At 36.5% G+C, this 144,179-nt stretch overlaps 1 pseudogene; it reads right to left on the reverse strand.

Moving 5' to 3' along the window:
- Positions 1 to 25,311: 25,311 nt before the first annotated feature.
- On the reverse strand, positions 25,312 to 112,848 carry LOC116911614 (annotated as a pseudogene).
- Between the last annotated feature and the right edge of the window lie 31,331 nt (positions 112,849 to 144,179).

Here is a 144,179-nt window from a genome sequence, read left to right on the forward strand (position 1 = left end):
GACACTGGAACATATAAAGGCAACGTATGTTCAAGAAGAATAATGAAAATGTGATAATGATCAATATTCCTTAGTATCTGCCTATTTGTAGAAAGTGGGTATCCACTTAAAGCTAGTTAAGAAGGGAGAATTTAGTATCACCCAAAGAAATCCAGGGCAAACGCTGTATTAACAAATCACAACAATTTCACATCTCATAGTTCTCCCTCAGCCTCTCTGACACCACACACACACACACACACACACACACACACACACACACACACACTTACAGACGTATGTAGGATGTGAGGACTGCATCATGTGTCTTCTTCCACTTTGAGAAAGTATAAATTTTATTATTTACCTACTGCATATGCAAAGTGCCAGCCTATGCACTTCTAAAGAGTCTCCTCATTGAAACACTGAAGTGACGAGCACTCATAACATATGTCCAGCTTTTAAATATCCATGCTTTCAGATTTATTTTCCTAAACCTTTGACCCACTGATCTATCTCCCTACCCACTGGTTCAATGTGAAATTCTACAAAACAGAAGGAAAGATGATACTCATCCCAGACTATACACAAAAAAACACACACACACACACACACACACACACACACACGCACGCACACACACACAGCACACACATACACACACAGAGCTCAATTAGTAATTCTCAACAAATTTCATCAATTTAAATCCCATTGTATTTTCTAGGGCTGTCTTCCAGTGATGAAAATTTCAATTTACATCAGGGCTGTAAGAATCTCTTATCCCTGAATGTTAAATTGTTTTATATTGGAAATTACATAAAATATCCAGATTATTTAGAAGCAGTTCTGAGATATGTAGTGTCTTTAAAAATAACAGGTATTTAACTATTATTATTATCATCATCATTATTATTATTTCATAACATTAAATAATTAATGATCACCAAATATCTTTATGGCCTTTTAGTACATCCTTTCTCTATAGTGATGGACTAAAATACAACAGACTCTAGTTACCTGTAGGTGAACTATAACATTTTGGAAAAATGCATTTAAATGGAGCTAGCTCATGTCACCCTGAATTGCTGTCAAGAGAGCCAGGACTTGCAGAGCTTCGTCTGAGGACTTGATATTTTAAAACCCCTATGGCTAAAGGGTCAAAGAAGAGACAGTGTATATTTATCATGAGGCACTTTATCTGCTTGGAAGCAGGATCACTTGATAATTCGCAGCAGTGTTTAAAAGGATAGCTTTAAAAATTAATTATCTGGAGGTCTTTGTTGTTAAGATAGTATAATAGGTTTTGATTAAACTTTGCAAGATCAGTAACAGGAATTCCCCAAAGTGCTGCTGTGCCTAAGATGACTTGCAGCAGAGACTGGCTGCTTATTTATCAAAGTCATTTTCCTCTTCTCTTCCTGGAAAGGCTATTACACAGCCAGACTACATCCCAAGCTTTCTCTTACAGGTACGTATGACAATGTGCTTGTGTAGTAGCTTGCAGAGCGAACATGGATAAAGGGTCCCCACTTAGAAACTTAGCTGGTGACTAGATCCAGCCTTCTCCTATGTCTGATAAGATGCAGAAGCCCTAGGAGACAACACTGGCCTGCAGCATCCAGAAGGACTACACATTGGGAGGATGCAGGAGATCTTGTCATTTGCATGATAGTTCATGGAAAAAAAATACAATGCTACATAGCTAAAAATAGGCTTTTATTATGTAGCAAGAATTTTGAAAAACACAGAATATTATTACAATATGGTTTCCTCTTAATCCCAGGTGTGTGATAGGGGGCTGCCTTAGATTGTCCACTGCAGCTGACTATGATTGGCTTTGGGCTCTAACAGGTTTTGTGATTTTTCAAATCTGAAGATAGTTTCTGTGAGGGTGTGATGTTTGGATTCTGGGAACTCTTCAGAAAGTATATCAGTGTTAGGGCTCTGAGAGTGTGGTTGGTTGTTTGCTGTTGGTCACAGTTTGTTAAATAGAGGTGCATGAAAAAGGAACAACAACAAGATGGAATTAGATATCATGACAGTGAAAATCAAATTTGCCCCCAAACTCTAAGTCCCTAATCAACAGGAAGTAGTCGAAGGATAATAATTGCCCCTCCCCCTCTATCCTTTTTTTCTCTCCCATCTAGTGTTAAGTTGTTGAAAGGGTAGAAAGGGAGTAGACAAGCATATAAGAGAAAAGAACACAATGTAGGAAAAGTCAGCTGTAATACTATAATAGGCTTGTAATATTTTCTGATTTTTTTGCATAAAATTTAAATGTGCATACATTTTTCATTCTAGTAGCCCAACAGATCTACAGAACATAAATTATATAAAATGAAATTATTTATTTTAGATGGAAATCTGTAAAGAACTGGTGCACATGGACAGAAGGGCAAAGCTGAAATGGAAACATAAGGCATTTTTTTTAAATTATTGGGAATAGAAATCAAGTGTATTCTACCGAATGATTCAAGGGCTTGGACGCTTCTTCTGCTCAGTAACTTGGTGTAAAAATGATGAGTCATTCCTACAGAAGCAGCAGTTGTGGGAACTAAGGAAGTATGTGCTGAGTGGGTATTTATAAACATGTTTATGTCACATTTAACACAGAAAAGATGAGGGATCTTGGTCTACCAGTCAAACAGTAAAAGGACCTCACTTATAACATTTGTTGCCAAACAGGGAGAAGTGTGTCCCTGTGGCCATGGAGTTTGGAGAATTTCCATGTGAATAAAGATTTATTCTAGTGCGCTTTACTCACTAAATCACGAAGAGGACAGATCCAGTTGGAATAAACTCGAATTTGGAATATTGCATTTATGTGCCTGAAGGCTCATAACTTTGGACTCAGGAAAATCTCAAGTGTCTTGAGACACTAAGCACACTCTTTTGAAGAGAGAACAGAAACATTGTCTATAGGAAAAATCCCAGTTTTATATTTGAGTTTAGCCTAGACTGCCCTGTATAACAGCCACTTGCCTTGTGTACCACTCCTTTCAGCTACCTTTCTAGACATGTCACTAGAATTCCGAGTTTCACTCTTGAGTAGTCTCAGAGCACAGCATACATGTATCACGTCCTTCTTCTTTTCCTCCTAGGGATAAACAGACCAGAGTTAAGGTTTTCATATTTAATTCCTGACACTCAACCTTCAAATGACAAGATTTCTGACAACTGGGTATTTATAAACATGCTGATGTTATGAAACTATCACTCTTTTAGAGCAATGGTCTATTCTGCATATACATCCTCAGATAATTCTTGCAGCTACCCATCTCTGAGCTTATGTTTTTCAACCTCTCATCTGTCATATAAACTGCAAAGAGATATATAATTATTCTGTTCTTATCACCAGCTTTATTTTAAAGGTAGATCCTGCTGTTGATATGTAAAAACTTGACTAACTAAATTAGTCAGAACAGCAATGAGTCAAAGCAATCACCTCCTTGGCTTAAGTTATTTCTGTCAGGTTAATTTAATCATTGATACAATAGCTCACTAACATGCAGTACAATTTCCAAGACTGTAATGTTCATTTTTATAATTAATTAATTAATTAATTTTTACACTGCAGATTTTATTTCCCTCCCAGTTCACACCTCCTCCTGACTCTTGCACATCACATACCTCCTCCCCCGGATCTCTGCCCCTGCACCAGTCTCTACAAGGATGTCACACTACCCTACCCACCCCACAAGACATCTAAACTTCCTGGGGCCTCCAATCTCTTGAGGGTTAGGTGCATCTTCTCTGACTTAACCCAGACCCAGGAGTCCTCTGCTGTACATGTGTTGGAGGCCTCATCTCAGCTAGTGCATGCTTCCTGATTGGTGAACATGTGTCTGGGAGATTGTGAGGTCCAGGTTAATTGACACTGCTCATCCTTCTACAGGGTTGCCCTCCTCTTCAGGTTCCTCCAGCTTTTCCCTAATTTAACCAGAGGACTCAGCAGTTTTTGTTCACCGGTTGGGTGCACATATCTGCATCTGACTCTTTTAGCTGTTTCTTGGGTCTTTTGCAGAGCAATCGTGGTAGATCCCTTTTTGTGAATGCCCCATAACCTTAGTAATGGTGTCAGCTTCTGGGGACTCCCCTTGAGCAGATCCCACTTTGTGCCTGTCACTGGACCTTCTTTTCCTCAGGCTCTTCTCCATTTCCATCCCTGTATTTCTTTCAGACAGGAAGAATTATGGGTCAGAGCTTTGACTGTAGAGTAGCAACCCCATCCCTCACTTGATTCCCTGTCTTTCTGATGGAAGTGGGTTCAATAAGTTCCCTCTCCCCAGTGTAGGGCATTTCATCTAACTCCCATCCTATTTGAATCCTGAGGATCTGTCCCTTCCCAGGAACATTCTAGAGCATTCTCCCAACCTCTTTCCTCCTGAGGTCACCTGTTTCCATTCTTTCTGCTGGCCCTTAGGGTTTCAGTCCTTTTTCCCCACCCCATACCAGATCATGTTCCCCTCTCCCCCTATCCCTATCCTCTTTCTCTCCCCTGTCCCTCTCCCTCCCCCTTTGTGGCTGTGTTCTTCTCCCTTTAAAGTAGGACTGAGGCAACCTCACTTGGGCCCTTCAGCTTGTCGCCCTTTTTGAGTTCTATGGACTGTATCTGTTTTTATTGGTATTCTGTGCTTTTTTATTTGACTAATATCCACTTATTAGTGAGAACATTCTGTGTATTTCTTTCTGGGTCTGAGTTACCTCACTCATGGTATTTTCTAGTTCCATTTATTTCCCTACAAAACTCAGGATGTCCTGGTTCTTAATAACTGAGTAGTATTCCATGTAAATGAACCACATTTTCTGTATCCATTCTTCTGTTCTGGGACATCTGGGTTGTTTCCAACTTCTGGCTATCCCAAGTAAGGCCGCTATGAACTTTCTGTGTTTGTTTAGAAATCCCTCTGATATATTAAACTCTAATCTCTAAAGATAGTTTTGAAAATGTTCGATTTCTTATTACTTCTTTGAGAATATTTGTGAACCCTTTTTTATATTTCTTCCTTTTGTATGCTTCACTTTTAAGGCAACATTATATTTACAGAATAAGCAAGAATCAGAATTTCTCTCTACTTTTCTCCTGTGTTCAAGGAGTTAATCTATTTTGCTCACATCACACCGATATGATATATTATTAAAGTAATTTGAACACGCACTTTTGAAATATTAAACAAAGTACATACTTTTGCTGGATCTTATTCTTTGTGTTTTAGAAGTTCATGTAATGTGAGAATGTATTACACAACCACTAGTACATCCTAATATAAAATAGTGTCCCTGTCCCTGTCCCTGGTCTCTTGGGCACCACTTAACTCCTAATCCTTGGAAAACTTTTTTTTTTAATTTTTCTTGGTTATGCTATTTATTTACATTTCAAATGTTATTCCCCTTCCCAGTTTCAACTCCACAACTCCCATCCCCCTCCACCCTACTTCTATTAAGGTGCTTCCCCACTCACATCCCTCTCCTGCCTTGCCTCACAGCCCTAGCATTCCCCTAGGGATCTAATTCCCTAGCTAGTACTGGGGCATTGAGCCTTCACTGGACAAAGGACCTCCCCTCCCATGTTTTGCTTTAAGCACTGTTTGCACTGTCTAGAATGCTATAGATATGAAACAATACATTACTTAGACTTGTTTTCTACTATAAGAAATACCCAATTTAATAAAGATGGAGGAAAAATATTGTAAAAACAATAATTAGAATTTTAAAATAAAAAAAATCAATTGGCACAGGAAAGGGTTCCATTCATACTATACTACTAGGTAATACATAGTTCAATGCTGAGGAAAGTCAAGGCAGGAGGGTAAGTCAGGAATCTGGAGACACGGTGCTGAAGATGACGTGGAGGAAAGCTACTTACTGGATCACACCTAATGGCTTACATACCCTGCTTTCCAATATACTTAGGGCAACTTGAACAAGGCTGGCTCCACTCTCAATGTACTGGACCCTCTGGTATCAAAAACTAATCATGCAACTGCACACATGGCAAGGGGGAGGAGGAGGCAATATTTTATGAAGGGAGTTCTTCACTTCCCAAATAAGTCTCGCTTGTATCAAAGAATTAACCAAGAAATATGAAAAAAAAACCTTTCTGATACGAATTTTATCTCTCTCCCTCTCTCTCTCTTTCTCTGTCTCTCTCTCTATCTATCTCTCACTCTTTCTTACTACTTCATTTCCATTTATTGAAAATATTAAAATGTGTTCTGGATACAGCTCTTTTACCATTTGCATGTGTAAGGATATTTGAATGATTCTAATTTCTAGTAATTATTGATAAATCTGTTATGCCTATTTGTAGACTTTTTAAAAAGTTTTATTTTGTAACAGTCTCTCACCCTGTATTCAGTCTGACCTAGAACTCACCAGCCCAGGCTGCCCTGTAAATTGAGGTTCCTCTTGCCTCGACCTCAGTGATGGAATTGCAGGTATAAGCCACCATTCTAGGCTACTTGTGGGTTTTCTTTAAAGGTAAGATTTCAGCTACTTGTGGTAAGTGTGCAGAATCACAATTGCTACACGGAGATATTTAGCTTTGTAAGATGCCATTTTTTTCCTTTCTCTTGTGAGCAATGAATGATAGCTTCAGTTGCTCAAAGTCCTTCTATGTCTTTCATGTCAATGAAGAGGATCATTGCAGGTGTAATAGGGTTATGGTGACATAAAATTTTATTCTGATTTTAAATCCTCAAGGATGTAAGTATTTTTTCACATAATTTTGTGCTTTAGATGTGTTCTTCAAGGGCTATGTGTTTAGACTTTAGACTTATTTTTGCTGTAGTTATCGTCTTTTCGTGATGAATTTTAAAGAAGTTAATTATTTTATATTTTGTCATCTTTCCTTTTGGAAGACATATATTTTGCAAAGCTTTTTCTAGTCTCTGAATTTATTTTCATTCTATTCCAATGACTTCCATATAGCAGTAGTATTGAATTATAAAGTTAAGCTTATAAGGTCTTTATTCTTATTTAGACTATTTTTCCATATTATTCCTAAGTAAGCAGCAAATTGTAAATCAACTTTATTACCTCTTTTATTATATTGAGAGATATTCTAGAGTTTTCTGTTTATTAGTTCTAACCCATTTGCCTTTTGAGTTAATTTTGTAAAAAGTGAAAGAGTGCATATTAGTTCAAGTTTTAACACTCGGATTTGTGCTGAATCTAGTTGTTAAAGAGTCTTTGTTCTTTAATAAAGCATGTATACTCTCCTGTGAACAATCATTTGACCATATTAGAAATAATTAGAACTAATATAGGGGGACCTAGTTCATTGTGCTGTCAACAATGTGCTGGTGGTTCTGGGAACTATACAAAATTAGGCTGCATGAAATGAAGGGAATTTAGTAAGAAGCTCTTTGTGATTGTTGCTTTTTCAGATCCTTCCTTAACCTTATTGAAAATGAACCATCATATGGAACTGCAATCTGAAATAGACCCTTTAATCCCCAAATTGCTTTTATTCTATCACATGAACAGCAATTAAGCTAAGACATTGTCTTCTAAAGTTTTAACTCTCAATGTTTGCTTGTTCAGAGTAGCTTTGGTTAATCATAAAAAACATTATTCATGCCAATCACCAAAGTTCTTTTGAATGTGCCAATTTCACAAAACTGAATGATGGCCAATATCAAAATAATATTTTATGTACATATATTTGCATGCAATCATGGTGTGTTGATGCACATGTATATGTATGTGTGAAGACTAAAATTCAGTGCTGTAATCTTCCTGGATCACCCTCTACCTCATTCCACTGAAATTTAGCCCACTAGGTGCAGAGATCTTCTTTTCCCAACTCAGGGATTAAAGATGAGTGAAATTGCGCCACACAATTATTTGGTTGCCATGGATCCAAACTTAATTCCTCATCCTTACACACACACAAATATTTACCCACTAAACCCCAAATCTAACCCCTAGTCAAAAATATTTTAGAACTTTTCTTATAATTTTATGTTTGATCACCACATATCTTTAGATCTTAAGGTTCTACTTGAATTATGTATGACTTGTATGTATGTATGTATGTACGTTTGTTTGCCCCATGCTCAAGTAGCTTTTACATACATTTCTTATTGCAGAACTTTATCACCAAGGATAATCATGCTGTCTGCAGCATCTCAATAGCATGAGGATATTTCATTTTTAGTGTTGTGTTACTGGCTCATTTTTAAGTTCATAAATATGATACTTGTAGGTTAGTGGACTATATTCCCTAAAGCATATCTATGTTTATACAAGCTCTGAACTGGTTCCTATCAGAATCAGTGAAATACATTGAATATTTTAGCAAGTATGTCTACCACCAAAATCTCTGATATTTTTCTTTTATATTTGAAGTCAGGGAAAGTAAAGAAATAAAAGCATTTGCTAAATGAGCTTTTATTTTTGTGAAGTAATGTAGAAATTATATAATAATCATAATTTCAATACTTTATTAGAAAATATTTTTGAAGTAAAATAGATTAACAAATAAATAAGAATACATAAGGATATTTCCCATGTCTTATGAAACATAAAATTATACATATCAATTAAAATTATAGTGTATTAGAAAATTCATTTATTTTATTCAGATAGTTGGTTATCTCTTCATATCTAAATTTTATGCTGACATAATTATTTTTAAAAGATCCAGCATATTTTTCCAGTATTTCACTTGTATAATGCCATGCTACATTGTCAGTATAATAATTTAAGAAAGTAATTTTAATTCTATGAATTTAAAGGGATATTAAAATCATCTTACAACCTACATCATCTTCTTATTGTGCTATATTCTCCAACCTAATAGTCTTTTTTCTACTATATTGAAATATTTACCCTGTAGGTCCTTCTTTAAGCTTACAGTTAATGTTCTATAAAATGCAATTACATGAATAAGGACCTGGTCAAAAAATCCTCTTTGGTCATATGCACTATTTTATCATATTATACCATATATCTTATACAATATTTAGTAGTGTCAGTATAAGAATCCATTAGTATAAGCTACTATTATTTGGTCCTCATATTTTTAAAATATCCTCATGAACAAATTTTTATAGCATGTTATTGACCTTGTTTAAGCTAAACATTCACTCGAATCTGTTCAGTTAGTATTTATTGATGCCTAATAAAATGGTAATTATGAAGCTCCAGACAGTAAAAGAAAGGTAGCAATGTATTCTATTAGATCCTCAGAGTTTAAACAAACATTTTCAGGCTTGCATTTTATTACGTTTCCTCCTTTGTGCTTAGAACCACAGTGATTATGAGTAACTGAATTATTAACTTCCCAAATCATATCCAGGTGTGAGGATGGACTTCCATTGTCTAAATAGGATTCTCTCAAATTAAACCTATACATAATCAAATTTAAAGTTCATACATAATGTGTATACTTTTAAGTCCTCAGTGTAGACCTTTATATGTTGATTTAATATGACTTAATGGAGAGAACTGAAAAGATAATAAATATCACTTTGATAACAGGATGTTTACCAACAAAGACAAAGTAATGAACAATCTAAAATAGTATTACAGAGTTACAAAATCACAAAATGCATTTGAGTTATTTTTCATTCATTTTACTGATTATGTACCAAAACATTGCACCAGTTTTTGAGAACATTAAAAGGTGTTTGCCCAGAAATGCAAGGTGTTGTTCAGAGTGCATGCTTTGGGGCTATCCAAGCCTAAGCTTTAGTTTTGGTTTCTGTGTTTATTTTCATAATCTTTCAACTATGATGCACATAATGTGCTATGCACACAATCAAACAAGGAACAAAATGTCTAGACCTCATTCATAGTATAGCATATGATTCTTTATCCTAGACATTCAAATTTTAAAATTTCAAAACAAATCTTTCGAATGTTGCACCCATTTGTCCATTCATCTCTGAAGCCATAACATGATGGTGAAAGGGACGCCTTAGGATTACCTTTTGTAACAATTAAGTGAATTCTACTTAACTGAATCAAATCGTGTATTTTCAGTGCTTACTTGATATTTGAATCTAAGAACATGTTTTCCATTATCTTTGCATATATGCATTTCTTTGCAGATCTGAATGTGAATCACAATGGTTTGCAATGCCTTACTATTGTGGGTATTCTACAGATTTTCTTCCAAATGTCAGTATACTGAGTGCCAGGGACCGTTCTCTGTATTCACTAAACCTTGTCTTTCTGGAAACGAATTCTCAGTGAAAAAAAAAAAGTTGAAGAAATTCATTTTTCTCATTCTGTAGAAGACCATTCAAAAATCAACATCACGTTTTCCAGAAGACAGAATGTAAATTTTTGTTTTCTTGACTACACGAACTAAACTATTACCTCATATTACTACAACTCTGTCATAAAAGCTTCTAAAATCTAGAAATATAGATCTTAAGAAGAGGCATCAGAGCTACTGAAAATGTCACACATTTTTATTTTAGTTATCAGAAGAGAAAGTATGTTTCTTTGTATTGGAAAAATATGGTAATTTAAATTGGTGTTTATTGTATTTCGATTTTTCTGAAGCATTAATGATAGTGAATTGACATAGAGGTGATATAGTACATGGGAAAAGTGTCTACTGTCATATGACAGAAGAAAGAGTTCTACAAATTGTCACTTGTTAAGTGTTTCTTTTACTAAGTTGCTAAAATGGAGTAAGAGTAGGAGTGTCTCCCCTCAAATCACATTATACACATACAGATAATAAAACTAGGAGAGATCTACACTCACATACACTCCTTTGAACCTGTCCAGCCAGTACAAAGGTAAACAGTTCTTTGAGTGGGAAGAGATAATTCTAGAAATGACAGAAAAGAAGACTGAGACAGGTTAGACATAGGGAGGACTGTCCAGACAGTACTGCAGCAGCACCATGTTCAATTCTTTTAGATGTTATATACTTTCAGTATCATGGGAAACAAAGTCACAAGGCCGCAGAGGCAATGGGTGATGGACATTTCATATCTCTACCCATCTTTTTTTTTATTACTTTTTTTATTAACTTAAGTATTTCTTTATTAACATTTCGGAAAGTGTTATTCCCTTTCCGGTTCCGGGCCAACATCCCTAACCCTCCCCTCCCCTTCTGTGGGTGTTCCCTCCCCATCCTTCCCCATTGCGCTATCCCCCAACAATCACGTTCACTGGGGTTCAGTCTTAGCAGGATCAAGGGCTTCCCCTTCCACTGGTGCTCTTACTAGGATATTCATTGCTACCTATGAGGTCAGAGTCCAGGGTCAGTCCATGTATAGTCTTTGGGTAGTGGCTTAGTCCCTGGAAACTCTGGTTGTTTGGCATTGCTGTACATATGGGGTCTCGAGCCCCTTCAAGCTCTTCCAGTTCTTTCTCTGATTCCTTCAACGGGGGTCCTATTCTCAGTTCAGTGTTTTGCTGCTGGCATTCGCCTCTGTATTTGCTGTATTCTGGCTGTGTCTCTCAGGAGAGATCTACATCCGGTTCCTGTTGGCCTGCACTTCTTTGCTTCATCCATCTTGTCTAATTGGGTGGCAGTATATGTATGGGCCACATGTGGGGCAGGCTCTGAATGGGTGTTCCTTCTGTCTCTGTTTTAATCTTTGCCTCTCTATTCCCTGCCAAGGGTATTCTTGTTCCCCTTTTAAAGAAGGAGTGAAGCATTCGCATTTGGGTCATCCTTCTTGAATTTCATGTGTTCTATGCATCTAGGGTAATTCAAGCATTTGGGCTAATAGCCACTTTTCAATGAGTGCATACCATGTGTGTTTTTCTGTGATTGGGTTACCTCACTCAGGATGATATTTTCCAGTTCCAACCATCTTGATGCCTCCCTCTTCCTCCTTGTTCCTTCCACCTATGTTAGCAGAACATTTAGTCCCTTGCTTTGAGTTTCAAGTGTATCCCTTCTTATTCTTTCAAGCATCAGCAGGCCAGGAAATCTGCCAGCAGACTCTGACCTGCCTTGACTCTGCCTGACAGATAGACTTCTACAGAAGCAGGCAAAATGGCTCCCAACACTCCATTACACACACACACACACACACACACACACACACACACACACACACACATATATATATATACATATATATATATATAATGTAAAATAAAGAAAATGCATATCCAAGTGTAAATGACTTTGTTTTGTCATCACAGATATAAATTTTACTTACACTTCTCAGTAATTATTTAACAAAATCTGAGAAATAGTTTTGTTTTATGATCTTTATATTTGTTGACAGATTTTCAACCATGTGAAAATTCCATTCCTACTGCTCTTATGTTCTAAATACAGCTGCACTTTGTTGGGTGGAAAAATTCAAACTTTATACCAGACAGATTTTAAAGAGGTTTCTTTCCTCGTTGTATTTATGAATTAGTAAAATTGTCACAAGTAATCTTTCAGTGTTAAATATTTCCAAATATTTTGTTATCTAAATTAACATTCATACAGTGTTCTTTGGAAGATGTTTTGGAAAAAAGCCTTTAAAAATGCTAATTCAAATTTAAAATAAATTCCTTACAAATATTTTCAACCTAATCTAGAACTTATCTGAACATACATGAAAATTCTACTCACACCTAGTCCATGCTTAGCTTAATAAAGCAGGTACTCCATTTAATATTGGAAGACAGGCAATGTTAACACAATTTTCAATGTTGCATTATCATATTTAAACAGAAAAGGCAGAGTAAAATGCAGCACAAAGCCAAAACCAAACAAAACAAAGAGCTACAATTGCATAAAACACTTACCACAATGCCTTGGTGAATAGGGCAGTTTGTGGGACTCATTGAGAGAGAGTAAGTGATCATGAACGTGGATACGTGAAACTCAAAAGTTTGAAGTCATATTAAATTAAGACACTTTAATAATATACCATGCTTAGATTATAACTTTTTGCTTTATTAAGATTTTAATTTCTTTGTGATGTTGGGTTGAACCAAATATTCATTATACATCCATTCAAGCATATTTTGACCTTATTTTAAAAGATTATTTTCAATTTTATTTTAAAGATATTTCCAATTTTATTTATTTATTTTTATTTCATACTGATCCACCATGGTTATTACATTTATTCTTTTCTAATTTTTATATTTTCTGAGGTTTTTATATAGCGTATTTTGGTAATATTGACTCTTCAATCCATACTACTGCTCAAAACCAATCCTGATGCTTTTTTTCTTGGATATTTTATATACTTACATTTCAAATGTTATCTCCTTCTTGCCTCCCCCTCCCCTGCACCAGCCTCTGTCACATTTTTTTATTTTGATCTCACCAAGTACAGTTCATGTTATTCATGCACATTTAGATGCATGGTCTTTGCTAGAGGATAATCAACCCACCAGGACCGTGTCCTTAAAGAAAACTAACACACCTCCCATCAGCTCTACAATGCCAATAGTTCCTTATCTAGTGTGGAACTTTATGCCCACCTCCTCTCTCCATGTTGGGATTTTGTCTGGCTTGATCTTGCACAGGTTTTACTCATGTTGTCTCAACAGCTGTGAGCATTTAGGTGCAACTGCACTGCTGTGTCCTGTAAACAGTTTCTTGCAGTCATTCACCATCCCTATCTCTTACAATTTCTCCTCCTTTCTTCTTCAAGCCCCCTCTTATATGAATTGCCTGAACTGGCCGACTGTGCATTCTCCCAAACTACTACCTGTAGTTAATATTATATTCTACAGAAAGAACTTATATATCTTTCTTATTTATTAAAACGGAATCTTGAGTAAATATAACATTTAAATACCAGTGCTGAAGGAACTTAAAACAGGAAAACCAGAAAAGAGAAAGAAGTTTCTGAAGATAAAACTTCATACAGACCATGAGTAAAATAACATAAGCATATCCAACAGCTGCTAAATGAAGTGATATGTCAAATTGGATAGATTAGTCTAGATTGATTAACTTTACAGTTAATGAAAATGCAAATGAGCAAACATGACTTGAAGACATGTGGTAGCATCATTTGTTAGACAATTCCAATCATCTTCTAAATAGTTTATCCATTCCATGGTTCATTTGTTTTCCTCCCTTTAAAGTGAATGGCAAAAATTAACTTTGAATTTATAAAAAACTTAACATCTAATACGTCTATTCATACCTTCCTTCTGGAGTCTACTAAAAAGAAACCAAAACAAAACCAAAAAACCCTACATTATAGACATGGAAGTTTGTCCCCATCTGTATTTACTCCTACTCTGGCTTCCTCCTTATCGTTCCTAATCTTGACTTCTTTCTGTTTGTTTTTTTTTTCCAGCTTTCATTGATCATTATTTGATTTAAATATAAAAATAAATTAAGGTTGATTTCTGTTTTAACTAATTGTTTTTTTACATTACAAATGTCCTCCTTTCCAGTTCCCCTCCACGAATCCCCCACCCCATTCTCTATCCCTTTGCCTCAAAAAAGGGTGCTTACCCACCCACCACCCATGCACTGCTGTCTCAGCCCTCTAGCATCTCCCTTTTCTGGGGCATCAAGCCTCCACAGGCCCAAGCAACTCCCCTCCCACTGATGCCAGATAAGACAGTCCATTGCTACATATATAGAAGAAGCCATGGACTTGCCCATGTATACACTTTGGTTGGCGGGTTAGTGCCTGGGAGCTCTGAGGTTAGTTGATATTGTTGTTCTTCCTCTAGGGTTGCAATCTCCTTCAGCTTTTTCAGTCCTTTCCCTATCTCTTGCATTGAGGTCCCTGGGTTGAGACCAATGTTTGGCTGTGCGTATCTGCATATGTCCTAGTCAAGCATTGGCAGAGCCTCTCAGAGGACAGCCATCCAAGGCTATTGTCTGCAAGCACATCTTGGCATCTGCAATTAAAACAAAAAAGTGTCAGAGTTTGGAGTCTGCAGATGGAAAGATGAGATGGATCTCAAGGTAGGGCAGTCTCTGGATGGCCTTTACTTCATTCTCTGCTATGTTTTTGTCCCTGCATTTTCTTTAGATAGGAACAATTATGAGTTAAAATTTTTGAGATGGCTGGGCGGTTCCATATCTAAGGTTAAATTTCTAAACCATCTTGTGGCATGGAAGTCCCCATGATGCCCTTTTCAATACCATATTATAAAAATAGAGCTCACAGAAATACATAAGTAGGCATTGATTTGTTCCTATCTTCTTTTAGACTTATAACTTGTAGACATGCATGGACTTTCACTGAGTAGGCTTGCATAAGAAGATCAAGTTTAATGCCCTGTACATATTTGCAAGTAAAGCTTGTTTGCACTCAATTGTGCTCACCAGTAAAGTGCATTTGAATTCAAAGATACTTTCTTCCTTTGTTTATATAATACAACATTTACAGTTGCTGCTACATGCACTGGTATGTAAAATAATTAAATGTCCCATACCCTCTTTATAACAGTTCCCAATGTACACTGGGAAAGTTAGTAAGGATAGTTATCAAGCAAATGATGAGTAGGTTTGACATTGACTAAAACAACTGTCTCAGACTTATCCCATAACTTGGAAAATTGGTAGAAAAACACTTATTAGGCTCAAGTCATGAAGATCTGACAATTGAGCCCAAGGCTCAATTGCCCAAGGCTGACAATTGAGCATGTACAGAATTATGGGTCATTGGTTTATTATTATGGACATGAAAGTTAAAGAAGCAGTGTCCTAGACAAATGTCAGATTTTATCACCATACTTATTCTTATATATTTGTTAAGTAAACCTTGTTTGTAATGTCTCAGCATGGTTGATAAGCATCAATATCTCACAAGAAAGAATTTTCAATGACTTAATGCAAGGAAGAATTTTATTTTCAGTGCATCCAAACCAAATGAGTAAAAATATCAGTATATTTATTAATGTATTGTGTAACTATTTGTCCTATATTTCCCATATCATCAGTTGGTAACATTTCTATCAATGCACTATAAACTCTGTAGGCTCTGGTCTAGATTTACTTTTCTCTCCATAACTATACATTAGTGTAATCATAGCTTTAAAATTTTAATGATTTATCCAATTTATCCTACAATGAATACTATTAACATTGTATCCTTGGTAGCTTTTACTTGTTCTGCTAAGTATTTGGCATCACGTCTAAAATTAGAAAGTGATATGGAAACTGGTGGGAGAATTTTAATACTAAAACTTTATATGCATATACATATATGCATATATATATATATGAAACTAGAAAAAATGAACACATTTATCTCATTCCTGATTGTCTAGGAAACATTTCAGTTTTACTTCATTTAATATAAGTTACTTGTATGATTTTTCACAATAAGTCTTTATTGTGATAAGATATATTTCCTCTAGACTTACTCTCTTAAAGGATTTTTTTCCTTTTTTGTAATTTATTTTATAGTTTATATATTATTTATTTCTTGCTGACTTTCAAGACAAAATTGGTATCTTGGCCTTTGTGGCCAAGATTTTTTTCTTTTTTTGGTTTTTGTTTTTAATTTTATTTAAATTTAAACTTACATCCTGCTTGCTCACTTTCTTTCTCCTGGTCACTCTCATGCAATTATTTCTCCCTCCCCTTCTCCTCTCAGCAGGTCTCCCCCTCTCCCATGCTCCACACTTCCCTCAGGTAGCCACAATTCTGGCACTTCAAGTCTCTGTAAGGCTAGGTTCTTCCTTTCCCACTGAGTCCCGGCAAGGTATTAAAAGATATTGAACTTTGGCAAAGTACATTTATTGATACGACTGCATGATTTCTGTTTGATGTCTACAGATTGTAATTGACTTGTGTCTAATTGACTTGTGTATGTTGAGCCTCTATTGCAATCTGTAATGATATCAGTAATGACATTGGATATAATGTTTGTAATTTGTAGTTGTTATTTGGATTATAGGCATTTTATTGAGGATTCCTTTATCAATCTTCATTAGATGCCATTATCTAGGTGTTTTTGAGGGGGGAGATATTTTCTTTATTTGCATTTCAAATGTTATCCCCTTTCATGGTTTTCCTTCTAGAAACTGCTGGCTGTCCTATTCCCCCCTCCCACTGCTGCTATGAGGGTGTCCCCCACCCACCTGCTTCCTCCTGCCTTCTGCCCTAGCATTCCCCTACACAAGGCATCAAGCCTTCCCAGGACCTTTCCTTTCCTTGGTCCAGCAATGCCATTCTCTGCTACATATCCTGCAGGAGCCATGAGTTGCTCCCTGTGTACTCCATGTGTTGGTTGGTACTTTAGTCCCTAGGAGCTCTGGTGGATTTGGTTGTTTGATAATGTTCTTTCTATTGGGTTGCAAACCCCTTCAGCTCCTTTAGTCCGTAACTAACTCCTCCATTGGTGAACCCCATTCTCAGTTCAATGGTTGGCTGCAAGCATTTGCCTCTGTAATTGTCAGGCTCTGGCAGAGCCTATCAGGAGACAGCTATATCAGGCTTCTGTGAACATGCACTCCATGGCATCTGCAATATTGATTGTGATCGGTGACTGTATATGGGATGAATCCCTATGTGGGGCAGTCTCTGAATGGCCTTTCCTTCAGTGTCTGTTCCACACTTTGTCTCTGTATTTCCTCCTGTGAATATTATTCAGTTCAAAGACTGAGTTGAATAGCATTCCTTCCTTTGCTCCTTTATGCGATTGTATGAGGAACATTGTGTCGGTTATCTTTAAAGATCTGGCAGAACAGCATTAGGAATGGTGTCTTTGTTTTGGTGTCTTCAGATGGGTTGGATACATAGGTGGGGCCGTCTCTGGATGGCCTTTCCTTCAGTCTCTTCTCCATTCTTTGTCCCTGCATTTCCTTTAGAAAGAGCAATTCTGGATTAATATTTTTTAGATGAATGGGTGACCCCACCTGGATGCTTGCAGCCAACTGTCGGATTGAGCACCTAGACTCCAATGGAGCAGTTAGGGGAAGGATTGAAGGAGCTGAAGGGGATTATAACCCTATAGGCATAACAACAATATCAAATGCCAGACCTCCCAGAGCTCACGGGAACTAAACCACCAACCAAAGAGTACAAATTGGAGGGACCCATGACTCCAGCTGCATATGTAGCAGAGAATGGCCTTATCTGAGATCCATAGGAGGGGGGCGCCCTGGTCCTATGGAGGCTCAATGCTCCAGAGTAGGGAGATACTAGTGCAGTGAGGCCGGAGTGGGTGGGTAGTTGGGGAGGATCCTCATAGAAGGAGATAGAGGGGTAATATGATAAGGGTTTTTTAGAGGGGAAACCTGGAAGGGGGAGAATATTCGAAATGTGAATAAATAAATAAATAAATAAATAAATAAATAAATAAATAAATAAATAAATTAATAAAGAAAACTTAAAAAAGAGAAATTTGTCAAATTTGGCAGTAAGTCTGGTCTCTACTGGGCTATCCATTTTGGGGAACTCGTTCTTCAGCCTCTGGTATCATTGATCATTACATGTTTATTGAAGATTCTTATATCACCTTTGATTTATTTTGATAGATAGCATGTTTCTATAACCCATTAATTTCTAATACATTTTCCATTTTTATTCTTACTTTTGAAATATATGCTTTCCAGGTGTTTCACAGAGAATCTCTGATTTTTTTTTTGTATAATTGTAAATTTACATTACAATGTAAATCTTCATTCATTTTAATTTTTTTTAAGTTTTGGATTCAATTCTATTTGGTTTGATCTGTATGACTAATGGATCCTAATTTTTTAGAGGTAATTCATTATTTTATATTATTGATATTTCATATCATTAAATTAATTTCTTCCCTTATTCTTACTATTAATTTCTTCTGATTATCTTCTACCTATATTTTTAGTTTATGCTAAGAGCACAGATGCCCCATAAGTTGTTTATTTAATAATTATATTGTTACTATTATATTTGTTATTATATATTAATAAAAATCTCTGATTTTCAAATGGAATTACTCATAGCTATTCCTTTCCCAATACTGACAATCTGTCCTTGCTCATCATTTTATCACAGGGACTCATTATTTCTCTCCTTTATTTCTTCAATGATTCACTTACTATTCAACAGTGTATTGGCCAATACCCATGCACTCCTGCTAATTCTAAAGATATTTATTTTTACTTTCATTCAATTACGACCTGATAAGATAGAGTCAATTACTTATTTTGCATTAATTATAAATTAATGAGAAAATACCATTTACTAATTGAGAACAGAGTTCTGCTTCAAAAAAGAATGTGTAGTCCACAGTTATTGGATGGAATATTCTGTAGATTTTTCTTAAGACAATTTAATGCAATGTATACTTTAACTTTGTAATTCTTTTTGTTTTTGTCTAAAACTATTTCTAAAAGTTGTGCACTAAAGTCAACCATTGCTATTTCATGTAAACCCATTTGATATTTATATTCAACAGTGTTGTACCAATATTTGATGCTTTTAGGTTTATAATTATTATAATCTTTATTGTTCTTTGGTAATGTGTGATACATTTCAAATCTTTTAAAGTAAAGCTTATTTTTTGGATTCTTATAATATTGATGTTTGTTTTGTTGTACATGATTAATTAATTAAAGTATTGGCCATTCTTCCTTCTCCCTTTATCATTTACACATTTCCTAAATTGCTGTATCAGATTTGATGGAATATTGCATGCATGTTCTTTTATTCCCCTTAGGTTCTCTCATATCTAAAAAGTGATTTCTGTTATTTTTAACAATTTGCTAATGTGTACATATGTGTATGTGGATGGATATACATAGATGTAGGTACCATCAGGACATGGAGGCATCAGATTCTCTGCAGGTGTGCTTACACATGGGAATGTTCTTCCTGATGTGGTTCCTGGGAACTACACCTAAGTCCTTGAGAACAGCAGGAGTTCTGAATTTTTGAGCCATCTATCAAGTTCAGGCTACTGTGGAATGTATTCTTTCCCCTGCTTTCATAACTAAACACGTGTTTCAGTCTTAGCTTTCTGTAATATTTATCTAAGTATCTTCTATACTCTTGGATTGATGGTTATATACTGTGTTAGTTTCTGTTCCACCTAAAATTTCTTTATTTCTTGACTGGTTTACACAATGGACCATTACTCAACAGTTTACATAACTGCATCATGAAATTTGCAATCAAATGGATGGAACTAGAAAAAAATCATCTTGAGTGAGGTGACTCAGAAACAAACATAAATATGATGTTTCCTAGCTTATATGTGGATACTGATCATTACATGAATAAGAATCCACAGACACAAAGAGTACAGGTATAGAGGAAGGGTCTAACGTAACTTGAAGGATTTCCTTTGAGATCCAGTGCCTCTTGAGCAGGGGTATACATTTCTATCTCTAGATTTGAGAATTTTGTCATTTAATGGAATATCTATACTTTTATTTTTAATCTCAGCCCCACAGATATTTATGTTTTTCTCTTGACATAAAGAGGTTTTGGTTATGCTTTTTTTATTTTTATTTACATGTATTTGAATGTAGAATTCATCAACTGTTTTGCTCATTACTGACATACATCTATACTTGATATTGGCTACTAATCCAACATTCCACAATTATTTGTATTTCTTTAGTTGACTTTTCATTTTCAACAATTATCTTTGACTGTTGCTCTTCGTAAATTGACAGCAAAACCCTCATTCCTGAAGACAAAATGTATGTAACCCATTGAACATAGAGATATTTTGCTGGTCTCTACATAGACCCTTTACCCCTATTTGCGAGTATCTTTGTGACAGGAAAGTACTCTGCATGTTGCGAAAAGAGAATGTGTATTGCCTTCAAGCTGTGCTAGGGGGACCAAAGCTTGTGAGATTAACCAACCAATAACTAATGTGGGTTAAGACGCACTCAACAAGTAGGTAGAACACCTAACTAGCGGTGCTTAGGTGACCAGGAGCCTGAAACTATATAGGCCAGGGATCAGAGAGGAGTTAAAAATAAATAATAATAAAATAACAAGATATAATAATAAAAGGAATAAAGGTATAAAGGTAGATTCTTTTAAAAAATCATAAGGAAGTAAAATATCATTAATTACATCTATATATGCAAAGGAATGTGTGAAGTGTGATATAAATCATATGGATTACCATGAGCCACATAAGTAAATACAAGAAAGAAAAACAATATTTCTAAGAAACACTCCTATTTTCTTTCTTAAATAGACTTTTTCATTAATCTTATGAACCAAGACATTATGGAAGAATAGCCAGTGCTTTTAACCATTGAATGAATCTGTCCAGCCCCTTTTCTGTCTTTGTTTTAAGCATTTGTTTAGTGTGTGTGTGTGTGTGTGTGTGTGTGTGTGTGTGTGTGTGTGTGTGTGTGTGTGTGTACTGGTGTGTGTGTGGACTATGCAAGTGTGCATGTGCCATGCTATGCACCTGAAGGCCAGAGGACAACTTTATGAGTAAGTTCTCCTTCCATACTGAAGTTTGCCGTATGCCCAATGAGGTCTTCATTCCTGACACAAATGCCTTTATATATTAAGCCATCTCATTGACCCTCAGAAGAGCATCTTTTCTGTGTAGAGCAGAACTGTAGGAGCAGTAATTAGTACTGTATTAAGATGCACAATACCAATTATCACCTTTGTTAATATGAAAATCAATGAAAATCCGTTTATTATCTGATTAAATTTTGATGTGTTTACCTTTGACCCTTTAATCATTAAATTCTGTCTTAGTAGCAGTATCTTAACGTTCACTTTTCTGTTTTTGGAAGAAAGTATAAAATGAAAATATGGAGATTTAAAGAAGAAAAAATCATGACTCTCACATTTCTTTCTGCTGCTGTTCCTTAGAGCTCATTACCATCCCATAATTATGGACTCTTCTCAGAGATTTATATTCTTTACCTTTTATATTTTGAGAAGCTCTTTAGTAAAATTATGCAGCATCTGTAAAGCTTAATGTACTAAAATAAATAACTTTGCAGAAGCAACTATCAGCACATTGTGCAGAAATTATGTCTATTTGTGAATCCATTTGAATATCCTTTCATCTGCAACTATCGTTTGACATTATATTACATATTTAAAGTTTTAAATTAACAGGGATTTGGCAAATATGCTTAGAAACCATGATGTTAAATGTTCTAAAACAGCAGAGGAATTCCTAAAGATGCCTTTTTTATATAATGTATTTTATCAAATAAGCACTTCAATAAAACTATTTAGCAATGCATTCCTTAGACAAGTATACCTGTCCCACATGGGTATATAGCCCATATATACAGTCACCAAAACTAGTTAGGATTGATGAAGCTAAGAAGTGCATGGGGACAGGAGCCAGATATAGCTGTCTTCTGAGAAGCACAGCCAGAGCATGTCAAATACAGAGGCGAATGCTAACAGTGAACCATTGAACTGAGAACAGGATCCCCATTGGAGGAATTAGAGGAAGGCTTGAAAGAGCTGAAGGGGCTTGCAACCCCATAAGAACAACAATGCCAACCAACCAGAGCTCCCAGGGACTAAATCACTACCCAAAGACTAGACATGGACTGACCTATGGCTCCAGATGCATATGTAGCAGAGGATGGCATTGTTGGGCACCAATGGAAGGAGAAGCCCTTGGTCCTGCCAAGGCTGAACCCCCAGTGTAGGGAATGTTGAGGGGCAGAAACGGGAGGTAGTGGGGAGGGGAACACTCTTATAGAAGACGGGGAGGGAGATCGGACAGGGGGCTTATGTCCAGGAAACCGGGGAAGGGAATAACATTTAAAATGTAAATAAAAGAATCCAATCAAAAAAAAAGAAAAAGATATCAGGACAGGAAAGGAAAACAATCGAGAGAAAGAAGAGAGAGAGAGAGAGAGAGAGAGAGAGAGAGAGAGAGAGAGAGACATCTAATACTTAAAATTTTTCTAAACATTTTTACACACAAGTCAAAACTTTATTTGTCCACAGCAGAATTCAGTGACATAACTAAGGAAAGCAAAGGTTGGAGGCTGATATGCACAGAACCTTGTTCACATTGCAGCCTCAAGGAGGCATTGATCCTGTCATCACATGACATCTTTTTACCAGCAATGCCATGTCCAACTTCTTCCTAAGGGTCTTACAGTGATCAGGGCACCTGGCTTTGGCAACGCCAGTACTCAAGCCCCATAGGGTCCTCTTCCCCACTCCTGGTACATTCCATAGTCAACTGGTCCCTACAACACCCCTGTGGGATAGGTAAGATGGACAATTGCCTCTTCCCACTTTAGGTGAAGAACTTGAGTCAGAGAATAGTGAAAAGCTGTTTGGAGGACACAGCTGGTAATCCCAAAGCTGTGACAGGACCTCCAGTCTGCCTTCCTGCACCAGGCCTCCACCATGCACTGTCTCCTCTGCTGTTTTGGACCCTGAGGTTTATTCTAATTTTTGGCTAGTCTTCCCATCAGGGTTTTCAAAATACCTCAAGTTTAACTCCACTTCTGTTCCTTAACATGTCTCCTCTGTCAACCAGGTACTTATCTATAGTCTGTCACCAGGAGATCCATATGACATAGGTCTAGGTTTCCCTAAAGTTTTTTTTTTCAGAAAACTAATATCTACATTAGCTTTATTTGCTTACAACAGATATTCATCTTTCTTCTTTCCATGTCATGGTCTAAAATAAGAGACATCACACATTTAAATACCCACTTCAGTGAAAGAAAGCCATCCTTGGATGTCTAGTATAATGTTTCGAACTTTTCACCAGTATACTGATAAACACCAATCTATACAGGGCCCTTAAATACAATCATAAACACAATTTCAAACAAGTTATAGCATAAGAATACTATGGGTAGCTAACCTCCATTTTTACCTTGTTATTTAAATTTTTACCACGTTATTTAAAATTCTAGAACTGATAGGTATTATAATTATCTAGTAGTAATTACTCAACTTAGATATAAAAGAATTTAGGCACATAAACAGTAAGTGGTTTGCCCAAAGTAAACAGTTCGGACTGGCCTGGAGTTGTACGGGTATGAGAAGATTCCAGTGTACTGCACAGCACACTCTGCTCATTTAACCAGTACTCATTCTCACAGCAGTTGGCTCTGTGCCACTTATTTCTGGTCCCAGGAGATCTGATGATTGTTTTGTCCTTTTATTGACTAATTTACATTGCCACCTTCCATGTAAGTGCCTTCCCCTTCCTCCCCTCCCCCTAAAACCGAACCTCTCCCAGTGCACCTGTTCATTTTCTCCCAGGATCCTAATTGAAGGAGTGCATTTAAAGCCCTCAAATTCGTTCTTGTGAGTTCTAGAGTACTATAAGACACACTCAAATCAGTTCAGTGAAGGCCAATAACCTTGAAGTGTAAAGGTTTCCTTACTTTCCCTCAAGGACATGAGCCTGTGTGAGAGATGTGCCCTTGTTCAGGGCTTATTTTTAAAGAAGCTATCTCTGGACAGAGTTCTTTATTGCCTTGCCTCGCCCTCAAGCAGAAGGGCAAAGGAAAATGATCTTTTCCACCATACCCACTAATTCTAAGAACTCTGTTTCTATCACTTAAGGAAAAAGGTTACCCTGAATCTAGACTTGCTCTCAATAACATGTTAGGGCCCAAACCAAACACCAGCTGATGGAAACAAATCCAGTCAGCCACCGATTGGAAATGGATATAATCCAGGCTATGTCCATGTTCAAGTGGCAAGCACAATTTAAACACTCAGTTTGTGCATCTAAGGAGGCTCAAATAATACTAAATGCAAATAATTTACTTAATGCTTTCTACTTTATAAAACAGGAAATATATGACCATATCAAAGTCTACCAATAGGAAACGTTTACTTCCCCAGTGCTGAATTAGATCCTCAACTCTGTAGAGACCAGGAACTAGTAAACTGGAGGAGGGGAAGCTGGTTGGACTAATCTAGCTGGTAAGTAAGTCAGGGATACAGTAGTGAAAATGTAAGAGGCAAAGACACAAATGCAGTTGTGCCTACACTAGTGAGTCACAGAGCTATGTGAGAAGTTGAAACCCCAATCTAAGAGGCAAACAAATTAAACTGATAAAGATTCAAACAATGAGGTCAGGGGATACCACTACCTTTCTGTATGTTGTAAACAATGAATTTGCTTACCCCAGGTCACCTTAGCCAAGGGCAAGGCAACAAGAACTTCCACATCTATAAGCCACTTGATCTTCAAACAACCTTATGTTGTAGCCAGGGTAGGAATAACTACTGATTCCCCTGAACAGATGAGGAGACTATTATAGAGGTAAAGAAAATTGCCTCACCATAGTGAGGAACCCAGGACAAGCTAACTCATGCATTTGGTTCTTTCTGGTTTCCACTAGGGCACCCTTTCCTTCCCCAAAGGCTTTTCCATTGGTGGAGGATCTAAGGGAAAGAGATTCACCACTCTTCTGCAAATTAGTTCATCTATTACATTTTCCTGAAGACACAGAGTCAGGGTTGTACCAGTTTGGGGAAAATATGCATTCAATCCTCTCCTAGCTTTTGGTATTTGAAAGCAACCTCTGAAGCAGCTTCTCAAAGCCTAGCTGGAAAGCCCCAGTTGCTTCTTTCACTACTGTCACCAAGGCTCTGACAACGATAAGAGCATCACCGCACAGCTCATTAGCAGTGTCTTGCTGGGCACTGGCCTCCTTACCAATAGCAACCAACTTCTCCAGCTTCTCTTCCTCTCTCTTGCAGAGCTCTCATGCTAACTCGGTAGCAACAGTTATGGCCACTGAGCATGCATGTTCTTTGCTTTGCCCACCGTGACGGAGGCTCACTGGTCAGACAGCAAACCAACTGTGGAAGAGAATTCTGGAAGCTGTGCTCTGGAGGCCATCCAGAGATGGTTCCGTCTGGTGCTGGGTCAGGTATTGCATTCCCTGGACACATCCAGTCAGGTCATGGGGTTGCTCTGACAGGGAACAACTGTGCCTCTAAAGGGATGGTAGGAGCTGCTGTAGCTGGGAGTCTCTGGAGAGCACCCTGCAACCTAGGATTCATCGCAGGAGTTCTCAAAGTTACTTCTCAGCTGACAATTCTCTTCTGATTCCTTAACTATTAAAAACCACACTAATGACCAGCTGCCCGAGTACTTTTTTGCTTTCCAAATACGGGTTCCTTCTTCCCCTAAGTTGTCATTAGCCATTAAATTCTGATCACAGTGCTTGACCCACGCAGTCCCTTTTAAAGTTGTGTGAGTCAGACACTATCTGATATTCAAGAAGCTGATCCAACAAATGATAAAATTGACAGGGCAGTGGATGCCCGTACTTGTGGCATGGTCAACATAGACCTTCAGAACGTTGAACCTGGAGCACCAACTGCATTCCGTGTGGCAGAATCCTTGTTGCTGCATCTGCTTAGACTCGTTCTGATAGACATCTGTGTTACGATCCATAGTCTGAAGGCATTGGAGGTACTCAACCTTGCTTAATATGGAGAGAAGAGTTTCTGTTGCCTGTTTGGACCAGCAGATGCCTGCACTGTTCTTGGTGATGGGCCATAGCAGGCAGAGAAGAAAGGCTACTGAAGCAAGTTCCTGGGCAAAAAAAGGATGAGGTTTGAAGGCATGAAGAAGCTCTGTGTGCTCTCAGCACATTTCCAGGATCCAGCCAATTTTTCTGATCAGAACTAATTGCTGAGAACACACGTCTGAAGACCACAGTTTTGGTTTCTACCCATGATCTGTTTTACTTTCATTACCGTGCCTGAAACAATTTCTTTTTCTGCTTTGTTTTGCTGTAGGCCCAACCACCTATTCATTTTCCAAGTGAGCAAGGATGTCTGATCTGAGTCTATCCCCTGCATAATGTGCAGTCACTTCTGCACCGCCATCCTTCTAGACATCTACATAGACTGATGTGTAGCCCACTTAAACTCCAATTGCAGCCATGAGATAGTGGAGACCAGGGCAACTCAATGAAGGAGCTTGCAGCAGCCACAGCTAGCCTCATCAGAATAAGCCCACCCATTAGGCACTGCACATTTTCTAATTTTCAATGAACATCTTCAAAAGCAAATTAATTTCCAAATCACAGTGTACTTACATAAGCTATACTAGTACAATACAGGCACCAAACTATTGCAGATGCCAAGAAGTGCTTGCTGACAGGAGCCTGATATGAATGCCTTCTGAGAGGGGCTCTGCTAGAGTCCTACTGATACAGATGAGGATGCTTGCCACTGGCCATCAGACTGAGCACAGGAACCCCAATGGAGGAGTGATAGAACTGAAGGAGATGAAGGGCTTTGCAGCCCCATAGGAAGAACAATGTCAACCAACCAGACACCCCAGAGATTTCAGGGACTAAAACACCAACCAAAAATTACACATAGAGGGACCCATGGCTTCAGCCACATATGTAGCACAGAATGGCATTGTCTGTCATCAATAGAAGGTAAAGTATTTGGTCCTGTGAAGGCTCAATTCCACAGTGTAAGGAAATGCCAGGGTATTGAGGTTGAAGTGGGTGGATGGGAGGGGGATCATTCTCATAGAAGCAGTGGGAGGGGGGTAGGAGAGGGGGAAACCAGGAAAGGGGATGACATTTGAAATGTAAATACATAAAATATCTAAAAAAAAACTTTTTTAAAGAAATAAACAATCCATAGACACAATCGTATATATATTCAGCACAAAATAAAAATTCACTGTGAGCCATCTGGTTGAATTCTAACAAAATAAAAATAGCACAAGAATTAAAATGCATATAATGGCTTGAAAGATGGATCAGTGATGGGCACACTTGCCACAAAGCATGACATTCTGGATTCAGGCTCAAAGACTCTGATAGGGGAAGGAGAAAGCCAACTTCCTTGGTATCCACATGAATATGATGGGACATGCACACATACACATGCATTCATATACAAACAAAAAAGTGAATGAATACACAAAAATTAAAATTAACAGCAGGATAGCTTGTAATTTTTGTTTACCTGATATGGTAAATAAATTGCTTTCATATATGTCATCATTTGAAATTTTAAAAATAATAAACTTCCATAAAAAATTAGCTCTGTTGGGTGGTAATCTGGAAAAAGAAGAATACATTTAAAAAATACCAAAATTTCTAAGATAGTGACTGTTCTCAGAATAAATAGAATCTTAGAAATTGTCTATAGAAAATGTGGTACATCTACACAATGGAATATTACTCAGCTATCAAAAACAACGACTTTATGAAATTCATAGGCAAATGGATAGAACTGGAAAATATCATCCTTAGTGAGGTAACCCAATCACAGAAAAACACACATGGTATGCACTCATTGATAAGTGGATATTAGCCCAAATGCTTGAATTACCCTACATGCACAGAACACATGATACTCAAGAAGGATGACCAAAATGCGAATGCTTCACTCCTTCTTTAAAAGGGGAACAAGATACACTTGGGAGGGAATAGGGAGGCAAAGTTTAGAACAGACACAGAAGGAACACCCATTCAGAGCCTGCCTCACATGTGGCACCACCAAACTAGATAAGATGGATGAAGCAAAGAAGTGCAGGCCGACAGGAACTGGATCTAGGTCTCTCCTGAGAGACACAGCCAGAATACAGCAAATACATAGGCGAATGCCATCATTAAACCACTGAACTGAGAATGGGACCCCTGTTGAAGGAATCTTAGAAAGGACTGAAAGAGCTTGAAGGGACTTGAGACCCCATATGAACAACAATGTCAACCAACTAGAGCTTCCAGGGACTAAGCTACTACCCAAAGACTATACATGGACTGACCCTGGGCTCCAACCTCATAGGTAGCAATGAATAGCCTAGTAAGAGCACCAGTGGAAGGGAAGCCCTTGGTCCTGCCAAGACTGAACCCCGAGTCAGTGTGATTGTTGGGGGGAGAGTGGTAATGGGGGGAGGGTGGGGAGGGGAACACCCATAGAGAAGGGAGGTGTAGGGGTTAGGAGGATGTTGTCATGGAAACTGGGAAGGGGAATAACAATCGAAATGTAAATAAGAAATACTCAAGTTAATAAAGATGATAAAAAAAAAGAAATTGTCAATATGATAAATTAAAGAGATACGACATTGTTATAAGAAATAAATGTAATGTTTACTGTTTTAGAAAGACATTCATTAGTGAACTGACATGTAAATTGATTATATTATTAGTTTATATTTAAACCGTTGAACCCTAAGTGTTCATGCAAGTTCCTATGCATATAAAAATTAATTGTTGTCAAATATATTTTCATAGAATGACATAAAAAACTTCACAGATGCAAATTCCCAGAGAAAATAAGTCAGGTTGGTTTGCCATATTGCAAAAATCTGTACTGTTATCTAAATTTTAAAAATCAGGACAAGTAAACTGCTACATTAACCTTTTGTAATTACAATTTAATTATTCTCCACATGCCAGTTCACATTTATGTAACATTTCTTCCGAATTATTTAATTGTTTCATTTAATTCCTCAAATGCTGTTCTAAAGTCTGTTTTTTATGAACACATTTTATGTAAGTTTATTTTGGATAAAATAGCTAATATGTTACTAATAATTATGTGCATACATACATATACACATATATGTGTGAACATGTGTAATGTGAGTAAGATCCTTCATACATATAGAAAGATAGAGACTGAGAGATAGAAGAGAGCCAAAAACTCATCAGAGATAATGATAAACACACCATAATGTTTTATAGTTTGATTATAATACACATATATACATATATATATTCAAACTAAATATTGGACAGACTATTTTTCAATCATTTATTCCTTATACTTGAGGGTGTTGTTACTCTTTTAGTAACCACTTTGTAAGTCTCTTCATTTTACTTAATATTTTTAATAATTGAAAAGTACAGCTGTTTGCATTTTTACTTCTACATACTGTTATGGATGTGCACTTGAATTCTACTAATATGTTGCCTTAAACAATAATTTCAGCCAACAGGTATTTTGTGTACTGAATATCCTTTTTTTCCTGTAAACCAATCATTATTGTTAAGGTTAAATATAGTAATACAATTGTACTCTACCCATGCTAATAATTATATAAAATTAAGAGGTCTCTACCCATGCAGGACAAATAGTCACTCTTCACAACAAATTTCTTCTGTTTTCATCCCTAAACGGTTCAAAAGTATGTTAGATAATATTTGGGCGGGTGTGGAGTTTTATACAGGGTTTGTTCTGGAACTCACTGTATTCCAGGGATTAAAGGCAGGTGCTGGCAACCCAGCTGATAATATTCTCATGTGTGGAGTCATTTCCAGAATATATCTTCTATTCGTGACTGTTACTTGAGAATTTTGTCTCTTGAGGATTATAATTGTCCATGTCATAAACACAACTGTATGAAGTTGTTTGAAAAATACACAAATCACCATATTCTTGAAATCAATTAAAATTATATTTAAATCATTACCCTGTGCTCATTTTCAGTATCCTCATTGCCTAGTAACAAGCAGCTTTGTTATTCCTGCCCTTTAGTGTCACTTTTGAAGTGATGCTAGTTAGTAAAATAGAGCAGTGTTAGTGATGATCCATTTCCATAATTGTTTCACTTAAATGAGTAACTTCTGTAATAGTAACTTAGGAGGAAAGGGCAGCAGTAACGCTGTGAGGAAAGAGGCAGTTAATGAAATCAGGACGCTAGCTATGCAATCAACTGTGACTTAGCAGGTCTCAATGTTACAGGTCCTTCCCTGATTTCAGAGAGACGTGTCAACCCTGCATGCTGTAGTTCCTTGGTCTGACCATAGAGATGGGGAGATATGAAAGAGCTAAATGACCCGATTTGTATGAGGCTGAACATTGATTTTAAATTATTTATAACCAGTAGAGCAACTTGAATCCATAAATGAGAGTTAGTTGAATTTATACATTTTCAGATGGGATGCCTTTGTTTTATCCCCATAAGAAGTGGCAACTCTAAAGCACTCAAGCTCATAGACTATCATGAATAAAAAGCATAGTATATGTAACGAAGGCTAAGTACCAGAGGCTGGGAGGAGTACTGTAAAATGCTATCCTATGGACTTAATATGGTTTTGTCACACATGAACTCACAGCATCTGCCATTACTTAAAGAATGCTTGCATAAGACCAAGCCAGTTAAAAAGCGAAGCAAAGAAAATTAAAGATCCCTTGAGGCCCATTCCTAACTGAGTAGCACTGGGCAACTAATGATGTAAAAAGGGAAGAGTCACTTTTATTTTATGATGTGGCCAATGAAGATCCATGTGAATATGAACAGAATAACCACACTTGTATAAATACATACATACATACATACATACATACATACATACATACATACTTACACACACATATAAACAAAGGAGGAGGTGAACTTTGAGCTAATGTGGGGTATTATGGAGAAGATTAAAGAGAGGATTGGAGAGTAAATACAATCAAGATATATTATATAAATGAATATACAATATCAAAAAATATAGATAACATCAAAGAATAACTTAAAATATAACTTTTAAAAAGTTAACCTGAGATCTGTCAAAAACACATTAGCAGGTATACTTGAGGTGTCTGTTTGAAATAAGTTTATTCAAAGGTATGTCCTAATTTAGAGAGGAAGAAAGGATGTTTTCATCCTAAGCATTGCTTGAAATATCCTTGTTTATTGCTTCCTAATATTTGTGGCAATTTCCATTAACATCTAGTGAATTTTGATAGCTAAATTTGCCTCCAACATTTTGAAAATTTGGAATACATAACAGATCCTAAAGATATTGCATTCTAACTCATCAAGGCCCTAGAACCTCAGATTTGGTAGAAACAGAATAAAGAATGAGAACATCCTTGACATAAAGCTACATCTTCATGACTCTAAAATTCTTGTAACCAAAGTCAAACTGTGAATACGCACACAATGGATTGATGCCTTCTGGACTGCCAGATGTCTCTGACCTACATAATTTCTCTTTGAATTTGCAAGTTTTTAAACAACTTCAGATAAGACAATTTTATTCTGTTTCAGAATTAGAGTTACCCCAAGATATTTTTGTGAGGAGATTGTGAAAGGTATTATTTCCTGAAATCCTTCTCAATAATTTACCATTTGTATTTTGGAAGTTTACTCATTTTTCTGAGTTAACTTTGTATCTCATCACTTTTCTGAAAGTATTTATCAGCTGCAGAATTTTCTTGGTGGAATTTTTATGGTTTCTTATGTTAACAAATATATCAGCTGAAAATAAGAATACTTGGACCTCTTCTCATCCAATTTATAGCAACATTTTCCTTTTAGATTTTCAACTTGGTAGAGTATAAGTTTTCAAACTATGTTCTTAGGAGTCTTTAGGTTTCCTTTGTGTATGTTGTTATGTCCCCCTTTTTTGTTTCTAAATTTCTTAACTTGAATCTTTACTCTCTGTCTTCTAGTTAATATTGTTGAGTTTATCAAACCTCTTGGTTTTTGCTCTTTATTTATTGTTTCCATTTCTATTTCATGTTTTGAACAATATTTTTCTTATATAATTACTCAGGACCTACTTTAGTATGGTTATTGAACTCTAGATGGACATATTATCCTGTTATTGACTGTATTTTTATGCTAGTTTCTAGGCTTCTAGGGTTGGGGGAATTGTAATTCTAAGTGCTACTATCCTGTCTGGTGTTTGCTGTGTGAGTGTTCTATTCCTTGTCTTTTTGTTGCTCTCTCTGAGTTTTAGGAAAGTTTGGTGCCTTCTTGTTGCCTAGTAAGGAATGCTCCTGAATATTGTCAGGTATTACTGGGGTCAAATGCAGGATGTGCTTCTAGATATTGGGAGCTGAGACCTAGGAATAAGGATGGGCTAGAAAGAAGGGGCTGAGTGATGGAAGGATATCTGGGCATTGCACTATGAATTGCAGAGATTCCCTATGTATTAAGAATCAGGAAAAAAGGTGAGATCACAGCAGATATTCTGCAATAGTGTGGAAGATTGTCTACAAATGAGGATTGGAATTATGGAGGAGAAGGGAGGTTGAAGATTTCCTACATGATTCACTGGCCACTGCAACTGCCTGGCAGATCCCCAGAAGGAATAAGACTTGTGTACTGGAATTGTATGAGAGGAAGAAGATACCTTCTTTTTTCTTTTCTTTCTTTCTTTTTTTTTTTATAAGTTTGTTTCTTTTCTTTTATTGGATTTTTTAAATTTACATTTAAAATGTTTTCCCCTTTCCCGGTTTCCTGTCCATAAACTCCTGTCCCATCCCTCCTTTCCCTGCTTCTATGAGGGTGTTACCTCACCCACCTACCCCTTCTCACCTCCCCACCCTGACTTTCCCCCACACTGGGGCACACAGCCTTGGCAGGACCAAGAGCTTCTCCCATTTGTGCCTAAATAGTTCATCCTCTGCTACATATGCAACTGGAGCCATGGGTTTGTCCATGTGTACTCTTTGGATAGTGGTTTAGTCCCTGGGAGCTCTGGTTGGTTGGTATTGTTGTTCTTATGGGGTTGCAAACCCATTCAGCTCATTCAAGCCTTTCTCTAACTCCTCTATTGGGGACCCCATTCTTAGATAAATGGTTAGCTGTTATCATTTGCCTCTTTATTTGTCAAGGTCTGGCAGAGCCTTTCAGGAGACAGCTATGTCAGGCTCCTGTGAGCATGCACTTCTTGGCATCAGCAACATTGCCTTTGTTGGATCCCCAGGTGGTGCAGTCTGTGGATGACCTCTCTCCCTCAGTCTCTGCTCCAAACTTTGTCTCTGTATTTCCTCCTGTGAATATTTTTATTCCCCCTTTTAAGAAGGACTGAAGCATCCACACTTTGGTCGTCCTTCTTCTTGAGCTTCATGTGGTCTGTGGATTGTATCTTGGGTAACCTAACCTTTTGGCCTAATATCCACTTATCAGTGAGTGATTGGGTTACCTCCCTCAGGATGCTATTTTGTTTCTTTTTTCAGATCTGGATTAGAGTGTGAGATTGTTTCTAAATCTCCTACCAGGGACAATGTACTTCTTGGTGCTAAGTATTTTCTGTCTCATCAAATCAGAAATGCCATGATGAAGAAAATGTGAGTCACAGCTTATATCCAACTCAAACTTTCATAGAGAAAAAACATGTTCAGAGAGGTTCAAAATGTTAAAAAAAAAATGGACCCTTGGAAAGGTGAGCTTCTGTGAAATAAACACGCCATGCTGTCATGCTGTGGTTATTTACAATACGCACAGGCATTGTCTTCTCAACCTTCACACCTCAAGTCGTTTCAATAAGCCCATACTGTTTCTGTGAGAAGTAATTACAACTAGAAATGATAGCAAAACCATATTCTCAAAGGACATTGTTGTATGGTAACCTAATGATGCAGATAGAATATCGTTTAGCACATTTTAAAAAGAATTATGAAGAACATTGCCAATGACATTATGTTATGTCCTTTAACATATAACATAATATTTGAATGGAAAAGAACTACAATGCCTTTAAAGGGTTGAAAAAGAAAAAGAAACCTAACTTCAAAATTTATATAACCCATCAAAATACCCTTCTTATGTGAGCCATAATTTATATAAATCAATTTCCACAAGATAGTGTTTTTGAATAACAAGAAATGATGTTATAACAATAATTATAACTCAAATATCATATATTTCATTTTGGATTTTTAAGGGATATACATAAACATTTTATATTAAAATATTTTCTTAGTTACCATAAGTCAAAATATAAACTTTCATTTATTTAACATTCATTAATTTAAATATAAAATAATCACTGCACTAAATGTTAAAGACAATAAATAAAAAATAATATTCTTGTAACGAAACACAATATTTTAATGTCTATACAATCTAGTTTGTTTATTGTTGTACTGACTGCTGGATCAAAATGAGCCTCCAACATGAGTTCTACCCACACCAAAGTTGTATTACCTACCATTTCAATTCATTTTTTATTTAAAAAGATAATTAAGAAAAGGAAAATTTTAAATGTGCATATGTATATACTATATATTCCAAATATGATTTAGCTCTACCTTTATTATCTGCATTGAGAATGATTTTCTACCAATTTGTGCATATATTTAACTAAACACATTTAAAAAATAAAATTTCATCAATATTGTTCAATAACTAAAGTTGTCTCAAACATATGTTTAGCAAACCATATGTATTAAGTATTAAACAACTTGAATCAAAGCAGAGCACTTTCTAACTTAAGGTCACTTTGGTTTCTGTTCCAGACTTGATGTGAATGTGAGTTCGTGCCATCTGTTTACAATTTGTTGGCCAAACTTCATGGCATTGTTGTCCCAATCAAGCTCACTTCTCACTAACTCAGGTCACACTAAAAATTGATTTATATTAAATTAGAACTAATTGTAATCCATGGTGGTCTAAGACTGGGATAACAGTTGTTGGACCATGTTGTAAAACCGACAGGTCAGACTACATGTCAAATGTTAAGTGAAATTCCATGGAAACATCACAGCGTTAATGCTTGGCAACTTCAACAAAATTTTGGAAAAGGAAACTATTCTTCTAAAATATGCACTAGAGACACTTTCAATTGTATAAAATATTGATTTGCTAAATATTGGGATGTGTAAAGCATGCTAAAACTGTAGTGCTCATTTTTGGCACAGGCTGTTTTAATAGAGAAGAGACAATACAGTCATCTCCACTCTCTCCATTATTATTCCACTCACAAAGAAATGTATCCCACTCACGCCATGATTTTCTTTTAAATGTCTTTCACAAGTAAAGAACTGGGTAATACATTAAAATTTTGAGTACTTCTTAGAAAGTAATTCAATTATTCATATGTCAGTACATAATGTATAGTCACTACACTTAGAAGTGATCATTAAACACTTTCTTCAATTTCACCAACTAATATGTCTGAGGTTGTGAGTGAATGTGTGTATGAGTGTGTTTATGGATGCATTCATGCATGTGTGTGTGTGTGTGTGTGTGTGTGTGTGTGTGTGTGTGTGTAATATCACTGTATGTATTTTCTTCAGTGGAGAATTCTAAGCTTTCAACCCATTAACGGTGATTTTAAGCACCGCATTACTTTATATAGTAACACTAGTTAAAAAATATTATTAAACAATTCTGCCATGCATTCTTCAGCTCTCTTCTGACTAAAGAACATGTGTTCCTGACAGAAAGGCTTCAATTGCCAACTATTTTGGAAATAGTCAACCCACATTCTTTTGTTGTTTATACATACTTATAAATCCCTAGGCTTTCCTCACAACTCTAGACAGCTCTGGAAGACCCTCCCTCTTCAGAGATTCTTGTGAAATGGTGTGAGCCTTAATCAAGTCTACATCAATTTTACCTTTTCTTCTCGTTCACTTTTACTCCTTTTCCTGTCTTTTTCCCTCCTCTCATGAAGATAGCAGAAACACTGTTGAATAACCTTCCCTCCCCCAGAGAAATATCTACCTGAACTCATTCTCTAGAGCACTGGAAGACTGTTAGTAACTCAAGTTGCCAAGAATGTCTGTTGTAAATAGCTCTCTCAAACTTCACCTACATAGGACAGGTTTGCCACCTCTCAAACTTCTCCTAAATAGGCTAGGGTCATGACCTCTCAAACCTCTCCTACATTGGGTATGTTGATCACCTCTCAAAACTCATCTGCATAAGGTAGGTTCACCACACTTTGATTATTCCCTTTTGAAATTCATGTATTTATACATATTTTAGAGAGTTGTTTGAAATAGATAGTTAATGACACGATTTAACTTGTAATCCCAAAGCCACAAAAGTGAAAGCAGGGTGTTACATTAGATCAATAGACATGTAAGTCAATTTCCCATCTCTAAAATCCTTAGGTAAAGTCACTGACAGAAGTGAATTAAAATGAACTAAAGATTTATAAGAATTCGTTAAGATCATGGTACATATCATATTCATAAGTGCATCAGTTCAGTATCTTAAGAGTGTCGGGAATTTGGGAAGGATCAGAAGACGGGCTAGTGAGTATTGTTGGAATAGATCACAACATAACTCTGCATTCAAACCCTGCAGTTTACTGAGTCTGCCCTCTATTCATTTTGTAGAACTGTATTGTCTATCCTGAAAAGTATCTTCCATCTTTAAACAACTCCAACAGAGGCTTGAACATGATAGTATCACAATAATCAACATCAAAAGGGGAATTCATCCATGACACTATTGAGTGATAAGTAGTCATGACATTCAACATTTGTCAACTATTAACTTCCTAAAATGAAAAAGCTATATATATATATATATATATATATATATATATATATATATGTTGTTTTGCAGAATATATCATTCGTATCATTCTCTTTATATAACACAGTCCAGTCATTTGTTGAAGCATTTTTCCCAGTAAAGATGGGTTTGAATGATGCCAAGTTGAAAGACACTGTGTTCTTCCAGAAACACCATCTGGATTCTTGACAGACAATTGGCAGCTAGAAACTCAGTTCTTAAATGAAACAGTTCTCTTGGGACTCTGCTCTGGTCAATCCATTGATATGTGTGTGTGCCTGAATAAAATGATTCAATACTTTGAGTTTGTAGCCTTCTTTCACTCTTATGTTTAGTAAGCTAGTTAAATTTCAAGATCCAATAAATACACAGAGTTCTTTATCACAAATCGTATTATAAAAATAGATTCCTTTAGTTTAATATCAGAATCTTACCATACTAAATATTATTAATTCAATAAAGTTTATTGATCTCACAAAGCTTGTAAAGCCTCAGTAGTATACAAGGCCACTGAATTTTTCCTCAGTACTGTCACATCTCTAGCTAACACAGAGCCCAGACTTATTTTACAAATTAAACCTGTACATGAAAAACAATGAATGGGTAAATTGTGACCAAGGAAATAAATTCATGTACTATCTTAGAGTCAGAAGGCTTTCCTTTTCCTATTCATTGATATATCTTTTATTAAATAAATAATTTATTCTGTAAATCTTATTGTGCTGGATAGTTTTATGTAACTTGACAGGAGCTAAAGTCCTCTGAGAGACTTGAAGATTTTAAAAATGCCTTCATGCTTGGACTGTAGGCAAAACTTTAAGACATTTTCTTGATTGATGGTTAATATGGAAAGGCCAGCTCACTCACTGAGAAAGAGCGTCATCCCAGGATAGGCGGCCATCAATGATAAAGAAAGCTGATTGAGCAAGTTATGAATAGATAGACAGTATCATTCCATGGCCTCTGTAGTAGCGCTTTCTTCCAGAGTCCTGCTCTGTTCGCGTGCCTCTCCTGACTTCCTTCAAAGATGAATCGCAGTATAGAAACCAAATAAATCTTTCCTTGCCAGCTTCATTTTTGCTAGTGGTATTTCATAACAGAAATAGATCCCCTAAACAGAACACTTGGCAAGCCCATAAATATTTGTTCATTAAGTGTGAAGAAATGCCTTCAGCTAAAGAGTAGGTGAGTGGCTCTGGTTGAGTGCATCACACATACACATGAAGAGCCTAGAAGGGAACAATTGTCTGTTATTCACATTTAGAAAAAATGTGAGTAGCCATAGCCAAATGTCTTCACTAGACTGATGCCATCACCTACAACAAACCAGACACAAACAAACAAAAATAGCAAACTAAAGCTATTTCAATGTAGGTTTTCTTCAAGAGAAAGGACTCTCGAATGGAATAAACCTTCCCAGATAGACATTTCTTGGCAAATGATTATTTACCAAAAGGACATAAAAACAATTTCATGTACAGGAACCATGTTTTGTAAAAGGATTTTCCAGTTCTGGGTAACTGGGTGGCTTGTAACTTTACACTGTCAAGACATACCTCATAAAGAGGGAATTTACTCTTGGTCCCCAGAAGGAATAGTCTAAAACCACAGTCTCCAGGGCATCCTTAGGACAAGAAGTCCCAGTGTTTGCCTTCCAATTGCAGGAACTTATCCTGTTCTCCCCGATTTGTTTTGGACAACTCGTCTCACAACAGGATTACTATATATGTTAGTCATAATGACAACCAATTGTATTTCATTATATACATGCTAAGTAAGCTAGTTATATTTTTGTGTGTATTTGTGTGTGTGTGTGTGTGTGTTTGTGCATGTGTGTGTGTAGTGCATATACATGTGGCAGAACTGTTAGACTCACCTGAACATGGAATATAGGTGCTTGTAAGCAACCTAATGTGGATGCTGGGACTTGAGGTAGAGCCTCTGATAGACTAAGCTTGCTCTACTCCACTGACTATGTCTTCAGCCCATTTCTTTATTCATAGAGATGTGATTTTCTCCCATCAGGATAATTTTAATAACTACAAATAAAACATAATTATATGAGTAATAAATAACATATGGTTCTTTAGTTGTATTCATGTGTATGCATATGTGTGTTCAGGTTTGCAAGCAGATGCATCTGAATGTGGCATCCAGAGGTTAATATTTAATACCCAGTGCCTTTCTCTGTTACACTCTACCTTAATTTTTAAAACATCAGTTCTTAATGAGCCAGAGATCACCTTTTGGGTAGACTGGCTAGCCCAGAAGGCCCCTGAATTCTCTTAATTCTGATTTCCAGCCTGGAGATGACAGGCTAATACCACCATACTTGGCTGGTATGTTTTGTCCTTTACTAGGGGGCCAATGATATAAATTCGAACTTTCATTGTTGTACATTGAAAGTTCTACTCATTTAACCAATGCTCCAGCCCCATATCTAATAATTCTAAGTGGAAAATATAACTAATAAAAAAATCAATATAAAAAGCTGATATTTGGGGACAACTGCAGTCTGTACAACCCCAGCCTATTACAAAGAATTGTACTTTACTGATATGATTCCCTTGGACAAAATTTCAGTGTGCATACATCTTTAATTGTCAAATATTCTAGATCATTTCTAATGTGAAATTGCTCTTGCATTCAAAGAAAGCAATTAATACAATTTTCAAGTGAAGGATAAGAATAAATAAAACATAGCTTTGAAAGTGGGGTTTTATAATGTCAGGGCTTCTTTTCTGATTCCAAGTATGCAAGTGCAAAGACCCCAATTTTATACATTTTTTTTGCAGTAAAAGACAGAATTGAATTTCACCACTCGTTGAAAACAACAAGCAGCGTGTCCACGAGTCCTCTTGGTAACAGGCAGCCAGATAAAACTCCGTAGGCTCAATTAAGATCATTGAAATTTCAGCAAAACCGCGCAGATCTGTAAATAAACAAATCAATCACTGGTAGTTATTTGGTGACTTTGAAATGCTTCTAACTGAGCTGAAGTGATCTAAGACATCACAAAAAATTTAACAGCAGGGTTCAAACCATTGTGTTTCTCTATTTCAAACCGAGCTATAGATCTGCATAACATCTTGGTATTATTTTTACAACAGGAAACTAAGTGTGCTTCCTATTTCCTATTTTACTTCAAAAACATCATCAAGATTCTATTAAACCTCAATACAGTGCTGAAGACCCACAAGCACAGAAGTGATGCCGACGATCATGATAATAAAGCCCCAAGTGTGCTTACAGTTTTAAGCCAGCAACAAAATATTTAGCATTTATGCCATGTATAGTCCAGAAATGGCTAACACCCTGTAAGCTCAGACATCAAGTAATCATCTTACATCCTGTTAAATAGCGTTTCACACTGAGCCTTTGAAAGCATGACGAATACTAATCTGAACATTTCTGGACATTTTTTATTTCTCTTTCTTATGTTTTAATTCTTAGATTTTTTTCCCTTTTCAATCATATGTTCTTGGATAATTTGTCAAGGGAAATATTTGTCTCTTCAAATGTTTGCACACTTTTTTTTGGATAGAAAACTTTTTAAAAACTTCCATTGAAGATATAAGTCTGTTTAATATCATTATAAAATAGATTTATCTGTAGAGGGGGAAAAGGTAACCTCTTGTAATTCGAGATAACAGTAACTTCTTAACTTCATATTGATTTTTCTGCAGAGCAAAAGAAAATGGAAGTTAGAAGAAAAAGCCTTTTAAGTAAGTTCCAGTAATGTTGAAATTGAAGCAAGCTCAAAATATCTACTGGTGTGAAATCCTTTGTAAACGATTTGGACTGAATCCTTGAAAGGTTAGATCGTTAACAAAACATGAACGAATAGACTAAAAGCATTAAGTTTTGTAAATCAAAAAATGAGATTAAATGCATTTAAACATGTAATGTAGCTAACTTGTAAGTGATAGATTCAGTTATATACACACTGCATAATGGACCTCTTCTTTTTATGTATTAGTGTCTTCTATTCTTATTAAAATTAAATTAATAATCTAATAAGTTTTAATTATGCTTAAAAGAATATAAAACAGCAAAATACTCATATTCATATAATAAAATCAAGATTGAGAATTTGATGATAGCTTATCAACCTTGTTCACTATTTCCACCAAAACACTTTATGCATATTATAGATATAATATTTCCTCTATACAGAGTTCAGTAAGTAATTCACAGGGGGATATTACCAGCCTAGATCACATACAATTTTCACAAACAGCAAACTTAAGAATGAAAACCCTCAGCCCATTTATTCCCATTTGGATGCAATTAAGGGCAAAAGAAATACTTTACTCCATTTTTTTGTCCTGTCCTTTTAAATCTGCAGTCAGTCCCTCCTTTCTTCCACTTTCAAATCTTACAGAGAAGATTAGGAAGACTTGTATTAGACAGCGTCAATTGCTGGACTTGTTATATTGTTTGGTTTTGTTTCCAATTAGCAAGGTTCACTCTGCTTTCACATTCTATATACAGAATTGAAACAAGATTTATCAGCTTAGGGGCTTGGCTGTAGCTCACTGACCAAGTGCTTCCTATCAGGGTCAAGACCCTGGACCACTCCAGTCACCAAAGCATTTTACGTGAAAACTTTATGTTAAAATGTAATGGAAAAATTACATTTTAGGTGAATGCAAAAGCCATGGGCTCTATAGGAGGAGGGAAAGTAAAGTTTCTGTCACTTCTAATGAGATATCTGGACTGAGTCAGTCCTGTAATAACAGGTGAACTAAGTAGTCCTAAGGAAGTACCTGGACTAGGTCAGTTCTGAAGAGACATCGGATGAGTTAAAATGTAAAAAGTCTATAACAAGGTAAAGCTTCCTCTACTAGACATCATCGGCTACAAATAAACAACCTGTACTCTATTGCCAAAGCTCAACATCCAAAAGTTGTATCACATTTATATTATTGTTTTTATATGGTCTTCCCTATTCAAGAATTCATTAATTCTTTGAAACTTTTCTCTCTCTTTCTCTCTCTCTCTCCTCCCTCCCTCCCTTCCTCCCTCTCTCTCTTCCTCTCCGGGTTAGCTTTTGTTCCTTCTCAAAACTTTTAAGGATTTTCTATTGGCTCTTTTGCATTTTTTCCTAATTTAAACAGTTTTTAAAAATATTTATTCTGAGCAAAATTATACCATATGTATCTATGTTCATATATCATCACAGAATTACTATTAAGCAATTGAGCAATATTTTTAAAAAGCAAAAGTCATCATTGTTGTGGAACAATGCTCTCGGAGCATGGCATGCTTCTGCTCTCTTGAACTCTCGTAACTCTACTGCAAAAGATTGGGCCAATTAACTTTCTGTCATCAAGAGAGCCCATCACTTCCTAGGGATTTATAAATAAGTAACAGTTGCTAGGAGACACAAAGACCTCTCTTCAATGTTTTAGTCATGCATCACTTCCTATGCTCCTACAAATAACCCTTCACCCACGCCTTGTAATTCACTGCAATGAAACTTCAGCAATTTCAACATGGTTGAAAAAAATCTCTCAAATCATTTGTTGTTTCCCCATTTAGAAGGAATATAGATTCAGATATCCTCTGAAAAAGTTCACATTATAGTCATCGGTTCATTAAGTCACTCAAAGTCTTTACTTAGTATTTTAGGTACAGCCTTGCATCCTGTCCTCCCATTGCATCATCATGTAAACAGGACTGTAATAACAGTTCTGATGCCCTCTCCCCATGCTTCTTTGAGGACATGGGGTTTCATTGTGATGGATATGATCAACTTTACAGCCCTGAAAATAATCTTCATCGAACCACAATGTGCTTTGTCAGGGTGAAAATGCTCACAAAAAAAGACACAACAGTGTCCATGTGTCTGCTGATAATAGGCTTCGACTGGGCTCTATATGCACAACTGCTAAGGCATGTATCAAAGTTGTAAACAATTACCGATTGGATGAGAAAGTTAAAATGGAACATTTTAAGGGAAATACATAACTTGTAGTCTCGGCTCTCTACCTGCTTGTTTTCTTATCAATCAAAGCTCTATTCTCAGTCACAATTGCAAAAGCGATGCTACTATGCACCACTGGTGCTACACCCCAAAGCATGGGTCCTCCCATGGAGTGTATGGTTCATATACTTAATGGCACACTATTGGTGAAAACTAATTTCCTTTTTTCCCAAAAGGTATGAATTGCAAATATCTTCTCAGTTAGGGGGAACTTTGTCTCCACTGTACACCTTTCTGTATGAGTTATTATCTGGCTTGAGCTTGTATAGGACTTTGTCATCCTGCCACTATCTCTGTGTGTTCATGGACACCTGCCTGATGTCCAGATGACATTGCTTCCTTGGAGTCATCCAGCACCCCTGATTCCTGCACCATTTCTTCCTCCTGTGGAGAGGAAATTCTTAAAACTATAAACTACTTCTAATGTTCTTTTCAGTTTCATTTCCTCAACAGTGCCATGGGCAAAGGGTTCTAATATCCTGAAAGCCATCAGCTACAACATAGCAAAGCATATGGAAAGTCCTGAGTCTGTAATACGCCTTAGCTTATTTATGCAATAGAAAGAACATCTAAGAAGCAACAAATGATCTTGACAACTCCTGGGCATGCTCCTGGGTAATAAACCTTTTACTCTTATCCTCTCCAGATAACCAGGAAAGGGGATAGCATTTGAAATGTAAATAAATAAAATATTCATTCTTTAAAAAAATACCTGAGCCCTTGTAGGTAGGGTACATTTTGTTTGGAAGGTTTTGTGTCTGAGAGGTTGCCCTTATCCTTCCACTGGGAGTCCTGCCTGGTTACAGAAATTGGTCACTTCAGGATCCATATCCCCCCTGACAAGAATCTCAGCTAGAGTTGCCCCTCAGACCCACTAGTGCCTCTCTCCATTCCTGATCTCTGGCAAGTCCTAGAGATGGCCTCCCTCCAGTCGATCTCCTGCCCTGCTCCCTTCCCCATCCCCTTTTCTATCCAGTTCCCTCCTTCTATTGTTCTTGGATAACTGTTTTATTTCCTACTCCGAGAAATATTCAAGCATCCTCCCGTGGTCCCTCCTTGTTATTTGTCTTCTTTGGGTCTGTTTATTATAGCATGGTTATCTTGTTCTTTTGGGCTAATATATATTCACAAGTGAGTACATACAGGGAGAAAGAGCAAAGACTGAGTGAATGTCTGACCAATGACTGCTCCAAATTGAGCCCCACTCCATGGGCAAGAGCCAATCCCTGACACTATTAATGACAAACCCTTATGCTTGCAGAAAGAAAACTACCATAACTGTTCTCTGAGAGAATCTCTCCAGCAGCCAATGGAAAGACATGCAGAGATTCACACTCAAACATAAGATGGAAGCTCGGGAGTCTTACTTTCGAGTTGGAAGAAAGATTGAGGGACCCGAAAGGACAGGGATTCCATAGGAAGACCAACAGAGTCAACTAACCATTAGGGACCAGAGTCCCGACCGATGGGAGCTGCCAGAGACTGAATCGCTAAACAAAGAGCAAGACAGGGTGTACCTAGAACCCATGCTCATATGTAGGAGGTGAGCAGCTTGTTCTCATGTGGCTGTCCCAAACAATTGGAGCAGGAGCTATACCTGAGACTCTTGCCTGCCTGCCTGCCTGTCTGCCTACGGATCGCGCGCTCCTAGTCTGGCCTTAGTGGGAAATGATGTGCCTAGAGAAGCAGCGAGCGACAGGGACCGGAGTGTATACCCAGAGGGGGGCTTCTACTTCTCAAAAGGGAAGAGAAAGGGGGAAAGGGGAAAGACTTGTATGAGGGGGCTACTGGAAGGAAAACAAGGGTGATATTGGTTGTAAATTTAATGTATATACTGCCCCGACCTGCTGGGGATTCATTGGAGACCTGAGAAGGGAGTGAAAGAATGGGGGCCAGGAGGCACAAAGAAGGAGAGCAAACTGTAGTCTGATCAGGCTCTCAAACTTAATTTCAGGGCAGTGGCTTATAAAGACAAGCAGGAAGGCCACACAGGGCCCAATACTGTCACCACCCTCCCTTTGTTTATTTGTTTCCTGTGACCTTAAACTGCAAATTGCAGGTATACTGATAAGGACAGATAACTGGCTAGGTTTCCCAGAAACAGAGCCTCTATAAGTGGGCCTGAAACATTCCTGAGAACATTCCTGAAATAGAGGGTGTATAAGTGGGCTTGGCTCCTGGCAATAATATATATATATATATATATATATATATATATATATATATATATATCTCAAACAAGCAAAACAGAACAAAAACAATAAAAACAAACTCTGTTTGTATCAAACCTTAAATAAACTCCTGATTCTATCAATCCTCACTAACAATGTAAACACTCTGCTAAGTCAACTGCATCCTTAGACATTTTATCTCAAAAATCTTTGATTGTAGTTTTGACACTGAGAGCTCATGTGTATACGAATTTCTTGGGTATTTCATCTCTTCTGTGAATTAATTTTGATACCTGATTCTTCTGTGAGGGCCAGAATCCTATTATAACCCTCTCAATCAGTGGTTGCTTTCTTGACCCAGCAGAGCTAGGATTGCCATTGATGGATTTGACAACACCATTTCCTCCAAAGTCATCCACTCTTCTCATTGAAAATCCCAAATTGGAAAATCAGGTTTTCCTTACATTTTCTAGATCACTATGCCCAGTATTTAAAATACTGTACTTCGTTTTAGTCATCTGTAGATTTCTTGTTGTTTTTGACTCATTCCCCAAAACTGGTACTTAAGTGTTTCTTTACTATTTATTTATTTATTAAATTTATTAATTAAAATAATATTTATTTTTAACAGTATCTCAATCTGAATTCCAAGTTGATCCAGTGCTTATGATTCCACTGTCTGAGGCTCCAGAGTATTGAAATCACACATTTCAATATGGGCATTAGCATCCCTGACTTGTATGTTTCAGATGATGATGATAATTATAAGAATAAACTCTTAATAGAGAAAATGCCCATGTTCTAGTGGATGCTCCTAATCCATACACTGACTTGCTCAGTTAATCTTTAAATGTATTAATATGAAGAGGATGAAACAAATATGACAGAAAATTTGTTACTTGGGTTTTTCATAACGTTGGAGGATTAAAAACTCTTTTATGCTTTCAGATCAGTACTGAGGGCAAATGATTCCTGAATATTATTACTAAACTCCAGATTGTTCTGGAACTGAAAAGTATTTGATGACATAATTTATGGATTAACTCCCTTTAAAGATATGGCAGTACAGCACAAAGCCTGATATCTGTCAGGCTGACCCTGCTTCTACTAGTGTCAGTTGACCTTTCCCTCCCTGTCACCCCACAACCTCCATTTTAATTGAGTTTTCAGCCCTGACAACGGGCATCTGTTTCACAATCTGCCAGAATCTCAGGGCTATGTGCCTTTAACTGATCGCATCTAAAGCTCATCAAAGTGTTACATTTAGATGAACCAACAGAAAAGCTTTTACTAAATCAGGGCAGGAGGGATCACATTTAACAGATAATAAAGCTGTCAGTGTTCTCCACAACTAATGTACATTGTTATATAATCTGAATTGAAATTATGCTATATTGACAAACAAAGTGAAGTAAAAGCATGTATTTACAAATTCATTCCTATTACTGAATTACCTTACTAAATGCTTTGTTCCATAGTGTTTGCAGAGCAATTTGCACATACAACTTTGACTCTTAGTGGATTGTCTGGTCTAATGCATTTGAATTAAGTCAAAGGAAAAATGATTATTTAATTCTAAAACATTAACCATAGATAAGAAACAAATAGATGAGAGTCAGAGGAATGAAAATCAAGAAAGTGACCTCAAATTGTTAGACCATTTTAAGAAATTTGGTTTTTAATTAATAGTACTGTGTTAGCCTAGAATTCCTTCAATAGGCCCACACTAGACTTGGAGCTAATCCTGCCTTGATCTGTAAGTGACAGAAACATTCAAGAAACAAGGGTTGTGCCTTCTTTTTCTTTGTCATCTTCGTTGTCGTCATTGTCTTCTTCTTCTTCTTCTTCTTCTTCTTCTTCTTCTTCTTCTTCTTCTTCTTCTTCTTCTTCTTCTTCTTCTTCTTCTTCTTCTTCTTCTTCTTCTTCTCCTTCTCCTTCTCCTTCTCCTCCCTCCTTCTCCTTCTCCTCCTCCTTTACCTCCTCCTCCTCTTCCTCCTCCTATTCTTCCTCCTCCTTCCTCTCCCTCTCTCCTCTCTCCCTTCTCTCCCTCTGTCCCTGTCTCCCTGTCTCCCTGTCTCCCTCTCTCTCTCCCTGTCTCCCTCCTCTCTCCTCCTCCCTTCCTGCTCCCCTCTCCTCTGCCAGCTTCTTCCCTCATCCTCTCTCCATCTCTGTCTTTCTTGCTTTTCTCACTGCCATGAGGTTACAAACTTGTAACATTTGTTCTTCCTACTATGATGTTCTGAACTTCCAGATGCATACTAAAGGTGTCAACTTGGCCATAACTAAAACTATGAGCCTATACAACTTTCTGCTTTTAAGTTGATTATGTAGGTACATCGATACAGTAACTGAAGCATGGCTAGCCTGACTCTGAAGATGAGAAACACTGGACTAGAGCAGCAGCAGGTCCTTCTTCTAATGCCCATTGTTCTTACCAGGCATAATACTGCCTTTGGGCATCAATGTGTCAATATGAGCATTTATTATGTGGGGTTAGATATCATTTAAATCTAAACAGTAAGCTATGAGTCTGCTATTTTCTGTTAATGGTCCCTTCAGAATTACTCATCATTGAGACTCCTTTTGATTTTCCTTTGCTCTATGTAATTTCTTAATATCTGCATTTCGGCCAGCTCAGGGGTTATGTCTAGCACCTTCTGGCCCTTATCTTGCTTCTATTTATGTCTAGGGTTTCCAATTGGCAAATGATATAATTTTCTTTCTAAACATATTTTTAAATGTCCAGAAACATGTTTTGGTTATTATACTGAAGGAAAATAATTGTTACTGTGTTCCCACAGTCCTTCTTTCTGGGGACTGAACTGAGGGCTTCACACAAGCCAGGCAAGAATTCTACCACTGAGGTCAACCTGTAGACTTTTTAAATTTCATATTAATATTTCATCAAGTTGCCTAAACTGCCCTTGAACCTTCTCTGTATTCCATTTTCATTTCTAATATGGATTCCCTTTCTTTGACCTTCTAAATTGGTGGAGTCACATGCTTGCCCCCACAAGCCTTGTTCTGACTCCAAAACTTGAAAATCACATATGGCCTGGTGACGTCCATACACAAACTATAGGGTAGGTCCCACTTTGAAATATTATCTGAAATTCTAAAGCTCTTTTATAGCCTCATATCAACAATCAGTCTGAGTCCCATTATGCACCAAGACAGGCAACAGTCTCCTAAATCTCCTTTGCTTTCCATTCCTCTCAACTGAAAACTCCATGATTGTTTTCATGATAACTTAAAATAATAAGTAGAACTTGCATGTTTTACTTAAGGACAATGGAAAGTGATTACCATGACCTCACACTTTAAATATCATTCCCCCTTTACTAATGCATTAATCCCATAGTGCATATTTGATGGTGTGACTAGTAATCTAATTACAGAGATTGCATAGCCTCTCACCACTAGAGCCCACATCTTTTCCTTCATCTGTTAACATCCTTATTCTTTAATATTTATCAGTTTCATTTTTAAATAAATGTACATTAACATACAATTAAAGATATTTAGAGCAGCTCACTCGTTTGTCCTTTTGTGATGGCTCCTCATAAGAAGTCGAAGAGGTGTCTTCCAAACGAGAGAGATTTTGTCGCTCATCTGCTCCAACAATGCTTTCTCATATCCTTGAAAAATTTCCAATCCTTCACTATCATATGCACGGCCTAGCAGCTCAGGTCCCTCCCTGTGTCTAGCAGCCTGTTTTGTGGCTACATCATTTCTTACTACAGACCCAAATACCTAACTCAGAGTTTTGTCTGGGAATCCTTAATTATAGTCTTCCTCTGACAGGTACCCTTTCTCAGAATATCTGCACGATTACCTCCTCATCTCACCCCAGTGATCTTCACATCTATGACTGTCTCTCAAGCCAGCAGTCCATATTCCTGAATCGCTGCCCTGTTTCCTTATCCTCCCCGATTTCTTTCCAATTTCCCTCCTCCCAAGTAGAAGGTTGATTTTAAAAAGCTATACAGATCTCTTATCCCTTGAATATATTCCAAGAACCTAAAATAATTAGATCTTAACAAATTAGGGAACACAGCAAATATTTGTCAAATAAAAAAAAAAGTTAATGAAAAGACATTACTTCAAACAATTGCTGGTTTTGCATATGAGTCATTTATTTTCTAAAAATAGTTTTGTGTTTCTCACCTTCCATAATTTAATGTAGGTAATGTTTCTGACTAAGTATGACTCATAGTAACTTTATTGCATCTTTTCATCACTTGAAAAACAACAAGGAGGTTATAATTTATATAACTTTAATCTATTACTGCCATTTCTCTCCCTGCAGGTGGGTCTCTGATAGTTTGCACAGAAGATGGCAGATGCTATTTTTGACCTCAAATCAGAAACTATTTTTAATACATTCTAGCAATCAAATTAAGTAAGAATCATTTAGAATATAATTCAACTCTCTCATGAAAAATATTTTGTTATGAAAATTGAATGTTCTTTCGAATACAGGCTATGACAGTTTCCTCTTAACTTTCCCTTATAGCAAGAAATTCTTATACACTAGATCTATACATTACCCATCATAATTTCGAGAAAGACAAATAGGAATAGTAGATATAGATAGATAAAAGAGAGAGAGAGAGAGAGAGAGAGAGAGAGAGATGATAGATACTAGATACCTAGATACACAGAGATATAGATTGGTTTAGGAAGATAGGTGATATAGATAGAAGGAAAGATAGTTGATAGAATGATAAATAAATAAGTGATAGACTACTTGCCTAATAAATAATCCATTTCTAAAGACTATCTTTGTTACAATTTATAGGATGGTAGCCACCAAAATAAGATGCTTCAGAGAGAACCTCGACTCCCAGCATAAGGCCACCTATGTCCTAAAGTAAATTTTAATGGAGAAAATAGGAGAAAAAGTCAGAAAGTGAAGCAATGCTTCATGGACTCTTCTGTATTCGTGAAAATTGTATCTTTGAGAGGTACATCAGGAAAATTTTTCTGGTAGGTTCCAATTTCCAAATTTTAGTTCCCATTCATCTGGTGAACTGACAGATCACCGAATAAAGAATCCAAAAGAACAGGGAACTGTAGAATGGCTGTATTCACACACTACAACTGCTAAGTACTTTCTGTTTTCCTGAAGATTAGATGAATAAACTGTTCTCCTGAATTTGACAAGAGCGAACTTTTAGACAGAAGTTGACAAGAAAACATCAGTTTCTACAGAAGATCATCATACATATTTCTTCATATATGTCATTTGATATTTCCGGTTGTCAAATTCTTTCATCTAAATAGATTCTGGGAGTTCTTGTTTCAGGTTGAATCTGAAATATTAGACAAGGAGAGTATCCCACAGGGCAATTTGCTATGAAACCAATTGCCAGAAAAGATTCATGAAACTTTTTAAAGGTTAAGGTATTACCGTTATCAGGAGCACTCTTACCCGAAAGCAGAATGAATCAGTTTTTCAGATGACACTTCAACTGAAACATATGATTATCTCACATAAACTTACATTCATTATGGGAAGGATAAGACCAAACTTAGTTTTAAAATGCAGTATAAATCATGTAGTGATAGATTCAAATCAAGATAAATAAGATTTCTAACACCTCATAATTCATGGTCACAGAAGGCTTAGATCAAGATCTATTTCTTTCCTTAATGAACTCTTGGTTTGATAAAGAGATAGAGCCACAAGATAGTGTCCCTAACATTCCCAGTGAAGAATGTCATCATTACTTAGACATTACCCTAACATTTTAAGAAATTAAAGGACATTTAAAAGAACAAGTGATTTTTGAAAATGCTACACACTGATTTCCTCAGTAGCTTCCTTGTTTGCAATATTACCAACAGTGAATGGAGGTTTCCCTTTCTCAAAAACCTTGCCAGATGTTGTCAGTAGTTTTCCTATTCTTAGCCATTCTAACAGGGGTAAGATGAAACGTAAAATGGTTGGAATGGAATTACTCTAACTGCTGAGCATGTTAAACTTTTTTTTTTTTTGAGATAAAGCTTAATCACTGTTATTTCTTCTGGGAACTCTGTTACTATCCATGCCCCATGTATAATTAGGTCACCTTTGCTGTTGTCAGTTATTTTGGGTTTTGTTTCGTTTGTATCTTTGTTTTTTTTTTTTTTAAGTTCCTTATATATACTGGATATCAATCATCTACCAAATATATAATTAGCAAAGATTCTATCCCACTCTGTATGCTTTCTTTTCTCTATTCTCTTTTATTATACTTTTGTACAATTATTTATTGTACAACAGCTTTTTGTAGTTTTATGAAGTCTTATTTGCCAAGTGTGTGCTTTTTATGAGTAAACTGAGTTCTAGTTTGAAAGTCCTTTCCTACACCTATGGTTTTAGAAAGTATCGCCAATGGTTTCTTCTACCAAGTTCAGTTTTTGAGGTTTCATACTTTCCTTACTTTGTATCTTGGATACATTTGGAGTTATCTCTTTTTGGGGGTGTAAATATGATTTTGATTATTCTGATTTTGTTCTTCTACCTATTGACATCTTGCTAGCACCATTTGTTTTAGATGATGTGTTTTCTCCAATGTCTATTTTTCGCATCATTGTCAAGTATCAGGCATCAGAAGTTAATGAACCGATGTTGGGTCTTTCATTTTGTTCCACTGATCTATATGTCTGCTTTGAAGATAATTGTATGGTATTTTCATTACTATGGCTTTATAACTTACATCGAAATCCAGTCTAGTAATCCCTCCAGCATTACTTTATTTTTAAAGATGGTTTGGGCTATTGGGTATTTATTATTTATGAATTTTACTTTTTTCCTATTTCTTTGAAGAATTTCTTGAGGATTGATTGTGATTATGTTGAATCTATAAACTGCTTTTAGTAAGATAGTCTTTTTCATACTATTAATTCTACTAATCAATGAACATGAGAGAGTTGTTCCATTTTCAAGTATCCTTAATAATCTCTTGATTCAGAGATTTAAAGTCAACATTGTAAAGGTCATTTTCTTTTGTTTTATTTTAAAAGAACAGCATTTAATTGAGGCTGGCTTACAGGTTCAAAGATTCAGTCCATTATCATCAAGGTGGAAACATAGCAGCATTCAGGCAGGCATGGTGCAGGAGGAGATGAGAGTTCTGTATCTTTATCTGAAGCGGAATGTTGGCTTCTAGGAAGCTAGGATTAGGGTCTTAAAGCCCCTGCCCACAGTGACACACCTACTCCAACAAGGCCACACCTCCCTGGGCAAAGCATATACAACCCATCACACCATCCTTTCAAATCTAGGTCATCTTCCTTCATCCTCTTTAAAGCCAAACAATCTACACTTGATTATAAGACTATGTAACTAATCTTCAATCCCATCAGAGATATGAGAACAAATATAACACTACCTGAATATAGAGAAAGTACAAAAACATACCTTCTGAAACATAAACAATTTGTAAAGACATCTTCTGCCTGGACAGTCCCTGTTCCTCAAAACATTGGAGCATCTATCTTCAATTTTCTGACCCAGAGCCATCTGACAGTCCTTAAATGAAGCAATAATTATGAAGAACTAGCTTACCTTGTGTTGGCAGAGAAAAGCTGTCAACTAGCCCTCCTCATGTGTCCTTTCCTAGACAGTATTTTATTTTTTTATTTTTGATCTGTAGATGAATTAGGGCAATTCTTGCCCAGTGGTTACCTTGCCACAGTTGGAGCGACTCTATATGGAGTTTATGATGCTGAATAACTGCTTTGAACTATGAAGGTCATACTTTCAGGATCAGACATGTCTTTTAGTCAAATATCTATTAATAATGAAATGATTTTTAAATGCTATATTCTGTGGCATTCTGATGTGATTGAAGAATATATATCTGAACTGCCAAACCTTAAAAGTCATTCTCATTCTTAGATTTATTCCTAAATCATTTTTTCAGGCTATTTTGAATGGGAGTGTTTATATACCCTTTATCAATATGTTTCTATATGAAAAGGCTAAAGATCTTTATAAGTCAATTGTGTCCTACCAATTTGCTGAAGTTGTGGAGAATTCCAAAAACTCTAAGAATCAATCTGTTATCTGACCCAGCTGCTCCACTCCATGACATATGTCCAATGGATTTGATATCCTACCCCATAAAGTCTTGAATGCCATGTTCAAAACAGCTAGGAAACTGAAGCAACTTAAATATCCTTGAGCTGAGGAACAGACGATGAAAATATGGAATATTTTTCACACAATGAAATAACATTCGACTATAAAGAAAATAAAATCATGAAATTTACTGATAAACGTATGGAAGTAGAAAATATTATACTAAGTGAAAATCAGACACTGTCTCTCTTATTTTGTGAATCTTAGTTTTGATTATTTACATTTGAGTATATTAACTGGAGTATTGGAATAATTATAGAAACTAGGAAAGTAAAAAATAACCATGGTGGGTGAGTTTGGGGAGAAGTTTGGAGAGTAAATAACTACAAAAATATTTCCATTATTTCTTCATTATGTTTTTAAAAAACACCATTATGTTTTTGTAATATATAGTAATATAAATAATATATAGTAATATATAGTAATAGTATAGTAGTAGTAGAAGTAGTAGTAATAGTAGTAGTAGTCATTGTCATAATAGTAATAGTAGTACTAGTAATTTATGTTGTAGGTTTCATGTACACCCATTTGCCCTCAAACTAACTACATAGCTAAGAATGACAGAGTGCCCATCTTATAAGGTGCTAAGGCTTCTTGGATCTATGTCTGATATTATCAAGTACTCTTCTAACTGATGTACTCCTGCCCCATATCTTTTCTTTTAAATTTAGATTTAATTTGCTTCTAAAACGTAACTTTGATCATCATTTGATGAAAATAAATAAGACAATTTGATGCATGCTGAATGAAATATCCTTAATACAGTTTCATTAAAAGGGATGCAAACTGTGATTGTGTTCAGAAAGAATGAATTACTCATGTGAACATGAAGGATGAGTTGTTTTACAGCAGGGCTAATATGGTGAAGTAAGGAGAAGAGAAGATCTTGATTAAGGAACAAAAGATGAAAAGGGTATGCTGGTTAAATAACTGAAGGCATTTCCCAAGAAGTGAAATATAGCCATCATTGCTAGAAACCAGAAAGTAAGGAAGAACTTGTTTCCTGTCTGAATTCAAGTCTGTGCACACTGTGTCTTGGCAGCCTCTAGCCTCCTCCCCTCTCATTACTGTTCATTACGCTGTCGGCAAACCCAAATACATTCTGTTCCCTGAGTGCTTTGTGTGCAATTCTTCCAGACCTTTGAATTTATTTGTTTTCTGCTTGGAAAGTCCATATGGTGCATCCATTATCTGCCTTAAGATTTTTGTATGTTGAGTTGAAGGTGAGTGTGTCATACTTTTGTTTCTGGTAATTACCGTATTATATCCATTATCCTCCCTGTTTCCTTACCCTCCTTTGTTCATCTTTATATAAACTAGGATGTTTGCTGCTGTTGTTGCTATTGTATATATTACATAACTACTATTAACAAGGCTTTATTGGAGAATTATTAATATCACATTTTTGCTAAATCACCAAGGATTTAATTAAACCTATCCTATCACCAAACACATAAACCATAAAAAACGATTTAAATAAACTCAATTATTACTGGAGAAAAATATCAAGCAAATATATCAGTGATGGGGATTAGGACTTTATTCATAATCTCTATTATTATAATTTATGTTTGAAAAATTGAAACCAGAGATAGCTCAGCATTTATGAGCATGTACTATTCTTGTGCATGGGTGTGGTATTTTTTCCCTTAAATCAGAACACACCTAGTAGCTCAAAACTGCCTCCAAATCCATCTCGAAGTGAATGTAATCCCTCTGGCTTTCCCAGTTATGTTATATGTATTCAAATACACATAAACCATCTCCAGATACATATACAGTGCTAAAGTACATATATTTAAAAATAAATTCTAAAAATACTGAAAATAAATAAAAGTGAGTTAAAAGAGAATGAGAGCAGCATTGATTAGGTATTAAAATTCACGGTTTGCTAACTTGATTCAGGAAGTGTAGAATAAAAACTCTTAACTGATACAGAACTCATGAGCACTGTTTTGAGGGTGAACCGAAGAAATCACTGTGCTGTTGATAAACATGTACATTAATCATTATGTCTTAGCATATTTAATCAGAATTTTCTTTCAATTTTTAACCATAAGAATGGTTCTATATGTCTTTCATTGTACCAGACATAGGGCCTTCCCTGAAATCAATCGTACAAGCTCAGCTGCCTTCTTGATAGTGTTTGTCATATTGTATGTTTAGCAATGTAGTTAAAGAGATAGATCTAAAAATGATAGTTAAATTATAGTCACAAAAATAATTTTACATTCTCTAACTTCTAATTCTTAGTGTTCAAATTCAACATAAAGATTTATATTTACTTGTCTTATTATATTATATATTGCTTTCAATAATTTTCTTTATGCATTGGAAGTCTTTCTTTAACCTAGCAATTTGTACATATAAAATTTAAATAATTCAATGTGTCTGTTTTAGGACTCAGAAGAAATTTGGTGTTAGATTCCATGCAAAAATAAAATGTAATTATCTCTATTTAATAATAGACTTGTGGGATAACTTAAATAGTTTTCATTTAAAGACTCATTTATTTCCCCTAGGTATTTTTGAATTCCCAGTTATTGCTACTACAATGAAGATTAATGTAGAGAGCTCCAGAGTCATAGCTAGGATGAAATTATAAATGAACTATTTTCACAGCATTAGGGTTCATAACTATGGGAGTATAGACACTTTGAACACTGTAGCCTGATACTCTTCATAAATGCATACAATATATATTACACACAATGTGTTATTTCAATAATACAATGTATTATTTCTTGAGCATTTGATTTTTATATTTACTGAACTTTGAATGGTCATGGAGTGTGTTCATGTTTTATGTTGTACACTTGCGTGTGAGTGTGTATAGTGTATGTTCATCCGTGAGGGAGGTGTATTTACAGCATGTGCAGAGTCCAGAGGAGAACAAGTAACATGCTCAAAAATCTGTACAACTTAGGAAAGTTTCTCACTGAACTCAATTATATATTGATGATCATACAACCACAATGATCCTTCTAATTTAATCATGTTTAAGTTATAGGGGTCTGCCTGGCTTTTTATTTAGGTCCTGAAGATTTGAAATCACATCTTCATTCTTCTACAGCAACTACTCCTATTCACATAGCATACCTTCAGCCTTCTGAAGTTTTTAAAGAAATAGAACAACTGCTGTTTCTAGCAGTGTATAGGAATTCCAAAGACCAGTATACTAGTAAGTTATCTCTGGAAGCTCTATGACGATGATAACTACAGGTATGCTATGACAGTACACTCTTCAGCCTGATGAAGTCTCACCATGAGCAGAGGAGGGACCCAGAACCACGAGCTGACATGGGACCATCGAAACTGCCCAAAGATAAGAAAAAGCAAGAAAACGTACATCCTAGAGGAAGTCTATGAAAAGTCTGTCACCAAGGTCAGGAAGCACATAGTAAAACATAATTTCCTGGACTATATATGTCTTTATACATAAACTATGTTTATAGAAAGGTCCAAAGAAATTAAATGTTATAGCTTAGGATCAGAAATTTTTGTAAAATATGATTTATTTCTCTCTTGCAAATCATTATACTCATTATCTGTTAGATTACTGGTTCAGCATTAGTTCCCTTTGAGAGGGAGAAGAATGCATATAAATATGTAAAAGCACTGCTTATATTAAATTATTTAAAAAAAAACAGGAGGCAGACGACTGTATAGAAATGTAATACTGTCAACTATAAATAATGCCTTAAGTGTGTGGCTAGAAGCTATACTAGAGTACTGAAATAGTTAAAGGACTATCAAACCAATTCATGACAAGCAAGAGAGATGTGGGTAATGCCTACACAGTTTTAGTATCAACAGCTTGCAGAGAAGGAAAGACACTTCTTAATCTTGATTTCAAAGAATCCTGAATAGGATTTATTGTTAAATTCTTATAATCTGTTTAAATCTGACAGCTTTCTTCCATTATGGTTTCAAAAATCACTCATTTTCTAAGGTTAAATTTTCTTCAAAATTGTTCTTCAAAAAAAACGTGCCTTTTGTGACTTGAAAAATCAGGATTTGGGTTTAAATTCGCTTTTGGCAATATTAGCGTTAGTCTCAAACTTAATAATCCTATGTACCACTAGAGACCAATCTCACTGGGACAGAAGAGTAGCTATAGTATTCCCATTTTATTTATCAGTTAGCTGTCTAATTAAGAAGTCCAACAACATCAAATGTGTTTTTGAAATTCTTTCAGCAAGAATAAGGAGATATTACAAAATAAAGTGATAATTGAGTATTCTTTACCTGGTTGTATACTCAATAAACTCTTTCTTGTCTGGGACAGAGACCTTGAAATGGAAGTTAAGGAAGTAATTGACCAGTAATAAGTATGTGTCAGAGGGCTAACACAAGTTTATGTGTACTCAGAAGCTTTTTATGGTGTGAATGAGCCTACTTCTTTTAGGAATCAATTTAATTCTCTCAAACTCAATACATTATATATTACACACACACACACACACACACACACACACACACACACACACAGAGAGAGAGAGAGAGAGAGAGAGAGAGAGAAGGAGAATGGAGAGAGAGAAAAGATGGAGAGAGAGAGAGAGAGAGTTTGTTTCTAATTTAAATACAAGGTTAGGCAATTTCAAGAGGCAAACACAATATAGTTTGCGTGATTAATTACATAAAAATATCTTGGTATAAAGTATTTTTAGCAAACACATTTTTGTTTATTGTTAAAATCTCATATGTTTATATATTTTATGTTGTACATAAATATTTTTTAAAAGCATCAATAGAAGGACTCAAACTACAAATCAAGAAATCAAAAAACAAAGGAATGGGATACTTGTTAACAAATTTATTACTTTAAAATGCAATTATAAAATGTAAATTAGTGGCTAGGGAAAATGCTTGCCTCAAAACACTGTCCATTGTCTACATTAAAAAAAATCTGGGTGTAATGATTGCGATCACAATCCTAGGATTCAGAAGCGGCTTGAGGGTTCTCTGGGCAAATTAAATAGCTAAACGTGTTAGTTCCAACCCTGTGAGAGATCATGTCTGCACAAAGAAATAGATACTTGAGGGACTGCTGGGTTATACCCCCCAACACACACACATTTGCAAACTTCCACATGACTATGCACATATATACATTTCCAAGAAATCAAAATATAAAATTAAAATAAACTGTCCTGTATATTAACAAAATAAAATAAAAGGCAAATTTAACAGAGGTAATTCACACTCTGTACATTTAAGATTTCTATCAATAGCAGTACTGGCAACTTATAACACAAATTTCCTCGTCAGTGTCAGAGTATTTCTCAGCTGTATTTGACCACTTGAAATGGTTTAAGGAAGCCTGGGGCAGGAAATACACAAAATTAAGTCATTCATCTTTTTCCTAATCTGGTCATAAAACAGATGGACTCATAAAGGACTCATCACAAGTAAAACGCATCAAGAGCTTTCCTAATGTCCAAAGTCATTTAATTTCAAATGTTCCTGATTAATAATTTAACAATCAAAATATTGACATTGCACACTGAGAAAGAATGTGTTAAGTATTTATTTTCAGAAATAATTACAAAATACCTATGATGTGCCTAACGCAATATATTTTAATATGTGTGGGAACATTGTACATATTTATGGAGTACAGTATTTTGTTTCATACATTTATGTTTTGTGCAATAGTCAAGTCATACTGAATATGTATCTATTGAAACATTTTTAATTTTCTTGTAATAATATCATTCAAAGTCAATATTGAAATTAAATCTGCACAGTGTTAACTAGGCTTAATACTCAGAATTATTTATTATTTAGTGTAAAATCAAATCTGAAGCCACACACATACACACACACACACACACACACACACACACACACATGTCTTTGGAACTGTAACTCTAGGCATAAATGTGCACAGATACAAAATTTAGACTGAGGTGTAGTATCAAATTTTGGAAATTTGTTTCCGTTCCGATATTTTTGATAGTTGTCATGACCTCAAAAAAAATTTTAAAAAAGGAGAAAAAAATGTGTGCCATGATATACAGAATATACATTCTTAAGACATTTATTATGACTAAAAATAAATTAGCAAGTATGAGCAAAATTGTGTAATGTGAACTCTTAAATAATATTGGAAAAAATATATGTGGGGCATCAAAAGCTTAACAGTTACCAATTACCTGTATTTTTTAAAAATTTGGCATAAAATTTTTTCTTCCAGTCATCACTGGGTAGAGAGTTCAGTGGCAACTATAATTTTCACATTATCGTATAATTAGTACTGTTGTATTTTCAGGCCTTGAGGAAATATTTTTCCCTTAAATTTAGTGGAAGCAGCTATGGAACAGACAATTTCACACCCATGCTCATATAGCATTATTATAATAACTGAGTGGAAGAGTCAACTGATAGCTGGATGGACAAAAAGCACAGGTTAAAGAAAACCACAAACTATGATGCTTAGGACAGCAGAGGGGACAGACATTCTGAATCATTGTAACCACAGGAACAAGCCTTAAAAATATATGCTAAATGAAATAAACCAACCAGAGCAGGTTAAATATAATATGACAACTATTAGAAATTTCCTGTAAAAATCAAATACGAAATAGGACAGTATTCACTAGAAAATGAGTATGGGAAGAGCGAGAAGTTAGTGTATGATTTACCTAGACTGTCAAATGGAGATGACATAAATATTACAGAAATGGATGATAAGAGGTACATAATAACATGAAAGCTGTTGCTACTACAAAACTGATGCACTAAAAAAATCAGCAAAATGATAAAGCTTTTATATTCTTCCCAGAGAAGGTGACATAAAGAAGAATGGGCAGAAAAGAAAAAAACTAGCAAACAGCTTTAGGATTTGCTTTGTTAAAAAAAATAGGCAAAAAGTAACTCTGTTATCTTAATAGAAGCTTCATTGTTTTTCCTTTTTTTAAATTTTATTGTGGTCAAGACTCCAAATACTGTCTTTAAAGGAGCTTAACAATATTAATCTGCTTCTTGACTCAGATGTGTGACTATCTCATTGGCAGTAATTGTTCAAGTAACCAGACAGCCCATAACTAAAACATGTTCAACCCTTCACTGGTGGTGCTAGCTTGAAATCTCAGTTACTCAGGAATCTGAGGTAGAAAGACCACAAGTTCAAAACCAGACTGGGATACATACACCACCCCCCCACACACACACACGAAGAAGACCATTACACAGGACTAGTGTAGACCATGTATAATGATACAATCTCAAAGCACAAAGGGGAAGACAGCTTACATTGGAACTGAGTGTCATGGCACTTGTCAATTACAGACAAGACCATGGGCTCAATCCCCAGTATTGAAAACATAAAGAAACATGTTTTGTTTTTTCTTTCTATTGCATGATTAGTCGCTATAGGTAGGGATCTTGTGTTCCTAAAATTTATGTTTTCTGTTTTCCAGTAAGGTAACTTTATCTGAATGTCTTTCAAAAATATATTAGGTATGTTTTTAATTTATAATGTGAACGACTGAAAAGAAAAGAACATTGCATGATAAAAAAGCCTTTTCCTAGCAAGCACATCTTGTTGCCTGTTAGATAAAAAAAAAATCACATATTTTTTCTTTCAAATTGCATCTTATTTTTCTACATATCATGAATAATGAAATCAAAATAAATAAACACATGATGAATAATTGGCTGTCTCCTCTTCCCATCCGATATAAACTATGCTTTTAATTTTCCCTATTCTTTATTCATCTTTTAATATAAGTGTTCAATAGGGTTTAAATCCTTTCCCCAAGCTTCTCTTTTATCTTGTTCCTAATTACCAAGCCTAATTGCTCTAAACCTGTAGACGCTCATGAACTTTTTAAAATTTGTTTTCTTTAATTATGATTCTTTCATGAAAAAGTGCTGCCTGATGAAAATTAGATCTGAATACTGAATTATCTTTCTTAAAGAAACAACATGAAAGAAGATATATTATCAAAATACATAACCTTAAAGTATGATTATCATAGGGCTTATATATGTAAGTCATTTGCTACTGTGACTAGATTCATAGTGACAGACTTATGAGAAGAGCCATACAACATACAAATATTAAAGTATTATAGAGCCTGATGTTTTTTGAATTTTCAAACCATACATGTCCAGATGGTGTCAGAGAATAAATAAGAATCATTGAACCTTTTAGATGCATAATTTCTTCCCACATCACAGGTGAAACTCTAATGTGGATGTATTTTTTGTTACTAGTCATTTTATTTGTTTACATTTCAAGGGTTATTCTCCTTCCCATTTTCCCCTTCAAGGACCTCCCAGCTCAAACCCCTCCTCTTTTCTCTAAGAGGGTGCTCTACTATGCATCCACCCACTACCACCTCACCACTCCGGCATCTCCCTTCACTGGCACAACAAGCCTCCACGGGACCAAGCACCTCCCACCCATTGATGCTACATATGTAACAGGAAACATGGATCCACCCATATAAAATCTTTGGTTAGTGCTTTAGTCTCTGGAAGATCTGTGGGGTCTGGTTAGTGGATATTGTTCTTCCTACGGGGTTGCAAATTTGGATCTTAAGTTGACTTTAGTGATCAGCAACTGAGAGGCATGGTTGGTCTCCTTCTAGAAGACAAGCTTCTGTCCAGTTCTGTTCAATTTTAGGCAGTAAAAAGTGAAGCTGAGCAAAATGCCCACCAAAATTGATAATGTAAATAAACATCACTTTATATGTGTGTGTCTTTATATTGAGTTTAATGAGTAGAAATAAATTTAAAATGACTTCATCAGCAATGCAATAAAAATGATGGCTAAAATTAAGCAATGGGAGTGAAGTAGTTATCTACTTTTCAAACATCTAATGATATGTGAAACATCAGAAACACAGGTAAAATGACATGATTAACCTCAAATATTTAAAGGGAAGTATTTGTTAAGTGGTTACAGAGTGTTAAGGGAGTTCCAAATGTTGCCTGGCATGTGGTAAACCCTCAGATATGGATAGAATCTAAATTCAAAAATGGCCTATATAGTTCAGAGGGAACCATGATTGCCATCAAGCTGAATGGCTGATTTTTTTTCTTATAGAATACAGCAACATGGACCCTCTCTCAATGGGAACAATTTTAAATGACAAGCTTTGAGTGTCTGTTTCACTGAAATTCAAAGCAACAGCGGCCATTGTCTTTACAGCGATGGAGTTGCCCCCAGAAGGCTTTGGTAATGGGCACGCAGGCTTATGTCAGCAAATTCAGAAGTATTATTCTGAGATGCTAGTGCAATGTCCATCAACTTCTCAACTGTTTGTGTCTGCTGCCTCAAGCCCGTGGGGTTATAAATAGGACCAACAGAGAGAGGTGCAACATTTCTCTTTCAGGTTTTCCATTAAAGACCTATGTGACAAACACCTGCAGGCTGGACTCCTATCCAGACAGTAGGTACTCAGGTGAAGAAACATGTCAACAAGCAGATGAAGAACTACGTCAAGAAGACGAGAACAAGTAGGCGGGCGCATCTGAAATTCAAAAGGATGAATGATCAGGCAATTGCGTTAAAGGGAAGTGCAGGTTTATCTAGCACCATCAGTAAACCCATAGACACTTTATATTAAACATATCACTATGGAATATTAAAACTTGTTTCAGAATGAAAGAAAACTTGGCATTTGACAAATTTGGGGTAGAAAGCCTGCCCCACACTTGAACTGCACACCAGTCACTCCCTTGCATGACGTTATTAAGATAAAGTGTTAAATAGTAGGTACTAATCTAGTGCTAGATACTGTTTGATGGTTCACAAAGAAACACGATCCTTAGTTTCATACATTTTGGAGGTGAATAACAAGTTTCTTTCCGGTTCAGAGGTTTTTCTCAAAGTACAGTTTTCTGAACTCTAGGTGAGAGGGGACTTTGAAATAGCTGCATATTTAAGCCCAGAGAAGTCCCGAGAAAGCACTATTCTATATGACTTCCTTCAGAAAATGCTTTAAATTGTAATAAATAATAGAGAAAGATTTTATATAATGACTATAAAGTAACAGAAAGATTGGCATGGGGTAACCTGTAATCCCAAAACGCATAAAGCAAACAAACAAAACAACCAACTAAACAAACAAACAAAATTCCCACATTACCCAAAATGTCACCTTATGGAAAAGTAGTTGGAACTGCCTCAGTTAAATAAGGAATATTGGGGTGGGAGGAAGAAGACTGGGTTACCGGGATTTCTCTTCTGCCTCCATATTTGTTCCTTTCTATTTTTTTCTCACCTTCCAATTCTCCCATTTGGAAAACAGACTTAAAAACAAACAAAAATAATGGTTTGTAGTTCAAGTTATACCATGCTGAGTCCATAATGTTCGGGAGTATGCATGTTAACCTTTGTTTAAAAGCATAATTATCTTTCATACATAACAAGATGGCAAAATTAATAAATTCTCTTTAACATAGAAAAGATAAATTTGCAGATTCCCCTTGTCAGAATGAAAGATGAGTGTTATTCTGTAGCCGTGCTTGCTACATTGTAATTACTTTCTCAGCAGTATATTAATTAGTCACCTCCAGTAGTCTAGAACTCTTTGATGCTAGGTAATGAGATTAATAAAAGATCTCTATCAGCCCTCCGGAAGCTCCCACAGGCATCAAGTATTCTAACCTGGATTGCCTGTATATGGACATGAAAAGCCTTTCAGGTGTCAGGAGCTAAGCCAAAACCCTGGTCAGCATTTCACAGTGACTAGTGCTCACAAGACGAACATCTGTGAGAGTAGCAGGCCTGTAAGCCTGGCTATCACTGGTGGGGTAACTTCTCTATGGGAATAATCTGATACCAACTAATGCCTGAAGGGTTACAACTTCCAAGGGACAGTCTTGAATTTAGATGACACTAAGCTGAAGTAAAGCATATAGCATTCACTGAGGAGCATATTTTGTAAGAGAAAAATCTCAGAACATTGTCATCTGCAAATAGCCCTAAGTTTTTGAAAATATTACTTTATATATCATGATACTAATGATTCCTATAAATATTAACTGAAAGTTAAACTTGGACAATACACTGTGACTTATCAATATGTATATATAGTGCGAATTTTTTATTCCATTACTTTTATCCATTTGGATCTGCTTTTTGCTTTTTGTTTTGCTTATATGTCCCTTAAGAAGTTTGAACAGCTTGTGGAAGGGAGAATAAATATGCTAATCAGAATGCCAGAAGCCTGTGTACTCTTCTTCCTTACACACACACACACACAGACACACACACACACACACACACACACACACACACACACACACATAAACACACTCACACAAACTGAGGAAGGAAGGTTCTTAGAAACCATGCCACGACATAGTTTTTCAATGATCAAAACGATGTTCCTGAGGAAGTATCTGTACAGGATTGGAAGCTGATTCTAGTAACCATATGTGTTGGGGGACGGTTTTGTGTTCTATGAATTCATATGCCGATTTCTATGCTTAGACATCTGGTTTCAGTGTGAAGATGGCTGGGTCAACTAACGCCTCTGTGTTATGCAAATATTACGTTCTGTTACCTTTGATTGGTTAATAAAGAGCTGACTAGTCAAGGCAGAAAAAATTAGGACAGGACTTCAGATCTGAGTTGAGGCAGGGATGAGGGATAACCCAGAGACAGATATAGATGAGAAGCAACATGTGGAGAGGAAGGTGGAAAGTCCATGAGGAGTCTCCATGAGAAAGATGCCAAGGGAGTCTCCCTGAGGACACACATGGACCAGAGTAAGCCAGGGCAACACTCAGATTAAAGGGAAAGGATAATGTGGCTGGAAAATATGCCTTAGAGGGTTAGACTAGCTTAAGCTGGTAGTTCCTTAATAAAAGTAGCAGTTCTCTGGGTCTTTATTTGGGGGCTAAAACAGACTAGAGCATGTGTAGAAATGCCCAGAAGTTATTTGAGAAAGGAGGGGTATATAACCCCCCCAAGAAATACTTTACACGTATGTATGTTTTGTCTATAAAAAAATCAAATCCATTCCAGTATAATGGAAGGTCAAATTTCTACTTCTGGTTCTCATTTGTCACAAAAGTAATGTATTATCAAACCATTTCTTTTTCAGATAACAAAAGAAAAATGTAGCAATCGTGTGCATCTTCTATTATTTTCATTATTGTACCACATTTTTTTTCTGAGTTAAAGTCAATTTTTGCACCAAGAGGAGCACTTGAAATTTGCAAAACTGCAGATAGAAATGTGTTCTGAGCATGCTCTATGCTACCACTGATTCTGCAGATACAGAAACCAGTACAGCAGACTTCCTCAAAAAGCTAGACCAGTTATGATTGGCCCTTCCTGCTGCCTAAGTATCTGTTTCCTAGGAGAGGCTACAGAAGGAATGGCCCCCAGTCTGAGAAGTACCGTGCCTAAGAGTACACTGAATGTTCCACTAAGAGGTTCTTGAAGCCAGTGTAATTTTGTCTGAATGGCATGTAAAATTTGTATTTGAATAAAGCAGATCGATAAATATTCAATATTTATGTTCCCTAATGCTCTCAAGCACTGGTATTACTCTTCATTATTAGGCATTGAAACAGAGCTGGGCCAAGGGAAAGAGAAACATTTGTTTTTAATCAGTAGATTAAAATGTTGTGAAAGTCTCTGCATTGCCTTGAGTTGGACTGGAGACTTCTGTAAGAAGTACTGGGGACCAGATGGATTGCAGGCCTGTGCCTTAGGGATCCAGTGCAATTGAGTGTGTCAACAGTGTGTTACAGTGAGTGCACATGGCACATCCACGGACTTCGGGTGATACTACTATTAGAATGTACTAGCCATGGTTGTTTTGTTTTTGTTTTCCGTTTGTTTATTTGACTTTTGTTTTGTTTTACTTTATTTTTCCCTATAATCTCCTTTTGACACAATAACCACATCGCTGTCATTCACTTATAAACAAGTCAAACTAAGTCAATGACAAAACCGAGGTCACCGTTTTTTTTTTTATATTTCATTTCTCCTTATTGAAATTTTTTAATTTTAATCATTCAAATTATTGAAACTTGAGCATATACACTAAATCCATACTGCTTCTATACTGTCCAAAGGGTCTGCTTTGTTGGCAAGTAATGGAACCTAAAAAACAATCTAAACCCTGAGTTTTAAAGTGCAGTCCCAGGTGGAGAGTGTGTTATTTGTGTCACACTTACATAGCACAGAGGCTAAGATCATCTTGTGCTGCAGTGTCTTGAAGTCAACTTGTCTCTCTTACAATGATGGCTAATTCTCTTTGTTCATTCCCAGTATTAATGATGACCTCAGCAGACACACATCACTTTACCTGCTCCCTTTCCTATGCTACATGGGGTTTCGTTCACATAACTATATCTGCACTGTTCTTAAGTACTCTTTGCCTAGGACGGTTTAGACATAGAAGTTTCCAGTACACATTGAGAGCAGAGACGCAGCCTTACCTTCAGCAACTCTTACCTATTAAGAGATGAGGTTTCTCAATTAGATTTGATAATTAGCCTTAGGTAAAACTTTGTATTCAAAAGTCTTTGAAGGAAATATGCCCAACTGTCTACATTTATTTGAGGAGGGAGTTCTCTCTGTTACAGGAAATACATGTTGTTATGTTTTATGGTTTGAAGTATTAATGTGTTTAAATGAGATCATGCAATCAGCTATAATCCATTGTGCTTTCCCATAGGAGAAGTTTGGGATGTGGACAGAGACGTAGCTATACAAAGATGCACTGAAGAAAGACCCTTTGTCCATTCTATTTGTCACAGCAGCTCCAACACATAATTTTATCCTGTGTCCATCAGGTTGTTTTCCATTTGACCCTCCAGATATCTTTTCTCTATTCCTACTCTGCCAATGACTGATAAACCCTGATGCAACATTTCTCCTGCCCTGTGCATTCCCCTCTAGGTTAACATTGAGGCCACTCAAAAACCAAATTTAGTAAAAGTTCTGGATGTAGCCAGAGGATAGTTACTAACACGATGTCTCAAATATCATGCCTCCATGTCCTCCTTTGGTCAAAGCCAGTAAGATTCCCCAGAGGGTGTTTCTGCATACCTTGATTGCATTTGGGCATGATCTTTCCTCTCATTCTCTCCCTTGAATCCTTTCGAGCTTCTCAGCTGCTCCTGCCAGAATATGAAGACAGCAGCCTAGCCGATGGGAAGAAAACATTCTAACCTTAGAAAGACAAGATCAGAAAGTCAACATCTCCTGGTTGGAATATGCCAATTGTAATCCTGCATTGTCTCTTTCTCCTATCCCTTTAATGCTAAATCCGAGAGTGCCTTAAATAGATTGTATAATCAATGAGTAATTAGTGAGTAGCTATTTTACAATACTTTTAAAGGTGTTCATCTGCTAGAGTTGATGGTTTTAATCTCCTAAAAGTAATTATAGGTTGCTGAGAGGAATCAGAGAGGCAGAATTAATGTTAGGATTTCTTAATTCACACGATCTCAAAATGTTTTCTCACTCAACTTCACCTCTGAAGTTCAGACCTTGTCTACTTCTTTCATGGAGTATTTTAAAGTGTTTTCAAATGTAGAAACTGAGAAAATTGAAATTTGGGCATCGGTATACATAATGCATGTTAAATTTATAAAGTTATTGTTTATATTGAAGTTTCTTGAAGAAAACATTATACTATATCATAAATAGTGTGAAATTGTTATCTAAAATATTCAATATGCACAAAAAACTCTCACCAGATTAAACTTTATAAAACTTCATTATCAGATTTCTAAAGTTACGCATTTTTCATTAACAGCTTGTCAATATAGTGGTCTAATAAAGTTTAAAATTGTACCTCTGCTGCCATCTAGACGTAGAGGGGGAGAATTTCATGCACTCTTATTTCTGGATGTATCGATGTATGGAAACAGTAGTGGTACAGAAGAGAATTAGCTGACAAAGTCTGAATGCATTGATTTTAACATGCTTTTCCAAATGTGTGTGAGAGAACCTTTCAAATATATATATTTACTGGGCAATATAAAACACACATTTCGTTAATTAATTAATTAATTTTTACTTCAAAAGACAAAAAACGAAAGTGTATATATCTAATAAAAGTTCATATTATTTTAGGACATCTAAAGCAGCACCAAAAACACTAAATTAGTATATTTAATTAAAGTTTAAAGTGTGTTTATTTACTCTTTTAACATTGATCCTTCCAATTAAAATTAATCTCCACCCATTAACTTCCCTTTTATATTATATCTATTCCTACCTATTACATATTCATGAATCCCTTTAGGGTGTAGCAGTGAAGTTGTTACATGTCAAGATCTGCAGAGACGCAGTATGAGGTTCCATACCCAGTTCTGAGACACCCAGGCCATATGAACTTAAGCAAGCTGTTCAGTCTCTCAATGTGCCATGTTTCTCACTGGTAACAAGGAGATAGTAACAATGGCCAAGTGGTTTTGTTTTAAAGGTTAAACTTAATGACATAATACCCATGTTGGACACTATGTTCAGGATAGTCCGCTTAGCTGGACTATAGTCTTCCTTAGCTCCAAAAACAGCAATCTCAGTGAAAACCCACAAAGCTCGCAGCCCTTCCCCAGACACCTAAATAAATGTTTACTATTCGCCAGATTTCATTTTTGTTGTTTTATTTCAGTGACTAGAAAGTTAATACAAATATAAAAGTCAAAATTCAAATGCTGAGAAAATATATGCAAAGAGATATTATCTGTTCTCTGTAGTTCCCTCTTCTTCCTAAAACAAAATCTTCTGTGCAGATCACTGTGCATATTATTCTTGCTTTCTTTTTCCCACATTCCACTTGCATACACTTTATTATTTTTTCACCCTAACAAGATCATCCTGTGCATTGTGTTGTAAGCAGACACTTAACTGAAATTCCTTTAGCTGAATTCCACTCAGCTTGACTCATATTTCAGCATGTTTCCACATTTGAGAAATCAATTTTGCTTGAGATATACTGAAAAATAATTTAAAACATTGCTAGAATTTTCTTAGAAAAATGGAGATCACTCCAAGAAGTCTATGTTTTTGCAGTTCCTGCCTTTCCTTTGTCCTTCTGTCCCTCCTTCTTCCCTGCATGCCCAAGACTTTGGCTGCCGCATGCCTCATCCAGGACTGTCCCCATTGTTCACAAATGTGTTCATTACTTTAAGAAATTCATCCATCTCTTTATTGACCTCATGAGCAAGAGATTCCATTTGGATTTTTTAAAATAAGAGAGAAGACCTAAGGATTTAGGAGAAAAGGAAAGATAAGCGATTAGACTTCTTCGTTTGCTTGTTTCTACTATGTCAGCTCATTTAAAATACCCCTTTGCTATCAAAGAAGAAACATCAGGTGCCAACCCAGCCACAACCCTTTGCTCTATGAGTATACTCCATACAATGTTTGCTAGTGCAAGGGCAGTATGGAGCTTGTGAGAAGAACACATCAGGGTCTGATTTTTCTTAAGGCCTATTCCACAAGAGAGAGCCCATAGCTTCCACTGTTTGGATGACTAAGAACCGGACACTAGATAGTCCAAGAAATCAAGATAAGACCAAAAGGCTTGTTCTTCCAGGAAAGGAAGACTGGATAGCCGTGAGACCTAGGGTAGAACTAAACACAACATACTATCTATCTATCTATCTATCTATCTATCTATCTATCTATCTATCTATAAATACAAACTATATATAAATATAAACTATATAAATACAAACTATATAAATACAAACTATATATAAATACAAACTATATATAAATACAAACTATATATAAATACAAACTATATATAAATACAAACTATATATATATTTATATATATATGTATATATATATGTATATATATATATATATATATTATATATATAATCATCAGAGAAGCTTCTTCCTGCATCAGATGGGAACAAACACAGTGACTCACAGTCAGACACTATGAAGAGAGTCACAGACTTTGGAACACTCGGCCCTAAATGAGGTGTCTCCATCAAATTCCTCCCCTCAGGGCCCAGGGAACATCTCAGAAAAGGAGGCAGAAAGTGTCTCAGAGCCAGAACAGATGGCCGTCTATGCAGGAATGAACTCACAGAGATTGAGGGAGCACACGCAGGTCCTACATGTGCCTTTTCCACATGGGATCCTAAGGTCAAAGGAGAAATATCACACGGATCTAACCCTATCCCAGAAGGTATCTCCAATTGATATACAGCTTGCAATTGAAAATTGAGTTTTCTCCAAGCGAGCATTACTGAGGAAACAAGATACTCTTAAGGATCGGCTGAATACCCAGCAGTAGCTAACCAACAGAAAATGAGCTGAAGGGCATCGTGAAGGTTTGTTTTAGTGTTGTGTTAGGGCTGTTCCGTTATCAATTTACTTATATATTTCTCTGTTTTCACTCTATAGGTCCTTTGTGTTTATACAATTCAGTGGTTTTTGGGGATTCCTATGTGTGTGAATAATACTTATACTTTCTTTTTTGTTTATTTCCTTGGGGGTTGTATTGTGTTGTGTTATGTTTGTTCTGTCCAATTCTAAAGTGGTAGTTTTTTTTATCATATTTTACTTTATTTTATTATTACCCAAGAGAAGCATGTTTGTTCTCGGAAGAAAAAAGGGGTGGATCAGCTTAGGAGGCCATGTGATGATGATGATGATGATGATGATGATGATGATGATGACGATGGTGATGATGATGATGATGGTGATGATGATGATGATGATGATGGTGGTGGTGGTGGTGGTGATGATGATGGTGGTGATGATGATGATGATGATGATGATGATGATGATGATGATGATGATGATGAGACTCCTCTGAAATCAGTATATATTATCTGAGGGGGGAAAAACCTATTACCAGTAAAAGGAATAGATGAAAGAGAAAAAGTGAAAAAAATATTCCTTATGTGTTGCATTAATCAGGTCTCAGCAGGAGAATGGGCTCCATGTGATACCATCTCTGCTGAGTGTTGTGAAGCAATTGTACTCAGCTGTATCCCTTCCAGAGCACGCATTGACTTCTACTGAGTCTTTATTAAGGGTTTAACTGACCTAAACGAGAAGTATCGATCATTTATATTCAGAGTCTGTTGCATAAGCACTGCATTTCTCTCTGTGTGCCTTAGAATCATATGGTTTGATTTCAATTTAAACTGAGATTTACTCGGCATTGTGAAAGGACTCTCACAATCTAATAACATGATCAAATTTAACACTTTTAGAGAAAAAGTGTACTTATTTATGCCACCTAGGTAGAATAATAATGACCAGATTTTAATAGATTCTATGGTCCCTAGGCATTTATGTTTCTTTGTGTTGGGTTCCCTCAAAATTCTACTAGCTATTTTGAAATATACAATTATTCTTATTATGGACTATTGGTACTATAGGGTTTTTGTTTGTTTGTTTGTTTTATTTTTGTTCTTAATATTCATAATTTTATCCAAGCTTTAACGTCCTAACTGTTAACCATCTTCTCTATGTTGTTGTTTAACTACCCAGAACCAGATCAGGTAAATAACAAGGGCAGCATTTCTCCTTTTATTTAGTCATCACAAGAGGCCTCAAGCAACAAGATTTCCCTTTTGTCATGGTTATATTTTATTGGTCATCTATAGCCACATTCATTCACTCATTCATTCATTCATTCATTCATTATCCCCCTTATGTTCCCTTGACACACTGGCTGCTTTAAATAGTGATGTAATAACTGTGCGAGGAGTTTTCTTACATACTGATTACTGGATCATTTGGTAGTTCTATTTTTACATAATCTCCATATTATTTTTTATTATAAGAGCTGTACAATTTTATATCCCCAAACATAAAAAAGTTTGTGAACTTGCTTGTTTTTATTGTTGTAACCAAATACCTGGCAGGAAGCGACTTTAGGAGGAAGCATCTACTGTACCTTACAGGGATAGAGACCATCACTGAAGGAGAGAAATGGCAGCAAGCATACAGCAGCTCTTCACACACCACCTCTTGGAAGAAGCCGAGAACAGACAGGAAGTGAGATGGATAGAAAACCTAAAGTGCCCAGTTACTTCATCCAGTAAGGTTCCACTTCCTTCCAAACAAGAGCAACAGTTCTAAAACCAGCACTTACCCATATGAGCCTGTGGGGAAAAGTCACGTTCAAATCACAATAGTATGTTAAATTCTATTTTCTCACTAGCCTCACTGTCACATAACCCTTTGTCTGCTTTGGATGTTGTTTATTTCCTTGTGGATTGTATTGTGTTGTATTGTGTTGTACTGTACTCTACCGTATTGTATTGTATTTTATATAAGGTCTTACTGTGTAGCCCTAGCTGTCCCGGAACTTACTCTGTGGACCAGGCTACCATGGAACTCACAGAAATCTATCTGTTTCTGACTCTGAGTACTGGAATTAAAGTCAAGTTCCACTATAATTTTAACTTTTTTGTTTTTATTATTTTATTTTGGTACCAGGCATGGTAATTGGAGTATCTCATGGGTTTTATTAGCGTTTTCCTAATGATTAATGGTGTTGTTTACTTTCTCATTTCCTTGTAAATTTAAATTATTGAAGTTCACATCCTGCAGGTAGATGTTTCACTAGAACTCTACACGAGGCTTCTGTTGTTGCTCTAGTTGTCTGTACCACTAACATCCTCGCTTTCAGAAATACAGGTGAAAATTTGGGCCTTCTGTGCCCTGTGAAGGACCAAACCTGTGGTCACCATTAGCCCTTAGATTATAGGTTTGAGGGTTTGTGAAGGATGGAATTTTCAAATACTGTGAGAGAAACAAAAACCTTAGTTTTAAAATATTTTTTCTTTACCTAAGAGTTTTACCTGCATGCAAATCTGTGCATCATACGTGTGCCTGATGCCAGTGGAGGAGCGAGAACATGGGATGCCTTGGCAGTAGTAATTATAAATATCTGTGAGCTGCTGTGTGCAGACTGGGAACCAATCTTCCGCCCCCTAGAAAAGAAGCAATCACTTTTAACCACTAAGTCATCTTCTAGTTCCCCCAAAATAGAGTGATTTGAAATGCATCTATTAAAAGGAAAAAGATAAGGAAATAAACGGGAAAAGTGAGAGGTCTGATAAAATAAAATAAAAACAGAAACCTACAAACAGAGAAAAAGTAAATTAAAATAAAAAAACTGATATAATAGTCCAAAACCAGGTAAAATTAGAAAACTTGAATTTAAAAGAAAATATAAAAGAGAAATATATATTATGAGCATTTATACAAATAGATCTTTAAATCCCTTTAAGATATGCTAACATTTATTAATTGTTAAATATCCATGCATTTAATTATTTTTGGATCATTATTCAGTTACACTTAAAGTTGCACCAAAACACTGCAAATTTTGGAGGATTCATTAAATATCAAATAGAAAAAGACAAAAACAAAAACCAAGTAAACATATTGTTATTTTTCCTAAATCATCCTGAACATATGACCTATAAATTATCATATTAGTTGTCATTGGTCAAGTATCAAATTAAATCCTTTGCCTGAACACAATCAATTGCTGTGAATCTACACCCTGGCTTCTAGTTCAGGTAAGCAAATATTTCAAAAATTAACTGATACCTGTTTCCCAAAATAGTGATTCTTTTCCTCAACTATACGACAAGAGGCATTTCAGTTCTTCTCATTTCTAAAGCTTAACAGGTTTAGGATTGACTACCACTTGAATGGGGATAAAAGAGGTGATTTACCTCTACCCTGGGAACCCAATATGATATTTTCTTGTTTGTTTGTTTGTTTGTTTGTTTTTATTGGATAAGTTATGTATTTACATTTCAAATGTTATCCCTTTTCCCTCCTCCCATCCCCTTTCTCTCCCTCACCCTGCTTCTGTGGAGATGCTCCCACTCCCACATACCCACTCCTGTATCACTACACTGGCATTTCCCCTGCACTGGGGAAAGGAGCCTTCATAGGACCAAGAGCTTCATCTCCTATTGATGCCAGACAATGCCATCTTCTGCTATATATGCGGTCATGTGTTCCCCCGTGTGTACTCTTTGATTGGTGATTTAGTCCCTGAGAGCTCTGGGTGGGTCTGGTTGCTTGATATTTTTGTTCTTCCTAGGGGGTTGCAAACCCTTCACGTCCTTCAGTCCTTTCTCTAACTCCTCCATTTGGGTCCCTGTGCTCAGTCCGATGGTTAGCTACAAGCATTCTCATCTTTATCAGTAAGGTTCTGGCAGAGCCTCTCAGGAGACATCCATATCAGGCTCCTGTCAGCAAAAACTTCTTTGCATCAGCAATAGTGACTGGGTTTGGTGGCTGCATATTAGACATGTCACTACACAGGGTTCCCAAGACTTTGATTCCGTGGTCTTACACATTCATTCTCTCATACTCAAAATTACTAAAATTTAAAACTGCCATCCTCGTTAAGCCAGGAATTGTCTAGTAATGGTTTTTAATAATGCAATTGGGTAATACTTTGTTTTGTTTTAATTTCAGCAATATTTCAGATGTAATTTTTCCTTATCCACATAAAAACATGATTTATATTCACCCAGATAATCTCAGGCATTGTAAAGGCTTTGGAATATCAGCCTGAGGAGTCAAATAGGTTGGGTACAACTTTCTCAATGAGAAATTTGCATATGTGCATTTTCCTGTGGACATTTATTTGATAGACAAATACATAATTAGCCATTCGCATATAATTTATGATGTGACCCCTTTAGTGAAATGTGAACTAGTTATTTGGACAGAAGAGAATTGTTCAATTTATAAAATGTCAAGAAATATCCACTAACCTTCTTAACTCCAAAGTTTAAAGATACTCACAGATACACACACACACACACACACACACACACACACACACACACACGCACATGCACACATGCACACACACACTTTTTTTAATGGTCTAGAGCAACTTAAACATCATCTTAAGAAATGACTCTGTTCTCTCTGTGCTGTTGTGTTTAATTTAGTCCACACCATATAGTAGTATCCAGACACATCAAAAAATGTGTGTGGGTGTGTGTGTGTATGTGTGTGTGAAGACTCACAACATAAACAGAACTCTAAGCTCACAAACATGCTTTGAGTTTTGTGATTTTAACTAATTTTTATCATACCTCCTGGAAACTCTGGGCCACCAACTATGACCTGATGTGTGAAACTACTATTCTTTCCACTATAGTGGGTACCATCAGGGCAGTAACTTCTGGGGAAATGTCAAGCTTCCCTAATAATGCGGGCTATTCTCATCTATACATTACATATTAGATTGGAGAAACAACAATTTTGTGTGAACAACATGGTCATTGTGGTGATTGTGTTAAGGCTAGGCCCAAACCTGGGACTTTGGCGTAACACCCTTATAAGAGCCTTTGGCCTTGTCAGACTCTGTATTGTTAAATAAATCTGTGATTCTCCTTCACTTTCCATGAGTCTAGGAATCCCTTGGGTAAACTAGATGGGTGGCAAGGACAGTTTCCTGAAAATGCCACTGCCATTCTCACTCAAAAGCTGCTTCTTCTTCTTATGATAAAGGACAGAAACAAGAGTCAGCACAACCAATCAAGTGTCAGGCAATCATCCCAGCACCAATGCCCTTAGAAACAATTAGTCCAGTTACCAGCTCTTGGGCTGTTGCCAAGGTTCTTGCTCCCTGAGATGAGTAATGGAGATAATAATGGCTCTCTTTCTCTCTCTATTGTTTTTTCCCACTCTAGTGCTCATTACATTACCTAAGTGGTGAGTCTAGATTACCAAATTGTCTGCATACATTAAAATCACAGTCAGGGGCTGTCATGTAACTTCTTATTCTTTCTGACATTCCACACAATACTGGGAGTGACTGAGGTCTTCATTCACTTTCCAAAATATGCAAGGCTTGTTCCTGTCATAATTAATCTTGGTTGTCAGCATGATAAGATCAGGGTAAGTGCAAGTTTTCTCTAGAAGGATTAGCTGAAGGGGAAGACCTCAAGCTGGAATGAGCTGCAGCTTCTGACAGCAGTCCAGAACTAAGAGTGTCGAAGGCTCAGCAGGGCTGCTTCGGCCTGCCTCCTGTTGGTGAGTGAGCACACTTTATTGTTGCTGGTTGAACAACTAAATGGAGGTTGAGTAAAAAATATCATAAAATTATAATTTGAAATATTAAAGGATGATACCAGCCTTCATCAAACCCTATGAATAAGAAACAAACAAACAAACCATTGCATTATCTTACTATGTACATAATCCTGACTCTACGGCTTGCATGTTTACAGAGAAACTTCTAGACTCAATTTCCAAAGTAGGTTGATACAGTGAAACAACAGAGCCTTTGAAGTGAGATTTGTGTTTTATACCTGATTCTGCTATATCCTTGGCAAGTAAGCTTTGAACACGCTGCTTAGTAAATGTCTCAAGATCAGGTTTATGAGACATGAATAAGTATTTCCAAGATCAAAGAATGTAGCCCTGATGGGAAATGAACATTCAAGTAAATAAGAAAAGGCTCAATCATTTTCCCATCAATATGCTTTCTGCATTTGTTTTACGCTGATGTCTGAGCTTTTATTCAGAAATGACTAAAATCTCACTGCTAAACCCAATAAGATATCATGAAAAAAATATTCCTATTTTCCCCTGGTCATCATCCTTGAAATATTTTTCCTCTTCCTAGACTTACATGGCTTTCTCTGTTCTGTTTATTGTTTGTATCTTGTTACTAGGGATAGCTGTTTACTTATATATTCCATTTTCATCCAAAATACAGTGTGTATGTTTCTTATCATTTTAGGGTTTATGGTATTAAAATAGTACTTAATTAAAACACACATATCAGGCAAAAGAATGAGCTTTACAGTAACCGGTACTGAAAAATTGAATGTCACTATGTAGATTAAAATCAGACTTCATATTTTTCAATTAAAGACACAAAACAGGCAGTGGAAAAATCCAAAAAGTGAGTATTCTAAAATCTGAGGAAAAAGAGAATTCATGGATACCATTGGTGGAAATTCAAACTAATGTAACCGTCAACCATTACAAAAGATAGTATCAATGTTTCTCCAAAAGCTAAAATGAGACTTACCATATGATTCATTAGTTAGTTTGATGCTTGCTCACACGAACTACCTGACAAAAGGCATTTCAATAAGGAACAAGTCTTCTTGGGTTGCAGCATGGATTTGCAATCCATGGTGCAGAGAAGGGACACCCCTAGGAGCAAATAGCCAGTGGTCCCATGCATGCACAGCCAGGAAGATTAAGGAGAGCTGGTAGTACTCAGCCAGATTTCTCCTTTGTGTGGTTCATCAACCCTTGAAGTGATGATCTTATCTAGGGGATCATTCTGTAGACAAAACACTTTGACCAAACACACCTTCAGGAAGGAATTGGTTTGGATTTTTTTTATTTGGTTTTTATTGTTGTTTGTTTGTTTTTTTTTTGTTTCTGTTTTTATTTAGTGTTGTTGTTACTGCTGCTGCTGCTGTTTTGTTTTGGCTTATACTTCCAGGTTCATTATTTTGAGAAAAGTGTGATGGTTTAAATGAGAATGGTTTCTATAAGCTAATGTGCTTGAATATTTCTTTCTCAATTAGTGGATTATTGAGGAAGGATTAAAAGGTGTGCCCTTTAGGATAAGGTCTGTAACTGGGAATGGACTTTGACGTTTCAAAAGCCCAATCCAGGTTCAGGCTTGCTCATGTTCTATCTCTGGCCTGCATACAGTTCTCTATTTATGGTCTCAGTTATAATTCAAGTCCCCTCATTGCTTGTTGCCATGGCCTCTGCCATGATGATCATGGAATAACCTTCTGAAACTGTAAGCAAGTACCTGATAAATGTTTTCTTTCAAAATAGCCTTGCCAATGATATACTTTCGCAGAATTAGAACAGTAACTAAAACGGAAATTCAGAGAAGGAACTCAAGCAGTGAGCAAAGTAGAAAGCATGTTTGGATGCTACCTACTAGCTTACTCATTCAGGAGCAGATTTAGCCATACTTCTCAAACATCATAGGACCACCTGCCCTGGGAAAGATGCTTCCTGCTACAACCTTCCTACATAAATTGGTAATGGAGATAGTCGGTGACAGATATGCTCACAGATCCATTTGACCTCAGTCAAGGCCTTCTTCTAAAATGACCCTATGCAGTATTAAGTTGTCATTTAAAGCTAACTATGCCAGGAATTTATTAAGAGCTTGCAACTCATTTGAATGAAAGAAACACTAAAATGTCCAACACAGTGAACATCATACAGGCTTAAATGTAAGTTGTCATTCTTACTAAGTTAAAAAGTGTAAACAGATTTTGAATGTTTAATTTTTTTTCTGAATTACTTACTTATTCTCCCTTATTTCTTGTAAGCATAATGCAAGGATTCATTTTTCTCCTATATTTATGATGCATCAGAATGTAAAAGTAAATATATGTTGAGTCCTTTAGTTGAATGAAATACAGCTTATCAATATATAGGCTTCATACCAAAAAAGTTTGATACAATGAAAAAGAAGAACATCTTTGGAATGGTCAAACCACATGATTCGAATGGCGTATTGATTCCATGGCACACAGGACAGATATGTGAATTTTGAAAATGTATTAAATATAATAAAGTATTTTACATTTATATTATTTTTTCTCACTGTTATAAGGAAATAACTGACAGAATCAGCTTAATGGCACAAAGATTGGAGGCTCACAAATTCAGGATATCACTTAATGATGGCAGGCAGGACATAGAGAAACACAGCATCTCACTTCATGGTAGAAACAAAACAAACAAAAACACGAGGAATACATCAAATCCCCAGTGCAACTCATGAACCCGAATACCGTGACGCCGATGACCCACTTCCTCCCGTTAGGCCCTACTTTTTACCCCTGCTGTATCCTCATCATTTGATAATTTTAAGCCCATCCACAGATTAATGAAGTCATTGTCAGAGCTCTCAATATCTAAGCATATCTGGAAATTCTAGCAGACTCAAACTGGCCTTTGCTTCATTAATCCCATAGGAGTATCCCACACTATTAATTAACAATGGAAAGCACTGACTACATATTGAAATATGGAGGTGTTTTCTCACAAACATTTAATCGATTTAGTGACTAGGCTCTCATATAAAGAATGAAACAAATATATTGTTATTATTTATAAAATTAGTTGGAACAAACACAGTAAGTCTTAGCCCTGTGCTTCCTTGCTTTTGCATACATCTCCTCCTCTGGGGAAGCTCGTCCCAACTCATGTCAGACATGTTTTAAGCCCCATGTGTAAGCAACTTAAGTCTACAAGTAGCCAGAAAGAATTGAGGCTTCGAAGATCTTTGGTTCTTTCTATGAATCCACATCTTTTAAGAGTCTGAATCTATACATGTCCAGCCAAGACAGCCTTGACTCTGGTCCTTGAAAGCTGGTGAAATAACTTCATTGCTATCTTCATCTACTGTGATAGAGAGTTTGTTACATACATGGTGATAAAAATTTTAAAAAGGACAGAGAGAATGGAAAACAAACTTTAATATAGTTTAGAGATAATCAGCATTTATCATATCTATGACCAGAAATACTTATAGGTGTGTATGGTTTAAATCCCTTAAACATATGAAAAGACCACAGATTGCCTACTATGTGTGTTTTAATAATTTTATTGGTTCACAATTTCTATACTCATAAATAAGAGACTCTATTGACATAGAAAGGAACTTCTCTAATATGTGTTAAGAATAACACCACAGATACCAAATTACAACCATTTTGAACAAATGTGTATTATTTAATTATGAAGTTTGGTTACGGTATTAGTAACAGTACATTTTAAAAGACATATTACCATAAAGCTCTTGTATATTTTAGACAAAATTCCTGGATATTAAATGACAATGCTGTTGCCATGTGTAAAAGTTATAGAAAATTTAGTGTTTAATGGTTTTGAGGCAAACATTTAGGTTCTATCAGGACATATATGGTAACTTAACAATAAAACTATAAAATGATTCATAAAACTTTAAATGGGGTAACTTCTAATGAGGAATGGAATAATCAGTTCATAAATTTTATGGTTCCGCAATTAAGTTTTGGTTGATAGAGCAGCTAAGTTTAAATGTAAGAGCTCATGACATCTGATAAATGAGAAATTGTGTCTAGCATTTTTTAACTAGTGAAAGTATTCTTTTTAACATACACAAACATAAAATGCTCATGTTCACAAAACCAGAAGTTATCGCTTTCTGATTTTTCATATGAATTTAAAACACAATAGTGTCTTTGTTATAGGAATTAACTCTGAATACCACAAAAGAAATGTAACCACCAAGTAAACCATAAATAATTGGATTTATTATTGTGTCCTATCTGCAAGATAAACTAAGACAAAGGTGCCACAAAGTGTGTGGGAGTAGCCAACTAATATCTGATATGACTTAAGGCCCACTCCACAAGGAGATGGAATCCATACCAAACATTGCTTGAGTAATGGAGAACCAGAAACTAGCAGAGTTGTTGACTCCTGTTATTTGTCCTTGTGGTGCTTTCTGTTTGATTTTTTTTTTTGTTTCTTTATTTGATCTGCTGACTTTAAATTAAGTATTTCCTAGGTGTGCTTAAGTTCTTTAGGTTGAAGTTTTCTTTCTAGAGCATTCTGAAAAGCTAAATTTGTGTTGTGTGTGTGTGTGTGTGTGTGTGTGTGTGTCTTATATTTATCTAATTTAATATGTATTTTGTTCTCCATGTGTATTGGAATGTTTTTTCTGGCTATAGTAGACTAGGCTGGCATCCATAATCTCTTAGAGTCTTTACAATCTCCATTGAGAAAGCATTTCTCTATTTCTATTATTCTTAAATTGGGACCTTTCAAGTGCCCTAGATTTCCGGAATGTTTGTGCTTCTGGGATCCTGCTATGTGTGGACACTGAGGGTTCCAACTAGAACATGTTTCTAGGTATTGCGTGCTGATATTTAGCAATGAGCATAGTCAAGAAGTGGGGACAGGGCAGAGGCGATACACAGAAGGTTAAGAAAGCAGGATGTTCCACCAGAATCTTCTCAGTCATCTGAGAATGGGGTTAGAGAGTGAAGAGAGCCCAGCACAGGTTATCTGCCACAGATCCTAGTAGGAGACTGGGAACATTGGATTTGGGTGAAAGTGGGAGACATAAGATCCAAAACTCACCTACCTATTTTCTGGCCAACGTGGTTCTCAGTCAAGCTTGGCTGCCAGGTTCCCAAGGATTTCCTGTTTCAGTTGGACGCTGGAATGTGTTGTGAGGAATGATGGAGAACTGTGTGGTCTGCTGCAGATGGGACCTGGAGGGAGGTGAGATCACAACAGGTGGTTTGATACAGAGCTCTGGGTAGCTACCTAATATTGGATTTGGAAGAGAGGAGGGAAAGTTGGTAATCTGGTGTTAGTATACTTGCTTCCCTGGTTTTTTGTGGCAGATGGTTTTCTAGGGAATGCCTGCTGGAGCTGGGAACTAGGATAAGGGGATGATTGTAGGGAAGGAGGATTAGAAGAGATGATCTGTGTGATCTGCTAGATATGGAGCCTTTTAAAATTTATAAACACGTTGAGACATTGAAAACATAAACAGGTTGGTGCTGACAGAATTTCACTGTGATTTTTATTTTTTCCTGATACAAAATTCATGCATACACACACACACACACACACACACACACACACACACACACACATATATATATATATATATATATATATATATATATATATATATATTACCCTACTTTCTCTCTTTGTAGAGGCAGTGTAAAATATATCAGTTTGCCAGTGTCACACATCCTACCCATGTTGAGATTGTCATAAGCTTTGTATAATAATAATAATATAATTGTCTTCTAACAAGATGGATTTTAAACCAACCTGAAGAGTGACCAGGAAATTAACACAGGAATACTAGCTGTCAGCATGTGTATGTATATTATACCTATGAAGACAGGAAGAATGACAAGAAAGATAAGCCCATCTTGCACTGACAACATAGGCAGTATTATGAAAGCTTTAAAAATCCAGAAGATATTTATAATCATCTTTTTCACCATCTGTCTCCCAAGTGTCAGGCTTGCTTAAGTATCTGCCATTCTCAGCTGGTGATAGGCTGCTGTGATCCATCTGTATATATGCCACATGCCAGTTGCTTGACTGATACTAATTTGAGCGGTCCAATGTCTAAAAATATCCATGCACGGGCTTCTAGGTATTTCTCACTGCTGTATGTGTGTTTAAAGATGACTCTAACGCCCAACGATGTAAATCAAGCAGCTCTTCAAAGCAGGCTCTTAAGTTTGTCATGCATCTAGGCCATTGTGTTCTACCTCCATGTGGTGTGGATTGCCTATGAATGGAACTTAACGCTTAACTAAATTTTATTTAGGTGTGAGGATTTGGTTACAATGACAAATTTTTTCAAAGTAGAATAAAGAGTAACTCTCTTTTGTCAGACTCAAAGGATATCAAAATTCAGAGATGTTGAAAGATGACATGAAGGAACAGAACTTAATAATATAGATAATAAATAGATGATGTACATGTGAAAATCTAAAACAGTGCTTTCCGGGGAAAGAGTGAGATCGAGAAAGTCTTCTACTTTAAGACTTATAGAGGATTTATAATGATGAAATATATATTTTATTTGCAAAAACAGTAATAGCATGCTTTCATTTGAAGTATCACATATCTGCCTTTTCTCAAAGTACAATAGACACATAGGATTACTTTAAGTCATTGCCCTGTCCATTAATTATACAGATGTAATTATTGATACATTTTGGTTTCTTTCACAACAATTAAATAACTACACACTCTATAATAATCATAAGACTGATTTTTATTGTGTTGTAGCTGCATATAATGCTGAGCTTATAAACTATTCAGTCAATACTGGCCTGTCACAAGAATGTTGTTTGTTAAAGGTACTTCAAGAAAATCAAAGATAATGAATAATTAATGTTCAAATTCTCATTGTGAAATTAGCAAAACTCTATAGCTTTATTCGAATGAGTAGCCAGGAGCAAGGGCAGCCTTGGCCGGTATATACGTCCCCATTTGTCTCTAGGGAGGCTCAATTCATCTGCAGCTTCAATGAACAGGGAGCACCTATTTTCTTACAGAGAAAAATGAGAGCAAATCACTGACTCCCCCCTTTTTTCCTGTTTCTGAATGCTGGCATAACGAATTGCTTGACTTTAACATGCTACATTGTACTTATACAAAATGAAAAACTCCAATGAGTCTCAAGATTGGCTTCAGGTGCTGCAGCTGACGTGGAATAGAGAAAGTCAGAAAAGAGAAGACTTTCACTGTTCGAAAGGATTACATGTACCAAATGATTAGAACATCTTAAATCCAGGCCACTCATGTATGGCCTCACTCTCTGCTGAAGATGCCTTCTTTGTGGCATGGTTTCCCTACAAAAGGAAATGTACACTAAAACAAAACAAAAGGAAGGCAATTTAAAGATACATTTCTTATAAGGAAAGACTGTTATCACTTTTTTAATTAGGGGCATTTAATTGCATTGGTGGGGCTAAAATGGAGAATTCTAAAGCATTCTGGTAAATGAAAGCAAAAACAAGAGGTTAGTTAGACAAACATATTAGCAGAACTGAGGCAAATCTTTTTGTACTTTTTGAAATTTTAGGGAGAGACTTATATACCCACATACTGCATATATGCTCAGACATGTAGATATTATATTCTTTGATGTGTATATTTGTGCATGGCTACCCATATGAAATGTTATGTCCATGTGCTAACTTGTGTTTCTTTTATTCATGCTAAGAAAAATACTTTGTTCTAGAAATCTATGAAATACATCATTGTTTATTCTCTATGGAATATAATGATATAATAGATAAAATATTTTAGAATTGTGAACTGGTGAATTAATTTTAAAATACAATTTTTTATTATCTATTGCCATTATTTTCCTTATGAGACTGACAACATACATGTAATGTTGGTATTTGGAATCTAAGTAAAATGTCCTGTTGATAACATTTAAGAAGTATATTAACATGAAACTACTAAGTCTGTATAACCACTTACATAAGAGATACTATTATTTACATAGTGAAGTAAGTGATAGGTAAAAAAAGATACATTTTTCTTGTCTTTCAATTTTAAATACTCTCAATCGTACTCAGTGACTATCTGTGGAGGTTTTAGCATATTCTACAATTTGTCTATGTTTATGAAAGGCTAACACAGAAGTAGGTATATTTCTCATACTAATTATTCACTTCATTTCCGGATGCTTTGTTTGAATTGTGTAGAAGAAAGAGAGTATTAATTCTGGTCAGAGGCAAATGTGAAAATTTTTTCATACATGCCCATAATTTTTTATGAATGTAGAATATCCAACCATAAAACACTCAAGGAAGTATGAGCATCTCTTTCCTTCCTGTTTCTTCATCTTTTTTCCCTTATATTTATAATAAATCCCTTGGTAGATGAATAAATCGATTACTAAGTGACAATTTTAAAGTCATGAAAATATCACTATGTAGCATGTATCTCGACCTTTAATATGTAAAGTAACAGTGTTTTTCTGCTGACAAATGGGCTGCTTTTAGGCTGCTTTTGTGTTTTTATAAAGGCTAAATGTAAGTTTACTTAAATATTGCAACAAGGGTTAGGAGAATTAAAGCATTTAATATTTAGTTTTACTTTTGGTTTTATTTACCATTTAAGAAGATCTTCCCAAATCCTCATCTATCTAGTAAATTTTTGAAATGGAGTTGGTAAAATCCCCTTTTCTAAGATGTGATCATTTATATTAAAGACTACATCACATATTTCAAAGAATGGATAGTGTGAGCCGTGGTGAAATTAGGGCTTCTGTGTTAAGCTGCTTTATACTAAGTTATAAAGCAGGTGCAATGCAGCAGGGGAATGTGAGCAAACACCTGAGGGAACTGAGAGCTTAGGCTCCATCTCCATCTGAGCAAATGCCAGTGTGGGTAAGGGCAGGAAAGCTGTCAAGCCATCAATGGAGTGTTCTCTCTGTGTTCAGATGCAGCGAGAGGACATCCTGAAACAGAGTACAAGGATGAAACTGCAGGACAGGATATCAAAGACACAGCTGCTGAGGATAAAGGTCCAACACTGCTTAGGTTGTGTTGTTACCAGCACTCTGACTTTGAACGGATTGGCATAGAAAACCACTGGTATTTTGGATGGAGACTGGGTCTGTATGGAAAGAATTAGTCAGAGTGCTGTTCTGAAAATGTTGAATTCATGGACACTGGATGGTCTTTTGATAACCATAGATTTAGAGGTAGTATTTACAAGTAAGAGGTAGAAACTCTCTTTGTAGTTAAAGGATGATGTACAAAGTAGCCAGTAGATATCATTCTAAGGTTAACAAAGTGATACATAATGAAACTATGTAGATTTTTGGTTTGTGTCCTTCATAGTGATGATGCCTAGACACCATAACTGGCTTCTTTCACTTCAGAAGACTTGAACATGCATGGGAATTTACCATAGCAAAATTTTTCCAAAGGATAAATAATTAATAGCAAGAAAGAGGTTGATATTAGATTCCTTTCATACATTCTGAAGCACTTGAAGGAGAAAACAAATGGATTTAAGACCATGGTATATAACAGTAAAAGATTAATCATTTTTGTTTAAGATGAGAAACCACCCATAGTGTTTACTTTAACACAAACATTATTTTTATATCAACTTCTAAATAGTATAGAGCAGAAATTTTAACAAAAGAAGATTGGAAAGTTAAAGCAAAATGTTTTCATTTTTGTGTATAAATTGTTCACATAGAAAGCTAGAGTGCACCAATTCAATTAACATTAATAGCCATCTTTGCATATCTTTAAGAAAAAAGAGCAATATAATACCTTCCATAAAATAAAATAGAATGTAAACAAAATAATTATACTTAATATTAATAGCTTAAATATGAAACATACAGTAGCAAATATAAGTAAATGTAGCACAGTGCCACTATAGTAAAAACTATCAGTGATGTTGAAAAAATGAAAAAGATCCAAATACACAAAACATTATGTAATACCAAATATATACAACTCAAATTTCACCTCATGAATGCGAAGAGAGCAGAATTTGTTAAGTTTTTATTTTCTAAGATTTGTTTATAAATCAGGCAACTATATCAATTTAAGTAGAGTTACATTTCTTTGACGAATTTTACAGGTGAATTCTAATGTATGTGTTGAAAATGAAGAGGAAGGTAGTATCTGAAAATACAAAATAAAAAATACAGATTTGGTAAATAATTTTAACTTTATTCTATGGTTATACTGTTAGCAGTCTGCAGACAAATTTGTTAACAAAATATCAAGACTAGAGTATGTGTAGCTAAGGCAGACCCACGAATCAGGAAAGAATAAACTCAGTCAGTAGGAAAACAGGTTTTATTTAATCATGTAAAACTGCAGGGATGATAAGTATATTCAGTTCGTTCTGTATCATAGAACCGCTCCTGGCCTTAACTTTTGCATCATCCCAAATTGTGACACTGTGTCCAGTAATACCCTCAGCTATGTCCAACCCCTGGAACTCCAGTTCAAAATTCTATCTCTGCAACTTAGATAATAAAATTTCAGAAGGCTTAATATAAATGAAATTATAAAATATATCCTCTTGTGTCATTAATAGTCTTTCCTTCTCTCCCTCCTTCTTGGCTCAGTTACATAGAAGCATCCTCCAATGATAATAAGCCATCTTAATATGAGGCCCTACCATGTTTAATATTGATCTTGGCCTAGAATGTCCAGAACTTTGAACTGAAGTAATTTTTTCTATACTTCATAATTAATGCATTACAGGTCTTTTGTTCTACACATTTGAATATGAAGTAATAACGTGATTATTTTTAAAAATCCATTTATTTTCTTCAATAATTCAACATTTGGTGCTCCGATTAGCAATAACAAAGGTCCCAATTTCTCCATGCCCAACAATATACACTAATTGCTGTTTTTGCTGTTACTTATTGTTAAGTTTTACAATTATTTTTTGCTCACTGTTTTCTTGATTTCTTTTGAAACTCTCGATACTCTTAGCTGAAGTTTCTGAGAGCTAAGATTACAAATGTGTTCCAGCATGTCTGGTTTATTTGGGGCAGAATGAAGATTAAAGAATTAACAGGGAAGCCAATTCTCAAGAGAAAACATAAACACAGTGAACAAAAGCGAACAGGACCAGCAGTTGAAGAAAGGCTTTTATTGGGAGTAAGGAAACATATACAGTGAACACACAGTGGAAAGAGTACACAAAGTAATTTCAGGAAGCCAGCTCCTAGGTTCTTTTTGAGGACTGGGAGCCTAAAAATCTTTTTTTTTCTTTTTCTTTTTTTCTTTATCAGATATTTTCTTTATCTACATTTCAAATATTATCTCCCTTCCCAGTTTCCCCCTGGAAACCCCCATCCCATCCCCACAAACCCTCCATGAGGGTGCTCCCGCACTCACCCAGTCCCTCCCACCTCCCCGCCCTGACATTCCCCTACACTGGAGCATCAATCCTCCATAGAACCAAGGGCCTCTCCTCCCATTGATGCCGGACAAGGCCATCCTATGCTACAAATGTGGCTGGAGCTATGGGTTGCTCCATGTGTACTCTTTGATTGGTGGTTTAATCCCTAGGAATTCTGGGGGTTCTGGTTGGTTGATATTGTAGTTCTCACTATGTAGGTGCAAACCTCCTCAGCTACCTCAGTTCTTTCTCTAACTCCTCCACTGGGGACCCAGTTCTCATTCCAATGGTTGGCTGAGAGCATCTGCCTCTGTATTTGTCAGGTCCTGGCAGAGCCTATCAGGAGACTTCCATATCAGGATCCTATCAGCATGCACCTCTTGGCATCCCCAGTAGTGACTGGGTTTGGTGACTGCATGTGGGATGGATCCTCATGTGTGGCAGTCTATAAATGGCTTCTTCTTCAGTCTCTCCTCCAAACTTTGTCTCTGTATTTCCTCCTGTGAGTATTTTCTTCTGCCTTCTAAGAAGGAATGAAGCATTCACACTTCGGTCTTTTTTTTCTTGAGCTTCATGTGGTCTATAAATTATATATTGTGTATTCTGAACTTTTGAGGTAATATCCACTTATCAGTGAGTGCATATCATCTCAGTTCTTTTGTGACTGGGTTACCTCACTTAGGATGATATTTTCTAGTCCCATCCATTTGCCTAAGAGCTTCATGAAGTCATTGGTTTTAATAGCAGAGTAGTACTACATATGTAAATGTAAATGTACCATATTTTCTGTATCCATTCCTCTGTTGAAAGACATTATAGCTTCTAACTATTATAAATAAGGCTGTTATGAACATAGTGGAGCATGTGTTTTTGTTATATGTTGGAGCATCTTTTAGGTATATGCCCAGGAGTGATATAGCTGGGTCCTATGTCCAATTTTCTGAGGAATCTCCAGACTGATTTCCAGAGTGGTAGTACCAACTTGCCTTAATTTAGGGTTGGTTTGTTTGAAGAAAGACAGGATGACTACTGAGTCCACAATAATTGTGTAAACATGTCAAGATCTAGCTTTGAACTTTTTGAGCCATTCCATTATCTAGAGTCCTACTGATCAGAGAAAAACACACTAGACCTTTGTTTTCAATTTTCAGGTTTTTGTATCAGGTCATGAGGATGAGAAAAATCACACTATCTTAGAAATTCCCAATCTTTGTCATGGCTCCTCCTCCTAACTACCTACCTCACAGAAAATCTAATACCGAGTACCAGTAGACACAGAGGCAAACAGAAACAGTGGCCAGGCTACAAAACCTGCCCTATGTTGGCAGGTACTTCCTTCATCAAAACCCTGTCTGCTAAGGTTCCATAGCCTCACACAGCACAACTAACTGGGGACCAAGTGTTCAAATGCATGAACCTTGGTATGAGACAGTCTCTTTGCTTTCTTGCCCTAATTTACAAGAGAAGTCTTGGCCTCTGAGTTCTTCTAGGTCTACTGACACTGCCTCCCAATTTCAGTTCTTGAACTCTGTGATTGTACATGTCCTTGCCAATGTGCACAAGTTTACATGGGAACTGGGACTCCAAATTCAGGCCCCCAAACTCAACTGCATTGTCAGAATAATTCAATATTTCTGGCCCCTTTACCGAGTTATCAGAGCCATGCCAAAATTATTTATTTAACTGTATATTCTGATACACACACACACACACACACACACACACACACACATACACACACACACACACACACACACACACACACACACACACACACATATCACAAATGTCACAACAAATTTCCGGCTATTTGGGTATGTGTAACATAATTTTTAATTAACTTGAGTATTTCTTATTTACATTTCGAGTGTTATTTTTTCCGGTTTCCGGCCAACATCCCCTAACCCCTTCCCTCCCCTTCTTTATGGGTGTTCCCCTCCGCATCCTCCCCCATTGCCGCCCTCCCCCCATATAATTTAAAAAAGCAGTCTATAGTCTATGCTATGGCCAGCTACATGCCGGCAGCTTCAGTCTCCCCACCTGCTTGACTATCCCCAATCAATGATCTGCCCAGTTTACGTTACTGCGATTCAGTACTGTAGAACTGCTTGCAATTCCCAGGCCATCCATACCATGCAACTAGCCTGTTGAGACTGGCTATGGCTGGCTCTAAGCCCCCAGCCCCATAAAATGAAAACTCCAGAGGCTTGTAATTTAACAGCCAGATATATAATAGTAAATCCTCAACCCCCTCAAATGTCCACACAAAGAACTCAAAACTCAGTTGATATTGATACAAGCTGCATACCTAGATTGGGCAAATGTGCCTTACATTATTCTATTGCCCTTCTATGATATCCATAGCTACCTGTGGCTATTTTAGGCCATGTGGATCTGGTTCACCTTCTCCCTCCATCTCCTCTCCATCCATCTCTCTGTTCCCCTCTCTAAAATTGAGGGCTGACTTCTTTTTCCACTGCCCAATCACAGGCTCTAGCCTAATCTAAGATTTCATCTGACCTCACCTGTGAACAGGCATCAATCTACAGTTATATGTTCTATTCCATTGGCCTATTTGTCAATTTGTATGCCACTAAGCATACTTTTGAATTATTTACACAATGATGAATATCAAACCCTCCCTTTCTCTAAGGCAGGAACATATATACAAAGGAACCCACTGTATTTTACATCACACTCTAAATACTCCAATAAGGCAAGGGAAACCAGTCTTCAAGGAGTAAAAATGTACAAGTAAAACCCTCCTATGGTTGATGGGAACAAATACAGAGACCCACATTGTGCTGAGAGTGAGCAACCTTGTCGCACTCAGTCCTTAATGTATGTCTCCTCCAATTCCTACCATTAGAGCTCAGGTAAGTCTGCAGGAAAGGAGGAAGAAAGATTGGAAGAGTCAGCAGGAAGCAAAGACAGCAAAGAAGCAAGGCCTTCTAAACACAAGAAGACTGAACATGTGTGAGCTCACAGAGATGGGGATGGAATGCATTGGATCTGCACATGTCTAAGCCAGATTGGGTCTCGGTGCTGAAAGGGAAAGCAGACCCAAACCCTGATCCCTAACCTAGAAACTATCCCCAATTGATAAGCACTCACAAAGCAAATATTAGCTTTCTTCAATGGAGTGTCATTAGGTATGCAAACTACTCTTTAGAGTTCTTAAGAGTAGGCCCATGCCAGATAGCAGATGACCAACAAAAAGGAACTCAACGCTGATTTTGGAGAGCATATTGTATTTGCTTGTTTTTAATATTGTTTTGCCAGGACATTTTTTTGCTCATGTAAAATGGTTTCTGAGTTGGATTCTATGGGTTTTCTGTGTGTGTGAATGGCTGTATGTCAGCATATGTCTATGATTCTTTGGTTATATTTTTCATTTTTGTCCTATTCTGGGTTATCATTTTCTTATTTGATGTCTTTTTGTTTTCTGATAAAGGAGAGAAAAATGGTGTGAATTTGAGTAGGTGAGGATGTGGGGAAGATCTGGGAGAAGCTGAAGAACTATTTGTGAGAGCAATCAATTTTTAATATTTTATATGCAGATGACATAGTTTCTAAGTAAAAATTTTAACGAGTATATCAAAATAAAATTAAGCATTTGTATCATACAGTCTTATTACAAAAATGAATTCGTTTATAGTAATCAAGTAATTATCAAATAAAAGTTATGTAATTTAATTGTTCATTGGATTCAAAGTGAAAAATGAGAACAAATTTAATATATCTAAAAAATGTCCTTAATGAACAGTGCCGTATTGAACAAGTAGATGGACTATGTTCAATTATGACATTGATCTTTAAGATATCCATTTTCTGAAATTGATTTTCCAAAACTTTCAGATAAATTAAATTCATATTAAATTTTATTTCAGCATGTCGAAATGGGAATTTGATTAGAAAACAAAAAATGATTTTTAAAGAAAATAAATTGAATAAAACATAAGTATTTGATTTTAAGGCTTATTTTAAGACTATAGTAATCAAATGAGCATAGGGACATTTAATATAAATACATGTAGTTTAGTGGAATAGAACCAATAATATAGAGTTCAATCCACACATATGTTGCCAGTTGAACTTTCAATATAGGAACCGAGTATATAATTCTTGACATTTCTATATTGATATGTGTCTTTGTGTGTGTGTGTGTGTGTGTGTGTGTGTGTGTGTGTGTGTGTGTATTAATCTAAGTCCCCAATTTGGAGAAAAAAAACCTGTGGAAAAATATGGAAATACTTGTATTTTAGTGCATTGGGATGAACATAAAGATACATGAATTACATGAAGATATCTACTAACTTCAAGTCAAAAGAGATTACAGAAAAGACAGCAGAAAATATCATTACCTATGGCCAACATCCTTTGAACTGGATCTAGTACATGCAGTAAGGAAGAAGAGAGTTGGTAGAGTTAATGTTAATTTTAATTGTTACCTGAAGCTACCAGTTATCATCATTGCAATCCCAGCTAACTTTGCTAGTTTAGAGTCTGGTCTGGTGTGCTTTTGGAAAGTCATCTGCCTGTTGTTCCAAGGAGTAATGTCCTTTAGGAGAAACATACCTTCTATTTGACAATTGACAAGAAATTATATTAATATTATTAATCTTTCTCAATTGAAATGTTACATTGCCCAACGGCCATCTAACTGAAGCCCACTGGTAGATTTCAGTGTTTGACTATACTTCACAGGTTAGAAGTATTTGTGATTATTTTCACCATTTTAAAGAAAAATGTCTTTGTTGTGGAATATTATTACACAAAATGAGTAACTGCTCTACTTATCAAAGTCAAAGCAGGGAAAACGGAGTATAGTTACAATATCTAACTGGAAAATGAGTCTATGTCTTTTGAGAAAACTTACCTTTGTTTTTTTCATGTGGCCCCAAGTTTTAACAACATTAGAATGTGTGTATATTCCAGATGGAAACTTTAGAGCATCTGACAAACATGCAGTCAGGAAAATAAATTAAATACATCTCCCCAAAAAGAAGGATTGGCTTCCATTCAAGGATTGTGAAACTTAAAAAAAAAACAAAAAAACAAAAAACAAAAAAGCTGAATGTATTTGTTTATATTGCTGGAATGTGAATGCAGTCTCTTCTTCATTGGTGCATATGTATTTGGATTTCAAGGTATGACTACAGTGTGTTTGTTTGTAAGAGAGAAAAGCCTTATGTATAAATATCAGTGATTTCATATCCTGGTGATTCTTTCATAATGTACTACGCTGAAGGTACAGAAAACAGTCAAAATCCTCACACTACATTCCTGTGGTGGCTAAAAAGTAATGTTGTCTATCTACTGCTATTGCTATAAATACCAAACTGTATACTGTCCCTCAACCAGAATTATTCTATCTTCCAATAACATAGGCAGCAATTACCCAGATAATATTAGATAGTCAACAATCTCATTTTTATTTCTCAAAATATAAATCAAACATGAACTCTGACATTCAAGTTGAAGATTCATCAGAATATTTTTATTTAAAAATACCCAAAGCAAACAGAACCAAAAATACTTAGATACTCCACCTGAAGACATTGGTACTCTGCAAAATCAAGTTAAACCACTTTATAAATTATTGTTGACAAATGACAAAATTGGGGTGGAGACCTGGGCATATGATTTAAGATGACTGAGGTCATTAGTGATTTAGCAATAGTGTCCTGGGGTGGCAGAGGACAGGAAAGCAGAGTAGAATTTGCTTAGTAGGACCAGTTTCCTGGGTGAGCAGTGATGCCAAGATCTTCTAACCCTGTCACCTTACATCCTTAATGTTTTACACCATACACCCTACCAGAGTGTTAGCGCTGTCAAGGTCTTAATTTTCTTGACAGATGACAATTAGAAGTGATTTGAAAATTAATAACAGTAGCTTGCATGATGATTTAGATGGACTTTGCATTGGCTAGCTATATGTTTATGCTAATGAAGGTCTATTAGATTTCGAATGAGGACTGGGTGATTTACATTTCGATTGACTCTGAGAATTTAGGGTTTATTGTCTTGGGAAAGCCCTAATTCTCATATATTATGATTGACTGCTCTCTCGTTATGAGGACATAATTTGATTTTAGCCAGGTCTGACAATAGGGTTTAGTTTTTTTTCTCCTTAATATTTTTAATGGAGTGTTTATTTTGGTCTTTGCATAAATTATGTGCCAGAATGGCTTTCCCAAACCACACAGCTGCTCTCCAATTCCAGCGAATTTTGGTTAATGCACCATTGGCCTGGTCCATCTTGTGCCTGCCCATGTATTAATACCCAGCTGTGCACAGCTCAAAATTCTCTCAAGCATGTAATACATAAGTTCCAATGACTTAGAACCTTCTGCTTCAGTTGATACAAGAGGATTTTCTTGTTTTGTTTTTCACTTTTAGCTAAGGTTTTCCTTGTTCTGTCATAACATTTTAATTAATCAAAACTTAAGACAAATTTTGAGTCAGTTTGATTTCTATTTTCTAAAACATTTTCAGTAATTATGTTCAAAGAAAAAAAGTTTTTTTGAAATACTTGCAATGCTAGTAAGTAAAATATTGGTTATAGGTCCACTAGTTAAAAGCAGTTATTTTTTTCATTGAGTGGAATGTATTTTATTAAATGTAGTATGGAAATTAAGGTTATTATACGTGGTTAAATATATATTTTTCTTTCTGTACACTTTAGAGCAAGTAAACATAATACTTAGATTTGTTTGATGTTCCCTTAATGAAAATTTTATGTAAAGACATACATAGAAACAAAAGTTAATCATAGACACCACTGGCTTTTATATTTACCGGTACAAGAACATAAATATTATATTGCCAGTATGACTTACCAACATACCAACTGCTACTTTGTTCCTATCTTAACATCTCCTTTTTTACTGAGAAATAACATTTTTTTGTATATTTTGATCACACTGCTTTCCTACCCCAGTTCTTCCTAGCTCCTGCCCACCCACCCACGTTCAAGCCCTCTCGTTCTCTCTTTAGAAAATAGGCAACTCTTACACATCTCTTAATTCATGTGAATTTTTGTGATAAAGCTTGTTGTCTCAGGCTAAAAGCCAGAACTAGCACTGAGCAGTCTCATCTGGCTTATATATTCTTATTTTCTCTGTAACTTTATGGTACTGCATTAGATGTAAGAGGTAGCTGCTTAAGACTTTCAGGGGGAAGAGAAATAACTTGTCAATCATTTTCAGTACCACATGTTAGTGGCAAATACATCTGAAGCAATTAAAAGAGCTGACCTCTGAGTATGGAAGAGTATCAACTGTAAGGAAAGTTCACAAGACAGCGGAAAAGTGAAGGGCAGAATCAACCTCAAGCAGTCAGCATGTGAGTAAGCCAGCTCCTTCTATAAATTCAGAGGGGGTAAATGTGTCCCAGTCATAACAGGCATAATTTCAATCCCCTGTAAAAAATAACGGCCAAGTCTGGTGTGATCAGACATCAGAAAAATAAATTTTAAATAATTTCTTGTATAAAGAATATCTAACTTTTAAGCCAAAACTTTGATAACCTAACTAATCTGAAAATCAAATTGTACACATTAAATCTTTTATAGAATAGATCCAAGATTTCACTCACATCATATATCTGTCACAATAATCATATATCCTAGAGAAGACCATTCTTCATTTCCAGAGTCATAGAAGTTTATGCAAATGCTAAACTGTTTGCCTAAGAAGTTAAAAAAGTTAGATTCAAATTCTGTTTGATTCCAGTATTTCCTTACTCTATGAATGTCATTCCTGAATCTATTCAATGTAAAGAATGCCTATATTTTAGGGAGTAAATAACACGTGACTGTCTTCGCAAGGTTTGACTGAAATAATAACACTGGATATTAGTCACCCTAGAAGAAGGCAGAGACAATCTTGGATTTTGATTTGGTTGTGGGTTTTTTCCCCATATTTGTGAATAAATATGACTCCAGTTCAAAAATGAGAAGTCCATATAATCAGCTAATAACAGGATTGCTTCTTGCTGTTGTTGTTGTTGTTGTCTTCTTTAAAAATTAACCTTTCTGTGTCTGTGCTTTGAAACAGTGTTCAATGGTTCCTCATGGAGACAGATATTCACCTTCTCTGCTATGATATTCCACCAAGTGTGCTTGAAAAGCAATTTTCAGATTCTCGTCCTTAACTGTTTTCTCAATCTCTTCACAAGAAGCCGTTTGACTGGAAAAGGCAGAGCCTGAATTTAAACCTAAACTTGGTCAGTAGGGCAAAGATAAGTAAGCAACCATTTTAAACACAAATATCAATTTTTAGAGCAGATATCCCCCAAAAAATGGGAGATTGGGTTTTCTTATATTAAAGTTTACTCTTTCCTATATAAATTAAAAGTAAAGAGCAAACATGATATATGTCCACTATAATGTTTTCTCCCTCCTTCCTTTCTGCATAAAAATGATGAGGGTTATAAAAGATTGAATGTAAAAAAGTACTTGTTTTCTTGTAGTAAATAATAGCTAAGTAAATATAAGTTTAACTTAGTAAGTATAAATATGAGTCTGTTTACATATCAAGTAGTTAAATACTAAGTGTGTAAAAAGTACATTAAATAATATTGGGTAGTCACCAGCTTTATAGTAAGAATTATTATTTTATAATAATAATAATAATAATAATAATAATAATAAGTCATTAGTTTGATCAAGTTTAAACTGACAGAAATAGTACTGGAATATCATTTTAAATTGTCCAGAAAAACAGGAAAGGGAATAACATTTGAAATGTAAATAAAAAATATCCAATAAAAGAAAAAAAGAATTTTCTTTATTGACTAGTATAAACTATTGTATTCTATGCTTAATGGACACTTGTCCTGGCTATGGAAGAACATATTTTTTATTTATCTGTTGTTTGCTTGTTTGTTTGTTTCTTTGTTCATATTCCAAATTCTGCCTCCACTTTCAACACCCCTTCACAGAGTCCCTACCCTTCCTCTCTCCCCTTCTCCTCTGAGTGGGTGGCCTTCTTGGGTATTCCCCAACCCTGTTGACTCTAATTCTTTTGTTTATACTGCCCTTTAATTGAATAGTTATTTTATAATTAGTACTAATTTAGTACATTGCCAATAAATGTACTATTGCATAAAGTATTAACTGATAGCATATATTAATGTACAATTTGAGAGAAATAATCAAGGTCATGCTCATTTGACTTGGGAATCAAGTACATCACAAACAAAGTTTGATAAAACATGTTTTTTAAATAAGAAATCTTTATATTTTGATGCAAAATTGAAGTTATATTTTGTTACCTTAACAGAGAATTTTGTATATCAATACAGGTTTAAGGTTTTATCAGTATAAATTTTCACATATTGATACAAAATTTAAGATTAATTTTGTTACATTTATTTATTTTTATAGAGCAATTATATTGCATTGCAAAAATCATAGAGAGAAATATTTCCATTACATAATCGAAGGTTATATTTTTCTATTGTTTTTATAGGGTCAAGCTACATAAAACTAACAGGACAAACATATCTACCATCCAATGTGGTTAATGTCTTTAAATTTTACACAATTTAAAATATGTTTAAAGCATATCTTTATATTATTCTGATTCAACTATTACAATTCCAAGAGTCAGGAAATGAGGATTTTAAAGAGCTTACTGGAAAGTCATGGCCTAAATGGACATTTTCTTTTACTGGGCAGAAATAAATTCTCATCAGATTTGTTAAATTTGTGAATTTACCAGTCTTTAGATTATCATAAGTATGTTTTATACACATGTGTGCTTACGTTTTTATAAAAGAGAAGCTTTAATATGGTAAAATAAACAATGACTGGCAAGTGCCCTGTAGAAAACAGACTTCCAAAGGGAATACATTGGAAAGAAAAATATGTGCATATAATTGTGCTATAATTATAAACAATGGGCCACAAGCACTTGGACAAATGGAGCGTCATTATGTATTTGGGATGTTGACAGTGTCATAGAATATTGCAGTCTTTGAAGGGTCTTCAAAGGGTATAGGAGTGTCACAGCATGAACAAGGATACTCCTTCACACACTGAAAAACACGCAAATAGTGATCAATAACCAGGGCTTTGAGAATCACTCACTAATAAAAATATAATGCTGGTCACAATGAATGCCATACTATTATGACTTTAAATTTTGTGACCATGTTATGAAAATAAAAGCAGGGAAGAAAAATTAAAAATATTGTGATTTGCAGATGTTGAAGATACAAAGTTCTTTACACACATTGCATTTCACACTGTTCCTAAACTAAACTATATACTATAGATAAAATCTACATAATATAAACTATATGCTATATGCTATATTTTTATCCATTTAATGTAAACTAAGGGTAGTCTCAATGTTTCATATTCACATAGGCTTGGATAATTCTTTAGGGGCAGCCTCAACTCTTCAGCTCAGGTCGTCTAGACCTGGATATTTTCACTAGGGAGGCAGGGAATCCCTACTGGAGTACATAATATGTTCACTTTATAAGCAGAAATATTTTTAATTTCATAATAAAATGTGAACAACACAAAATCTAACTTAAATGGCACTTTGGGACTCATCTCATAAAACAGTCTGCTCTGTTTGCCAGGAGAGCTTGTCTTCCCCTTACCACGCCTGTCCTGACAGTTCTCTCCCTTCTCACTGTCAAGTTATACACTTGATTCCTGGGTCCTTTTCCTATAATTTCCAGGACTTGTATTCTAAAGAGTTCTCCATTTTTCTCACCCACATTCTACTCATTCCGCAAACTCACTCTTCCAGGGATAGGCCGTTCTCTCATGCATATGCTGAGACCAGCTACATCTCATTTATGTATGGTACTATTTCTTGTTAACTTTCACAAGCCCATCATTTCTACTCCACATGTAGTCCTCCAGCCCATATGTGGTGCTATGCCACCGCTCTTCCCTGAAGGGAAAATATGATGTTGAGCCTTGACACCTAACACTATATTAATAATTGGCAAATCATCTGATATCACCAACTTCACAGGTTCTAGAGGGCCTTCCCTTTCTACTAAAATCAGCTCTACACATGTGCCAACTTCCTTTGCCTTCAAATAAGGTAGGAGGTTCATTCATTCTTTACCATTATTCTATTCATACATTTTCAACTTGATGCTCCCAAACTCAAAGAAAATAGTAACATGAAACAATGAAAATTTTTAGTTTTTACTTAAATTATTTTGGGATCTCTCATCACCTTGTATATAAGGTTTCATCTGGAATCCTTATATATTGGTTGTTTGTTTGTTTTCTCTTCTGAGAATTGAACTCAGAGCCTGGGAATTTTTAGGCAGAAGCTGTACTAAAGCCTACATCCATGGCTCTGTCTTTTTTCATTTCCTTAACCATCGTATTCATGAAACTTCACAGTTAACCAATACAGAACTCCATGAATTTCCTTGCAAATCAAGCTGAACTGTGCCTACAGAGCAGTGAGTCATGCTCATGTCTCTTTGTCCCATTCAGTTTCTGCATTCATTATGAAGACCTCATAACCTTAGAGTGGCACAAACTGACTAACACCAAAGGCCACTTTAGAAGGGATTGGATTCTCAGAGTCTATACAGAATTTTGTTACAGTAGTATTCAACTCATTAAGTGTGTGTGTGTGTGTGTGTGTGTGTGTGTGTGTGTGTGTGTGAACTATCAAGATGAACATGAATAAGATAATTTTTAATCCATCCTTACACTTCTTGTACCTTTCCTAAGCTTTATCTGGCATAAACTGCAGGAAGGCTAGAAATAGTCCATGTGGTCCAAGCACACTGACAAACATCTCTGGATTTAAGTCCAGCAGAGTCAAGCATACACATCTGAGAAGTACAATATTTTCAAATTAGAAGTTGAATATTCAAGAAAAATATATGTAACCTTCATAAGGCTGATTCATGTTTGAAAGTTTTATCTGAAATAAAAAGGGAGTTTTTCAACCTTTGACTTCTACATCTACATCTGATGAAAGAGGAAGAAAAAAGGGATATGAAGCTTAGTATGGGAGTGTCTGCAAATGATACATGTCATAGTAGGGTACTCGTGATACCTCAAGTGTGAGCTGATTGATGGGGAAATTAGGACACAATAATCTCTAGAATTTTAACTCCCAACATTTTATATGAAAGATTGATACAAGAATCAGAGTGAGAAGAGATAGCCTTACACTTCCACATAGGTCTTTGCACCTATTAAAGGACAGAAATATTTAGATTAAAACAATTCTAACTCTCAGTTTTTAAAAATCAACACTTATACTAAATATCATAAATATATAGTTTTGAGGGTATGTGTATGTGTCTACATATGTAGAAATGCATATACAAAGAATATAACAAATTTCATTTTTGTCTATGTGATATATATATTGTCATTATAAAATATTAATTTACTATTCTGAGTCCTATATAATTAAAATAAAATCTTAATATTATAATGACAAAAATAAATAAGGAATTCTTTAATTCATAAAACATAAGTCACAACACGTGAGCTAATAATGTATATGAATTCTATGATAAGTAAGATTAGATACCTTATTACTTAGAATTCACTACAACTATTTAATAAACCATAAAAGTATCAGACAGAGGATTATACAACCATGAAAACTGATTGTAATGCTTTATCTGTTCTTCCAAAGTAGTAAATGAACTCCAGGACATAATATTTTGCAGATTACCACTGCTGCATAGAAGTCATAGATATATAGAGAAAATATATGCTTTAAAAGTAAATAGTTATAATTACCTTATAAAGTTAAACTTTTCAATATCTTTCATGATCATCACACCATTTCATTGTGTGTCACAAAGAAACAGTGTGTGAGAATGGAACTGTGTGTAACAGAGACAGCATTTGAGGTCTCTGTCTCTGTCTCTCTCTCTCTCTCTTTGTGTGTGTGTGTGTGTCTATGTGTATCTATGTGTGTGTCTGTGTGTGTGTCTGTGTGTGTGTGTATTCAAAGAGACAGAGAAAGTGAGAAGTTTAGCAATTATTTCTTACCATCTGATCAACTAGGAGTGAAATTTTATATAAATTAATGGTTCTTATCTCAATCCTTGTGAGCTACTAAAAAATATAGCTGTTTATGTGGCTTACAAATGACCAAATTTCTTAGAGTGAGTTGGGAGATCTTAGATCAAGATCCCAGAAGATTCTCTGTCTGGTGATGATTTTTTACCTTTAGACACTGATTTCTTGTTATTTCATTGTAAGGACACTAATCTGAACCACAAAGGAAAAGTCTTTATGACCTAATGACTTTCCTAAGGCATTACTTCGTCATGCCACCACCTTGAAATCTTGGATTTTATAATATGGTTTTTATAATGACACAACATTCAGTCTTCAGCATAGTTCTAAATACATGAGAGTAGATGGGGCAAAGTATTCTTGTTCCAGTAGTTTCTGAAATCTTTAATCTTGAGTGTTTTCTTGCCTTAGGTTTTTTTTCTCATTGTTATTGTTTGCCCATTTATTTGTGTGTTTATTTTAAGAGTATTTCCTAATATGCAAAAGTCTACACCTGACTAGAACAATGAATTCTAGTTCAGTGCCCCCTTAATTAGGAGCACTGAGGAGAAAATGCTCCCCAGCTCTATAGGAATTAATTATTGGATGTGTATAGAAAAAAGTCATGTCCTTTCCCTCACTATTCTTCAGCTCCGTGCCACTAATGCTGGCCTGCCCTCACTAAGGGCTGATCTGTAGAGAATTCTATGGACCATGTGGATGCTAATGGGTCCAAAAACACCTCAAATAGAAAATCTGCCAGCTATGACTGTCATTCAGTGGCAAATAAGGGAACTTGTGATGATTGGAACAGGGAACTCATTAACCAACCCCTAACACCCTGCCCCCTTCCAAAACAAAAACCCCAAACATACAAACAAACAAAATAACAACAACAACAAACAAACAAAGCCCAAGATGAATACACCAAAGAGCAGCCGATAACCAAACATGTGAGGATCTGAAACAGTCAGGTCCAGCTTACTTTCCTTGTATCTAAAGAATCAAAGGATGCATAAGATTTGGAAGAATTTGACTCAGCACTCACATTAAACAGGAAGGGGATTCTGTACCAATATGGAAACTACAAATAAACAATATTTTAACGTTTAAAACAAAACAAAAAAAAAATCATAGGTCCAGAGGGAAAGGAGCAGCACATTGTCCAGAGATACCCGTTGGTGTCTGTGGTTCGGTGGAGGGAAAGTCAACATCCACAGGAAAGCTTATTTCTGAGTTGAGGGTGCCAGGAATCATGTGGGTGCTTGATTGATCTTGAAACATTTCAGTGCTGATGGGGCCCCTGGAGGATTTCTAAGTGAGAGTATGTGAATAAAGCATCGGAATATTTATTGTCGTTTCCGCTACTATTTTTGTTTGTTTTGTTGTTTTGTTTTGATTTTGCTTTGTTTTATCCACTCTTTTCACCTCATTCCCTCTCATCTTCACATTCCCATGAGGTACCTCTTCAATGCCTGCTATCCACTACAGATCCAGTAACTGTCTGCCCAGTCAATGCAATGCTCATGGTCACTGTCAATGACAGGGCAGCTAGAACAATCTTGAAGTTGGTGAGGCAGATTTCTGCTGTCACTTAGGGTGGACTGAACATTGCTGTAGCAGCCAGACTTCACCTTCACTGTCATCTTCTAACCTCAGGCAGAGTCAGCAAATCCAAAGCAGGACACCATAGAAGCCTGCAGGACAGAGGCATAGGGGTCAGCAGTTCTGAGGCAGGACTTCTACTGCTGGCATCTGACTGCTCCCCCCTGACACCAGCACTCAAACAGGCTATTTGTATTTTATTTTTCTATCAAACTAAGCATTAAAAACTATTCAGCACTGCATTATATTTTCATAGTTTGATATTGGCTAATGCTTCAAATACTCTCAAATGCATGAGAAGCTAAAAGTCCTATTATCCTCATACAGCCAAAGGTGACGTGGAAGATGCACAGAAGAGCTGAAAAATGTTTTTAAAAGCATGTGCTTTCTTCGATAATTTTTGTTCCTAAGCTTGACCTGAAACTCTGGGCTCTATAATCTGGCTAATGTTTAAGTGCATTAATGCTAAGCCATTAAACCGAGAGAGAAAAAAATCATTAAGAGTGATAACTCCCAAATCAGACTGTGACCTACTGGACCTCGGTGGATTAGGGAACCTGATCTTCTCACACCCTGGTATAACCTCAGACTCCCTGCCTTATTTAATTCCTTAAAGCTTAATTAAAAGCAGTAGGAAAAGCCAAAAATAATGAAGATTAAAGTTTCTTTTATGGTCTATCATGTAGTGAATACTCGTTTGAGTCTAGAAAATGTTGTCTCAGGTGTGAACATGACACAAGATTAACTTACTGTAAGCTACCATTTTTGTAGAATGAAGCTATACCCATCTGTTGTTTGTTTTTCTAGAAATTCCAGGATCAAGCAGCAGAAAAATTTCATATCAGACCCACAGTGTTATTTTATCTGCCTCTCTCCCACTACTTGGCTGTGATTAACATGATAAATTGAATCTATTTTGCTGTCAGATACGTAATTGTGCAGCGTGGTTTTCATGGATGATGCAGGCATTTCAGTAATGTAGCCAAGATAAGAGAACTCGACTCTCACTATGCTGAAGGGCAGATTAACCTTGAAGAAATCTATACAGTAGAGAAATGGTGGGATGAATTTACAGATCAGTGGTAGAAATCTTACTCAGCATGTATGAGGTTTTTGGTTCCACCTCTGCTACTGCTAAAAACAAACAAAAATACACAATGTTATTTGTAAACTAACTGTAACCTGAGTTGAGAGCCAGTGGTTTATAAAAATTGATGCATAAGAGAACTCCAGTATTCTATGTATAACATGCATTCAATAAATATTTTTCTTCGATCAATTAAAAAAATGTATGAGTAAATGAATGGGAAAAGTACAGTAGGAGGTAGAAAAATAAGTTGAAATAATATATTTATTGAAAATTATTCCAGAAAACACTTTAAATAAAAACCTACCCCTTTAAATAAAAACCCACCCCTTCCTTTATTTACATTGATAAATAATAGTATGTTTAAATACTTCTTTATTTGTAATAGACCTATAAATATATAATTATATATATTTGATTAAATTAAATTACTTTGAAGCTAAATGCAGTTGTAAACTATCACAATAAAAGTCTTTGACTCATTAGACTAATTTGGAAAATGTGATTTGTTTATGAGACAGACTCACTAAGTACCCTTGGCTATTTGTACCAGGTGAGCTTAGAATTCTGAGAGACCTACCTGCATTTGCATGTTGGGCTTAAATGAGCCATCACCTATGTAGGCACCTAGTCTACATAGGGAGAATTTTTTCAGAATCAAATGTTTCCAACAACCTTATAATCTAAAGAAAAGAGACTCAACTATATACAGCATAGGGTTAAATGCATTCAACCAGGGTATGCCTTGTACTTAACCTCACAAGTCAATAAAATACCTCCCTCCAGTTCTACTTTGTGAAAATTTGTGCCATTTGTGTGGTCTCAACCAACACACTCATCTCAGAAGTTGGGCTTCATTTTGCTTACATATTATATTTACTGCTTTAGTGTATCATCAAACACAAACGCTGGTTTAATTTTCATATGCAATAAATACAGTTTGTTGGGTTTAAAATATCAATAATTCTTATTACAGTACTTCCCTTTCTGAAAGTAATATTCATCCAGGTAACCTTGCCAGACTGAAGTCCAAGTACCTCTGTCTTTCCCACAGGTAGCCTTTCCTGATCTTAAAGCACAGGGTTCTCTATTCTATCTATTCTCCTGTGACAATCCCAACTCTCGTCCCTCTACATTTCTTCATGCCATGTACCATTTTTCCCTCCCTACACATTTCATGACATGTAGCTCTCTGGGATTTACCTAAGACACAGTTCCTTGGGTAAACTTGAGTTAAATATCTGAATAAATAGGATAATAGTCTCTCAAAAAACACAATGTTAGAATTAATAAAATAAATGTTTATATTTTGAAAGATAAATTCTGGCATGATTTACTTCCTCTATTGATGCACAGGAACAGCATGATCACCATTATTAGATAAAGTAGTACTGCTCAGAATAGTTTACGCAGATTTTTTTCCTTTCTCATCATATTCTCATGTTGCATTTTTTCTTTCTCTCTCTTGATCTGCTTTTTACTTTCATGTCCTAAAAGTACCTGTGCGTGAGCACACACACACACACACACACACACACACACACACACACACGCACGCACGCACGCACGCACGCACCATTGCACATTCATACATATGGCTATTAAAATCAGATTATGATGCATGTGAGAGTAAACAATATCTCCTCATAAATGGACTCTATAACAAGAATTAACCAGATTCTCAGCAGGTTTTGTCTCATTTCGCCTCCATTTGGGTAATGAAGAGTGAGATCCAGATGAGTTAAGAACTCTTGTGGAGTTCACTGCGTGTGATTGGTGTGCTTATGAAACTAAGCAGCTAGTTAAGTCATGATGATCTTGAATACCTTACCTGTTAGTGTCTTGCTTTTATTTATGCTGCGTACATTATGCTCCTCCTGGGCTCCATAGTAATTTCTGTAGAATTGGCTATTAACAAATATTTTTCGACATTAATGATAAGATACAAGAACATTCTACAGAGATTTGTGGATGCAAGAGAAACGAAGTTTCTTAAGGAAACAAAATAATAAATAACCAACCAAACAAACACTTTGAAAGTCAATTCCTTTTGTTAAATATCTGATATTTAATAAGTTATAATATTTACTGGCAACAAAATATGACTTCCACCCTGAAATATTTGCCACCCATGCTGGGAAAATAGGTCCACTTGCAGCTAGGATGGCATGAGACAATTTCATGACGCATGACAAACAGGGATAATCTGTTTGTTAAGAACAGAGTAGTTAGACTTAAATATCAAGCTTCCACTTTAAAGTGGCTTAATGCAGGGTGATCTTCCCAGGTAGAAAAGAGTAAAAGAACATATTATCAATCTGGGCACCCAGCACTTGTACAGGATTGCTTCTGTACAAGGTATGAAGTGGTAAGGGATCAAAACTGCTTAATGGTTCCAGACATCTTCAAAATTAGAATTCTCAATAGCTCCGATTTAGAATTGCGTCCTTCTCTCTTGAACTATGACATTCAACCAAAATGTGTTTGTCCAATGAATGCTGTGTGTTTGGAAATGTCTTAGACTGAGGTTTAGCAAGATCCCGAGTTGACAGTGAGAAAGCATCAGTCCTTCTTTGTTAAAGAATATCATGAGCACAGGGGGAATTCTTAAGTTTCAGAACCAGACATCCAGAAAGAAGGAGATCTCATGAGGGCACAACTCAAAGATGTTGCAAAACCTGTTCAATTGTCAGAAGGTTTTGGTAGAAAAACTGACTCATAATATTTGCTGGGAATGTCATCTGTAAGTCAATGTGTGTTAGTCTCCTACAACTGCTGTCAGTACACAGATTCCCTATATGACTCCCTGCGATTTCATATTCATAGCTTCCCCTTTATAAGTTCCTGCCTATGGAATATTGTTTATAGCTGATGAACCTAAGCCAGCGCATCATTTTCACCTACATTTCACTCCCACTAGAATTCTTTCTTAGTACTATACATCGTATGGATTTTGAGAAATGTGTGAAATATGCATTCACTATTTTACCGAACAGAATATATTTCCTATCCTGCACTGCATTCCTATTCCTTGTTCTCATGCTTTCCTCCCATGAACCTCAGACACTGATTAACCTATTTACTGTCCTAATAATTCTGCTGCTTCATAAGTGTCAATCACATAGCATGTGGCACTTTTCAGGCTGATGTCTTTTATGTAATTGTATGCACTTTAATTGCGACCGTATATTTTTCTTTGTTGTCCACTCTTTCCTTTGTACTAAATAATAGCACATGTACAGATGAACCACAGGATATTTAACTCCTCACATGTGGAGAGTTTCTCTTTTTGCTTCCAAGTTCTGACAATGAACAAACCACTGTAAACATCTCCATGTTGATTTCTTGTATAATCACATGTTTTAAAATCCTTTGTGTTAATTCCAGGTTGTGTGGTTAAAATCTAGTTCTTTAAGAATGTGCCAAGTTATTTTTTCAAGAACTTGTACTTTATTTTCTGATATAAAGAATTTCTTATACTAAAATATTTATATTAGTTATATATTGCTTAGCAAAGAGCAAATTAAACATATTTACACACTTGTGTCTCTCTAGGGAAAATTAGAAAAAATGAGATTTTTAACACATGTTGTTTTTGCTTTTTTAATTTTTTATTGGTTATTTTATTTATTTGCATTTCAAATATTGTTCCCCTTCCTGGTTTCCTCTCGGCAAACCCTGCATCCCATTCTCTCTTCCCCCTGCCTCTATGAGCTACTCCTCTACCCACACAAACCTTACTGCTCTAGCATCCTCCTGAGCTGGGGTACCAAGCTTCCATGTGACCAAGGTCCTCTCCTTCCATCGATGACAGATAAGACAATCCTCTGTTACATAAACAGCTGGAGCCATGGGTCCCCCCCATGTGTACTCTTTGGTTGGTGGTTTAATCCCAGGAGCTCTGGGCAATCTAGTTAGTTGATATTGTTGTTCTTCCTATGGGGCTGCAATTCCCTTCAGCTCCTTCAGTCCTTCCCCTAACTCCTCCATTGGCATCCCTGTGTTCAGTCTGATGGTTGGCTTTGAACATCCACATCTGTATTTGTCAGGCTCTCTCAGAGCCTCTCAAGGGACAGCTATACCAGGCTCCTGTCAGTAAGCACTTCTTGGCATCAGCAATAGTGTCTGGGTTTGGTGTCTGCAGATGGGATGGATCCATAGGTGGGACAGTCTCTGGATGGCCTTTCCTTCAGTGTCTGCTTCACTCTTTGTCCCTTTCTATTTCCTTTAGATGGGAGCCATCCTGGGTTACAATTTTTGAGATAGTAGCAAAGTTCTACAATCAGCTAAAAGCACTGGCAAGAGTGAGACAGGACTGGCTGAAGGAGACCTGAAGATTCCTAGAACTTAAACAGCTAGTGGAGGTCCTGGCTACACAAGCCAGCACCGTAGGGATAGGGACTACTCAAATGCAGCAAGTATAAGGCTTAGGGAGACTTGTGTAATGTCATCTCGCATGAAAGGAAGTCAGCCGTGGTGTTGACAGGGTTTGCAACAGTGGTCCCAGAATCATCTAAAAAGTGAAGAGGTTCAAGTCTTTTTTCAGATACTAATGCCTGTTGCATTTCCCTCCCATATGCTGCTATCATAGCAGTGAACTTCAGCAGGCTTTACTTGCAACTTGTGTAACATTTCCTGCTTTTTAAGTCTTATTGATCAAGCTTGTGAGCCACACTCACAGTAATGGTTGTGATACCTACTATAGTTTCTTCCTTTGGAGTAAACTACATAAAAAAGACACAATGAAAATGAACGTTAAGATTTGTACACATGTATACTTCAGGTTGAGCATAGCACCCGAACCTTACCTTCTATTCTGCCTTTCTCAACATTTCCCTCTTTTCTCCTCTCTGCCACATCGATAGGTTCACATCTACGTCCAGATCATAAATGATTGTATGTATCTATAAGTCTCTGAACTACAAGTGAGATAAAATACTCCCTTTGACTATGAGACTGGCTTGATTCGTTGTGATGTAGAAATACTGGCTTAATGTCCTTGGTAAGGTAAGGTAAGGCAGATGTGACTTCCCATGGACACAGAGAAGTTAATGAGAAAGTGAGCTAAGAAGAAATTAAAAAATACTGGAACAGAAGAACAGAGCATTATAGCTACATATAAGAATGTTTGAGAGGACAGGATAGATTCTCCCAGAGACCCTCCATAGTAATCCCAGTCTTATTCATGCCTTCATTTTCTTAGAGGGACACCACCCTTCATGCTGCATCTTTGGATTTTCAGATGTGTGTTTCCATAATATCACTTTTAAATCATTTATATATACATATATTTATTCCTGTGATGGGGCTTTTGCATGTGTGCTACAGCAATATTGATATCAGAAGACAAATTCCATAACTTAATAATCTCTCCCTTGTTTTGAGGCAGTATCTTTTTAAAAATAATTTTTATGAAGATTTTATACATAAAAACAAAGAATTTTGACCATATCTATCCTACACTGCCCCCAACTTCAACTTTTCCCAGACACAGCCAATCATTTTTTTTCCCAACCCGACACTCCCCATTTTAACTGACATAGTATAGTCAGTGTTTCCATTACAAGCACGGGTATGAGTACATATTCTAGATCATGGACAACCTAGCAGAGGCCATACACCTGAAGTAATTGATTCTTTCTCTTCCATATGCTGTCTACCAATGTGCCTCCTCTAAAATGGGGGCTCTCATAAACCACTCCTCTCTCCATGCTGAAACTTTGATTAGCTTACTTTAGTGAAAGCAACTTTCACCACTGTAAGTCCACGTGTGTTGCAGCCTTGTTTTGTTAAGAAAACACTGACTTGCAGCCATCCTCCCAACCTTAGGCTCTTACAATCTTTCTGCTCCATCTCTTTTATATTCCCTGAGCCTGGGTGGTAGACAGTGTGCTACAGATGTCCCATTTAGCATTTGATACTCTATCATCACTTCTCTGTACTTTGACCTGTTATGGATCTTTTTATTAACCACTGCTTTCACCAAAATAGGTTTTTCTGACGAGAGATCAAAGCATAACTAATCTATCGGTAGAAAGACACATAATTAGACAATGGTTTGATGCTAAGACCATTAAACAAATTAATGGAACTAGGTTAACCCTTAGGCCTATTACTTTCCCTACCACAGGTTCTTGGCAATTTAGGACAAAGTTCTAATGTGTAGAATGGGCGAAATCCAACCATAAAGCAAATGTTTACCTTTGTAACACCTATTACATTGGTCCTATCTTTACAGATCCACCACTATGGTATTTTGTAGGGGTCACAGGCTGGGCAATACATTACTCACACAGCAGCCTGTGTAGCAACTTGTAGAGCTAAGGAAACTAGACGGTAGTGAGGAAATTTCCAAACCTGTATCATCTAGATTTTACCATACCATGTTACTCAAGTATGGGGTATTATTATCAAATACTGGTGAGGAATCAACAATGACAGTATTCTATATTGTTCTGTCAATCAATGTGATCCTCCCTCTGACCATGAACTGTAAGGGAGGTATACCATAAATTGTTCTCAACTTTATATGTGATACTGTAGTACGACAGTCTGGCTGTCGGGCTGTTTGTCTCAATTCTCTGTCTCTGTGTGTTTTTGTGTCTGTGTTGTCTGTGTATGTACCTATGTGTGTGTGTGTTTTCTGTCTGTCTGTCTCTGTCTGTCTTATCTGTGTCACCAGTGTCTGTGTCTCTGTGTGTATACCTATGCCTGTGCTATCTCTGTCTATCTGTGTGTCAACTGTATCTGTTTCAGTGTGTATCTATGTCTGTCTGTGTGTCTCTGCCTATGTGTATATCTATGTGTCTGTGTTTCTGTGTGTGTGTGTCTGTGTCCATATCTATGTCATCTGTGCCTGTGTGTGTCTTCTGTGTCTGTTTCTGTGTCTCTGTGTGTGTGTGTGTGTCTGTGTGTCTGTGTGCCAGTGTGTTTGTGTGTCTGTGTGTCTGTGTGTCTGTGTGTCTGTATGTCTGTTTGTGTGTGTCTCTGTGTCATCTGTTTCTATACCTCTGTCTTTGCCTGTGCCTGTGCCTATACTTGTGTCTGTGTGCCCCTTCTTCAGCTCCCAAATCCCTGTAAAAGTGCTAGGATTAGACATACTTGCTATGGCTTTCAAATTTTAATGTGGGTTCAAACTCAAGGCAGTGTCCAATACTTTCTATCCCCTGAGTCATCTCTCCTTACCAGTGAGCAAATTTACATACTTTCTATCCAGTTACCAAGTTTGTGATTGTTTTCAACAATAGTCATAGGAAAGAAAGACACATGAGCTTTAACATGCATTTCATGTTCTTTCTCTTTTGCTCATCATTTCTATCTGGTTGGTCTTTCTCTACTTATAAGACACTACAAAAATGTTTATGTAAAATTCAATTGCAAGAGGCTATAATATAAAAATCATGTCTGTACTTTATTCCTTTCAGCTACAGTACTCAGGGAGATAAGAAAGACAAAAGCAAGGGGGAGGGATGGTTTATCCTCATGAAACACCACATTAACAAAAAACAAGACAACAAAAGTAAGTATGTATTTTTAAAAAGTAAAACATTTTACCCATTTTCTAGCATTTTCAGGATAAAAAAGTTGGTGTTTTAATAGGATGGCAATGATTCTTTACCAATATTTTATTCATTATGGCGTGACGGTGTTAACTTTCCCCAGAGGTACTTGTTTTTTGGACATATACTGTGACAGCTGGGAAGTCAGTGAGGAGACATTTGTGTGGCAGGGTCCCTGATATTTGACACAAAGTTCTTATTTCCCCGACACACATTTACTGGAATTCTTTCAGTTAAGTCTGCTCATGTCACCACTCTCTCTCCATAAATAGAGCAGATATGACAAATGTCAGTCCTTCCCTGAGCCAGGAGGGCTCTTCTCCCGGCATTCACCTTTGCAGTCACCTCTTGGAGGCCCTGGCCTCCTGCAACATAATGCAGTATCATCACATGTGACTGTGGATTGTCTGGCCTGCAAGGATGTAGTGTGAGACAGTCCAATACTTGTGTTAAACTATCAAGACTTCTGTGGCATTTACTGCAATGCATTTAAGGTCAGTAAGGCCTTAAATGGAATTACTTCTTCATCCTATGTTTCTGAATTGATGTAGCTCAGAAATTAATCTATTAAATGTGATTATGATGTTGCAATAATTTTCCATGAAAGAATTCAAACTTCAGAATGCTCTATATCATTAATTCCCTTTAAAATTGAACACAATTAGAAGTAAGGAGAAAGACTCTAATTTTAAGGTGGAAGTACAAAAACAGGCTGTCATAGCTCACGCTTTCAATGGCAGCACTTGGGAAGCAAAGGCAGGAGGGCTGAGAGTCGAATGTTTTTCTCAGATACTTGAAAAATTCAAGGCCAGTTTGGATTATAGAGCCTGTTTGTAAAAACATTACCAAAGAACAAGGTTTTAAAAGGAGTACATATTCATATGTCATATACACGTACCACTTTCTTTCTCTCCACAAATTTAGGGTTTTTCTTTCTGACACTATTTTTATTAATTCTTAGAGGAGATTTAACACAGTATATCTTGATATTTTTTTGTTCCCTGTTATCTCCACATCCTGAATGCTTCCTGATCTTTAAATTTGTATATAAACAGTTTAGTTGGTCAAAGCCAGGAAATGTGTGTGTGTGTGTATGTGTGTGTGTGTGTGTGTGTGTGTGTGTGTGTGTATGTGTGTCTGTGTGTCTGTGGGTGTCTGTGTGTGTGTTTGTGTATGTGTTTAGTAATTTTCATTTTAAGTTTCTTTCTATTTAAAATGGAACTGGCTTGTTTGTCCTTTCTTCTACCCCTTCCCATGATGCTGCTTCTGCCATTCAAATTCATGTCCTCTCCTTCTTTAAAATTTATTGCTTCCCTACTTCATTCTGTCTCTCCCCTTTGTATTAGTAAGTCTGTTCGTGTTGTCTTTATTCAATTCTTACCTAGGCACCTGATCTGTTTGGTTATCATGGGTGGAGCCTCACTGACATGGTAGGAGGCACAGTGTTATGGAAGTCCTTATGCTTCTCTGGTTCTTACAATCTCCCAGCCTTCTTTTCTGTGATGTTCTCTGAATGTCTTATTACAGGAGTTGTATTGGAGTTGTATGCATTGAACTAGGTCAGCCCAAGGTCAGCATTTCTCTTCACTTTGAAGAATCATAGTTTTGTGTAATTTTTTTTTCGTCGTTGAAAAGAGAAGCTTCTTTGATCAGGGAATGAAATCTACACTTACCTGTGGGTATGAAAATAAGTATATAGATTGCAGTTATAAATTATACTAGTTTATTTAATTGCTACTAGTAGGTTCTACTCTAAGATCTACAACTTTGCTAGACCTGGGTAGTGGTTATGTTTCTATACCAGAAGCCTATGTCCAATCAGACAGCTTTTGGTTATCATCAAGATATGAGTGTTACTATTGCAATACTAAGCATATCTTACCCTGTAGGCCATGGTCGTAGTTCAGAGATGTCATATCTAAGTAGGACTATTTTTTTTTCTCTTTCTTGGCAGCTTGCTTACCACCTTGCAGTACTATATAAACTAGTCCTTGGGTAGGAGCTGTCAGGTCATATCCAGTTTGAGTTCCCCAAGTCCTGTGTCCTAACTCTATGGTGTCTTCAACAATGGATACTTACATTTATTGGGAGGCGACCAATAATAATAGACTATATTGTTTGGGGATTCTCTCAGCCTCTTGGGGAGACAGTTTTCAGCCTATGTGACATAGGTTCATTTAAACTATATGTGCATGCACATATGTTTGCATATATTACATGTAATATTACATAATAAAATAAATTAGTTTGTCCCTTCTGGCTTCTTAAAAGTTCCCTGGTGTTATATATTGAACCCTGTCTTAGTCACTGTTCTGCTGCTGTGTAGGACTCCATGAGCAAGAACACTCTTATAAAAGAAACATCTAATTATAGAGTCTTGCTTACAATTTCAGAGGCTTAGTCCAATGTCATGGTGGGAGCATGACTAGCAATAGCTGATAGCTATGTTGTGATCTGCTGCCAAAAGACAGACTCTAGGCCTGGTTGGGTTTTTAAGACCTTAAAACTCATCCCCATGGCATACTTCTTCCAACAAGGCCTCACATCCTAATCCTTACAGTACTTTTAACATGTTTGCTCCCTGGTAAGTGAGCATTTAAATAAGTGAACCTATGCAAAGGGTGAACCAACACAACTTCTAATTTAAGTCCCTCCATTTTGTTTTTCTCATTTTTCCATTCACATTTTTTCGATCCTATGCTTCTTCTCTCCTGCACTATCTCTTGTCAGCTGTGCTGGCCTTCCAGAGGCTGTTAAAGAGTTTTTCTGTCCCTGCTTTAGCCATATTTCTGGAGTCTTATGTGTAGGAATTGTGTTGTAAATGTATTGATTGAGGACAGCTACCCTATGGATGCCCCATCTCTTCATTTTGAGTAGTTGTAACTCTCCAAAATTAATTCAGTCACAAAAGTAAAAGCTTCTTTGATAAAGTGAGAGATGCACTTGTCTCTATTTAATAATGGGTGTTTAGAATATAGTTTGCAGATTATATTTGTCTAGGAAAATGGCAGTTAGAGGCTCTCTGCTCAGTTTTGCAGCTTTACCAGTCACTTCAGTTGCCTTGATATACAGTGTAAGACCTACATCCTCTTCTACTTGTGGACCTTAAAGCCACCGTGAGTGTTGGAAACCCCCAGTATTTAAGTGCACTATTCCTCATAACCTCATATCTTGCCATGCTGGCGTCTCTCTGTTGTGGTGTGCTGGTGTATTGCTGGATAGAACTGCTAAACACAACACAGTTCAATGTGGCTTTGTTGATAATAACTAGGGAGTGCTAGCAATTTTAATATACTTCAGGTGTTTATAATGGTAATGTGGCACATGCACTACGCAGCTAGGAAAAATTGAAATTATGCATTTTAGACTCTTAATCTTCCACTAAAAGCAGTAGTTAAAAACAGACACACATAAAATGACCATTTGATGAAATATCACGAGTTGTAAAATGTAATTTTTTTTTTAAAATGGAGAGACTTATGGAAATATTTATTTGTAAAAAAAAAATACTTGACAGTGTTCTCATGAAAAATAGCATGATTTTAGTATAGCAGTCCATGATCATGGTTAATAAAGTATGCATTATGAAAGAATTGTGTCACAGTGTGTTAGAAAAATAGCTATTATAGCTTAACTATTTGATCAGGTCTCGTGCTTAAGTCGGTTGCTAAAGATTCTGTCACTTCTCCATATTTTGAGATTGACATTGTATAAAATGTAGTATTGACTAGCTTGGCAAGTCTTCTGAGAAATACATAATCTGTAATTTCTTGTTTCAAGAATTCCTTTTAAAAGATGTTCTCATAGGAATTCTCAATCAGATGTGAAGCATAATAGAATTCTCCAGAGAGGCTTATCACAATCGTACCACTTGGAAATGTGTCAATATTCAAGTCTTTAATGATAAAAATAGAATGCATATCATTGAAGCAGAAAACAACAAGAGCACCAGTCTTAGAAACAAGGAGTTTCAGGATCTTACAGGAGAAGAAATTAATAACCCATAGATATTCAAAATTATACATACAGAAAGTTATTAATATAAAATAACAGAACTACTTAGAGATATTAAGAGTGTGAAGAAAGGTAAGCTGTTCAGACAAGTAAGTTAAAACATTATTTTGGGATCAAAAATTTATATATTATGCAAAAATATGAAAGCCATATCTCAAAGTTCTTCCTTTATACTTTCACTGGAATATTGATCCATGAGCTCTTTGGAGACATATTTACACCAATGTACCATCTAGTTCATTATGAAAATTATGTTTAAGAATATTACAAAGAAGGCATTTATTTTTTTAATAACCCTTAATTTATTAGGTGGCAAAACTGAAGCATTGGAAATTAATTTAGAAGATCTGATAGCTTATTTAAGTGAACCAAGTGAAAGTGAGAAGAAGATACCTCCTTGATTCCCTTCATCTTGTATTTAGAAGTAACAAATCTAAAGCATTTAGTAAAATACATTTCTAGACCAATGAAGTTTATCATCATTTTCACTTCTGCGTGATACTTCTTACATCCAGCCAGGTTATCTACAATTGTTAAGTGACATTTTAAATCCTTCATTACTCACTGAAAATCTATGTAAAATAAAACTAAGAGCTATACTCATTAAAATACCAGAAATAGTTTTCAAGTCTAAGCAGTAAGACATTTTCAATGAATAATAATAATAATAATAATAATAATAATATAATAACAATGACAACAACAACAATAATAATAATATAATTGCCATCATTATTACCATTATCCTATCAGGAGGGTACAGTTATCAACCATATAAGTGAACAATTGCTCTAATTATTCAAGTTATTTGTGTCTCCCCTCTTAAGAAGCAAAATTATTTCAAGGTCATCTATAGGGAACCAGAATATAAACTTGGAAGAAATGCAATGAGCTTATTTCATCTTTCATACATAACAGAGGTGTCACTGTTTTGACAGTGCAACAACAAAAATCACTAACATTGACAGAACATTATTACATAGAATTTTCAAAGGTGTGGTAGCATAGAGGTGAATGTCTTCTACTTGGGTCTTCACCACACTTATAGGGAATACAGAAGTATTTTACAGCCATATTCTGATTTATCTGTGTTACTTTTAGCCCTGTTCTTGAGTATAAACCTCATATTTTTCATCACCAGACTCTACTCCAGGGTCCTCACAGAAGCTAGAAAGATCATTCTTAGCACCATTGTAGCCAAATTGATGTATAGCTCTCCTCGGCAGCGATATTCATGGGTTTGTGATGAAAAAGACAGAATCAGTCCAGACACCAACACACTGAGGTCAGCCAGCAACTTCCATTTCTGCCTAAATCATGGCAGACTGGAATTATTCACATTCTGTCTGTCAAAGAACTAGCCTCTTTTAGCAGACCTTCTTAATCTAGAAACAAACTTTTCTACCTAACTGAGGTGAATTTGGAAGTGATTAGACTAAGTTTAGGGGCACCAAAGTGACACTTATGGACATAAGTGGATAATGCTACAGAAAAATAAAAACAGTAGCACAACTCTGGAGAATTTAAAAGTAGAAGATTGGTTTATTTGTTGTTCATACAAAATAGAAATAATTTTAAGACAGTTAATTGTAAAGATAAAAAGAAAATCTAGGAACAAAAACATGTTAAACAAATTTACAAAGAAAGAAATCTCTGTTAGTGAGTAGGCAAAAATACCAGTCAGGGAGTCTCCTGGCCAGTTTTGTGTTAACTAAACACAAGCAAGATTTGAGGAAACCTAAATTAGAAAATGGCCTCTCTAGGATCTGCCTGTGGAAAGCAAGCCGTAAAAGCATGTTCTTAATAAGTTACTGATCTGGGAAGGCCCAGCCCATGATAGGTGGTGCCACCATTAGGAAAGTGGTCACGGGGTGAATATGAGAGCAGGCTGAGCAACAAAGGAAGAGCAATGCAGAAAGCAGCATTCTTTTATGGCTTTGCCATTAGACTCTTCCTCTATGTATCTGCCCTAACTTCCTTCAATAATTAAATTTTACCTGGAATTGTTGAGATATATGATGCCTCATCAAACTACAATGAAAGGAAGTCAACCAATTCTGAAAATAATCCAGATATTGAAATAAAATATTTATCAAAAGAAATGTACAGTAAATATTAAAATAATGTATGGTCAAACACCTTGCACACCAACAACAAGCACACTGAGAAAAAGTTTATGTATTCAATCTCATTTTCCAGAGAATAAAAGACGATAAAATAGCTTGAAAATCACCTAAGCAAGAAGGTGAGAGACATTTACAGTAATAACTTCAAATCTCTGTGGAGACTAAGAACAATACTAGAGAATAGAATGACATTCCGTGTTCATGTATGAGTAGAAAATACATTGTGTAAATGACGATCTTCCCGAAGAAATTTATAAGTGCAATCTCAATCAAAATACCCACAATTATTTACATAAATAGAAAATGAATTCTTATAATTAACAGACATAAAGACTGTAGAGAGTCCGAGCAGTCCTGAGCTGTGCACCCCTCCCCCATGTACTACTGGGGTGATTGATATTCCAGATTAAATAAAAACACAGCAGTACTGACACAAAGACAGAAGTGTTGTCAAATGCAATAAATTAGGAGACGAGAATATGCATACCGGTAACTACAGTCACCTAAAATTTGATAAAGAGATTAATCTACGCTGGAAGAAAGAAAAAAAATTTTAAAAAGATACTGAGAAGCCTGGACATACAGAAGAATAAAATCAAATGAACACACACACACACACACACACACACATATATGTATACATGTATATATACCTATATGTACACGTATGCATATACTGAGTTCACAATGGAAGACATAAAACTGGCTAAGACAAACCACAGAAAGTGTTCTTTATCCTTAACATTAGAGAAATGTGCATAAAAATCAACTCAGATCACATCTCAACCAAGTAAGAATAATGACTATCAACAAAACAATTAACAACACATGCTGGTTAGGTTGTAGGAAAGGGGGAACCTCTTTCTCCTATATAAACTGATTCAACCACTAGAAATCAGTATGGAAAATCCTTAAAAACTAGATATAAATAACCATACTCCCCAGATATCCATCCAATTTCTCCGATATGCCCAAAGGACTTGATATCCTACCACAAAATATTGCTCGGTTATGTCTGTTGCCACCCCTTAGACAATGGCTTGAAAATGCAAACCTAAATCTTCTTCAAGCAATGAATGTATAATTAAACTGGAATACATATCCACTATGGAATATTTTTATCTGTAAATGAAAATGAAATCATGAATTGTTCAGGTAAATGTCTAGAATTAGAAAAGACCATGTTGAATAGGATAACCTGGACACAAAGAGACAAATATCACATGTTCCCTCCCAACTGAAGCTTCTACCTTGGATACTTCAGATGCAACTACATATCCTGAAGTAACTATGAAAAACAGGAAATTAAAATGGAGCATTGCTGAAGGAAAGCAGGGAAGGGGATAGAAATATATATATATATATATATATATATTCATAAATGTCTACACATATATGTATAAACATAAGTACATAGACAAACATATATATATATATATATATATACAGAGAGAGAGAGAGACAGAGACAGAGACAGAGAGAGACAGAGAGAGATATGGAGATAGGGAGAGAGAGAAAGAGATGTTATCAGTTTGAGGGTAGGGCATAAATAGACCTGGAGAGAAAATAAGGTAAGCAGAGGAGAGATAATTATTTTATAATTAGAACTGTTAAAAAATTAAAAATAAATAATATATCAAATAAAATATAAAATTATTATATATGAAAAGAAAAGGTATTTAAAAGTGCTCAAAGGTATAAATGTTCAAAAGTATATGTGCTCAAATAACTAAATATGTACACATTTATCATTACAAAATTGTACTTGTGGAGGAAATTAGAAAATGTCCTAAACCAGTTCAGGCTCTAAGGTTAAAATTGAAAAAATGTTAGCCCCTTTTCCATCCTCTTCTATACTCCCTCTCTCTCTCCCTCTCCCTGCTTCTGTGTGGATGCTTCCTCTTGAACCCACCCACTCCCATCTCAATGTCCTGGCATCCCTTACATTGGGGAAATGAGCCTTCATAGAACCTAGGACTTTTCCTCCTATTGGTGCTGAACAATGCTATCCTCTGCTACATATGTGACTAGAGTCATGTGTATTCATTGGCTGGTCATTTAGATCCACCTTGGGAGCTCTGGGGGTCTAGTTGTTTGTTATTTTTGTTCTTCCTCTGGTGTTGCAAACCCCTTCAGCTCCTTCAGTCTTTACTCTAACTCTTCCATTGGGGTCCCCTTGTTCAATCCAAAGATTAGCTGCAATCATCCTAATCTGTATCAGTAGGGCTCTGGCAGAGCCTCTCAGGAGACATCCATATCTGGCTCCTGTCAGCAGGTACTTCTTGGCATCAGCAATAGTGACTGGGTTTGGTGGCTACGTAAGGGATGAATCCCAAGGTAAGGCAATCTCTGGATGACTTTTCTTCAGTCTCTTTTCCACTCTTTGTCCCTGTATTTCCTCCTGTGAATATTTTATTACCCCTTCTAAGAAGGACTGAATCATCCATATTTTGGTCTTCCTTCTGCAGCTTCATATGATCTGTGAATTTTTACTTAGGTATTCCAAGCTTTGGGCTAATATCCACTTATCAGTGAGTGCATACCATGTGTGTTCTTTTGTGAATGGGTTACCTCACTCAGGATGATATTTTCTAGTTCCATCCATTTGCCTAAGGATTTCATGTAGTCATTGTTTTTGATAGCTGAGTAATATTCCATTGTGTAAATGTACCACATTTTCTGTATCCATTTCTTTGTTGAAGGAAATCTGGGTTCTTTCCAGCTTCTGGCTATTATAAATAAGGCTTCTATGAACATAGTGGAGCATGTGTTCTTGTTATATGTTGGAACATCTTTTGGGTGTATGTCCAAGAGTGGTATAGCTGGATCCACAGGTAGTTCAATGTCCAATTTTCTGAGGAATCACCAGACTGATTTCCCCAGTGGCTGTACCAGCTTGCTATCCTACCAACAATGGATTTTCTACATCCTCACAAACCTCTATTGTCACCTGAGTTTTTGATCTTAGCCATTATGACTGGTGTGAAGTGGCATCTCACTTCAGGGTTGTTTTGATTTGATTTCCCTGATGACTAAGAATGGCGAACATTTCTTTAGGTGCTTTTCAGGCATTTGGTATTCCTCCACTGAGAATTCTTTGTTTAACTCTATATCCCATTTTTTAGTATGTAAATACATAAATTATCCAAGAAAAATAAAATTAAGAAAGAAGAAACACAAAAGTGTGGATATTTCAGTATTCTTTTTAAATAGCCAAGTTGGTCTTGATTTACAGCATTTGGAAATGATGTACAAGTGGCCAGTTAGGGGTGTTTCCAGGGCAGGGAAGGGTGAATAATACACAAGAAGACAACCGAAGTTCCTTCTAGACCGAGGATGCATTTCTTTATAAACAGAGCAATTGCAGTAGTCTGTCCTGTCCACGCACAATGAGCATCCCTGAAAAGAGGCAGTCCCACAGCAGCAACAGATCACACCAGGCAGCCCTGGGCTACAGAAGCTTCCTCACCTGATCCTTTCTCTGTTCTCCTCACTGCTCTAGGCTTCCCTCAGGGCCTTTGTCCCAGAGTAACTTCAAATTAATTGACAGCTTATTATATATCAAGGTTTGCCTTCTAGTTTTCCCCTGAGATCCAGAGTGGCTGCTCAATGTCTCTTCTCTAGGACCTAATCCATAGTAGGTTCTCAATTATTACATGAACATCTACTTTGGCTCCATTGTTTTTCAAGACTGGACATTTTATGAAGGCCTTGTTTTTCCATGACCATTTCACATGTTTTTGAACTAGTCCTGGCTTTCTGCAGGTCACCTGAGTGGTCAGTGATCAGTCCTTTGAGAAATCCTCCTTCCAGAAAAATTGACACTTGAAGAACTTTCAATGAACTTGTTCCTTCTGCTGTAACTCCAGAATCTCAGGCTGTCATCTTCATTCAGGGCAGGATTACATCCATAATAAACATACATTCTCTCTGCCTTTTACCAAAATGCATTTGAAGAAGCCCACACGTTATTCAACTTCCAAAATTCTTCAAATGATATTGTTTCATGGGACTATGTGTATCTTTCTGATACCCAGTGTTTGCAGCAGGAGAGATTTATCCCAAAGATCTGCAAGTGTGCAGGGAACAGAACTTTTGGAGTTAGGATTGGACTCACTGTGATCATCTGTGGGCTTTTTCTTCACTTCTTTTTTTTTTATTGGATACTCTTTATTTACATTTCAAATGTTATCCCCTTTCCCAGTTTCCTGATCATAAACTCCTATCCTATACCTCCTTCCCCTTCTTCTATGAGAGTGTTCCCCCACCCAACCACCCACCTCTTCCTGCCTCCCCACCCTGGCATTCTCTTACACTGGCAGGGGGCGGTGAACTTTGGCAGGACCAGAGGGCTTCTCCTCCCATTGGTGACCAACAAGGCCTTCCATGGCTAAATAAGCAGCTGGAGCCATGGGTTTGTCAATGTGTACACTTTGGATGGTGGTTTAGTCCTTGGGAACTCTGGTTGGTTGATATTGTTATCTTTAGGGGGTTGCAAGCCCCTTCAGCTCCTTCAATCCTTTCTCTAACTCCTCCAATGGGGACCCCATTCTCAGTTCAATGGTTGGCTGGGAGCATTCATATTTTCTGGCAGAACCTCTCAGGAGACAGCTAGACCAGGCTCCTGTCAGCATGTACTTCTTGGCATCAGCAAAATTGTCTGGGTTTTGTAGCTATATGTGTATGGGCTGGATGGAGCAGGCTCTGAATGATCATTCCTTTAGTCTCTGCTCTAAACTTTTAGCCCCCTATCAGATGTAGGATTGGTAAAGATCTTTTTCTCATCTGTTGGTTTCCATTTTATCCTAATGACAGTGTCCTTTACCTTACAGAAGCTTTGCAATTGTCTGAGGTCCCATTTGTGGATTCTTGATCTTAGAGCATAAACCATTGGTGTTTTGTTCAGGAAATTTATCCAGTGCCCATGTGTTCGAAGCTCTTCGCCACTTTGTCTTCTATTAGTTTGAGAATATTTGGTTTTATTTGGAGGTCCTTGATTCACTTGGACATGAGCTTTGTACAGGGCGATAAGAATGGAATCGATTTGCATTCTTCTATGCTTCAGTACCTCTAGAAGGGGGAACAAAATACTCACAGGACGAAATACAGAGACAAAGTGTGGAACAGAGACTAAAGGAAAGGCCATCTAGATCCCATGCTACACGTAGGGATCCATCCCACATGCAGTCACCAAACTAGTCACTATTGGGGATGCCAAGAGGTGCATAATGACAGGATCCTGATATAGCTGTCTCCTCAGAGGCTCTGCCAGAGCCTGACAAATACAGAGGTGGATGCTTGCAGCCAACCATTGGATTGAGAACATGGTCCCCAATGGAGGAGTTAGAGCAAGGTTGAGGTAATTTAGGGATTTTCAATCCCATAGGAAAAAACAACAATATCAACCAATCAGACACCCCAGAACTCCCAGGGACTAAACCACCAACCAAAGAATACACATGGAGTGACTCATGGCTACAGCCATATATGTAGCAAAGAATGGGCCTTGTTTGTCATCAATGGTAGGAGAGGCCCTTGGTCCTGTCAAGGTTCAACCCCTCAGTGTAGGGGAATGCCAGGGCCGGTAGTCAGGAGAGTGGGTGGTTTGTTGTGGGAGCACCCCCATGAAGGCTTGGACTGGAGGAATGGGATGGGCGATTTATGGAGGAGAAATGAGGAAAAGGGATAACATTTGAAATGTAAATAAAGAAAATATCCAATAAAATAGTAGAAAAAGTGTGACCTCATGAAACTGAATAGATTCTGTAATGCAAAGGATACTGTCAATAGGACTAAATGGCACCCTATAAAACTGGGAGAAGATCTAGACTAAGCCTACATCTGATAGAGGGCTAATATCCAAAATATATAAAGAACTCAAGAATATAGACTCCAAAAGGTCAAATAAGCCAATTAAAAAACAGTGTACAGAGCTCAACAGAGAATTCTCAGCATAGGAATTTTGAATGCCCAAGAAGCAATTAAAGAAGTATTCAACCTCCAGAGTCATAAGGGAAATGCAAATAAGTGATCCTGACATTCTCCTTACACTAATCAGAATGGCTAAGATGAAACCTCAAGTGGCAGCACATGCTGGCAAGGATGTGGATAAAGAGGAACACTCCGCTATTTCTGGTGGGATTGCAAGCTTGTGCAACCACTCTGGAAGTCAATCTAGTGGTTCCTCAGAAAATTGGAAATAGTTCTACCTGAAGACTCAGACTTAGCCATCCTGGGTATATACCCAAAGATGCACCACCATATCACAAGGATGCAGGCTCTACTATGAACATGAAATATGCAGTCATATTTATGAGAGCCGGAATCTGGGAGCAACGCAGATCTTCCTCAACTGAAGAATGGATACAGAAGATGCGGTTCATTTATACAGTAGAATACTACTCAGCTAATAAAAATGATGACATCACGAATTTTGTAGGCAAATGGATAGAACAAGAAAGTATCTTCCTGAGTGAGATAGCTCAAATCAAAAAGGCCATGTTAAGTGTTTATTAGCCAAAAATAACAAAATACCTATGAAACAACTCACACAAAATAAGAAGTTTACCATGAAGGAAGATCCAAGTGAGGATGCTTAAATTCCACATAGGAAGGGTAACAAAATAATCAGAGAAAAAGAAGAAGGAAGAGACCTGAGTGTGAGAGGGGAAGATAGGTAAAAGTCAAGGTAGGATGAGGTACGGGTATGTAGGGGACAGGAAAGAAGCCTGAAGGGCAAAGAGAATGAATAGAAATATTCAGCTGGTAGGGGTGTGGGGCTGGGAGATCCTCTAGAAAGTCCCAGAGAACTGGAATATGAGTAGCATTCGGGATTCAGTGGGGTGACCTTAGATGAAAGGCCCAACAGTGGGGAGATAGAACCTGAGGAGACCACCTCCAGTAGATATGCAGGGCCTCAAGTGGATGGGATGGGATCACCAAACCTTCTTCAAAATTTGTTCCTGTCTAAAGAAATGAATCGACAAAAATGAATGGAACACAGACTGAAGGACAGGCTGCACCAGCCCAACTTGGGATCCATCCCACGCACAAGCACCAAATGGACACTATTAGTGCTTGCAGACGTGAGCTTAGTATGGCTGTCCTCTTAGAAGTTCTACCAGCAGGTGACTGAGACAGATACAAATACTTACAGTCAAGCATTGGATTAAGACTATGGAAAACTTAGGGGAAGAATTGAAGGAGCTGAAGAGTTTGTTACACCATAGGATTTCCAACAGTATCTATTAACCTAGATCTCTGGAAGACTCACAGAGACTAAGTCACCATCCAAAGAGCCTACACAGGCTGCTTTGAGGGTCCTCAGCACATATGTAGCAGAGAACTGCCTTATTTGAACACAATGGGAGATGATGCACCTAATCCTATAGATACTTCATGTGGCATGAAAGGTAGATGCCCATGAAAGGTCACCCTCTCAGAGGCAAAAGGGAAGGGGGTATGGGGTGAAGAATACCAGGAGGGGAAACCAGGAGTGACAGTGGGGCAACATTTGGGATGTAAAAAAATAAAATAAAATAAAAGCACATAGTGTGATGGCAGTTATAATCCTAGTGTATTATTCATGGTAATACTAGAAGGCAATAGAACAACTGCTAAATTATGAATATAAAATTATAAGCTTATATCAGTCTAAGACTACTGTATAGTTTTCATAAGAGTTTCCTTAAGAAAGAGCATCATATTTTAAATACCCATATACCCACTGCTATATTAATATCAAGGGGTCATTTTTATTTTATTTCCCATAATAGTTAATTTTTTAAAGATTCATACAATTATACAATGTATTTTGATCATTTCCATTGAGCGTTATCTCTCTCTATTGTCACTTTTATTATCAAGAGATGCTTTTGTAGATTGGCCTGGGTACCTAATAATAAAGGTAGTATTCTCAAGAAAGCCATATTTCATTTAATCTGAATGTATCAAATTATGTGTTCTAATAATGCAGGGCAGTGCAGGTATTTTCAAGGTGATGTCTGTGAAAGCATCTAAGAGGATAAAGGGTGAAATATAAGAATGGTTTGCTCACTTACACACACAGGATTAAAGATCAGAAGCAAGGTTTGCCTCATACTGTTACCATGTCGCTCCTCCATTTTCTCATCCAAAAATGAGTGATTAAATTCCATTCTGCCCTATATTATCTTGAGATTCTAATGAAAAACATACTAGTAATATTACAATAAGATGCATAGAAAGAAACCTTTGATGTCTACCTTAAAAGCCCTGCATCAGGAAACGTCCAGGGCCGTGAAGGCAGAGAAATTATTGTTTGTATTTCCATGCACACAATAGTTTCCATTTAAAATGAGTCCTTTTTAAAATTTCAACTGTGCTTTTGAACTGAAAAATATACATTAAGTTTTAACTACTATTGTTCATTAAATGTGTTTAGCAATGGCAAACTACAGTTCCATCATCAGATTAAATAATGTGAATAGCAGTCAATTGGCCCAGTACCTAAATGATAGGCTTCTGTGCCTTGTCTAGGTTTCAGAGAGTATTACAAAACACAACACAATGAAAAAGTTAATAGATTTGCAGAGAGAGAGGGGGGAGGGAGAGAGAAAGAGGAGTGAGGGAGGGAGGGAGGGAGGGAGGGAGGAAGGAGGGAGGGAGGGAGGAGGGAGGGGAGGGAGAGAGAGAGATGGAGAGAGGGAGAGAGGGACAGACAGAAAGAATCAAGTTGCCCTGAATAATGTAACTTGAATTTGTCAAGGTGTAAATTCTTTTCATAATTATATATTCAGTTATTCAGAATAAAGTTAGCTATCATTTTTTTTTATAGGAGAAAAAAAAGGATAGTGTATCTTAGGAGAGACTCAACAGCACAGGATTCATTGACAAAAAATGACTAAAGGACTACTCTTGTATATGTACCAGTGGAAGTTCTCAATGTAGTTTTTATATTAGTAATAACATTGGAGCGTTAAAAACACTTCACTTGTATTCCCAACTATAAGTAGATGTGGAGAAGGAGCACTTCTAAACTAAAGTTGAACTATATCTTCAATAAAGAAAATACTTTTCAAGGACAAAAAGAAAATTTTAGGATCAATGAAAGCAAATATATTCAAATGTTTTCTTTGATGTGTTGTTGTAACAAAAAAAAAAAGGATAAACAGGCTGAGAAAGAAATTAGGGAAACAACACCTTTCACAATAGTTACAAATAATATAAAATACCTTGGTTTGACTCTAACCAAGCAATCAAAAGATCTGTATGACAAGAACTTCAAGTCTCTGAAGAAAGAAATTGAAGAAGATCTCAAAAGATGAAAAGATCTCCCAGGCTTTTGGAATGCCAGGATTAATATTGTTAAAATGGTCATTTGGCCAAAGGCAATCTTTAGATTCAATGCAATCCCCATCAAAATCCCTACTCACTTCTTCATAGAGTTAGAAAGAGCAATTTGCAAATTCATTTAGAATAACAAAAAACCCAGGAAAGTGAAAACTATCCTTAACAATAAAAGGACTTCTGGAATATTGATTCTACTCCCTCCTCATCCTCTGTTCTATTATTAGTGGGATATAGCACTACTTTTTATTTAGTTAGTGCTGGGGGTCAAACACAAGCACCACTATCGGTGTTTCAAAGACAGAATTGTGGCTTGGGAGTAAGGCAAAATTGGTTAGTACAATCACTGCTTTAGCATAGGACCCAGGTTTTTCTATGCAGATTTGAAGATTTGAAACCTTTTATTTCTTTTCTTACTTTGCACTTTTAAACATTAGCATACACAATATTAGTTTTCAGAAAAACATTTTTGAGATAAAAGGTTTTTGTTTGTTCGTTCGTTCATTTCTCCCTTCCTTTTCCTATTTCCTGCTGAAACCTCTTGTAATTTTCTGCCCTTACCTCCTTTGTCTATGTCTTAAACTGTTATATTGTTTTAGCTATAAAAAATTAAATTTTGTGTTCATGAACCAAAAAAAGAAAAAAAAAAACAAATAAAATCTTCTGGGGAAATCACCATCCCTGACCTCAAGCTGAATTACAGAGCAATAGAGATTAAAAAGTGTATAGTATTGGTACAGAGACAGGGAGGTAGATCAATGGGACATAATTGAAGAGCCAGAAATAAACGCACACACCTATGGTCGCTTGATTTTTGACAAAGGAGCTAAAAGAATCTAGTAGAAAAAAGAAAACATTTTCAACAAATGGTGCTGGTCCTGAAAAGAACACCAATGGCTTATGCTCTAAGATCAAAGAATCCACAAATGGGACTTCATAAAACTGCAAACCTTCTGTAAGGCAAAGGGTGTTGTCATTAGGACAAAACAGCAACCAACAGATTGGGAAAAGATTTTGATCAATCCTACATCTGATAGAGGGCTATTATCATTATATATATGCGTATATATATACGTATATATATACATATATATATACACACACACACATATATATATATATATATATATATATATATCAAGAATTTAGACTCCAGAGAATTAAATAACCATATTTAAAAATGGGGTTCAGAGCTAAACAAAGAATTCTCAGCTGAGGAATGCCGATGGCTGAGAAGCACCTAAAGAAATGTTCAACATCTTTAGTCATAAGGGAAATGCAAATCAAAACAACCCTGAGATTCCACCCCATACCAGTCAGAACGGCTAAGATAAAAGTCTCAGGTGACAACATATGCTGGCGAAGATGTGGAGAAAGAGGAACACTCCTCCATTGATGGTGGAATTTCAGACTGGTATAACCACTCTGGAAATTGGTCTGGAGGTTCCTCAGAAAATTGGACATAGTACTACCTGAGGACCAAGTTATACTATCCTGGGCATATACCCAAAAGATGTTCCAACATATAACAAGGACACATGCTCTACTATGTTCTTAGCAGCCTTATTTATAATAGCCAGAAGCTGGAAAGAACCCAGATATCCCTCAATAGAGAAATGCATACAGAAAATGTGGTATATTTACTACTCAGCTATTAAAAACTATGACTTCATTAAATTCATAGGCAAATGGATGGAACTAGAAACTATCATCCTGAGTGAAGTAACCCAAACACACAAAAAACTCACATGGTATGCACTCACTGATAAGTGGATATTAACCGAAATGCTTGGATTACCCAATGATAAAATCCACAGATCACATGAAGCTCAAGATGAAGAATGATCAAAGTGCAGATGCTTCAGTCTTTCTTAGAAGGGGTAACAAATATACATAGTAGTAGATATGGACAAAAAGTTTGGAGCAGAGACTGAAGGAAAGACCATCCAGAGACTTCCCCACCAGGGGATCGAGCCTATATATAGCCACCAAACCCAGACAACATTCCTGATTCCAAGAAGTGAATGCTGATAGGAGCCTGATATAGCTGTCTCCTGAGAGGTTCTGGCAGAGCATGAGAGGTGGATGCTCATAGCAAACCATTGAACTGACAATGGGGTCCCCGAGGGAGGAGTTAGAGAAAGGATTGAAGGAGCCGGAGAGTGTGCAACCCAACAAGAAAGATATGAACCAACCAGAGATTCCAGGGACTAAAACACCATCCAAAGGGCACACATGGACAGACCCAGGGCTCCAGCTGCATATGAAGCAGAAGATGTCCTTGTTGGGCACCAATAGAAGGAGAAGCCCTTGGTCCTGCCATGGCTTAATGCCCTAGTGTAGGGGAATGTCAGGGCAGGGGGTGGGCAGGAAGAGGTGGGAGTAGTGGAATCAGGGGGAGGGATGACAGGACAGGATGTTTATGGTTGGGAAACCTGGAAAGGGAATAACATTTGAAATATAAATTTAAAAAAATCCAATAAAAGATATATACAATCTTCTAAACTAGTTACTATTTTCTGTTTTCCTAACAGTTTTCTTTATTTTCACAATGCACTTGATGCTGACATACCATCATTTGATAATAAATGTTCATCCAAAATAAAATACATTTCTAGGTTGTTTTTCACTAACAGCAATCCTCATGCTGTGAGAACAAGGAATAACTGTCTATCTCTCCTTTCCTCCTTTATTATCTGTCTGGATATTTGTTGTTGATGATGATGATGTTGTTGTTGTTGTTGTTGTTTTGGGTGGTGGGTAAGGTGAACTTTTAGAAGTCTTTAATATATGGAAGCAGAACCTCAAGTTATACGCACATCCAGAGAATAGCATGTCCACTGAACTATTCATGAGGTAAGAGTGCTGTGGCGAGTTCATTGTAGTAATATGGATTGTTTCTTTCATACAAGTGCCTACACACTTGCTGACTTTTCAAATTGTAATAATTTCACTTCTAACATACTTTATATAATCTGCTTGGAATCAAATCATTAAATCAGGTAGGATTGTTGCATGAAAAATAAATGAACAGAGAAAATGGAGCCATTTAATTTTCTTTAAAATGTAAAGCAGTCTGGATAAATTTATAAAATTATTTGGGGAGTAAGATTCATTATTTGTGTCAATTGTTTTCCTATTTATGATCTTCCAAGGCAGCTACAGGGAAACTACATATTAAAATGCAATAAAATTAGTTTGGCATGATAAATAATAAGTGCTTTTAGAAGAAATTCTAAGAACGTTTATTTTTCTAAGACATGAATTAGAACGTAATCACACTATACAATAATCGGTATAAAATACTTTATTTAAATTCTAATTGTTTCAAATTTGATATTAATATAGATATTTTTATAATGCATGAATATAGCATCCACAAAATGCTCAAGTAAAATAATCCATATAAAAATTGGAAGACCCCTAAATATAGACTCATTGAGTAAATATATTAGTTTTCATTTAAAAATGGAAACATATTTATTAAAATGATTTTATAGATCTATAGAAAACAGCTAGGATTATGACATAAATATGTGGATTATATTTATTTTGTTTGCTGATATGTAGACTTACTAAATATAGGTCTTATAAACTGATATCCAAAACCTTAATAATGTTATATCTTTTGTCAGTCAGTATTTCCTAGGCAAAAAGAATGAAAAGATCGTGTGTGTGTGTGTGTGTGTGTGTGTGTGTGTGTGTGTGTGTGTGTGTGTGTGTGTTTACCCACGCGTGCTTAATGGGAACTGTGTGTAGAGCAAGGTAGAGCAACGTGAATAAAACTACAAAGCACTGGCTTTCATAATTGGGGGAGCTGTTTCTATGGATGTAAACATTTTAGGGAATTGATTCAAGAAAGAGGAACTCTCAGCAGGGTGAAATCCTCATGATTGGCCAAGTTTGGTTAGCCTGCTCTGGATGTAGGATAACCTCTACAATTACAGTGAACAGGGTAAGGATTTTGATAACATTTTCAAAGTTTCCTCGCCACAAATTTCTAAACTAATTACTTTTATTTATTAAATTACGGAGGACCAAATGCAAGCCAAATAGGTAGATAAAGATATCATGACTTTGAAAGCTCCATCTCTGGCCATTGCAACTTGCCAACTGGAGCCTTTGTTTGTTTGTCTCATTCAGACCTTTTCTAAAAAAAAAAAAAATAGTCAGAATGAGGTAGGGAAGTTTTATCCTCTCCTTCTCAGCCCAAGCAATAGGGAAGAAAGTGGGGTAAAGAAAAGCTAAAGAAGAGACAAAGAGAAAGAGCAGATGAAGCAGTCTTTCATCTGACAATGTTCAAGCCTGGTGAGATTAACAGTTGATTCTTTACATGGAGGGTTAAGGTAACAAAGTATACATTAAAAGAAAACTAAGATAAGTCTTTAAAAGGATCTTCCCGAAGACTAGGGTATATGATGTCAAAGGAGACTATTGGAATCCGCAAATGAAAATGAAAAATTATGGACATTATGGAATATATATATATAAATAGTATATATATGCACACAAAGTTTTTGTCTTGCTTCATTTGTTAAAAAAGACAATTGATAATTATATATGAATGAAGGTCCAACAGTTGTAAAACATATATCATGTCAGAAAACCTATTGTAAAAGCTATGTAACTGTAGGGGAGAAGATATATATGAAATATTGTATTCAATATTTTTGTGAATCCAGGACTAATCTTAAAATAAAGGTATTATGTTTTAAAAGATAATAGACTGTTTAAAGTAAATAGTATAAATTTATAGCACAAGACAATGAGCATTCATACTTTAATACTAAAAATGATAGGAAGACATTACTATGAAATAATCAGATTAAGGAGGAAGAGAGGAGGAAGAAAGATGGTAAGGAGACACCAAGGAAGGGATAATGACACAGAGGAGGAGGAGGATAAGGAAAATAGAAAGAAAAAGAGATAATGAAACAAAGAAGCAAACAAACACACATAGGGGACATAACAGATCACTACACATTCCACAATCATGAAATCCACAAATGAGAAAAAAATGAACAACTTTATCACCACAATCTTAATTTCCCCTGTGAAAACTCCCTATCCTCTCTCTCCCCTCTGAGTCTATGAGGGTGACCCCCACCCATCCACCCACTGTGCCTCATCACCCTAGCATTCCCCTATACTGGAGTACTGAGCCTTCTCAGAACCAAGGGCCTGCCCTCCCATTGAAGTCCTCTGCTACATATGTGCACCCAACCAACGAACAGAAGCTGCTGACCCCTCTGGTTGAATTAGGGAAAAACTGGAGGAAGCTAAGGAGGAGGGCAACCCTGTAAAGAGGATCAGCAGTCTCAATTAACCTGGACCCTGGGATCTCTTAAGCACTGGATCATGAACCAGGCAGCATATACATATGAGGCACCCAACACATGTACAGCAGAGGACTCCCAGGTCTGGGTTCAGTCAGAAAAGATGCACCTAACCCTCAAGAGACTGGAGGCCCCAGGGAGTTTAGAGATCTGGTGGGGGTGGGGAGATCATTGTGGAGACAGGGGAGAGGGAAAGGGGTAGGGAAGGAGCTTTGGGATGTGGAAGAGTGGGGGGGGGGGGAAGGGAAGGGGAATAAAATCTGGAGTGCAAAAACAAACAAACAAATAAATAAATAGGCAACTCATAAAATAACACTTTTATTTGAACCTATTTCAGAAGGTGACAATGAATGATGAACTTGGTAGCAAGACAGGCATTCATGGACCTGAACAGTACCTTAGTGTTCACGTCTTATGAGTGCAGGGACCCCAATGGAGGAGTTAGAGAAAGGACTGAAGGAGCTGAAGGGGTTTGCAACCCATAGGAAGAACAACAATATCAACCAACCAGACCCCCTAGAGGTCCCAGGGACTGAACCACCAACCAATGAGTACCCATGGAGGGACCCATGGTTCCGGCTGCATATGTAACATAGGATGGCCTTGTCTGGCAACAATAGAGTGAGAAGCCCTTGGTCCTGTGAAGGCTCCTTTCCCCAGTGTAGGGGAATGCCTGGCTGGTGAGGTAGAAGTGGATGGTTGGGATGGGGAGCACCCTTATAGAAGAGGGAACGGGAATGGGAGGGGGGAGGGGAACCAGGAAGCAGGATAACATTTAAAATGTAAATACTCCAATAAATGTAAATATACAATAAAAAGTAGTAAGCAAAAAAGAAAAGTCTTTGAAATCAGAAAGGCAGTTCCCAGTGGCATAACTCCTTCTACAAGGTCACACCTGATAATCCTTGCCAAATAGTTCTATAAAGAGTGAAATTTTAAAAATCCGAACTAAATCCAGCTGGGTGTTGGTAACAATGGCCTTGCCCATCCCCCATGGCTAGCTCTAAGCTAACTAAACCAGTTGTTCCTGGAAACAACACTCCTCCTGTTCCTCAGGCCATCAGTAGAAATGGTCTGCTGAAAGCCGATGACCATTCCGGTTTCACTCAACTCTCTCTAGCCCCATGAAAGGAAAACACTAGAGACTTATATTTATACCAGCCAGATTTATATAGGTAATCTCCAACCCCGATATGCCTGGGCAAAGAACACACAACTCAGTTAATATATTTATAAGCTGCATGCCTAGATTGGGCGAATACAGCACAACACTACTCTACTGCCCAGCTATGAAGTCCCTGGCTAAGTCTGGCTCCTTCAGGCCACACGGGTCTGCTCCGTTTTCCGCCTCTTCCTCCGTTTTATTCTCCCTACTTCCCCCAACTCTGCTCCTCTTCTTCCTCCTTCTCTCCCTTCTCTAAAACTTTCAGCTCTGCCTTTTTCTTCCACTGTCCAATTGCAGGCTTTAGCCTTTATTTGACCAATTAAGATTTCACCTGAAATCACCTGAGTAAGTGATCTACTCCTTGTGGGGCACACTCCTGAGGGAGCAGAAAATGCAAACAGTAATCCACAATAGTTCTATATACTCTATAGTCCCGAGTATTCAAATATATGACCCTGTGGGGTACATTTCTATTATAAATCAACCCAATCTATGTATGAGGATTCTTGCCACAAACTAACAATAGACAAAAAGAATAAAAGAGAAAAAAAAAGAAAGAAAAACAATTTAACCCATAGCAAACATTCACAAACACTAATAAAGATAAATACATTATTTACCGTATGGTGTTATAAAATAGTCACTTTCCTCCAATAATTTAAAGAAAGAAAGTTTCTATTAAACATGGCGAATTCAATTGTTTGACACCAGGCAACTTGATGAGATGCTATAAAGAAATTAATTATGTGCATGCTCAAATAAAACACTGAATGTTTACTCAAAATAGTTACAATATACTACTATACTTACTGTCAGCTTACCATACAAGATAAATGACTATTTAAATGGCACTATCATCCATAAAATGCTAGATATTAATATGTAATAAAATATGTTCAAGTTCCATTGGCTAGGAATTATAAAGCAGTGATACAATAAATTGAATGAAACTAAATTAAAATATATTTCATATACATGGACTAGAAGAGCCAATATTTAAAAGATATTCATTCTCTCTAACTCCTACAGAAATTCAATGTTTTCAGTAAAATCCTGACTACGAGTTGTTCCCACAAGGATCAGTGGGGAAAGATATTTGTCCCCAGTACAAGTGGCCTGATTTCAAATCCAAAACCCAGGGGGTGGAAGGAGAGTCAAGTCCCAGAGGATGTTTGTGGTCAGCACACATATACAGTGGCATGCTCACACGTGAGGACACACACACACACACACACACACACACACACACACACACACAAATACATGCTTCCCCATACGAACAGACAGAAAAATATAACAGCAAATTTAAAAAATAGAAAAAAACTTTGAATGTAAAATTACCAAACTTCACAATTTATATTTAGAAAGTACCTGTAACAAAACATAAAATGTTAAGATGTTTTAATTAATATTCTAACCAAAATTCAATTACATAATTTTTCTATATTCTTTTGTTTTAAATCCTCATGCCCTCCCCTCACTCTCTGGCCTCCTCCTTAACAGCTATTGTTACACACACTCATGCATACCTCCTCACAGTGCAGACATATATACTGCATACATATATACATACCTGCAAACACATACTACATACATACATATGTACATGCATACATGCATACATACACAAAGAGAAAGACATACACACACACCTTAATGCACACTCATATTACATACATACGTACATACATACATACATACAAACACATACACAGATATACAGCACACACATACACACACACACACACACACACACACTCACATCTATCCTGCTGAGTCTGATCAATGCTGCATCTACTAATGTCTTTGCATTGGATTACCAGTTAAGGCTCTCCTTACTGTAGAAAGAGAACAACTCCCACTCTCAGAATGTTAGAGATAAATGATTTGAAAAAAGAGAATAATAGCTATCAGTTATTATTAGACATACATCTTATACTTCAAAGATTTGTGACTATTTTAGAGGATTGGTCTTTTCATTTAAAACCACTGTTTTTCCAATCTAATTAGTCTGTGCCATATAAAAATAAAACCTTTTTGAAAAGTTCTGACTGTAGTTTGTAGGTTTCTTTGAAATGAGTAATACTGCAATATGATACAAATTTTTGTTCAACTAGTATATAACTGTTCTCAATGAAGGTCAACAACTATATCAAATGTTCATGCGATTTTAATCAATCTTTAGTCCATATTAATAATTACCAGTGTGAGGATAAGTTGAGTTGATATTTGCTATCATATGTGATACGATATGATTACATATTATGACAGTGTGGCTCTGAGTCAATTCTTTATAATAAACACATAGGTACATACACACCACACCACACCAAACCACACACACACACACACACACACCAAACCACACACAACACACACACACACACACACACACACACACAACCACACACACACACACCACATACACACACACACACACACACACCACATACATACACACACCACATACACACACATACACATACACACACACACACACACACACACACACACGTCTTCCTTTAAACAATGAGAATAATTCACCATTTCCTGGTCCTTTTCTTTTCCTTAAGGACTGTACTTCTTCCATTTCCAATTAAAGCGTGTTAGACTATCACTGGGACATTCAATTCTCAGACGAAAATTTATTATATAAAAGAAATTCAAGATTGATTAGGGCTTTATTAAAGCACCAGCTTTAGAATGATGATTGCATCGGCTTCTGGCGATGTCAGGTTTTCGTTAGGAAATGGAATGAATAATTTAAGTAAAGTGCATGCCATGCTTAGTGATGCTGCAGTCAATCAGCCTCTGCTCTTGCAGTCTCTGCATCTATTTTCATCACTGTAATCTTGCAAATTGTTTTTTTTTACTTGTGCCTTTTTAATGAATGCTGACATAAAGATTTCCATTTTAATACAAGTTTAATAAGAAATCCATTTTATTTTCTGGTCAGCATGATAGTTAAAATGTTGACACTTTTAACTACGATGCTTCTGAGTTATGTAAATTAGCTAATGAAATAAGTACATAAAATTCCTCCTTACTTATGTCCAGTGCATGACCAATGGTCCTCTTAACTTACTTTAGAATGCTGAGATTCATTCTGCACTAGTAACGTTTTTACAATACTAGAGAAGTGGATTTTACAAAAGACTACAGTGATTTAAACTTCTCAGGAACTCCCTCTATACAAGGGCTGATCTTGAATTCATAATTCTTTTACTTGATGCTCTCAAATGGTTTGCATTACTGGCTTAATATTCTGCACACCGGCTGGAACTCTGTTTTAGTTCTAATTGATTTATTTCATTATTTTACTGTTTGTTTTCTAGATTTTTTTTCTTCTAGCATATGATTTGACTCACTTGGTAAAGCTAGCTTAAGGTTTATGATCCTCCTACTTTAGCCTCTTTAGTACCCAAATTGAGGACCTGCACCATCAGAAGAAAGTATAGTTAGATATTTTTATGAAATATGAATAAATTCAGAATTCTGTGTGTATCAAAGATTAAACAGCCAGATAACATTAATGGGTATTGACTAGAGAAAAATATTCTAATGCATATTTTTAGAACATGAAATCTACTTATGACTATACATGGACTGACCCTGGGCTCCAACCTCATAGGTAGCAATGAATAACCTAGTAAGAGCACCAGTGGAAGGGGAAGCCCTTGGTCCTGCTAAGACTGAACCCCCAGTGAACGTGATTGTTGGGGGGCTGGCAGTAATGGGGGAGGATGGGAAGGGGAACACCCAGATAGAGGGGGAGGGGAGGGGTTAGGGGTTGGCCCGGAAACCGGGAAAGGGAATGACAATCGAAATGTAAATAAGAAATACTCAAATTAATAAAGATTAAAAAAAAAAGAAATCTACTCATGGCCTGAAAAACATTAAAAAGTATACTAGAAAAAAAAAACATTATCTTTTGCGATTTGATAAAACCAATTATAGATTACAGCATTTCATTTTAAAAGTTAAAAATCAATTCAGTAAAATATGAGTTGTATAAGTGCCTGATCCTGATATTTGTTTTCCAGAGGATTCAGGCTCTCTGTCAATCATCTTGTGCAAGTGAAAGTTGAAGAAGCACAGACGTTTTAATAGGCACACACTGTGCACAGAAATGGATGGGGAAATGGGTTATGTGGCACAGGTGTCACTCTCATTCTTTTGGACATTCTGTGAGGCTCACCAGAAACAATCACAGATTTCAGAAGAAATTTCTGATACTACATATGTGCCTATAGTATATGAGTGGCCATATGTGGCCTTAGGCAGATAGGAATCCAAATTTCACACACAGAACCACAAGACAGAGACGTCTTACTGGCTGAAACTTAGTTTCCCCCAAATCTGTGTACTGTGTGACTCATGTATGGAACTTCAGAGTGTCTACTGTGTTTGGACACAGAACATTTACATGTGTGGTTAAGCCAAACTGAGGCAGTTGAGACCAATCTAATCCTTCTGGATCCTAACCATACTACAGATAGAGATTGTGCAGAAAGACTCTTAGGGTGTGCGAACCAAGAAAAGACCTGGGAGCACCATAGAAGATTACCCAAGCTGCCAAGAGAATCTCTTAACCAAAATTAATTAATGGAACAAACAAAAAGCCACACTTGATCATCTTGCTCTGACACTGTAGGACAATGTTTCTCTCCTTTAAAAGGTTGTCTGTGCAGTACCGTTATGGCAGTCCCAGAAAAGTGCTAGAGGTATCCTGATTGCAGCTGACTCTTGACTGCCCCTTATTGTCATAAGAACATTCTGACCTCAGAGCCTCCATTAAATAGGTTTGTGTACAGTGGTCATGAGAGTACCTCTACAGTTAATCATAAGGGAGTAGGGGATATTTTGAGAAAAAAAAAACTTCAGCAAAAAATATATTAGGCTGTGGTAAATGCATTCTAAACTTTCAATAATGGAATATATTAAAATGTGTTTAAAATCATTTTAAAATGGATACACATGTGCTAAATGTTGAGATAGGTAAGTCAAATGGTTTCTATCTTTTTCACACATGATTTGTTATCAGAATTTTAGTGAAGTCGTGACTCTTTGAAGAGATTCTACTGCAGCCACTTTATAATGCCAGCGTGATTCCTAGCTACATTCTAAAATTTGTCATCATGCCAGCAGACATATGTGACATTTACTATCAAAGAAGCTTCTCCACCCAGTCAATAGAGACTGTTACTAAAAACCATCCTGATAGAACACAGATCTCAAGAAATAGCATGGACCCAACCGCCACACCTACAGCTACAACACAACTTCTGAGGCTAACACTCAGGGATAGGAAGGGAGTGAGTATACAAGAGCTAACGGGGAGACTGTTAGATTGCAAACGGCAAAGGAGCAGGAAATCAGTTGTGAGACTGTGTCTCCGACAAATGGTGGCCTTACCAAGACATAAATAACGACAGTGTCAATATTAGATATGTTAACATGGAAGAGAAAAGTCTTAGAGTCCCACCCCTAGAAAAGAAACTACACGTCACTAATTACTCCTAAGAGCGTCAAAGTTAGCCTTTTGCTGGGATGATCTCGCCAGCTGCTTTTTCAATACAAAATGTTCAGTACTGATATCACATATGCACTAGCAACAAAAAAATTCAGCAGATTCTGTTTATATATTTGCTCATATGAGCATACAATGATAATAATCATTTCATTTTCAAGTAGTTAGCACTAGAAAAATATGCATGTAATTATACATGTGTATATGACAATTTTCATAAGTTTAATTCAACTATTATTTCTCTGAAATAATTTTATCATATTAGATAAGACATCTATGTTTTGTGTATCTTATATGTTGAGGTGTATTCTCTCACACAGTAGTAATTAGTGCACAATTTCATTGTTTTAATGCAATAGTGATCCACACCTATACATTTCTAGCAGGCAGGTGCTAGTTTCTTGTTTTACAAGAAATGCTACTTAATTACTCTCCATGTTTCCTGGTGGGAAAAAGCTAAAATTGCTCTGCCACAAATTTAGGAATCCAATTGTCAGACGGAGAGCAATTAATTTTAGTGACATGTGATTTTCTCCTGCAGGACATAGTGTTCTATCTCTAGACACAGTACTCAGGAACTAAAAAGTAGATTAGAAGGATATTATTAGCCTTCAGTGAGCAAAATACATATAGGATATTAAACATCATACTCTGTACACTATAGTTCTCCAGAATAATGTATTATGCACCTCAAATTCATCAACAGTGGTGTGGTTATAAAAAGGTAAGTGACATTCACATTCAGACTTGTTTCCAGGGGTTTGTGAGCAGCTCAATATTATAAGAGATTCTTTTAAATTTTTTTTTTAGTTATTCACTTTAAATCCCACTCACTGTTTCCCTCCCAGTCACCTCTCTCACAATCCTTCTCCCCACTTCTCCTCTGAGATGAGGCTCAGAGATTCTTTTAATCCACTGCCTACTGTTATATTGATAGACCTTTTATTCTTGGAAAGGCTCCTCATTTCTTAAAGCGTCAGGAGTCTGATTGCTACTGCTTTCCTGATAATCATCACTCTAGGCAATTTATAGGTTTTACAGTTCTATACACATGTATAAACAAATGTTCTTCTGTTGAATATTTCTTGTGTTAAGAAGATGGTTCTCAGTCGATCATGGTCTCCTGATGGTCCTGCCATGAGGTAGAATTTAGGAAGTTTTTAAGTCATTGGAAGATGTAGCCCTATTTTGTAACCTTTTGGGGGGCTATTTAGAAGGAGACCTTATGAAATGTTGAGCCTTCTCTCGCCCAATATTACTTGAGTTTCTTTCTTTTTTTTTTCTATTAACTTGAGTATTTCTTATTTACATTTCTATTGTTATTCCCTTTCCCGGTTTCCCAGGCCAACATCCCCCTAACCCTTCCCCCTCCCCTTCTAGATGGCTGTTCCCCTCCCCATCCTCCCCCCATTACCGCCCTTCCCCCAACAATCACGTTCACTGGGAGTTCAGTCCTAGCAGGACCAAGGGCTTCCCCTTCTGCTGGTGCTCTTACTAGGCTATTCATTGCTACCTATGAGGTTAGAGTCCAGGGTCAGTCCATGTATAGTCTTTGGGTAGTGACTTAGTCCCTGGAAGCTCTGGTTGGTTGGCATTGTTGTTCATATGGGGTCTCGAGCCCCTTCAAGCTCTTCCAGTCCTTTCTCTGATTCCTTCAACGGGGGTCCCCTTCTCAGTTCAGTGGTTTGCTGCTGGCATTAGCCTATGTATTTGCTGTATTCTCTCTGTGTCTCTCAGGAGAGATCTACATCCGGTTCCTGTTGGCCTGCACTTCTTTGCTTCATCCATCTTGTCTAATTGGGTGGCTGTATATGTATGGGCCACATGTGGGGCAGGCTTTGAATGGGTGTTCCTTCTGCCTCTGTTTTAATCTTTGCCTCCCTATTCCCTCCCAAGGGTATTCTTGTTCCCCTTTTAAAGAAGGAGTGAAGCATTCGCATTTTGATCATCTGTCTTGAGTTTCATAGGCTCTGTGCATCTAGGGAAATTCAAGCATTTGGGCTAATAGCCAAATATCAATGAGTGCATACCATGTGTGTTTTTCTGTGATTGGGTTACCTCACTCAGGATGATATTTTCCAGTTCCCTCCATTTGCCTATGAATTTCATAAAGTCATTGTTTTTGATAGCTGAGTAATATTTCATTGTGTAGATGTACCACATTTTCTGTATCCATTCCTCTGTTGAAGGGCATCTGGGTTCTTTCCAGCTTCTGGCTATTATAAATAAGGCTGCTATGAACATAGTGGAGCACGGCTGAGAAACACCTAAAGAAATGTTCAACATCTTTAGTCATAAGGGAAATGAAAATCAAAACAACCCTGAGATTTCACCTCACATAAGTGAGAATGGCTAAGATCAAAAACTCAGGTGACAGCAAATGCTGGCGAGGATGTGGAGAAAGAGGAACACTCCTCCATTTTTGGTGGGATTGCAGACTGGTACAACCATTCTGGAAATCAGTCTGGAGGTTCCTCAGAAAATTGGACATTGAACCTACCTGAGGACCCAGCTATACCTCTCTTGGGCATATACCCAAAAGATGCCCCAACATATTACTTGAGTTTCTTATACTATCTACACAATGCTCATGTTACATGAGCTCCTGCCATTACAACTCAGCATACGAATGCAATTCTGATGAGATGGGGTCTTATTACAGACTATTTCATATGACTTGGACATTAAGAATCAAAAGCATGTGCAGCACAAACCTTTTTTGATTTTTAGTAGTCTGCCTCAGGCATTTTGGTGTAATAATGCAAGAATAGACTATACTCATTGAATATTACTAAGAGAGAGCATGCCATCTTTCCCAGGTCCCCTATTTTACCTCTTATCTCGTGTGTAGGATAACTGAACAGAAAACAAGGTCCCAGCCTTACCACTGAACCTGGCCACTAGCTTCCGTATTTGCTTTCTGCTTTAGATTTATACTTTTGTCCCTTCCTTCCTTCCTATTAATGTACTTTCCTATCCAATATTAAATATATTTTGCTTATCTGCAGCTACATAACAATTTCCATGGATTGGAACACTGCATCTGAGAAAAGCTAAATAAGAACCGGGAAATTCCTCCTCAGGACAAATATCCTTTCCCCTTTTCCCTTGTTCCAGTTCCCTTCTCCCTCTTCCTCTATCTCTTGAATTTGTCTCTTATTCCCTAGCCTTTGTTACTCTGGAGCAAATAAATTTCCCAGTGCTAAGAACTTGGTCTCGGGAGCCCTGAGCCACTATCAATCCAGGGACCTGTGGATTTCCATTTGAGGCAGATGTACTGGGAGTTATACTTTCCCTCATACCCTCTTCCTAGAAGAAGCTACTGAAATTCTTGGCTGGTTCTCTAAGAGCATGGCACTTCCTGGGCATTTATTAACAACTGTCTTTCTGTGAACTGGTTATTCCAACTCTGCAGGGTAGCTTCACCAAAAGCAAGGTCCTTAAATCTAGTCTTCTTTTGACATTCTGGGTGCAGGAAAGAATAAGAATCCCGTGTGTTTCCTGACAAGGCTCCTATCAACTATTACTGGTGGGAGCTAGGAAAGGAGCTTGAGATGGCTCACGGAGGCCACCGTCTGCCTTTCTGTCTTCCAGGATCTGCCAAGTAGGCAGGCTGCTTCTGCAAGAGTTAACTTAATAAATGGGTAGCAGCACTGTGTTCTGAGAAGCTACCTCCTGCACAGTCTTCTCAGAACCCAGGCATGGAGAAGCAAGGACTTCAAAGTCTGAAGTCTAGCTCAGATCAGTCTAGGAACAAAAGGAGTAATGTTGGACCTTGCCCACTGAGCCCCGGCCCAGCAGACCAGCAGATAGGTTCAGGGTTTCACTGAAGTCTCTAGACAGCATGAAGGGCGTTGACCTGAGTCCACATACTGTTCTCTTCACCAACTTTCTTTTATAATCACAAGTGACAAACCCATGCATGGATCTCAAAACACAGCCCTTTTCTATCCATAGCAGGGCTGAAGTGAAAACTTATAGGTTCTTTGGAATAATTAGTTTTGTTGCATGGTGTTTTGCCTGGGCAAACACATAAAGGAGTGTTTTCCTGAAATGGACACAGGTAATAGACTAAGGCATACTCATGAAGGAAAGCTTAGCTGAAGCCAACACAGGTGAAAGGATGTAGCATGTATTGGTCTGACTTACATTTGCACAATTGAGCTGCATTTATTGTGACTCCATAAAGCGAAAATACACCAAAAACCTTCTGGTGGTGTGCTGCAGTTTCTTGTCACTTCTGCAAACTATGGATGATTGGCAGAGTGTTGTCAACTGAGGCAAGACATGCGATGTTCAGAGAGTATAAATAGGACTCCACAGATAGTGACAGAGATGGAGATAGGCTTGCACATAGAGCTAGTTGTGCAACTCTTGTGGATCTCATGTCTCCCCTGAGAACTTCTCCTGTTTCCTCTTGGTTCCTCCTGCTGACTTGTGCAGAGGCTGAGTCCTGGCTTTCTCTGTTAGTTAGTACCACCACTGCTGATTCCTGTTTGCTATCCTAACTCTAGTAAACTGGACTGCTGGTGTATCTGTGAAGTATTTGTGAGTGGATCAAGCTACTGCTACTAACATGTGAACTGAACTGCCATTTTTCTAGACACAGACCGGAGTTGCTCTAAATAACCTTTCTAAACAGGTCTACTCCCCATATCCTTTCTTTTCCACGACCTCTGGTGAGTGGTGGGCTAAGGCAGAGGTTATAGTGTTTAAGAACCATCATTTTAAAAAAGGTTTTGAAATAAAGAGTAAGAAGACTCTAAAAGAAAATTCTTTGAGATTCTTGTGGTAATTATAACACAAATCTCAGGAATTCCCTGAAACTGAAGATGCTCATGGCCACTTCCTTCTCAAAGTCAGGAAGTAAGAATTGCTGAGGAAGGGAGACTACCTTTTGTGGTGTAGGATCCCAAAAAAATTACACCAAGAGTTCCATCCCTTACTGTCATCACCCATGCTAGTGTGGGTTTTCAGTGAGGCAATGGCTTTGGGTCATGTGTTCTCTTGTGCATCATATCACTAATGCTCATTTATTAAGTTCCAAAACCTCATTCTATGTCCAGGTCTTGGTTCCCCAAGTCAGGTAATTTGGTGATTGTTTATATCTTACCAGGAATAGTATTATACTAAAGTTGTTTTAATACTTTTTGACTAAGTATGCTTCACAAGATATTTGACCTAAATAATAATTGTAATCTAAGTCTATCCTTCTATTTTATGATAATTTAATTTTGTAAAATTCAAAGTGATATTTTATTATATTTCACGGAAAATAATTCTCTTCCATTCTATAGCATTCAAATGAAAGTTTTATATGTCAGTCTTCAATTCCCTGATTATAAGTAATACGTAGAAATGTTGATATTTGTTATATGGCAACCAAGTTTCTCATTTTACTATGTTATTCCTACTCCTGCATATTATAGAATCTATTTTCATAGGACTTTTATGGTCATTTGGTATATTTTCTCTATATTTTTACCTGAAAACACTTTCATTTTGGCCCTTAACAGCTCTCTTTTTAAGAGTGTGTGTGTGTGTGTGTGTGTGTGTGCACATTTATGTACATGAGTGTATGTGTATGTCTATTGTGTGTATGTGTGTGCATGAAAGAAACAGACAGAAACAGACACGAAGGAGTTGGGTGCATAGAAAGGTAAAGTGATATCTTAGGATTGTTATTGCTGTAAAGAGACATAATAACCCGGACGACTCTGATAAAAG

This window comes from Rattus rattus, chromosome 10 (assembly GCF_011064425.1).
Source record: "Rattus rattus isolate New Zealand chromosome 10, Rrattus_CSIRO_v1, whole genome shotgun sequence".
NCBI classification, from domain to species: Eukaryota; Metazoa; Chordata; class Mammalia; order Rodentia; family Muridae; genus Rattus; species Rattus rattus.